Raw genomic sequence first — 144,179 nt, forward strand, 5'->3', positions numbered from 1 at the left:
GCTTCATCTCCGCCGTGGGTAGGCCCGGCATTGCACAATCTTCGGGTTCGGCCCACTTATGTGCAGTGCTTAACGCCTGCTTCACCTCCGACGCGGGTCGGTCCGGTATTGCACTCGCTTCGGAATAGACCCACGTATGAGGATTTCTCAACGCCTGCTTCACCTGCTCTGCGGGTCGGCCCGGCATTGCACAATCTTCGCGATCGGCCAACGTATGGGGAGTGCTGAACGCTTCCTTCACCTCCGCCGCGGGTCGGTCCGGTATTGCAGTCTCTTCGGAATGGAACCACGTATGAGCAGTTCTCAACGCCTGCTTCACCTCTACCGCGGGTCGGCCCGGCATTGCACAAACTTCGGGATCGGTCCACGTATGGGGAGTGCTGAACGCTTCCTTCACCTCCGCCGCGGGTCGGCCCGGCACTGCACAATCTTTGGCATCCGCCCACGTATGGGGAGTCCTTAACGCCAGATTCACCTGTGCCACGAGTGGGTCCGGTGTAGCACAAACTTCGGTATCGGCCCACGTATGGGGAGTGCTGAACGCCTGCATTATGTCCGCCGCAGGTCGGCCCGGCATTGCACAATCTTTGGGATCGGCCCACGTGTGGGGAGTGCTGAACGCCTGCTTCACCTCCGGTGCGGTGGGCCCGGCATTGCACAATCTTCTGGATCGGCCCATGTATGGGGACTGCTTAACGCATGCTTCACCTCCGCCGCGGGTCGGCCCGGCATTGCACTATCTTCGGTATCGACCCACATATGGGCAGTCCTTAATGCCAGCTTCCCCTCTACGGCGGGTCGGCCCGGTGTTGCACAATCTTCGGGATCGGCCAAACGTATGGGAAGTGCTTAACGTCTGCTTCACCTCCGCCGCGGCTCGGCCGGACGTTGCACTATATTTGGGATCGTCCCACGTATGGGCAGTGCTTAACACCAGCTGCACCTCCGCCGCGTATCGGCCCCTCGTTGTACTTTGTCGGGATAGGCCAACGTATTGGGCGAGTGCTTCACGCCTGCGTCACCTCCACCGCGGGTCGGCCCGGCATTGTGCTATCTCCTGGATTGGCCCCCATATGAGGAGCTATTCGCCTACCACGCCAACGATACAAAAATTCCCTTGGACGGTAGAGGTATACAGCTTCGCTGTAAAACGCCTATATATAAACAAACTCCTCCTGTTCTTAGCGCTCATAATGAAGTATTGAATGGTGAAGTCTGCGACAATCGGACGCGGCTGAGAGAATCCCAATGAACTCGCCGAGAGGTTGTTATTCAAGAAGGTGATACAAACCTGCTATGCGTGCAAATCTTTCGCCATCACCAGTGAAAAGGCTTTAACCACACCTTCGCCAAGACACCATACTACTCAGACACACCTGTTCGATGTTGTTAGTAGTGACTTTGCTGGCCTGTTCTTAGCACGGACGCAAGGCGGTGGCTTGTGATCTTACGTTGTGCTTTTCAGATGTCATCGTATGCGGGTGATTCACCGCAACTTCGACTCCAGCATGAAATCTGAAGCATTCATACTGAGATTGCGCTGTTTTGTCGGCCAGAGGCGACTGCGTAGCGTTACCTATCCGGACATTACGCGGACCCTTTCAAAATGCTACCAGAATGATAGTCACTCTTTCACATGTTCGGAGAAAATGGCGTCGCAAAGCATGTCAGAAACAACGGGGTGCCCTAAATATTTGTCGAGACGAATGCCCCAATGGGAGGTACGTTTTTTTTCAGTATATGGTGGCAGCGGCTGACCCGATCAGTGAAGGCTCCGTTGCGTCAGATGCTCTGCCGAGCCTCGTTCAACGCAGGACTGTGCCCTTTTGGGCCTGCTGATATATTACTTGGATGTTAACGAACTACCATAACATACGACACGGCTGAAGACATCTGCAACTCGAGGCGAGCAGATGTCATTTGTCGACGTGCATATGCATCTTAATACGCCCTCAAGGTAAAGGAAGGTGACGTCTTCATTGCACATTCTGATAACTTACCCCGAGAACTCCGACAGCTGGAAAATGTCACGGAGGTTTTCAGATATTCTGACCCTGACTTCCACTCCTGCAAGCTGAAACAGGGAGATCTTATAACAAGGCCCGTGCAAAAGTTTTACCAGCAAGTGTGCCGCGCGGTCGGGAATGTTTTTATCGCAGGCGCCAGGCGGGTCAGGGAAAGAAGTACGGAGTCGAGCATGAGAGGGTAACCGGTATTCTTGACTACTAACAGGACTTCGAAGCAGAAGTTAATTTTAATAATATTCTTCGTTTTTTAACCTATCGACGTGATGGAGTCTGTCTCCTGCGAATTCTAGGTCCTCTTCGACACTCCTGAAGTTGAAAAATAGCACAGCGTTTCGTCTAAATAATGCATTCATTGCCACACGCATTTAGAATGATTCCGTTTTGAGACCCTGCCTGTTTATTCTTATTGAAATATTTTCAATGCTGTCAGTCTCACGCGACATCACAGTGGCGCTGTCTTGCCTCTCAGAATAAGGAAACGGACGTTTCCTCAACAGGTCACACATATATTTTCAATGCTCAAACAAAATTGCAAAATCATGCTGTAGTGCCTGTGTGGTAAATGCTTTCCTACTCGTGCAGGTGGTGACGTGTTAGCGGCCAGAACACGTTAGAACAGAATGTTTCTACGCATCATCGTTTTGCAAGCTACTCCCTCTATGAATGCCCTTTCGTTAGTGCTTAGAAGCAGTTAAAGCAATGTGTCTTTTAAAGGAAACATTTTGTATATGCACGGGAGCAAAGGCGAATAACGTCCACTCAAGCTGGGTGGAATACAACAGTATCCCCGTGGCTTTTAGTTTTCAAACGTTACACTACGACAATAAGCCCAGTTATGACTCCATCTACAGAACATACTGAGAGACACGTTTTTTCTGAAGGTGCAGAGTACACATCAGTATGTCTCAACGCTTGCCGTCACTTTTGTGTTCACATGCCTAACTGTTCTAAATGTTTTAGTTGAAATGAACATGTGCCGATGGCAAATAAGGCGCAAAAAAAGAAATCGTAAGGAGTTCCTCTGCAGCGAATACGGTTTTAACAGAAAAGGGTCACCGAAGTCGCTAAAGTTTTGCAATGCTCAAAGTATAGAATCATGCTGTAGTGCCTGTCCGGTAAATACTTTCATACATATGTATCGCGGCTGACACGTTAGCGGACAGCATACGTCATGGAAGAATGTTTCTACGCACAATATTTTTGCAAGCGACTGCCGCTATACATGGCCTTTAGTTTGTGCTCGGAAGAAATTAAAGCAAGTGACCTTTAAAGCAGAAGTGTGTTTTAAAGGACACATGTTTAAAATGGTGCCTGGGAGGAGAAGCGACGAAAGTCCACGCATGCTGTGTGGACTACAAGAGTAGCTTGGTGGCTTTCGCATTTGTTTGGTTACACTACTAGAACGCCCCTTGTTTCGACTCGAGGTACAGACTATATTGGCGCATGCATCTTCTCTGAACGAGTCGATGTGCAGCTAAGTATGTCTTAACGCTTGAACATATGCAAATATGTAATTATAATAAATTTCTTAGTTAAAATAAAAATTTCTGTATGGTAACTCAGAGAGTATCGGGCCCCCTCCACCCACCCCCTCCAAAAAAGAACGCTACAAATTGCGCTCCAGCTGAAAAGGATGGCCAAATGCGAATATACAAATCTGTGGTTCCTGCGCCGCTTGGAGCCCGCGTGCGCTGTGCGCTGTTATGTAAGAAATTGGGCGAGATCGGCCTCATGCGTCGGAGTGCCGCCCAAGCCAACCGAACTCATTCTTCTCTTTATTTAAAGCGAAAGCTTTACTGGCCGTGAACTTGGGATTTCGCCGTGGAGGCGCTCCGAGGAGGCACATGACGTCACAACGCGTGCCTCTCCGCGGGTATTAAAGCGAAAGCTTTACTGGCCACGAACTTGCAATTTCTCTCTGGCGGTGCTCTGAGGAGGCACATGACATTGTCAGAATGCGCGCCTCGCCGAGGATATTTCTCTCTCTCTCGCTCCCAAGTCACTACAGCGCATGCGCCACTAATTGCACTGAGCCTCAGGTGTTCCGCCGCTGCACAGCGCTGCGCCTCTCCGCCGCCGCCATTTTGTATGACGTCATACGGCGTTCCTCGTCCTTGCCTTCGCCTCCGGTCGCTTCGTCAGCTGCGTCGCATGCCTGATAACATGTCGCAGGATTGAAAAGGAGAGCTAGCGTGCGCCGCAACAACAGTTGAGGCGGCAGTATTGACGGCGACAATTCTGATAAGCGAGGAGTCCTAGAATAGACATCGGAACGAGAAGAAGAGGGAACGAATCGCCCACTAAACAGACGAACAGCGCGCCAAACGATTGGTTAAACGACGAAACATAGCTAGACAACCAGACTAACCTGGACATGCAATGAAGATTAACCAAGGATAACCATGCTATGCCTTAGCTTTCGCTCCGTATATCCTGGCATAGCCGAGCTAAGCCACTGCCAATTTTTTTCTGTCGCCGTTCGACATGCCGCTCTGGTGAAAACGGAGATAGCGGGGAGGGGAAATGAGCGCAGATCTGGCGAGGATCCCTGAGCTCCGTTTTTCCAATTTCATGCTGCGGCAACTGCGCCAGTTTTCATGGTTGCTGGTTGCTTGTCAGACTTTCAATGCGGATAGAAAGGCCCTAATTCAAAGGGTGTCGTCTATTCGTCGACCAAATTACAGGGCGTCTTCTTTGCCGAACGCTCAGATTAAATAAAAAGAAGCCTTTTATGAGAACATAGTTCTCACAAATTTACCGATAACGATTTTGGGAAGTTAAAGTTAGGAACACACGGAAACTTAAGAATGGGACAACACAAAGTGGTCCCTTTCTTTAACTCTCTTTTGTTACTTGCGGTAGCTTCCCCAAATCATTAATCACCAACTGCCCTTGATCTACACTCTTTTATGGTACTGTTATGGCCGGACAGGCCGCCATTGGAATATGAACCTGGCAACATTTAACTCTAGAACGTTATCTAGTGAGGCAAGTCTAGCAGTGCTATTGGAGGAATTAGAGGGCAGTAAATGGGATATAATAGGGCTCAGTAAAGTTAGGAGGCCAAAAGAAGCATATACAGTGCTAAAACGCGGGCACGTCCTGTGCTACCGGGGCTTGGCAGAGCGACGAGAACTAGGAGTCGCATTCCTGATTAATAAGAATTTAGCTGGTAACATACAGGAATTCTATAGCATTAACGAGAGGGTGGCAGGTCTTGCTGTGAAATTTAATAAGAGGTACAAAATGAAGGTTGTACAGGTCTATGCCCCTACATCCAGTCATGATGACCAGGAAGTCGAAAGCTTCTATGAAGACGTGGAATCGGCGATGGGCAGAGTGAAAACAAAATACACTATACTAATGGGCTACTTTAATGCCAAGGTAGGCAAGAAGCAGGCTGGAGACAAGGCAGTGGGGGAATATGGCGTAGGCACTAGGAATAGAAGGGGAGAGTTATTAGTAGAGTTTGCGGAACCGAATAATATGCGGATAATGAATAGCTTCTTCCGCAAGCGGGATAGCAGAAAGTGGTCGTGGAGGAGCCCGAACGGCGAGACTAGAAATGAAATAGACTTCATACTCTGCGCTAACCCTGGCATCATACAAGATGTGGACGTGCTCGGCAAGGTGCGCTGCAGTGACCCCAGTATGGTAAGAACCCGAATTAGCATAAACATGAGGATGGAACGGAAGAAACTGGTACACAAGAAGACGATCAATGAATTAGCGGTAAGAGGGAAAATTGAGGAACTCCAGATCAAGCTACAGAACAGGTATTCGGCTTTAACTCAGGAAGAGGACTTTAGTGTTGAAGCAATGAACGACAATCTTGTGGGCATCATTAAGGAGTGTGCAATGGAAGTCGGTGGTAACTCCGTTACGCAGGATACCAGTGAACTATCGCAGGAGACGAGAGATCTGAACAAGAAACGCCAATGTATGAAAGCCTCTATCCCTACAGCTACAATAGAATTGGTAGAACTTTCGAAGTTAATCAACAAGCCTAAGACAGCTGACATAAGGAAGTATAATATGGATAGAATTGAACATGCTCTCAGGAACGGAGGGAGCCTAAAAGCAGTGAAGAAGAAACTAGGCATTGGCAAGAATCAGATATATGCGTTGACAGACAAAGCCGGCAATATCATTACTAATATGGATGAGATAGTTCAAGTGGCTGAGGAGTTCTATGGAGATTTATAGTATAAATCTCTATACAGATTTATATATGTAATGACCCTGAAAGATATCTATAGCGGTTCCACAGCCACCGTAGTCCTCCCTAAAGAAAGCAACAAAATCCCAATAAAGAAAGGCGTCATGCAGGGAGATACGATCTCTCCAATGCAATTCACAGCGTGTTTACAGGAGGTATTCAGACACCTGGATTGGGGAAGAATTGGGATAAAAGTTAATGGAGCATACCTTAGTAACTTGCGATTCGCTGATGATATTGTCTTGCTTAGTAACACAGGGGACGAATTGCAATGCATGCTCACTGACCTGGAGAGGCAAAGCAGAATAGTGGGTCTAAAAATTAATGTGCAGAAAACTAAAGTAATGTTTAAAACCCATTAAAGACCAGCGTGACCATATGGTCACGTTAGTCTACAAAGTGGATTTTAATTATTTAAGATTAACAAAACGGCACCAAAATTGCATTTGACGTGCCGTTTGACAGATTAGGGTTCCCTTTAGGGATACCAAGTGGCAGCAGGTGTCAGTCGTTTTGTGGGAGCCCCTCGCAAAGGCGGGAATAAGTGTTGCTCTGTGAGTAGCGTTGCCATGCATTGCTCCTAGGTTAAGTGTGTTTTTTTTTCACTACTTGTTTAAGCAATAGTCAGATATATTTACCTCCGTATTGCTGATTATGTGACCTCCGATGAGCATTTATGAAAGAATAATGTTTGATTTATCCATGAACGAACGTGTTGTCTTGCGCGTTGCCATATGGTCACGCTGGGCCTTTAGGCTACCTAACCTGTTATTTTTTTACCTGCATTCTCATCTCTTGCGCGTCTGCTGGCGCGATCTCGCAATGGTTATTCCTTATTTTATTTTCTGAATAGGTTGATGTTGGATGAAATAGCGAAGACAGTCGTAGAGGAAGATGACGACGTTTCAGGGATTTATATCGAGCCGCCAGAGACTAGCACCTATTCGGATGAAGACTCAGCCGATGACTCACGTGGGCTCATTCACAATCTAAGCAGGTGGCAGCTATGAGCCGGCGCTGAAACGCGGAAAGCCTATCCGCTTCGAGTATAAAGTATGGTGCCTAAGTGCCAAGAACAGATAACTTGTAAACGTTAAAGTGTATCAAGGAAAGCAGGAGATCCCGGAACATCTGAAAAATATGAAAAGTACTTCGGAAAAGCAGCGGCGCCACTTCTTCAAATGATGGAAGAACTCGCAGCAAAGACGCACGACCTTTTCCTTTCTTTTTCTATTTTGATAATTTATTCACAAGCATGCCGTTACTCAGGCATCTCAAGGCACAGGGCTACGAAGGCACGGGCACAGTGAAGCAGAACCGTGTTCCCAAAGAGTGCCCTATCGCTTGACCAGAATTCCTCAAGCGCCAACCTCTCGGGCACGAAGATAGCGTGCTGAGCGACAATGGGATAATTCCTGTCCGCTGGATGGACAATTCTGTAGTAACGATCGTAAGCACCATTCACGGCGTAGAGCCAATGTCATCTGCAGACAGGTACTCTCGTGTTTAGACGCGAATCAAGGTGACCCGTACAAACACTGTTGCTCACTACAAGTTTTATAGGAGGTACGGACCAGATGGATGCAAATGTAGGCGCCTATAGGATTGCAATCTGTGGCAAAAATGTTGGTGGCCGATTTTCACTTGACTTTGTAATGTATCTATCAGCAACGCTTGGGCGCTAATTCGTAGCGCAGGGTTCAACGTCACGCAGGTGGAATTCCGCAGGCAAATTGCACTAAGCTACCTGATGCGATGGGACAATAAGCCTAGAGGGCCTGGTCAACGCAGAATCCTAGAGACTGGTGATCTCCTGAATGGTACACGGTATGACCAAGTGGCCCACTTTGTTGCAACAATACCTAATGACAAGAGGTGCAGGTATGCGTGAGATAATTGCAACAGCGCGGTGCACAGACAATGCACAAAGTATGACATCGGCATGTGTATTCCAGGATTTAAAGTATATCACACTAAATAAGTGCTCGACTATTCGCTATGTATGTTTTTTGTGGTGTTTCATGGCTTGAAATAAATGTTTTTAACTTCGCGTATTTTGCCGTAGCGTAAGGGCCCAGTGTGATCATATAGTCACGGGCTATATTTCAAAAACTAATTAGGCAATAGTAATAAATTCTTGCATGTGAATAATTAGTATAAAGGTAACCTAATAAATTAGATTTATTTCAAGATAGCAAGAATAAAAAGAAACCGGTCCCTAATGTGTTAACAGTCTCGGAAGAGAACAGCAATTTAATATAGGTAGTGAGGCACAGAAAGTGGTAAGGGAATACATCTACTTAGGACAGGTAGTGACGGCGGATGCGGATCATGCGACGGAAATAATCAGAAGAATAAGAATGGGCTGGATATGCGTTTGGCAGGCATTCTCAGATCATGAACAGCAGGTTGTCATTATCCCTCAAGAGAAAAGTGTATAATAGCTGTGTCTTACCAGTACTCACGTACGGGGCAGGAACCTGGAGGCTTACGAAAAGGGTTCTACTCAAATTGAGGACGACGCAACGAGCTATGGGAAGAAGAATGATAGGTGTAACGTTAAGGGATAAGAAAAGAGGAGATTGGGTGAGGGTACAAACGTGAGATTAATGACATCCTAGTATAAATCAAGATAAAGAAATGGGCATGGGCAGGACATGTAATGAGGAGGGAAGATAACCGATGGTTATTAAGGGTTACGGACAGGATTCCAAGGGAAGGGAAGCGTAGCAGGGGGCGGCAGAAAGTTAGGTGGGTGGATGAGATTAAGAAGTTTGCAGGGACGACATGGCCACAATTGGTACATGACCGAGGTTGTTGGAGTAGTGTGGGAGCGGCCTTTGTCATGCAGTGGGCGTAACCAGGCTGATGATGATGATATGACATTTGTAGTGGTGAATCATATATTTCCTTAATGTTTTATAGACAGCGTGCGCTATTTGGGTCTGAAATTAGTCTAAAGGTAGCACACGGTTCAGTTAACCACGCGACTGCTAAAGAAGAAATTATCAAAGTTCCGCCATAAAGAAAAAGTTAAACTGACTAAACAAAAATGAGCTGTTGTGCTAGGGGCAATTTTATATACATATATCTTTTAAGCGAAAGTCTTTCTTAGCTGCTGTAACACCACTTTTCTGTGTCGGGTATGTTTCGGTATTCTTTCCTGAGGCATTTCCCGATGTGGTGATGATGATTAATCTTGTGTTTGGTGGCGCAAGGGCGAATTATTGTGAAAGAGCGTGTAGGGCAAAGAGCAATGAAGGGTATAAGTACAAGGTAGACGTGATGTGGTTGTACCCTTACAAAAATGACTTTAGACTATTTCTAGAAAGTCTATAGACTTTCGACGATCGCCGACCGTGTTCGCAGCTATCGTTTTGCTATTAGTGTAGCCTGTTTTTGTGGGCACAGGTTCGCCCAATAAAAGTAAGTTTTGTCCTTCACAGTATTGCTACTGTGTTCTTCAACGTCACGACCACGTGACAATATGTATCCCGCAAACAAATGCATCACCTGTTAAACGACGTGTTCCCTGGTGGAACGATGAATGTGTGGAAGCGCGAAAGAAACAAAATAAGCCTTGGAGTCGACTTCGGGGCTCTCCGACCACAGAAAACCTTATCAGCTTTAAGAAAATAAAATAGGCAAGTATAAGAACGCGCGGCCGTGCCAGAAGGTACTGTTGGCAAAAATACATATCCGGCATCAATTCCTGTACCGACAAAACAAAAGCCTGGAGCAGGGTAAACAAAATAAAAGGCAGCGAAAGTCATCCTCTACCTTCAGGAAACACACAAGCAGACACTCTTGAGGACCAGGCTGATTGTCTAGGATCACATTTCAAACACGTTTCCAGTACAAAACATACATACGTTCCTAAAACTTACATACATACATACATACATACATACATACATACATACATACATACATACATACATACATACATACATACATACATACATACATACATACATACATACATACATACATACATACATACATACATACATACATACATACATTCCTCATTACATAATTCCTAAAATACCAGCGACAAGGAGAGCAGCTGACTCTGGGTCGGAAAGGTATGTATGAAGTATAGAATCGTCCATTTAGAATAGCTAAGTTCAAGGCTTCGCTGAATTGTTGCAGCAAGTCCTCTCCAGGAAGTGACGCAACAATGTCTGAGATGATCAGACACTTCCGACCCGAAAACCAAAAAACCTGCTGTCGTCCTTCAACTCCTTGTTCTCTGCCAGATACATTCCCTTCGCTTGGAAAGAAGCAATCGTAATCCTTATTATAAAAGAGGGCAAGGACCGTCGGTCACCGAGCTGTTATAGGCATATAGCTGTTAGAAGCTATCTATGCAAACTATTTAGAAAATAATTACCGGTCGCCTCATCAACTTTATTGAAAGCAACAAGGTACTCGATTCCTTTACGGTTAGGTACGGTTTCAGGGAGGGTAGTTCCACAACAGGTCACCTCGTCCACATCAAGACAAATATCCGTTATGCCTTTGTCCAAAAACAGTTTTTCTTGACAGTATTTTTAGATATGGAGAAGGCATACGACACAACCTGGCGCTTTGGAATAATTCCTGATCTATCTGAAATGAGAGTTCGAGGCAACTTGCTGAACGTGATTCAGAGTTACCTATCCTACCTCTCCTATCGTGAGAGCGGGTAACATTCCGTCTTTGCCTTTTACAAAGGAGGCTGGTGTTCCACAAGGTGGTGCGATGAGCTGGACTTTTTCTATTGTCAAAATAACTCAATCCACACTGTCATACCACGTACTATGTTTTATTCTGTATATGTGGATGGCATCCAGATAGGTTACATATCATGTAATTTAAGTATCTGCGATCGGCAGGTAGAGCTTTGCTTAAATAATTGTCTAAGTGGGTGGAGGGAAACGCTTTTAAACTAAACCTTTAAAAAGTACGTGCGTCCTATTCTCTAACAAGCGAGGTGTACTGGCGGACTCCGTAATAGATCTCAATCGAGAACTGCTATCTGTGAGCCGTGAATACAAATTTTTAGGAATCTTTTTAGGCAGTAAGCTAGCTTTTTTACCACGCCTGAAGTATCTTAAGGCAAAGTGCCTCTAGACTATGAATCTTATCAAGCTCTTGTCACGCACGTCTTGGGGAAGCGACAGGAGATGCCTTATAAAGTTGTACAAAAGCCTTATAACAACTCGCATCGACTATGGAGCAATAGTCTATAATTCTTCTGCACCTAGTACTTTGAATATGCTAAATCATATCCGCCACTTAGCCATGTGCCTTGCTACAGGCGCCTTTAGGACTAGTCCTGTGCAGAGCCTTTACATTCAATCTAACGAATGGTCTCTACACTACCAAAGGACACATTAAGCTTTTGGTATGCCTTGAAGGTAAAATAACGTGTGGGTCATCCATGTCATTCAACTAATCACGACTTCTCCAAGGCCAGGCTGTTCCGTAAGCGCCCAGCTGTCCGGCCTCCTCTCTCCCTCAGGTTGGAAGCACTCTCAGAAGAAACAGGGGTGCCTTTTTTAGAGAATGTCCTAATGGCTCCTACTCGGCTCCCACTGCCTTGGGAGTGGCAAACTATCCAACATGACATCTCTTTCTTAGAAATATCGAAACGAGCACCTGAGGATTCCATTCAATCACATTTTCTTGAATTTAAAAAGAAGTATTCCGGTGGTGAAATGTACGCAGACGCTTCGATGTCTCCCGCTGGTGTTGCTTCCGCAGCTCTCGGACCCTCATTTGCAACATCTGGGGCACTAATACCACACACCAGTACCTTTACAGCAGATGCATACGGTATACTTACGGCTATGAAACACATATGGTTCACAGATGTCGCTAAGGATCTTGTCTTCACAAGTTCGTTAAGTGTCGTGATAGCCCTAATTAATTTACGAAACCAGAAGAATTTCGTTTTCAATCAGCAACATAGGTTGTTGTGCTCCGCATGTATGTGCAATCAAGCAATTATCTTATGCTGGGTACCTGGCCATAAGGGTATAAATGAACACGTAGCTGCTAACAAAAACGCAACCTTAGTGAGTTTTAGCGACACAGATGGTAATCTCCCCATCCTTGCCATAGACCTAAAGTCTTTTCTAGGCCGTAAACTGAGGAGTAATTGGCAAGGAGTGTGGGATACACAAACATTGAATAAGCTATACACATGATAAAACCAAAACTAGGGAACTGGATAAGTGAGAAAGCAGCATGGTACAAGGAAGTACTTCTTTGCCGATTAATAATAGGACACACTTACGCTAATCACTCTTACCTCTTGACTGAGGGCGATCCTCCGACTTGTAGTGAGTGCGGCAATAGTCTGACAGTCCTCCATGTTCTTATTCATTGCCCTGCAATAGAAACAGAGAGGAAAAAGTATTTCCGTCCTGCATATTGCAAAAATGTGCCTCTTCACGCTACATTTTTTCTTAGCGATGAACCGCTTTTCAATCTGCAAATAGTCTTAGACTTCTTAGCTGAAAGAGACACACTGAAAAGAAGTTGGCCAGGTAATTTTAACATATGATTAACCGCCCTTGTATCCGAGGCTCGTCTTGAAGCTCTAGTGTCACTGTTCTTTCGATGTCGTATGTTTTTACCAAAACAAAATTGCCATCATTCACGTTTCTAACTAATCAGTGTCATTATTTTAATACATCTATATTTTACATCATTTACAGGGACAGTTTGTAGGCCGTTTTGCAGCCATGCCACATATACCATGATGAATTCACTGTCCGCACCATTCTTCATACATCGTTAAAATTACCATTTGTCATAACGCTCTTTGGCCATACCTGGCCCTTCCGCCATTAAACACCACATATCATGTGAATATCCTCATGCATTTCGTGTGAGGATGTGGAATAGAATAACTTTCTCCTTTTCTACTGAAGGTGTTCAGCCGAAAAAATTTGACAGCTACCCCCTTTTTTATGTTGGCCTTCGAATCTTGTAGTAATGGTGTGAGCAGCGTGGGGTGTGGCTGAAGGGAATGCTAGTTTGTGCATAATCAACGCCTGATAAATGCTATGTTGTGTTGGATACGCCCCCTTTTCGTGGCATCACTCAAGTTCCCGGACCACGTCCAATTGCCGTCGCATTCGAATTATGGTGTGCTGGGACGCATCTACCACGTTACCTGACCCTTCAGACAGGTCGGCAACCCCCACCTCATGCGCCGCACGTCGACCTATTGTCTCCGCCCCCCGCCCCCTCCTGCTTAACTGTTCCCGAAAGTGCAACGGGAGGCTGGCAAAGTTCCAGGTAGTTGATCTTGGTCGCTAGCAAATCTGTTTTACGGCTCTGGAAGGTCGTTCGAGAACAACCCGTCTCCTCCAGCTGAGCGCTTCCAGGAGAGGAGGCGACGCCGGCGGCAAATCAACCCTCGGACAATGGAGCCCCTGGAGCGTCCCCATTGGCCAAATGTGACGACACTTGCACGGACGCCTACCATTGGAGGAAAATGACATCTGAGCTGGCTCAACGATTGGCCGAAAATTGCGTGACCCCGATAGACCGACGGGGTTAAGAGCGAGAGACAGGGAGAAGAGTTTTTTTCGTTCTTCTTGCTATGGGCCGCAGCATCCGATTTGCTGCCGCCCGCCAATGATTTTATGATTGTTCACTACTTCGTGTTCTTACTGTAAATAATGTAACTATACCTTCAGTTCTCAAGATCCTCCTCACCGTCAGCCAACTCCCGCACTCAACGGAAAGTTCAAATAGTTGCAAGACTCTTTGGTAAAATTGCTAAGTTCTAGAGTGTTGTGAGCAAAGAGTCACGCAACATAGCATTTATCTTGCATTGTATTACCGCAAACATGGCTCCCCACGATTGTTTTGTTGTAAACATACATGAATGCATAACCTTATATCGTTGAGCTATTAAGTAAGAGTTAGTAAGCAATGTCAAATATATGCAATTTGTTTGGCTTGCAAAACAAAAGAAATTGGTCTATACTTAGTAATAGTTTCCTTTTGAGTAAAACAATTTGACTCTTCAACATTTCCTCATTTTGCAAAGGTTTTTACAGTGAAATAAAGAAGTATGCGGATGCATTTGAGGAATCATCTGGCCGAAGGTACTTCCAGTGACAGCCTGTGTCGTTCTCGCAGTTCCTGGCACTCTCCAATATACAGCATGTCAGACTGTTACATTGGTCAAGTGCTCTGCAGCTGCGGGAAACCAAGAGATAATTGTTGATTGCGCGATTTATGGGATTTTCAAGTTTTTAACTCAGTTTATCCTGTATACGAGGTCGACGCTATGCAACTAGACCGCTGCTGTGTAGCTGTAATCCTATTATTTATTACTCATCGACGGCTGGTTCAGTGAAATCTTAAACTGCGCGAGGAGGACAGGACGTGAACTGAAACATGGACACTGACACAAAGCGCCGACTTCCAACTGGTTTTATTTTGTTAAGGTAGGGAATTTATAAAGGGCTTCATTATAGCAAAACAGGGAGCAATCGCAAGGAAATCGGTCGCAAGGCAGCGACGAAAAAATAGCAAGGCTATGTTTGCATTAAGGCTGCGGGAAAGTTCTAATGTGCCGATCTAAGAATTTTTTTTCTTGGGAATCGCTTCTTTCAGTGCACGAGCTGTGACAGCAAAAGCTGCTTGCCTTATCTGAAACAGACCTAATTCCTCTTCAACGCAAAATCAAATACGGAAAGAGAAGTCATCAAGGCATTCCACATTTGGACTATGTTGTGGGCTGTGGATTTGATGGTCTTGAGTGTCTGTAGTGTTCTTCCGTCGCTCTGAAGCCACAAACCCAGGACTCGCATCGTTGGGGCCTCTCGGACTGATTGGCCCTCAACCACGATGTTAATCGATCCTCTGGATTTGTAGCCTTTCACGTGTATCCGGATGACCTCAGATTTTTCGGGAGCGCACTTCAGGTCACTCCATGTAGAAAATTTCTCCACCGCTAATACTACACTTTGGAGCGTATATTCCTTATCCCCTAGTGAACCTCTACTCGTCCACAGCTTGATGTCGTCCGTGTAGGGTGTGTAACCTAGGTCGGGTATCCGGTCCAGATCGCGCGCGAGGCGACACATCGCCATGTTGAAGAGAAGAGGAGATAATATAGCTCCTTGAGGTGTTCCTGTGTCAGGCATTTTAAATAAATCCGAAGTGATTTGGCCAATACTCAGGCTCGCCTCGCGGTTTGAAAGAAACGCTCTTAAGTAATTGTATGTGCGCTCAGCACAACCAGCGAGTTCGAGTTCCTCTAACAGTGCGGCGTGAGAGCCGTTTTCGAAGGCTCCTTTGAGGTCTAGTGCTAGGACTAGTCTCTCGTCGCCGTACGGTATATTAGTTAGAATTTCCTCTCTAAGTAGTAGGAACAGGTCCTGGCAAGATAAGCCCGTGCGAAATCCTATCATAGAGTCCGGGAACCAGCTCCGCTCTGCCAGGTATCGCTGCAATCTGCTATGGATAACCCTTTCATAGAGCTTACCCAGGCAGTACGTGAGCGACACCGGCCGTAGTGTATCAATCGAGGGATTTATTTTCTTTCTGGGATCATGATAATTTTAGCCAATTTCCACTCTTGGGGCAAGTCTCCCTTTGCCCAGCACTCGCTATTGAAAATCTTTGTATTTTCGCTAGGGCTACCGAAACCATGTTCGAATCATTGCATTTGTGATCAAGTCTGGGCCCAGTGCCGAGTTTTTAACTGTGGATTGTGCCGCCTCATACACTTCCGCGTGCGTTATTTCTTCGTCTGATTTAGGGCTCGCCTCTCCCGCATATGTTCTCTGCGCGTAAGACGATCCCATGGCAGGTGAGCATCCTGCGCACCTTTTCTGAAGAGCATGGACTAGATCTTGTTCTGTACCCTCGAAGTTGTCTGATATAATTTAGAGCTGCTTGTTATTCTCAGTACGCGCGCTCATCGGGTCTAGCATGCTTCGTAGTATTCGCCACGTATTGGTCGTTCCCAGAGTTCCTGATAGGGTTCCACAGAACGTCGCCCACTTGTTTTTAGCGAGCTCGTTGGCGTGGCCTTGGGCTTGCTCTGCCAAGACAGCGATGCATTGTCTCAGGTGTTTGTTTAGACGTTGTATTTTCCACATCTTGGCTAGTTTCCGCCTCTCTTCCCAAAGGCTGACCAGGTGAGAGTCTATCACCGGCACCTCCGCTGAACGCTCAATGGCTTTAGTGGTGTCCCCGTGTGCTCGTCGAAGGAATTCAGTCCATCCTAGCATGTTGGTCGGGGCTGTATCCGACTCCTCCAGCGCTCTCTGGAGTTCTCTATCACGAGGCCAGTCAGTTAATTTGGTCATTCCTATTGTTCTACGTAGGTTGGGCGTGGAGAGCGCTGCACGGATTATGTCGTGATCGCTTCCCAGGTTTTCATCAAAGGAAACCGATTGTGCGTCTCTGCTGTTCATTGTAAAGGCATGGTCGGGCGCCGTGTCTCTGCTGACGCTGTTTCCCGTGCTCGTCGGTTTGCCGATCTGATTGATTGCCCGTAAGCCCAAGGCCGTTGCGGTGCGCTCGAGTGGAAACCCTTTGGGGGACGCTTTCGCGTCTCCTCATAGTATGTGTGGCGCATTAAAGTCACCCACTATCACCGCCTTATCCCTGGTGCCCGCGACATCTTTTGTTTCTGAGAGAATGTGGGGTAGGTCGTCCCCTTTGCTTTTGGGAGGACTGTACAGATTTGTAATAGTGTGTGCCTTACTTCTTTTCTTTGGCATCACACTGATAACTATGGAATTAGTCGCTCTCTCAGTTAGCGGAAGTGTTAATAATTGCTGTTGACTTGTGTTGACTTGCTCTCCAGCGAGGCGACCTTCGAACTTTGAGGATCGCTCAGAGTGTAGTATCCCTAGTTTGGCCGGCTTGGCCCCTACCTCCTGCAGAGATATCACGTCCGGAGCGATTCCGAAGATTTTGATAAACTGGTGGAACACTGCCGCTTTCTTGGAGAAGGAGCGGCAGTTCCATTGCCATATCTCTAATTGTGCTGAAGTTTGTATTCGTTGAGATTTCTTAGCGTGATTAGCCATGTTTCCCACTCTTATTTTAAGCCCCGGACGTTTCCGTTTCGGAGCCGTCGGATTCTGTTACGCAGTGGCTTATTTTAGTTTCTGCTGAACCCGTTCCTATCGTAATTGCGCGTCTTTTTTTTTTTTTTTTGGTGGGAACAGCCTTCGAGGCTGCCGTAAGCTGTTCCGCCACGAATACATTGTGTTTTTCGAAGTCGTTCGTGCATAGTTTCTGAAATTCTGTTAACCTTTGGCTAACTAACGTCATCATTTCATGCATGAATATTTTCAAGTTTTCCGCGATCATTGTATGGATCTGCGCTGCCGTTATCTGCGCGTTATTTGCACTCTGTGTTGTCGGAGACTGCGCGGAGACGGAGTTTATATCTGCCGCCGCTTTCATTTTGGCTATTTCTTCAGATTTACGCTGCGTTTCCAGCTGTTGTATTGTGCTATTTAAGCGCGCCTCTAATTCTGACATTTGTTTCTTAAGTGATTGTCGTTTGTGTTCTTCTCCTGACAGCTGTTCTCCTAGTCGCGCATTTTCCTTTTCCAATTTCTGAATACAGTTATCATTTTCATCATTATTCTGTTTTGCAGCAGTGGAAGAAACAACCCTCGCCTAGCTTACCTGCTGTTATTTAGGCAGTGGCGAATTAGACCGCTGCGAAGCCCTGGAGCTGGAGGGGTCCCTCGAGGGGGTATTGCTCTTTGCTCTTCTTCAGTGTGGAGATCTGGATCTCGATCGCTGCCGGTAGAAGTTCTCCTCTTCCGTCAATTCGAACCAGCGCTCCGGTGCTTTTTTGGTCTTCTGTCCCGACTGCTGCCGCGATCGAGACTGGCGAGTCGTCTTCAAGCGCTTGGCGGAAATCAGTTTGTTCGGGCACCGACGCGTCTCGTGCCCCGCCGCCCTGCACACGGCGCGCTTCACTTCACATTCGTGTCCTTGTGGGGGCGGATTTTCAAGTCCGCAGCCACGGCATATGTTCTTGCTGTTCGGACAAACGTCCGAGTGGTGTCTCTCTTGCATGCACTCCAGGCACATTTGGATTGTTGGCCTGTACTCCGTACACGTATCTCTACTCCTATGTAGTACACGCATTTGGGGCGCTTGCCTCCCGAGAAGGTGAGAAGTGCGGTATTTGAGCTTCCTAGGATTCAGGCCCTTTCGATGGTGACTCCTTGGGTCCTGACTCGCAGGTATTGCTGGAGATCTGCTGATTCCTTGTGTCCTGGGAATCCGTGCACCACCCCATTGTAGCTATCGTCTGGATCCGCTACGTACACGTTGAAGGGGTGTCGCTTGCCTCGCAGTTCCATGCACGTGATTCGACGAATGACGTCCGCCACTTCCAGTGAAGGTGTGGAGACGATGATGATATTCGTGCCCTCTCGGATTCGAAGTATGAAATCCTCTCCGGTGATTTTTTGCTGGTTCGGTCCGTTTCCTGTGATTATTGTCCCGGTAGCCCGAATAATCGCTTGTGGTAGTTCTGTCCTTCGATAATCCTTGAGCATTAGTCCCTTGTGGGGCTTCAGTATTATCTTGATGTAATTCCTCGGTGATGGTGGCGGAGGCTTCCCCTTCCTCATGCGCATGTTGCGATGACCGATTTGCCCGTCTCCTTTCGCGCCGCCTGCTGATGGCTGTCGGTTTATGTTATTCTTGTGGTTGGAAGCCTTTTCCCTGTCGTTGTGCTTGACAGCCTCTCGCTGTCGTCGCGATAGAACTAACTACCAGCCGTCCGTCGCGTGGTTGTGGGCGGCGATCTCTTGGCTTGTGCTAGTCCCCGCTTCGGAAAGTTTTCTTGTGTCCCCGTTTTCGTCCGCGTTGTTGACCGGATGCGGGGGGGGGGGGGGGGGGGTATTTGGAGGTCCATGTCTTCTGATGTAGCCATCTACTACGCTCGGTAGAAGCGATCCGGTTATTAAGTGGTGAGGCGGTCGGTCACGCGCTAAGCCTATCGAGGCCTAAGGGGGCTTCCGCCGCTTCGAATTTTCAAAGTCGCGTGGGATGACGAAAAATTCTCTCACGGGCTTGAACTTGGACTTGAAACGGAGCGTTTGTCGAGTGGACGAAGTTGCGGAGTAGCAGCATCAACAAATACACTTTGTCAGACGTCAAAGGAAACCAACAATGTCTTCTTCGTTTCCATGCTTAACCTAGAAACCCCCGCTATTCAACCTCGTCCCCCGTGCTAATACGCGCGGCAATATTGTTCTGCCAAATATAGTTGTGCCATTATGATACAGCATGGTCGGGCAAGTGTTTGCAAAGCGATCTTGCATACAGGCGACGCGTAAGCGCGGATGTCGAAATTTCGTGCACTATTGTTACTTGAAAGGTAAAAACAAACTGTTTCAGTATGCGGGCAGTCATTAAACAAACGTGTTTTATATGTAAAAGAGTATACAGATCACTAACTTATTTTATCAAGCTTGCTTTACACCAGGCTGTTTTAGGCCAGACATGGATGGTTGAAGACAAAATAGTCCAGTAACAGTGCCCCGCAGCCTAGGAGCGAGCGTCGGCGCGCGTCAGAGGTGGTTTGCAGTGTTTGCGTACCGTTTTCCTCCTACCGACGCAAAGCGACGCGTTCGCTTATCGGCGCCTGCCGAAGCGTACCGACGCATGCCAGTTGTTGGGCCTATTGACGCCGGGCGCGTCGGCCGCGTCCGCTAACGTTGGCGCGCCATTGCGTGGAACCGTCTGTCGAACAATCGGCGTTGTTTTTCTTGCCAGCGTGACGTTAAGTGTGAGCGCGTTCACGCTACGTTGGACTAAATTTACGCCTTAAAAGGAACCTTTCGCTCGAGTGCTCGTATTTAAATAAATGTAAAAGGAGAATTCCCTTTTCTCGGCAAGGGGGGCACATTGCCAAATTAGACAATGTTTGTTGCATTTAAGATAAAAACTTTATATCCAGTGACTGTTGGTTTCGAATTCTTCATTTAGGTTTCAATCTTTTATTAAAAAATGTGAAAAAGTGCACATTTTCAGAAAACCAGACTATCAAGTTTGCAAGTCTGTAACTCAACAAAGAAAAATGATATCACAATTATGCGAACTGCATCTAAAAGCACATCTAAAGCGCAAAAAATTGATATTTCATACATGCATCTAAAAAAATCGTTAATATGGAAATGCACGTTTTGCAGGACCCTTGTGCACAACGAAACGAATTCACATAAGATATAAATTGATATATCGGATTTGTTCGCCTTGAATGGTCTGATGGAGGCCGTTTAGAGAACTGCGATATCTGTTCTTGATGCAGAGCTGTTGTTCTCGTAAATTTCGTGCTTCTATTTCTTACGAATTATAAAATTTTTGAAAATTCATCTAACAATATGCAGATCTTAAATCGAAATTCCGCTTCCAACAGTCGTTAGAATTTAGCTTACTTTTGCAAATGCAATAAATTTCATAAAATGGGTTCAGGGGTTATCTCAGAAAAGCGTTTCTGCGTTTTAGATGCATTTGAATGGGCTGTGTCGGAGTTGCGCCCGAGTTCAAGCTTCCTCTTAACAGCTGGATCGGCGCGCCGACGGCGAGCCTTGTCACGGGCGAGTTCTCGCCGCCGTTCGTCGAACACTTTCAGTTCGTCGAGGCAACGCACAACGCATGGCCGTCCCATCTGTTTTCCTAGAAAGAACTGAGCGGAGAACCAGGTGGCGCGCGCGAGGACCTTTCCTGCCCATTCCTTCCCCGGCGGAAGCGAAACGGCTCTGATTGATTGAGCGCGTGGCGTGACTGCGCGTCTTGGCAGCTGGAATTCTTGCTAATGGCTGCCGCACCAAGGCCGGTGCAGCTGTGAACTGATCAGACCGCCCTTTCCCGCTGCTGCTCTGCTCTGGGATCAACTTAATTCATGCGTTATCACTAGAACGCCACTTGTCAGGCCCCCAATACAAGCTTCGCTTGAAAAACCCCAAGAATATTTTCATTTCCAAACGGCCCAAGTGGGTGTCCACAAACGTGGACATTTGCACTTAGCATGGTAAAAATTAAAGGAACAATTTTACCCTTGCAGACCCAAGAAAACACTGCATTCCATGCATAATACTCTCGAGTTTGCTTTCCATTCTTTCTTCCTGCATCATATTTAATTTTTAATTTTGCCGAACTCAGGGAAGTGTCCAACACCACGTTCTCGTGTCGCCATCAGTCTGCTAGACTGGTGTTTTCTCGAAGGCTGCTGGCCTAGTTCTGTGCTTTTATTCACTGGTACCATTTGGATTTGCTTCAGATCTGGTTAATGTTTTGTCTACATCCTTCTTTAAGGACAGAAGAAAATACACCTCTTTTTGATGTAGCTGCAAAATTGTTGCGTTGCGAAAGTATTCAACCCATGCATTGCAGGCATTAATGTCGAGAAAATGAGTGAGCCTCCTAACCTCCATTCCCTAGATCTGACCTTCATCCTAGCTTATGAATTATACCTGTCGAGGTGGTCCACTCCCCTCACATCGATTGTTGTATTTGGGTAAGCTTCCCAATCGCGGTACTAATTTCTTTTCCTTTCATCATTCAACAGGTACTTGCATTAAGACACGGGGTTTATTCTGATAGCACTGCGAAATAAATACGCTCTTGTTATCTTTCCATTTGACCAAACACACATTTCTGTTCTCACACACGAGGGAGGTCGACTCTCCACGGCTTACTGTGCTGTCATTGGGAAGGTTTACAGCAGCGCTCTCAGTGCGGTTTTGATTCACTCTTCCAGGTATGAACTGTTGCTCGTGAAGTCAGCTATGAAAATATTCAATGCGGTAACTTATAGGTTCGTGGATATATGTGCCTGCTGGGCAGTCTTCTCCATCAGCTGTATTAAGACTGCTCCGACTAGGCCACTGGCTTCCATGTCGTCAGGGAGGACTGTATCTTTCCCAGTGTATATAAGAAAATCAAGCACTGACCCATCTGGGGTCAAAACCAAATCTGTGAGACAACGTGCTGCGAAACACGAAAGAAGAAGCACCAAATCTCCACACCCGCAATTTATTCCAGAAACGGGGAAGCGTGTGCCCTTTCAGAACTTCTATCCAAAACGCCGACGCGCTCCAATACGTCTGATAAATGCAAATGTTGCCTTTCAGTGTACTGAAACTTTGTTAAATGGTCCACAAAGGACATTGCCAAAAATTTTACCCGCTGTATTTCATATACACGAAATATTATTGCAAAAATTTAGAAAATACCTAGACCATGGTCGCCGCGCGCTGGGAGAGTTGGTCGCCCCCCATTTGCTTTGTATCAGCCGCTCAAGCTGCGTCGTGCTGCCCTCTTTTGTCGCATGAGTAAAGTACACTCTGTGCGACGAAAGGCGCGAGTTTGAATGACACCGAACGGTTTCCACATGTACTGATACTGAAAGGTGAATCGTCTCACTACGCACTCCTAGCATAGTAGTGCGGAGTAAGGTAGCACGTGTCTCTCAGTAAAACAGGGAGAAGGAGAGGCTCCCTCCTTGCTGCCGCGCTGATGGCCCGCTTACTTGAACGACGTTCTACTTTGAGAAGGTAAGGTCGAGAAAAAGCGATGGGCACGTTCCCAGAAACGCGGCGGTTGCGATAGCCAGTTTCGCGCCTAATAAAAGCGTAGAAGTGATGGGTTTTTTGCTCGCCGCGCACAGTCATGGCCGCCGCAGCGGCCTAAAAAATTACACGTGCGGAAAAATTGCTGTCGAGAGCGTTGGAATGGGTGGGTGGGATTGGACTAGTTAGTGGCTTCCGTAGGCGGGGTGGGGGGCTTATCGCCCAACCAAATGAGTCCTCGGCTCTTTTCCTGTATTTATTCTTTCAAAGGGCGTGTTTATCGATGTGGTTAGCAAATACGCCATACTGTAAGCTGCCATTCAAACCTTTCTGGCCACCTGAGCGGTTGAATTGGCCGGTTTTCTTCAACACAGCGTTGACGTGCAATGCCACGATCCTCGAGTACTTTTTGAGGACTTGGCTCACTGCGTTCTCTCCAATGTCATCACTTAGACTACGCGCTCATGCTAGACGCAACACAAATACGCAACCACCTTAATCAAGTGTCATTTACGCGCTTGTCAACATGCTGTCGATGCATATTTCCGCGGGTCACCGCGATGGGAACGTGGCCCTGTCTTTGGTGACATTAGAGTGTAACTCCTCGCTTTATCACACCGCTTGTTATTTATAACTTCTTTGTCGATAGGAGCTTGCTCTATTTCTTTTGAATATACGAGGGTGGTTCTGAAAGTAAAATTAGTCATCTGTTTCAAAGAGAAGATGGTACACCACGTGAAACAAACAATCGCCATAAGAATCCACGCCCGTTGCTGGTTCAACGACGCAAGGAGCGTCAGTAGAGGAGGAATGACGCAGGCGCACAGCGCTGAAGAAGAGAAAGTTGCAGCAGACCAGCGTGCCCGAGGTTATTTGAGCACAAATCACGATGGCAGACAGACATGTGCTGACAGCGTGGTCACCAATGGAATAGCGTGCTCTTATCCGGTATAAATGGGCACGTGGGAATAGTGTGTCCAGTCATCCATGAACGCCTATAGATCATGTATTGTGAAGAGGTCATGTCGCAGGCCTTGCATTGCCGGGCACCGACTTTCACCACAGTGGTTTATTAAAACTAATTTCCCGCTACAACAAATGTGTCAGTTTTGGTGGCTGCTGTGTGGAAAAATAGTGCAAGGTGTATATTTAATGATGGCATAGTGGATTTCTTTTTTGGCATTAAGGTTTCCGTGTGAAAGTAAATCAAGCATGTTACTTTTGGAATGTTCCTCGCACTTTTTGCTTTAGATGCGACCGCTGAGACTAATTTAGATGCTCGGGGTGGTGTGCACTGACTGATCACACAAGCGAATTCACTCGTACCCATTTATCCACTTAACAACAGCACCAAATTATTCTATGTGGCAGCGACACCTGGATCACCTGCTCGTCAAAAAAAAAAACCGGTTATGCTTGCCAGTCGACCTAGTTGCGCCCTTCGCCTACGTCCATGCTGTGAGCCTTGGTGCCTCGCTATACGTTCTTGACCCCTACATCAAAGCAATACAGTACGCGACTACCTTTTGTTTTTGTCGCCTAGCACCTCTCTATCACACACAACTACAATTTAAGATAGTGCACAAAAATATCATCATCATCAGCCTGGTTACGCCCACTGCAGGGGAAAGGCCTCTCTAATACTTCTCCCACTACCCCGGCCATGTACTAATTGTGGCCATGTTGTCCCTGCAAACTTCCTAATCTCATCTGCCCACCTAACTTTCTGCCGCTCCCTGCTGCACTTCCCTTCCCTTGGAATCCAGTCCTTAACCCATAATGACCATCGGTTATCTTCCCTCCTCATTACATGCCTTGCCCAAGCTCATTTCTTTTTCTTGATTTTAACTAACATTTCATGAACGCGCGTTTTTTCCCTCACCCAATCTGCTCTTTTCTTATCCCTTAATGTTACACCTATCATTATCTTTCCATAGCTCGTTGCCCCGTCCTCAATTTCAGTAGAACCCTTTTGGTAAGCTTCCAGGTTTCTGCCCCATACGTGAGTACTGGTAAGACACACCTGTTATACACTTTTCTCTTGCGGGATAATGGCAACCAGCTGTTCATGATCTGAGAATGCCTGCCACACGCACCCCACCCCATTCATATTCTTCTGATTATTTCACTCTCATGATCCGGATCAGCAGTCACTACCTGTCCGAAGTAGATGTATTACCTTACCACTTCCAGTGCCTCGCTACCTATCGTAAACTGCTGTTCCCTTCCGAGACTGTTAAACATTACTTTAGTTTTCTGCAGATTAATCTTTAGTCCCACTCTTCTGCTTTGCTTCTCCAGGTCAGCTAGCATGCATTGCAGTTGATCCCCTGAGTTACTAAGCAAGGCAATATCATCAGCGAAGCGCAAGTTACTAAGGTATTCTCCAGTTACTCTTATCCCCAATTCTTCCCAATCCAGGTCTCTGAATACCTCCTGTAAATACGCTGTGAATAGCATTGGACAGATCGTATCTCCCTGCCTGACGCCTTTAATGGTATTTTGTTGCTTTCTTTATGGAGGACTACAGTGACTGTGGAGCCGCTATAGGTATCTTTCAGTATTTTTACACACGGCTCGTCTACACCCTGAATCCCAATCCCTCCATGATTGCTAGGGTTTCCACTGAATCAAACGCTTCCTCGTAATCAATGAAAGCTATATATATAAGGGTTGGTTATATTCCGCACATTTCTCTATCACCTGATTGATAGTGTGAATATGGTCTATTGTTGAGTAGCCTTTACGGAACCGTGCTTGGTCCTTTGGTTGACGGAAGTCTAAGGTTTTCCTGATCCTATTTGCAATTACCTTAGTATATACTTTGTAGGCAACGGAGAGTAAGCTGATCGGTCTATAATTTTTCAAGTCTTTGGCGTCCCCTTTCTTATGGAATAGGATTATGTTAGCGTTCTTCCAAGATTCCGGTACGCTCGAGGTCATGAGGCATTGTGTATGCAGGGTGGCCAGCTTTTCTAGAACAATCTGCCCACCTCAACAAATCTGCTGTTACCTGATCCTCCCCAGCTGCCTTCTCCCTTTGCATAGCTCCCAAGGCTTTCTTTACTTCTTCCGACGTTACTTGTGGGATTTCAAATTCCTCTAGTTTATTCTCTCTTCCATTATCGTCGTGGGTGCCAGTCGTACTGTATAAATCTCTGTAGAACTCCTCAGCCACTTGAACTATCTCAGCCATATTAGTAATGATATTGCCGGCTTTGTCTCTTAACGCGTGGATCTTATTCTTGCCAATGCCTAGTTTCTTCTTCACTGCTTTTAGGCTTTCTCCGTTCCTGACAGCATGTTCAATTCTATCCGTATTATACTTCCTTATGTCAGCTGTCTTACGCTTGTTGATTAACTTGGAAAGTACTGCCAGTTCTATTCTAGCTGTAGGGTTAGAGGCTTTAATACATTGGCGTTTCTCGATCAGATGTTTCGTATCCTGTGATAGCTTACTGTTATCCTGTCTAACGGAGTTACCACCGACTTCTATTGCACAATCCCTAAAGATGCCCATAACATTTTCGTTCTTTGTTTGAACTCTAAGGTCCTCTTCCTGAGTTAAAGCCGAATAGCGGTTCTGTAGCTTGATCTGGAATTCCTCTATTGTCCCTCTTACCGCTAACTCATTCGTCGGCATCTTATGTACCAGTTTCTTCCGTTCTCTCCTCAAGTCTAGGCTAATTCGAGTTCTTACCATCCTATGGCCACTGTAGCGCGCCTTTCCGAGCACGTCCATATCTTGTATGATGCCACGGTTAGCACAGAGTATAAAGTCTATTTCATTTCTAGTCTCGCCATTCAGGCTCCTCCACGTCCACTTTCGGCTATCCCGCTTGCGGTAGAAGGTATTCATTATCCGCATATTATTCTGTTATCCAAAGCCTACTAATAACTCTCCCCTGCTAATCCTAGTGCCCATACCATAATCCTCCACTGAATTGTCTCCAGCCTGCTTCTTGCCTACCTTGGCCCATCGGTATAGTGTATTTTGTTTTGACTTTACACATCGCGGATTCCACGTCTTCATAGAAGCTTTCGACTTCCTGGTTATCATGACTAAATGTAGGGGCGTAGACCTGTACGACCTTCAATTTGTACTTCTTAATAAATTTCACAACAAGACCTGCCACCCTCTCGTTAATGCTATAGAATTCCTCTATGTTACCAGCTATATTATTATTAATCAGGAATCCGACTCCTAGTTCTCGTCTCTCCGCTAAGCCCTGGTAGCACAGGACGTGCCCGCTTTTTAGCACTGTATATGCTTCATTTGTCCTCCTAACTTCACTGAGCCCTATTATATCCCATTTACTGCCCTCTAATTCCTCCAATAGCACTGCTAGACTCCCCTCACTAGGTAATTGTCTAGCGTTCAGCATTGCCATGTTCAGATTCCAATGGCAACCTGTCCCGAACAAAAATATATAGAGATCGAACTTGTAAGCGCACAACATGATATAAACTGAAGGATAGTAAAGTGTTTGTTATTTCTTTTTTTGTTCACTTTTTATCTTGTATAAATCATTACATTGTAACTTAAAGACTGCCGGTTGTGTTACTCATGTGTCGTTGTTCCAGAAGCCTCTCATCCGAGCATTAAAGAATCTTCCAGTATATTGAAGCAAGATGACATACAGCTCATACGCAATAAACTTGTGAGGCATATAAAGATCTTCCAAAATTAATAATTATAATCTGATTTGTAACCGCAACATTGGCGGCCGGCAGAAGACTGATACTAGCACGCCGAATTTAATGATCTAACTAATGGTTTATAAGAACTATCATTTTGGCAAAGTTGGCTGCCTCAATTCCAACATGCTTCAAATGCACAAAGTATCAGTGCACTGTTTCCCAAGTTTAACACCAGTCTTTCCTGTATATCGTTGACTATGTTACAATTGTTTGTAGATTCCTTATTTGACAGAGCAAAAACTGTGGAAGATCTAATAGATATTGAATCTATAGTGCAAACTACATGGTGCAGTGAATCTTGTTCGTCTTCTTGCTAGACGCATTGTTGCATTCTTATTTAGCGGTTCTTTCTAATTATTTGTTTTGTGCAGTAAGGCAGCACTCCTCGCAATAATAAAAAGGTGGAAACTAGAGTAGGAGATTACAAAGCAGCAATTTTTTTCGCTTTCGCGTTTGGCAAGGCTGTTGGCAGAATAGTCCGAATATATCAATGGATTATGTTTCCGTCCAACTGCGGCGAAATCTTCCAAGCTACCGCTTTGTATAAATAGTTTAAATAACCTATAGTTTAAAGAAAAGGAAGATAGATGCCAGAAAATTGTCTCTTCTCTTCATGATTTTGATAATTGCGATAATGACAGGTATCTGTAAGCGTCAGCTTTTGTTGCGCATCACAGTCTGGGTTAGCAGTAAGAAACACATCGGTTTACCATGCCAAATTATGACACGGGTCGCTGAAGTGTTTTACTGTGGCTGAAGTGATGGGCTCAAAACTTGGTTGGCCTTGCTCGCCCGCTCATTGTGCTAAGCAGACAACCGTTGTCGTCAGCCCGTCGCGTCATGCTGAGCATCACCATCACCAGAGAGAACAGAAAGCTTTCTTGTAACCGCCACCACCGAAATTGGAGCCCATGTAACTGGAGCATTGTGCGCTTGGGAGCCCGGCACACTGGCGACTAGGCTACTGCCTTATAATGTATTACTTTTCGGCGAGTGTTACTTGAGATTTTGTAATGTAATTAACTTTAACTCATTCATCACTCATATGCATGATAGTGAAACGGGCTTTAAATGGTACATTTCAATGCATGAGCTTAAGTAATAAGTTAAATAGTTGAGTAGTGAAATTTTGACAATTATGAGTAACGCAGTTCGCTTAGTAGTTCTTTGCGCTATAGGCCACAAGTTATTACCACGGACCCATTATAGGCTAGGTTAAGGTACTTTGTATGGGCAAAAAATGATGGCGGTCACCCCAGAGCTGAAACAGCTAAGTGATGAATCAAAAGCGTATTGCCGGGTATTTAACGCAGAAACTGGGGCTAGATGACGTTGATGCAGTTCTGTGATTTAATTACTAGCGCGAACAAGATTAACGAAAAAAAAGGTGGGACATGACAGAGTGCTAGACTTCAACTGACAAGCTTTATTGAGAAAAACATGCAAGAAATCACCGTATGCTTAAATAAATGCGCAGACCGAAGCACTAACGAATGTACCACATAGGACAGAACTTAATGCGCCACGTAGGACACAACCGAATGCGCAACGATGTCGACAGGCGCCCACAGCAAGCCATTACAAGTCATTCACAGGTTCTTCTCGAGGTACAACACTTCTTTATCAGTGAGTGCCAGTGATAAAGCGTTTATACATTCATCAGCAGCTTTTGAAATGCAATGCGCCTCAAATATTTCCCTATCTAACTGCCTGGGTGCGTTTAATCTCGCGGAGTGCCAAAACGTATTGTTATAAACAATATTTTAATAAAAACAGTAAAACCCGAATAGACACGGTTTAGTGTGGATTGCGGTTTCAGTTCACGGGCTGTATAGGCCAACCACGTAACCTGATTTCAGTTCCCTTCCACCCGTCCAATGGGTAGTGCCGCATGCAGTGAGGCCTGCGAAAGAACAGCGCGCATGTTGTGAGCGGAAGCGCGAATGTGCGCGGCGACGGCGGGCGGCACATAACACGGACGAAGATCGTGCCGCAAACCCCAAGCGCATGAATCTTTGGTTGGATTACCCCTACCGACTCCACTGCCGTCTTAATTACGGGTGATTTCAACATAGACGTGTCTCGGCCAGGCGGAAAGTGGTTCGTGGTATTTCTCTTGGAAAGGTTCGGCATTCCATGCTACACAAACATCAGTGTACCCACGACGCGTCGTTACATTGGCCAGCAACATTTCCAGTGTCGCCACGGAGCCACTGGCCGTATATCATAGCGATCATAAAGCGGTAGTGACCTTGGTAACAAAATAATACATCTGAAGGAAAAACAAAATCAGGTTAAAAATAAAAAAGACCATTGAGTATGCAGTTTAATAAAACGGCAAGATATGTGAAATACGAGATTAATTGTGATATGAGTCTTATATGAGTACCTGTCAAAGGTACTTGTGAAGGCGTCACTCAGGATATTGTCTCAGCATGCTAAGCTGGCCGATATATTGAGATGTCAGCAGCTACGTGCACTGAGTATCCTGTGTGCGCATTGAGGGCAGCCGAAAGTCTTAGGCGCGCCGCCCAGAAGAACGCCGTACGAATAGCCATTTTCGTCTCGTAGGCGGCACACTAAATTCTATGCAGCTGAGTGTCATGCTCATTAGTGATGAGAGCAACCACCAATTACAGCTCTGTGTGCAGTGCCCACTTAAGTATGTCTACGTCTGAGTGCATGTGGAAAGCTCTCGCAAGTGCGTGTCCGTCTCTAGACAGCTGTGAGTCCCACACTAGCCTGCCTGAAGGATCGAGATTTCTTAGAAGTACTCAAAACCAACTGCAAGAAAGGGTATTAACCGAGGGGCCCGATTCTTATTAGTCATATCATAAGAATATAGAAAACACTGACACCAAGGACAACATAGGGGAAATTACTTGTGCTTTATAAATGAAATAAAGGAACGATAAATTAATGGAAATGATAGTGGATGAAAAAACAACTTGCCGCAGGTGGGGAACGATCCCATAACCTTCGCAGTTCGCGTGCGGTGCTCTACCAATTGAGGGACCGTGGCGCCATTCCCCCATCCACTTTCTTATGTTTCCTAGTAGAACCCTGGGACTACCTGTGACTGTTAACCAGCGCCACCCCTTACAGACCTTGGCGGTGGACGTGGAACGTCCTTTCTGCCGTAGGCGTCACGAGAACGTGATCTTTTTGGGTGAACGCGACTGGTCAATAAACCCACGCATGCTACCTGAAGGCATCGATTTGGCAGGATTCGAGGCCCTCGTTATGTTGCAAGCGAGAAGAAAGGGGATTAGCCAATGGGCCTGATTTTTATTAGTCATATCATAAGAAGCCAACAAACACTGACACCTAGGACAAAATAGGGGAAATTACTTGTGCTTTACAAATGAAATAAAGGAACGATAATTTAATGGAAATTAAAGTGGATGAAAAACAACTTGCCACAGCTGGGGAACGATCCCGCAACCTTGGCGTTACGCGCACTTTATATCCCATATAAAACCCAGCTGTAGCGAAATTTCACTTCCGCAAAATTCGTTATAAATGAGTAGCATAGATGCTATCATAGCAATGTTGACGCAGATTCCGGGCTGGTAGTTGTATTTTTTCTGGCTTTTTACCAGTCAGCAAGTATCTCTTAAGGAGACGGCGCATGCCCACCGCAGTTAGCGAATATAACGAAAGCCCCAAGCGTATTTTTAATGTTTCGAGGATGATAATTCTCAATAGTCTGTATTTCATGTCATTTCAGCAAGTGTGTGTCGCCTTTGTAACTTTCGGTGTCGATAACGTGTATTTTTCTAGCTTATGTACCGCACCACCTTGTGTTTCAAGCGCAAGAATTTGCAGAAAGTTTATTCTTGCCTGCGCTTTCTGAAACAAGGCAATTTTCGCTGCCCATAATTTTGACGCATTTTGTCTTCAAAGAAATGGAATATAATGTCAGTGGTAAGGTGAAGTATTTTTTTTTATTCGCCTGTAAGTGAGTCCTGTAGAGAAATGAATCCATGCAACTAGTTTGTCATTTCTGCCCGTTGCTTGCCTTCGCCCCCATTGCACCTTTCCCACTCAATAAAATATGTAGAAACTCCGCAGAAATTGTATAAATATGCGCAAGCATAGCCCAAAATTTCAGTTAACCCATCACCAAATGAAAGTTGGCCCACCCCAAATTCAGTTGGGGTGGGCCCCAAACTTCAGTTGGGCCACCGCTAACCTTTAAGGTAGCCCACCGCCGAATTTCGGGTTGGCGGTTTGCCCGGCCTGAAATTTGAAGTTGACCCAGCCGCATCTCTACTACTACCTCCGACCAGTGAGCGTTGCTTGGTGAAATGAAAGCGTTTTTTCGGGAGGAAGTTTCACGCCAACTCTCCTTGATATCCTTCGCTCAGCCGCCACGTCTCCAACAGCCTGCATCGAATTTTATGCATGAGCTCCGTCGCGCGACTGAGCAGGAAATCACCGAGGTCTTGCCATACCAGAGCAGGCACCTTCTTGCGTCTGCACCACTTAGCTACGCTGACGTCGTTGCGCTGCCGCAGCAGGTCCCGGTGGCTGCACCTCCCAGCTACACTGAAGTAGTCGCGAGGACCCAGCCACACTCTTCGAGTTAAGATGCCGACTACCGCCCACCGTGCAGCCGTCAGGAGCCGCGCCGTACAACGCGTCCTGTAACATGGGTGGGAGCGGCCCCGGCGAGCCGGTGGCGCACGCCCGCCAATATATTTTGCTTGTGGCTACGCCGGTCACGTCACATGTTTTGGTAATCTTGTGCCGCCGCCTAGTGCCGCACCATCCGTGACACGCTAGTCCAGCCGTTCATATTACGGCCCCCCTACGCCTATGCCGCCGACATTGCGCCCCATCGCAACTACCCGCCGTTCACCTTCTCCACGCCGTCGCTTCTGTCGCCAATGCGACCTCGCCCTGTAACTCGGGACGATGAAATCTAATCGTCACATTACAAGAGGCTAGGGCAGCGACAACGTTGAAGTGTGAAACTCCTCACCACAGACCCTCAAACATTATTGAAGTGTTTGTTGACGGTGCTCGCCTATTTGCACTCGTCCACACTGGAACCACCATATGTGCTATGAATACTAAGCTTTGGCGCTTAGTTGAGAAAGTTACGACGCCCCATTCTAAACTGTTTCTCCGCACAGTCAGTGCTCAGCATGTTAACCCCTTGGCGGCTTGCACTGCTCGTGCTGTCATTGCCGACGTTCTATACGCCATAGACTTCATCATGCTTTCCTCGTGCTCACATGACGTTATCCTAGGCTGAGGTTTTCTCTCGCGCCACAATGCTGTAATTCATTGCGCACGGACAGAAATAGAACTCTCGCCGCTGTTAGATTTCGCGCTCAAAGACAATTATTCGCTTTCGAGGAAACTACTTGTCTAATCGATGCCCACATTCCTCCAAACGCCTATACGGCGTTGCCCATGACCTGCAGCGGAAACTCAGATGCTGTTGAACTACTGTCTTCATCTGACCGCTGCCTCACGTTGAAAGGTATGCTGCCTTTGGCGACAGTAGGCATCACACAGGCCTACACTGCCGTTTTCGCTTGCAACACGTTTCCATACTCTGTGATGCTGCTCGGAGGAGAATATCTTGGCAATGTCGAAGCGATCGAAGACGTGCAAGTTATGGACGTGCCCAATAACAATTATTGTGCTGATTCCAGTGCGCTCCGTGTTGTTCTTGCGTGTAGCCGAACACCCAGTGATGTGTTTTTTTTATGACCGGTGCTTTTACGTCGGTCCAGCAGTCTCAGCCTTTGTGTCTTCTAGAAGAATTTCGTTCTTTCGATGTACAGCAATCGTCCCCGGACCGGACGCCAACTGTTGCACATCGCATCGATACTGGCCCACAACCGCCATTGCGGCAACGTCCGTATCGTGTATCTCATGTAAAACGTCGTGTAATCAACGAACAAATAAATGATATGCTTCGCCGCGAGTTGATACGAACTCCCAACAGTCCATTGGCATCCCCTGTCGTCCTAGTTACGAAGATGGTTCTGTGCGGTTTTGTGTGGACTACCACTGCCTGAATACGATTACTCACAAGAACGTCTACACTGTCCCGGGCATACACGACGCGTTGACAGTCTCGAAGGCACAGAATTATTTTATTCTCTAGATTGGCGCTCAAGGTATTGGCAAGTACCCATGGCAGACGTCAAGTACCCATCCCACACGACGGCCTACACGAATTTAACGTAATGCCTTTTGGACATTGTAATGTGCCCGCAACGTTTGAGCGCATGATGGACGCATTTCTGCGCAGCTTGAAGTGGCATGCGTGCTTGTGCTATCTAGACGACGTTGTTGTTTTTGGTCCTTACTTCACCATGCATCTTTAACGGCTCCGGTCTGTTTTGGCGTCTTTAACAAACGCAGGGCTACAACTAAACCTCAAAAAGTGGCGATTTGCTTCTCGGCACGTGACAATTTTAGGTTACATAGCATTCAAGGATAGAATTCTCCTCGATCGAGCCAAACTTTCGGCCGTCGTCTAATTCCCTAAGCTAACGTCCGAGAAAGAATTGCGCAGTTTCCTCGGTATGTATTCCTGCTTCAGTTGTTTTATTCGCAATTTCCCCCCCATCACCTATCACCTGATGAAACTACTTGGAAGCTACGGGCACCTCACATCGTGGTCGTCTGAGTGATACGAGACCGTCATAACGTTCCGTTGTTTGCTAACGTCGCCATTTTTGCGCCATTACGACCCGAAAGCCCCTATCGAGCTGCACACTGACAGATGCCAGTAGTGTTGCCCTCGGCGCTGTCCTTGCCCAGTGCTAACAGGGGTTCCCTGAATATGTCATAGCTTATGCAAGATGTACGCTTACGAAAACTGAGACGAATTACACTGTGTCAAAAAAGGAATGCCTTGCCGTCATCTGGGCTCTCACCAAGTTCAGGCCTCATTTCTACAGCCGTCCATTTGATGTAGTTACGGACTACATCATGGATGTATTCACGGAGTGTTGGCTGTCGTCCTTCAAAGATCCCTCAGGCCATCTTGCCGGATGGGCATTTCGCGTACAGGACTACGATATCCGCGTGCTTTACCGCCGCAGCCGCCAGCACACTGACGCCGTCGCCCTCTCGCGCTCGCTGTTGCCCAACGACAATGCCCGCTGCTCCGTATCCATGCTTACTGTTTCTCCCATCGACCTTCGCGCCATCGCTTCCGAACAGCGCAAGGACCACTGAGTCGGTTCGCTGATAGGCTTGCTCTCTGACCCATCGGCGCAACCAACCACTGGAGCGTTACGTGGTAAAGTCCACCATTTCGTCATGTGCGACGACCAACTCCACTGATGCCATTACAATGCCGATGGCCGCTAGTTATTGCTGGTAGTACCCGGCAGTCCGCGCAATAAAATATGCACGTCATTGTACTCTGACTTCCAGTGTGCACAGTCGGGAGCGTTCAGAACTTCCCAGCGCATTTGACAGCGATATTACTGGCGCGGTATATACATCTACGTTCATAAGTTCGTTCCCTCATGCCCCTATTGTTAGCGCCGGAAATCTTCACCGCTCGTCACACCAGCTGGTCTGCAACCGTTGCCTTGCCATTCGGGCACATCGGCATCGATTTGTATGGGCCACTTCCCCTGACATCTGCTGGCTACCGTTGGGCCATCGTGGTTGTTGACCCCTTCACGCGATACGCCGAAACTGCCGCTCTTCCGGCAGCTAAAGCGCGCAATATTGCTTCCTTCCTGCTTCACCGATTCAAAGTGCCTCATGGTCCCTCTCAAGAGTTGCTCAGCGACGGCAGATGTGTCTTCTCGTCGGAAGTCGTCGAAGCCGTCCTCAAGTAGTTCCGCGTTGTGCACCGCACAACTACTGCTTAAAATCCGCCGACGAATGTCCTCACAGAACACTTTAACAGTACGCCCAGCGATATGCTCGCAATCTACGTAGTCTCCAACCACACAAATTGGGATGCCATTCTGCTCTTCACAGCCTACCCCTACAACACCGCCACTGATCCTCCGTACAATCCTTCCGTGCAAGCCGGATGCATCTGAGTGTGCGCCTATTTCTGCCACAGCCAGACATGCCGAAGAGTGTCGCCATCTCGCGCGGGCCTTTACATCAAATGACCAAGCGCGCCAGAAGAGCTTTCGTGGTGACACCACTTCTGCGCCCCCATTCCTCTTGGAGCTCTGGTTTCGATCTCGGTCCCTTCCACTGCATCTGGTTTCTCGTCGAAACTACTTCCAAAGTTTGGAGGACCCTACCACGTCGTCGAACGCACATCTCCGTTCAAGTACTTGATCGAGTCCATGGAACTGTCTTCGCACATGCCCCTTCGTGGACGAGACGTCGTCTACGTTGACCGCCTCAAGACCTACTATGACCCACTCATAGTGACAAGCTGCTCGGTCGCCGGGTGGATGCCCTGCTCGAACGGTCGGTCCCAAACGCCAGTGACTAATAAAAGCCTTTATACTTGTAATATATACAACGACAATTTTTTGTTACAGTTCGATCAATTACAGATAATACCAATGGATCAATTGCAAGAACTGAATATGTGGAAGTGCGTAAACAGCATAGACACAACTACCTATTTCAGACCTCCCCTTTTTTCAATTCATTACGAAGCACAAGTGCTTTGAACCATAATCGGAATCTCGCAACGTACAAACATTCAAAGGAATCAGTCTAGTAAAATTTACGTTATCAATGGTTGTATATGTCTACTACCAGATGTAAAAAATTCTAGAAATCTGACTGATAACGCCAATATTTCAGAGCGCTAGACTCATTATTTTTGCTTACGTGTTTTCTTTACACATCTACCACAACGTTATCGCGTAGTATAGTGATCTATTCTAGATGCCGGAGGGTCTAATCATTTTCCTGTAAGTTTATTTTTCTTAGATTGTTATTCATTAGGAAAGAACAAGTATGCATGAACTGAAATTAAGTGTTATTGTGTTATTTAAACTATTTAGATTTGCTCTCATAACCAAAGACGTCTCTATTGTCATGTCCTCATCGGATTAATAACAAACCTTTGTCTACTTGTTCAAGAAGGCTATTTACTTTTTCAATGTTCAGTGGAAAAATAAACGAATAAATAAATGAAAATACGTATGAGCAAAGGAATGAATGCAATGACTGCACATTTTATTTTCCGTGATAGTGTTAAGCTGCCAGTCGTGACTTGGTGTGTGTGTGTGAAAACATTTACTGTAATGATGTCCGGAGGCTCGGCTTCTTAAGCCAAGGTGGGCCGCTCCCACGTTGGCACTGTCAGGCCAAGCCTTTCAGCGACATCGCGGGCCCTCTGGACGGCCCTTAGTTGGTCCTGAAACAATGGGCTTTGAATCTTTTTCTCCCACTGTGTCCATTCTTCAACGAGGTTGGGGAGAGTCGCGGGACACCCCGCCAGCATATGTCTGATTCCAATGATGCCATTACAATCGTGGCAGTCCAACTTAATCTCCCTCTCTAGATATATTTTATTAATGGTGTACGGTGTGGGATATGTACCGGTTTGCAATAAGCGCAGTGAGACTGCCTGAGCCCCATTCAGTTTTGAATGTGGCAATGGGAATTGCCTGCGTCCTAAATAGTAGTGTTTGGTAATGTCATTGTATGTTATTAAATGATCTCTAGATTCCCTGGCTTGATGGTGAACGGCTCGGTTGTGTCTGTCACGGTTAGTAGGTCCTCATGTCAAGTCATGAACAACCTCACTGAGGTTTATCCGAGTCTCGTCCACTTTTCCCATATGCGCAAGAATCCATCGGATTTCAGTTCTCATAATCCCAATGTTTTCAAAATGTTTAGCTGCAACACCAGCTACGTTGCCTTTATCAAAACACTTTATAGCGTATTTCGAATCACTGTAAATGCAGGCCCACTTATTACTCCTGATGGCTAGAGCAGCTGCCACTTGTTCCGTCAGCATGGGGTCCTTGGTAAATATAGTGATAGAATCTTGCACTTTCCCTTGATAATTTGAGACAATGGCCGTATATGCTTCTTTAACTTTCACCCAGGCTGCATCAACTACAGCTGTCAATTGGTTCTGCTGTTCTATTTCCTGCAAGAGTGCTCTAGCTCCCGCCTTTCTCCTTTCGACATTATATTCTGGATGCATGTTTCTGGGGTGAGGGTTGGTTCTGATCTTGTTCCTAACGTCAGTCCTTAATTCTACTTCAGCCTCTATTGGGCTCTTTGATGTATTCAGTTCTGCACCTATTGCCTGTAATATGTTCCTGCCAGCTCGTGATTTTGTCAATCTTTCGTGTTGCGCTAGCTGTTCGGCCTCCGCGACTTATTCCATTGTGTTGTGCACCCCTAGACTCATGAGTTTGTCAGTTGCAGCTTTACTGGGTATCCCTAAGGCTACTCTAACGAGCTTCCTGAGCATCACATTAAGTTCGTTAAGTTCTGCCTGCTTCCATTTGAATAATCCAGCCACATAAGTGAAGTGACAGAAAGAAAAGGCGTGTATTAGCCTCAAAGCGCTGTCTTCTCCTAAGCCTCTGTGTCTATTGGTAATTTTGCTTAGTAACCTAAAGACTTCATCTGTTTTATTTGAGATATGTTGTATTGTTTGATAGTTAGCATTGTTTCCGTCTATGTGATAACCAAGAACCTTGATTGTTTCAACTAGCCTAACTGCAGATCCTTCATGAGTGTATAAGCACACTCTTGGCACATCTTCCGGAATGTAACCTCTTGGTTTGCGACATTTTATGCGATATTTAAGGACCAAGAGTTGTGATTTGGCTGCCGAGCATTTCGACCCCATGTCTTTCAGTGTGTTGTCTACAACATATAAACTTTCCTGTAATCTGGTCTCTCTCTGTCCTACATTACCCCTGGCACTCCATATGGTTATGTCGTCGGCATATACCACAAAATGTATACCCTGAATTTTCTTCAGATTTCTTGCAATCTTGGACATTGCTAAATTGAACAGCATGGGTGAGAGCACAGCCCCTTGTGGAGTGCCCCTACTTCCAAATTTCTTAGTTTCTGATTTAAGCTCACCCAGCATGAGTTGTGCAGTTCGATTTCTAAGAAAGTCCTTAATCATGTAAAAAGGTCTCTTACCTAACCCCATCTCGGAGAGGACGCCAAGTATTGCCTTATGCTTTATACGATCAAAAGATTTTTCCACATCCGATCCCAAAAGAGCTTTCGTATGCGCTGGGCTGGCCTGTATGAGTTGGTGTTTGATCAGCGGCATAGCATCCTGAGTTGACAGCCCGGGACCAAAGCCGATCAAGTTGTATGGGAGGATGTCGTTCTGCTCAACGTATTTAGTGAGTCGATTTAGGCTGACATGTTCCATAGCTTTGCCTAGAAATGACTTTAAGGAAATAGTACGGAGGTTGTCCAGAGTGAGTTGTTTTCCTGGCTTTGGTATGAGGATAGTATTGGCCACCCTCCATTCCTCTGAGTATACCCCTTTTCTCCAACACTCATTGAAATGTTCAGTTAGATAAGAAATTGATTCATCATCCAGATTTCTTAATATCCTGTTAGTTATTCCGTCAGGTCCATCCGCCGATCTACTATTAAGACTGAAGAGCCGCCCTCACTTCACTCTCAGTGAAGTCCCGGTCAAGTTCTTCACATATGCCTCCCGTATATTCGGGGCTCTCGTCTTCTTCGTTTGGTTGTTTAAGTGGGAGATATTTGGCTGCGAGACTATCCATGATATCCTTCTGTGTTTTATCTTGGCTTTTCTGATGAACCAACTTAGATATAGCTGTTCTCTTGGTTGTCCTTGTTTCATTCTCATTGAGCAAGTGCTTGAGGAGGTTCCAGCTACATCCATGTTTGAGTCTACCATCAGCCAAATTACAGATCTCATCCCACTGTTACTTCACGAGGGTCTTCGAGTGATCATCAATTTCTGCGTTTAATTGCGCTATTTTTTCCTTAGCCTTCTGTTAAATCTCGGCGTTTTCCATCTCTGTATTATAGACTGTTTGGCCTCAGTCAGATGCGCCAGCCTGCTGTCCATTGCCTCAATATTTTCCTCTGTCCTGATTTCTTTAGTGGCCTCTTTGACGTCCTCTCTGAGCTGGATGACCCACGTCTGAAGGGGATGTTGCTCGGCATCTAGAGGCCCCATTTTCCTTCTATTCGCCCTGATTTTTCTGAACTGATCCCAATCAGTGAATTTGTAGATCCTAGTTTCCTGTCTCGGTATGCGTATGGTTATGTGTATGATATAAAGATCGCTCCCGAGATCCATGTTTGAATTTTCCCAATTGGCTCCTATTGACTGGTTTACAAATATAAGATCTGGTGTGGAGTCCCTGCTTGTGGATGTGCCACGACGGGTAGGATACGCCGGATCAGTAATCAAGCATAACCCCAGATCCATGGCAAGACTCCATAGCTCCCCTCCCTTCTTTGTGTTCCAAGTGTATCCCCATGTGTGATAGGAAGCAATAAAGTCCCCTCCAATAATGAGCGGGGAGTTTTTGGCAACCGAAAGCACCTTGTTGAAGAGTGCTCTAAACCTCTGTCTCATGTCGTTAGGACTGCTGTAAATATTCAAACAGAAAATGCTTTGCGTCTTACCTCTTTTCCTTTTAGGTATTATCTTTTAAGTATTATCATAATTTCGTCCGCTAAGGTTTCCTGCAGCATAATTACTTTTGGCCTGGCCTCAGATGACCTGATCACCTGTCGCAGTACTGCTTTTTTGTTTTGGAACCTGCGACAATTCCATTGCCACACGTTAAATTCATGATTACTTTCCATTGTTATTAGGTGAGGCTGCCTTTCTATTACCCGCTACTTTCCTCTTTGTGATGGCCCCCGGCAATCCAGGAATGGACTTTATACTATCCGCCTCCGATTGCAGATACTCATCGTCGTCATCCCCTCGCCTGTCAATTTTGCTATCTTTTCTCCGCCGTTAGTCTCCATTCCCACAATTTGTCCACTTTAAAGTTGGTCATTTCCACTGTATCTCTTCTCGCTTTAATTGCTTCTTTGATTTCACTGAGGGCTGAGAAGACTGACTCGTCCTCGGAACTCACCGCCCTCTTTTTAGGGGCAGGAGAGCTGGATTTCACTGGATCGCTGGCTTCGCTTACATGTCTATCTATCTCCACTCTGGCAGTGCTCGACTGCTCTTTTTTACGAAGCTCTGCTACCTGCCTGGTCAATTCTTCATTAGCTTTTCTTAAAGAAGTTACTTGTTTAATTAATTGCTCTATTCTGGCATCATTGTCATCACCCACAGCAGCCGAGGCGCCCCCAGCAACTCTCGCCATACCTTTTACTTTGTCAGCCAAAGTCGTTCCTGGCGTCTTCTTCTCGCCAGGTATTGAGTCCCTTTGCACGAAGCGCACCTGCGCTTCCCTTGACTTGGAGCGCCTTATCTCCGTGGATAGTGAACGATGCCTGGATCTGGTGCGACTCCTGGAGCGTGAGTGCTTCCATTCCTCGGGGCAATAATGGTTGGGCGCCAGCTGTTTCGTTTCCGACTGCACTCTTGTTGACGACCGAGTTCTGTTGCGCTTTCTTCGACGAAGTCGTACGACGTAAGGTATTTAAAATCTTTGCTTACAAAACTTGTCGCCGGTAGGGTGATCGCCTTCACAAAATTCACACTTAGGTACACACACATGTTCATCTCCTGGGTTGCGAGTTCCACATCCCCTGCACTGAAGAAAGTTAGGTGTTGGACACACATCAGAGCGGTGCCCGACCCTTCCGCAGGTGAAGCAGACGTCGAATTGCTTGTAGAGGTAGCATCTCACTAGTATGGATCCGTACTTGACAAAATTGGGTACTTTAAGTGCATCTAAAAGTATAATGACCGATCCCGACGTCTTGATGCGCTTCGCAGCCAGCGCAAGCGGGTTCAAGTCATGCACGATGTTTCTTGTTAGCTTAGCTTGCGAGTCTCTGATGTCCATTCTTCGGATGACGCCTTTGCATGCGTCATGTGGTGCCGCTTCGTATGAATCTGCCTAGTATTGGGCTTCCATAATCTTGAAAGACTTGATTCTAACGTACTTCGCAGCATGTTCAGGCTTAGGTGTGCTGACTACGATGATATTTTGAGCGAAGTTCGGGCAGACATCTTCAGGGCCCTCCTCTTCCTTTAGGCCGGATGCCTCGATGACTGCGGAACCAATCATGGTGGTGCTCACCTTGTTCAAATTGGGCCCTCCTCGAGGTCGTATAATGATCTTTCTGTGCTCCTCAGGCAGTTGAGGCATCCTCGAAGCTTTTAAATCCGATTCTTGACCATTCCACCGACGGCGGTTCCCTTGACTCCATGCTCTCGCTGATTACGTGGCAATGTGCTCTCCTCATCCACAACCTTTATGCTAGCTCGTGACCTTCGGCAAGCCACTACTTGCCAGCCGTAATCGTGCTGATCATTGTTTCCTTCATTTCCAGCAAAATCTTCATCTTCCATGTTCGTATCCGCCATGGCTGCGGTCAGGTGGGTTACTAGGCCCAACAAAGACCCTACTCCTCACTAAGGAGCAGAAAACGTTCCGTAGAATTGTGAAGAAACAAGGCCTACCTCGAATCTTGGTGTCAGTAGATTCTCCGTCGATTCGCGGATCTAGTGATACGCTTATTTTTGTTGCACTCTCAAAATTGGCGAGCGGAGCATGGAAAAAGAAACGGAGCCGATGCTTCCACGTCTGCACTGCTCGGCGCTACTTCTTCTCGTCGTGACTTGGTAACACCTGCCATTTTCGCTATGACCCACTTTTTTCTGTAATGGCTTTCTGAAGATTTGGGTCCTCTTTTACACATTGGCGGATGTAAATGCATTCTTGGGTCTGTTCTAGAGGCTGAATGCAATTCACAGATTTGTACTCTTTCTAGTCTACTGAACATTAGCGTGCTACATCTAATTTTAAGACAAACTATTACACTTTCTTGGCTATGGTCCTCGCTCATTTCTTGCAAGGTGTCTCCAGGTTTGACGAAATGGACAAAGTCATCTGGACACCGCAAGTGCTCGACACATGGCCAGTTTATTCTTATATCTCATCACTCGTTTCCATTTTAATTCGAAGGTTTAGAATACTTCTTGCCACCATGAAGGGAATACAGAGATTATGTCTTTCCCATGACGGTCTTTCCCATGAGTATTTCGCCGCTTTCAGGATAAGACAGCCTCATCAATTACTATTACTATTGAATCTTTACGAACCTTCTCTATGACATTCATATACGTTTCCCGTACTACCTCACTATTCGTTGCTTCCATGACCACTGGCATCCGTCTCTACTGAATGGAATGCCGTTTCGTAGTCTAAGGAAGTGATATCAGGAGGTTGGTTACATTTCTAGCTTTTCTCAATTACCTTATTGATGACAGGGATGCTATCCACTGTCAAATCTTCCTTACTATGGCCAGCCTGTTCTCAGACATGATTAGGTTGATTTAAATCAAGTGTTACTCTCATTTATAGAAAATTATTAGGTGAATACTTTTTCGCAGTAACAAAAACACAATAATATGCTTAGAGTTGTCAATAATTTAACTTCTCCATTTTTTATGGCATACCACTCTTTTGGTGTTTTTATAAGTACATGAGACTCTTGAATACCGAAAAAAGGATGGCAGGCTTGTTGAGTACAGACCCGCCGCCTCCAAACCTCACTTATTCGATCAAATACATTACACTGTTATATTGTAACGACTGTATTTCAGTGCAGTGTCGATTCCCGCTTCCTCAGTAGCCAAGCTACGTTCCACTTATGTTATCATCAGACTTAGCTGATGGAGATTAATCGATGATAGAGTGATTAGGTTGACTGTACGTGCTGCTGCCAGAAGTGATTCATGAAACACAATAGATCCTACTGTCACGTTTTAGTGACGATAAAGAACATGCTAATGAAAACTTTAAATTACCAAACTAACCCTTTATTGGGCGAAATTGAGCCCTGAAAGACGAGTAAGAGCAAAGCACAGCAGCAGCGGCAAGCATAGTCGGTGATCGTCGAAAATTTGATCCGTGGGCCAAGCGCATCGGCTTTATACATGACACTTCGAAGTTTCAAGCATTGTCGCTTGTGGCGCGTACCTTCCAGAAAGTACTACGCCATTTGGGTCGCGTATAAAATTACACAAGGTGCTGTGACAAGAGACAGCGGCTAGAAACATCAATAACATTCGCGGAACTTCAGAAACATGCAGACGCGCTCTTCGTTGAGCGATAACGTTTAGCGTTTGTCAGCCGGTGAAAGGTGGTCACCCGTGCAAGATAAGTAAGTACACGTGTCAACCCCCCCCCCCCCCGCCTTAAACAGTCATCAAAGAGCCACCATCGTTTCGATGGTGCAAACGAACAGAAAAGCGACTACTAAACTTAATATAGTAATGAACAATACCAACAACCACAAATCAATAAAGAAACGAAGGCCCGAAGTTCGAGAACGGGTGTAGAAATGCTTAAGACGCACCACGTGGATGACTCAGGGAGTTGGAGGCTCCGCTGTCATTTCGAAGTGTCTTGTGAGACGACCCAATAGTCGAGTGCACCAATACGCGTCTGATTATCATCTAGTGCCTGAAATAGCATCGCAAAATTTCGCCCTATGTCCTCGTCGGCGTATCGGGGTATAAGCCAAAAGACGTTGCCGGGGTTGTATTCCACGTAGCATAGCCGAAGATTGTAGTGTAGGCTGTCGGACCTCTGCTGTTTCTTGATGTGCACGTGGGCGAACTGTCGGGCTACTTCGGCGCGATGCAGATACGCGGCCACGTCGAGATATTCTTTGTCGGCAACGTGTGGCAGAGTGACGTCGAGAGTCGTCGTCAGGTTCCTTCCGTAAACCCGCTTGAACGGTGTGGTCTGCATTGTTTTTCCATGCCGTGTTGTATGCGAAGGTTACATAGGGGAGGACCGCATTCCAGGTCTTCTGTTCGATATACATGGATAACATGTCGGCGAGGGTTTTATTCAGGCACTCTGTAAGGTAAGTCGTCTGTGCGTGGTAGACGGTCATCCAGGGGTGACTTGTCTCTCTGTATTGAAGGATGGCTTGAGCAAACTCTGCGGAAAAAGCAGTTCCTCTGTCAATGATCACGATTTATGGGGCACCATGTCGTAACAGGACGGTCTCGACGAATTTTGACTTGGGCCGCAGTACTTTGGTGTAGGGGTTTCATTTCTGCATAGATGTTAACATAGCCAGTAGCCACAACAATCAACTTCTTTTAGTATGTTGACGTCGGAAATGGGCTAAACATGTCCATTCCGACCTGCTGGATTGTACGGCAAGGAGGATAGACTGGCGGCAGTAACCCTGCTGGCCTTGTTTTTGGTGTCTTGCGTCGCTGACAGACAGGACATGTTCGTACATGGCGGGAAATCTCCTTGGTGAGGCACGACCACCGATAATTATCCTCTATCTTCGATAGAGTACGGAAGAATTCGAAGTTTCCAGCGGTTGGATCTTGATCTCGTTCCACCACGGGATCACGCCGTCTGCATGCCAAGCCACTTATTTCAGATATGCATTTAGATGCGGCATCTATAATGAAGGCTATAAAATACTGCACAACAGCATCAATTCCTAAACAAGACATATCATTCCATAATATACTAGTGAGATTTCGGAATTTCTCCCAGTCGGCTGTATAGGTCTTCCACCTAGGAGCCTGTGGTAGCTATTCGTTTTTTTATATGTTCTCAGCAGTAGGGGAGAGTGGTCGCTCCCGTAAGGATTGTTCATAACTTCCCATGGCAACTGAGGCAGTATACAAGGGGAAACTATGCTGAGATCAATTGAGGAAAAGGTTCTGTTTGTAAGACAGTAATATGTGCGTACCTTCTTATTCAGAAGCCACGCACCAGAAGAAAAAAGGAACTGTTCAGCAAGGCGACCTCGCGCATCTATACGAGGGTCGCCCCACAGGTAGCTGTGCGCATTCAAATCACCCAGAACAACATAAGATTCTAGAAATGGATGTATAAAGCATTGAAATTCATGTTTCGTTAATTTGTAATGTGGGGGTATGTAAAGAGGGCTAATGGTGATGGGTTCGTTTAGAAGAACAGCTCGAACCGCCGATGCTACAAGAGGCGTTTGTAGCTGTAAAAGTTGACACGCAATGCTCGTATGAATAACAATGGCGACACCGCCCGATGATGCGACAGCTTCATCGCGATCTTTGGGAAAAGTTATATACTGTAGCAGAAAGTTTGTGTGCTTTGATTTTAAGTGTGTTTCCTGTAAACACAACACTTTTGGATTGTGTTTGTGTATGAGTTCTTGCACATCATCAAGGTATCTGAGGAGACCGCTGACGTCCCATTGAATTATCTGTGTATCCATGTTGGTAGTAAATAGGTGCTGTGTGTACAGAAACAGAAGTATTAATTACAGAGATCTCAGAGATTAGATCACAGAGCTCTTTCGAGGCCCTGTAACCGGGTTTTGCTCTTTCTGAAGTGTTCGAGGGAGCCAGCGAGGGCGCATCGCCATCTTCCCAACAGGAGCTTCGACGCAGCACCAGGCAAAGACGACCGCCCGACCGCTACTAAGAACACTTCAGGGGCGAAGGGAGTGTTGTGTCATCATATCTTAGATAGAACCTGTAGTGGCACTCTGACGTCACTGAACTCTTGAATATTGTGTATCTTAGATAGCGCGCACGTGCTTGTGTGCGTGTGTGTGTGTCTGTGATGTCACTGATTAGTGGCACTGTATAGCTTTATAAGACGGCCACGTAAGGGCCTTGTGGTTCTTTTCCGTTGTATTGCAAGTGGCGATAAACATATGTTCTTGCAAGTAGGCTGCTGCTGCGTACTTGAAGACACAACAGTAACCGCCAAGCACAACAATAGCGGCGAATACAGTTAGCGATCGTCGAAAACCTCATCAGCGTGTTAGGTGCGTCGCTTTCATACATGACTCGTCGCAGATTCCAGCGTAATCGCTGGCGCTTGCATGTCTTTGAGAAAGTATTACACGTTTGTCCGCGCATAAAATCATGCCACACTAGGTTCGATGACAACGGGCAGAATGCACGATAAAATTAGAAAAACTTCAGAAACAAGCAGGCTGGTCCTGCGCCTAGCGGTAATGCCGAGTGATAAAAGCGGTCACCATAGAAAGATAAATGCGTGCGTGTGTCAATACCAACTGTGAAATCCGTCCCTGCCTTGTTTGTGCCACTTTCATGTTTTCGAATATATCGGTGATAAGGAACAGCAAAATTTGGCAACATATATCCCTACAAAAGTCTACCTCGTACTCTACGAATGCTCACGAGCAAACACCAACGCTTTTGTTTTCAGGACAGAAAGCATTTTTCTGAAGAATATATTTATTAGGACATAAGCCACATGAAGATAATTGGCGCTACAGTTCATCCAAGAATGGTGCATTACACTTATTTTTCATCTTGAAGATTTAGTCTCAGCTTTCCAACAGTCGATAGATAGGCCGGACGGTTGGCATGTGCTGTCGGTCTTACATATTCCTAAAGCGCACGTGTGGTTGACACTAGGCGTCATGAGCTTTACTGCCTCATGAGAACTATCCTGAAAAGCAGAGAAAAGCGTTGTCATTAAGTCATACTAGACTTAGAATTGAATGGGGACGCATTGGAGCAGCTTTCTTCTAGCTAACAATGTACTGGACATTTTTATTTACTAGAAATGAGACCGCCTAACACAGATCTCCCATAAGTCGATCGAATTTGTCCACCCCCTCAAGAAATACTCGTCACACTTGTGAATACGCTCATTTGGCTCCTCGCACGCACTGTACTAGATATACAGAGTTTGATAGAGATGCAAACAATTACTTCCTTTTCCCCTTAAAAGCGCAATTCAGCCTCGTGTCGTCTTGCTTGAAACAGTCACAAATCAGAAACCGGCGACATGAATTCATGACAGTATGGAAATGGTAAAGTGCGCCCCACGAACCAAGCCCCCTGCAAGGATTTTGACGCCTGATTCTGACCACAAGAGGCTCTCACAGTTGCCGTCATCATGGCCTTATGTTTCTACGAGAATGAAACGCTGCGAAGCTGCAGTGATTGAAGGAGCGAAGAAGCGCTTGCGAGATTCACGGCTTATATTGGAAAAAAAGTGTCTATGACATTATCTTTATTTCTCTAGTTTTTGTGCTTCCTGGTCACGCAATTTACGCCACCACTGCAGGACTACTGGTAGCAAAGCAGGCGTATATATGTAACGGAAGCGCGAAATGCTTTCTGCTTCGTACTGCAGTGATGAATGCTACTTCGTTAATATATTAAGGAATCTTTAGATATTGAAGTAGGCATTTACCTAAGTAAAAGTACAATTTGGGAGAGCACTTTTGCTTTTTCAACTGCTCGAAAATTGGCTTGTCCTATTAAACAGTAAAAAGAAATCATGCGACAAAAAGAGCAGATGGATAGTTGGAGAAGTAAGACAATGCATATCCCTGCGCGGTTAAATTTGAGTAGTATGAAATAGCTTGTTCTAATCTGAATGCTCTGTTGTCAAGAATACGTCTGCACTTTCAGGTTAGGCAGGCTTTCTATAAGATACAGCTTCGTTTCATGTAAAATACTAGTTAGGTGTCTATTTTCCTAATAAACACTCCGATATATAAAATATTAATTTATTTGACTTATGCCACTTTTCTCACATTTACCAGATAAGTCAAGGTGTTGAGCATTGTCAGCTCTTCTTTTATTGAGTGCGGGAAGTGTTATAGCGCGCGTATTGCTATTTTTTTTTCACTGAATAAAAGACAAAGATACGGAACTGCGCCATTTGATGTTCAACTTTTTATCCTTTCTCTACGGTTCACGACGTCTGATAATCCTATTGCGTACTTTGCGACAATTTTACTGGATGTAATGCATTTTCATTACAACATTACGAAGAAGCTTGCAACTCGAATACTATGTGGAAAATACGAAAGCGATTGAGCAAAGCAGTCATAACAACAAAACAACATTATCCGTACAAAACAACTTACAGAACGGTGTTTTGATAGACAAAGAATGATCAGTATAATATGCAAAATCTTGTTACCTGGTGGTGATGGTCAAGAATACAATATACCCGCCGTGGTTGTTCAGTGGCTATGGTGTTGGGCTGCTGAGCACGGGGTCGCGGGATCAAATCCCGGCCACGGCGGCCGCATTTCGATGGGGGCAAAATGCGAAAACACCCGTGTGCTTAGATTTAGGTGCACGTTAAAGAACCCCAGGTGGTCAAAATTTCCGGAGTCCTCCACTACGGCGTGCCTCATAATCAGAAAGCGGTTTTGGCACGTAAAACCACAAATAATAAAAAAGAATACAATAAAAGCAAAATTGTGGATGATGAAACACTGTTTATTGGGCGGACCTGTGCCCAGAAAAACAGGCTACTCTCTAAGCACGACGATAGTGGCGAACACAGTCGGCGATTGTCGACATTTGATCAGCGGATCAGGCGCGTCGGCTTTTATGCATGAGTCATCGAAGCTTCCAGAGTAATCGCTGATGCCTGCGTGCCTCCCAGAAATTTCCACACCAGTCGCTTTGCGCATACATGGAATCAGATTACACAAGGTCTCGTGACAACAGACAGCGGATATAACCCTCGATAATATTCGAGAAACTTCTGATAAATGCAGGCGCGTTCTGCACTGGGCGATAACATATGTTAGGCGGTGTAAGGTAGTCCGATAAAGATAAACCACTACACATTTCGACACCCTGCTCTTAAAATGAATCGTCGCAATGTTGCAAAGAAACGAAACTGATGAACAAAGACACCCGTAGTAGAAAAAGAACAAAATAATGAAATTCGTCAGCGTGCCTAAAAGCGCTTAAGACTCACCACGCGGACCACTTCAGATGGTGCGCGGCGCCGCCGTGATTGCTAAATGCAGTCTGGCATGACCTCATAGTATGGTGCGCCAATACGTAGGATGATCTGGCAGGGTCCGAAATAGCGTCGCAATAGGTTCTCACGGTGTCCTCGTAGGCGTACCGGGGTCCAAATGTCAACACGGTCACCGGGCTGGTATTGCAAGTAGCATCGTCGAAGATTGTAGAGTCGGCTGTCGGTCTTCTGCTGGTTCTTGATGCGCAGGTGGGAGAACTGTCCAGCTTCTTCAGCGCTTTGGAGATAGGCGGCGACGTTGACATTTTCTTCGTCAGTGACGTGCGGCAGCATTGTATCAAAAGTCGTCATCGGGTTCCTTCTATAAACCAGACTGAAGGGCGTGATGAGTGTTGTTTTTTGCACTGCCGTGCTGTAAGCGGGAGTTACGTATGGCAGGAGGGCACCACGTTTTGTGTTCGACGTCGACGTACATTGCCAGCATATGGGCAAAAGTCTTATTCTGCTGTTCCTCTGTCGGTGATGAGGACTTCTGGGACACCATGTCGCTGAAGGATGTGTTTAAAATCAAATTATGGGGCTTCACGTGCCAAAACCACTTTCTCATTATGAGGCACGCCGTAGTGGAGGACTCCGGAAATCTCGACCACCTGAGGATCTTTAACGTGCCCCTAAATATAAGTACACGGGTGTTTTCGCATTTCACCTTCATCGAAATGCGGCAACCATGACCGGGATTCGATCCCGCGATCTCGTGCTCAGCAGCCTAACACCATAACCACTGAGCAACCACGGCTGGTAAGGATGTGTTGGACGACGAATTTCGCCTCTTCTTCTGCACTAGTTTCGGCAGAGCTCTCACTTCAGCGAAGCGGGAGACGTAGTGTGTCACCACGACCATCCAGATGTTGACATCGATTTTTAGATGGTGACATCGGAAAAAAAATAATGGGTTTTATGTGCCCTTATCTGGATACGAAGCTCCTCGGAAGCCTATGGGGACGTGGGAACTCTGATGAGGACTCTGCTTTGCCTTGTCCTACTGATCCTGCTCGTCTGATAGACTCAAAACAAACCCGGCTGGCGCTTAGGCCTAGTGAGGCCGCGCCGCCACGCTCGCCCGACGAAGAGGTGTTAGTGCAAGATGTGAGCTCCTCATCGGTACCTTCCTCTAGACTGCTGCGCGTGACAACATCCATGCCAACCATGCAGCCGAAGTGTGCAACCGATAGCTCGAATACCCAAGATGCAACACCGAAGGACAGTCCACTTCGTGATGTGAATGTGAACCTATCCGCAATCGTACCGATGGACAATGGTGACCCTATGGACGTTCAGCCCTCTGGCGGTTCGACGAATGCAGCCAAGCGAGGTCCCCCTATCAACGTGCTTCAACAAGACGCCATCGCATCGGAGCAACCGGCAAAAAAGGTAAGGGCCACCTAAGACAATTCCTCCACGGCCTCCCCTACGCCCGCTCCCTCTCAGTCTTACCCAACGCCCACCCCTTCTCATTCCTATCGAGTTCATATACGCCCCTTTTCATGCTGCGACATAACTTCAGTAGCCACAAAATATGTCCAAAGGGTCATCGACCAATATCTTGAAACCACTGGATACAAAGTATTCGCAGCATATAGATCTACCAACTCGATCACTATGCACTTTGTGCACTTTGCATCTCTCAGTGATGTGCAGAAAATGTGCACTTTAACATCTATCCTGCTGTCAGAAGATCAACACCTACCTGTGCAATGCTACTTTGCATCGGGCCCTATTATACAGAGGTGTGTTGTCTATGGCATTGACCCGGAAGACACCCCTGAGATAATATGTCGTGAATTGACCGCCACAACACACAGGGTACTCGCAGCTAGATTCATGGGCAAAAGCCGTATATGCTTAGTGACGGTACAGGGCCCTCAATGTATTCCAGAACGGTTTAATTACTATGGTTGCATATTGCCACCTAAACCCTACCTCCCTCGGGCAATATTCTGCCACCGCTGCTTTCAACGTGGACACACGCAGGCATTTTGCCCACAGCGTAGTATTGATCCCGGAAAGCTCACACCAGAAGGCCAACCACGATATCGATGTGGCTTATGTAAATCTGACGAGCACAATATGACAAGCATAAATTGTCCGACTAAACAGAAGGCCAAAGCACGGATACGAAAGGCTATACCAAAACGACTATAGTAACAACACACAATCGTTATGAGGTTCGTGCAGAAGAGCCAGAGATGCTCTTGGCAGAAGGTGCAAAATCCCCAGAAACACAACTGTATTCTTCTGTTCTTAAATGTGGCAAGCAGTCGCAGACAAAGAAACAGAAAATACCGGAACCTCTGTATCAGTCCGATGATGACCATGATGACATTGACGCTCAGATAGACGCACTGGCCAGAGAGATTGAGTGACTACGTAAACATAAAGAATTGGTAATTCTGCGTCGTCAGAAAACAGGACCAACACGTGACGCATCAACCACTGCGAATGACACCGTTACGCCTGGATGGACACCGTTACGCCTGGAGCACGGGAGGGGAAACCCCTCCTCATCATGTCGGCCCTTGCTGTCCAGCACTGGCCTCGCTAAGACGTCATTTGTAGGTGACCTACCTTGGGGAAAGCTATCGCATCTTTGTAATGCTTATCTTGTATAGCTGAGCGGCTACATGAGAGCTCAAGTTTTGGCACAAGGCACTTGAGGTCTTCGCTGCGAAGTATCTTCGCGTCGTTTTCACGAGAACGATCTCAATGGTCCGCCGTGCATTGACGGCGAGCTGCAACTTGTCCTGCTCTCTGCACAGCGGTCGCTGAGCTCAATGTTGCCTGGTCGCATAGGTGCACGTTTGAAGTTTTGAAGTTCTAAGTTTATTTCTTTCTGCATTACAGAAAGAGAAAACAAGGGCTAAAGGACATTTGGCCTGACAGGCCAAATGGTCAATAGCTCAATGAGTCGCTCCTTCAGGTTCGTCCTCTGCGAGGAGGCCCCATTACGTGCACCGAAGAGCAAACACAGGTGTCCAAATTACGGGTCCCACATGTCACGACCTTTGACCCATGGCACCGTACGTTGCTGTTGACGATGATGATGATAATGATGACATTCCCTTCAAAATGGGATGATCACAAACGGTCACTTAGCGTACTAGTTGCAGGGTCCACTACATGCAGCACGCAACTGCTGTATACAACTGCTACATGTCAAGACACCTTGTGGAATATAAGGGAACTGTAATGAAAAGTTTGTACGTATCGACTCTACGCGGCACGAATGTCAAATGACACAATACGATGTCAATAGTGATGATCCTGATTTATTGGCATTCACTGTGAAACGGGACGGTGTAAAACAGTCACATAGTGCTTGTATTAATCATGTATGTCAAACATGTTTTTGATTATATTAATATTTATGCATCTCAATTATCTTGTTTTCCTTCTTGAAGACTAGTCTATCTACTTAGCACCGCTGCTGATACATGGCATGCCACCTGGCGTAATAATATGCAACTGTAATGTAAATAGCGCAAGTATACATAATACGCAGCGCGAATCTCACATTGCAAGGCAAGTGACACGATACGATGCTAATAATAATAATCATCATCGTCGTGGTATTTTATGTCTTAAGAAAGAGGAAGGCTTCTCCATGCGATCTCCGATTGCCCCTGTCCTGCGCCAACCGGTTCGTACTTGCGCTTGCGAATCCATTAACTTCATCACCCCACCTAGTCTTCTGCCATACTTAACTGCGCTTCCGTTCACTTGGCACCCGTTCCGTAAGCCTAATGGCCCACCGGTTATCTAAGCTACGCATTACATGGCCTGTCCAGCTCCATTTTTTTCTCTTAATGTCAATTGGAATATAGGCTATCCCTGTTCTCACTTGTTCTCAAGCTTCTTTGTTAATATCCAAGTTTCTGCCCCAAATGTTACCGCCGGTAGAATGCACTGATTTTACTTCTTTTTAATGATAAAGGTAACCTTACAGTTAGGATTTGACAATGCATGCCGTATATATTTCAACCAATTTTTAATCTTCTCTAAATTTCCTTCTCATGATCAAGGTCCTCTGTGAGTAATTGACCCAGGTAAACGTGCTCCTAGTGTCCTTCATACACTGTAGATGCTCACTGGCGATCCTGAACACTCGTTACCTGGCCCAGCAATTGATCATTGTTTGTCTTCTGCATATGATTCTTTAACCCCACTAATACTCTGTTAGGGTCCTCAGTCATTTGTTGTAACTCGTCCCCAATGTTGCTGAACAGGACTATGCCATCTGCAAACCAAAGGTCACTGAGATTTGTGCCATTGATCGTCACATTTATGCCTTCCCACTTTAATAGCTTGAATACTTCTTCCAAGTATGCAGCTAATAACCTTGGAGAGATTGTGTCTCCTTGCCTGAGCCCTTTTTTATAGATATCTTTCTACTTTCCTTCTGAGAATCAAGGTAGCTGTGAAATCTTTGTGGATATTGCTGTGAGGTGGAGACAAGCACGAATGTCGTTTACGCTGACCCTAAAACAAGGTGGTCGAAGTGCCCCAGCAACAACAACACTTCTTTTTCATCATCTATGATCTGCACGTTCTGTTCTGCATCTCGACAATATTTTTGAAGATATTTACGTAAGCCTCCTGGACTCCTTGATTATGTAATACCTCAATGAGTGGTGGTATCTCTACTTAATCAAATGGATTTTCGTAATATAAGAAAGCCACATATAGGGGTTGATTGTACTCAGCAGATTTTTCGATTACCTGATTGATGAGATGGATGTGACCCTTTGTACGATGTCGCTTCCTGAAGCAAGCATGTTCTCTAGGTTGACTGAAGTGTTGCCGGTATTTTATTGGAAATCATATGGTGAATATTCTATACAATACTGGAGGTAAGCTAATGGGCCTCTAATTTTTCAGTTGTTTATCGTCTCCTAATACTAATGATGATGATTTATCGGCGTCCCTTTTGAAATGTGGCGGTGACATAGTCATCTAGCCAGCTTGATTTAATCAGGTACACAATGTATATTTTATTAGAGCATTGTTGTGTACATCTCCATAAACTTCCTTTTCTTCCTCAAACCGTCTTTAGCTGCCTTGTACTGATAAGTTTGCATGTGCTACAGGCCTTCTGGCTGGTTTAATAATAATGAAAAATGTGCAAGTATCGGCGCCAAGATGCGCGCATGTCACCGTGCGCGTCTGCTCGCGCGCTAGGATGCGTTTATAGGGCACTTTTCCGCTGCATGCTAGAAAGCGCTGGTGTGGCTCAGCAAACACTCTGTAAAGTTTCTGCGCCGATATTCTTGCCATGCATAACATATATATGGGGATCCACTTGGGAAAGAACTATCTGGTGTAACTTGTTTCATTCGGTGAAGAATGGAAGACTAGGATTAACACATTTATTTTTGAAACAGATTGTTAGTAGGTTGTTTTTCTTATAGGACCAAAGTGATATATTTCTGCACACTTTTGTTCAAGTAAGATTGAGTTCTTCCTTGCCTGAGTGGGTTGTCTCATCAACAAATGAACAAGCTCGAACACCAATTTTCTTTCTGAGGGAAGTTGTTATGTGCCTTTCTTTACTGAAACCGCATTTTTCGAATGAATTTTTGACTGCTGTGACGCGTAAGAAACTTTACAGTGATCTGGTTGATGTTTTCTTGCCGCATCCTGTTTACCGTACGTTGTATAACTTAGGACCTGAACGCAATGAGCTGACACGCGTTAAAAAATGCACGTTAGATCTTCAGCGAAAACATTCTTTTTTGCAATGGCATTCGGGCACTCTACTTGTGAAGCCATGGCTATAAAGCAAGGGCTTCTTTGTTCCGTGGTCTGTTAACTGCATTATATCTAAGAAGCCTGAAACTATTGAGCACATATTGTTGGATTGCCATGACTCCGTTTTCTTGAGGAATGTTCTGGAACGAACTCTGAAGAAAGAAGTGCCGTTAAGTCCTTTCGGTATTCGGTTCTTACCATGCGCAGACACAGGGGGAGTGCCGGCTGACTTGATAATGCTTTTGTGTATGAGCAGCGTGTGGAAAACGCATATGAATGTCAGGAATGCCCGCTTGGATGAAAGGTGTTCGAGGGAACACCTAAGTGAAAGTCTTAGGTACACGCGTCATGCCCTCAAGCACATGAATGAACCGCCAGAGTGGTTTCAGGAGCTTGACGCCTTGGTGTGTGTGATATCCTCTTTCAGGGTCTTTTAAATATGTACAGCCTCTCGAAATGTTGTAATATTATTTTTCTGCACCATGTGACCTTCTTTGTACGCGATTCCTTGTGTTGTCATGAAGGTAATAAAGGAAAACAGCTGGCGTGGCTCAGCAGTAGAATAGCTGACTCCCACGTAACGGGCCCGGGTTCGATATCTGCGGGAACTGGGTTTTTCTTTTCTCACCCCGGGCGATAGCTTTGAGGGACAACGGCGGCGGAGGCGGTGGCGGCGCACACTAGTGCCACCAAAAGGGCGTGTTGTAATGAGCCCATACCAGCTTACGCTGTACCACGACGGGAGATACGCGCTTGCGCGTTGTGATAACAGTGATCCCAAATGTTCTGCGTGCAAATAACTGTAGCATTTAGGCAGGTGTGCTGCCGCGTAAGAGGCGCTAGAGCAGCCTTTATCGCCGCGCAAGCCATAGCGGTCGCCGGTATAAATCGCACAGCCAACGCCTGTGTTTCTGCCCATTCGTCTTTTAAGCGTGAGCACAAGCTGCTAAACGCTGTGTCTGTTTCTACGCGGAACGTTTGGGAGCATTGCAATAACGGGAGTAACTGCAGTTGTATTTTTCTTTAATTTCGCGAGCATCTGCAGTTAGCGCAAACAAAATAATGCTTATTAGATGGAAAGTTCGAAACCGTTTAACACGACGTTTAGCAATCGTTCTACAACTTCACTTTATTTCCTTAAAGACCCTCTTGCGAGGGTATTACATAAGGCGTGAGACGCATATAGCTTAACAACGGAATACACAAAAATGTTGTACGAGTTATACAAACAAAAATGATTATCGAGATGCAAGCGCACGCGTAATTTGGTTAAGGACCATAGATAGGCATGTGCTGGCAGCAAGTTCTTGGAGAAGGCCATTCCTCTCGCTAGCAGTCCGGGGAAATAATTATGTGGAAAAAGTTGTTGTGTGTGCTCGTGATCGAGACACCTGCTGCTGATTTCCGGTGCGAAGAGAGAAGCGTGGTGGTGGAGAGCAGATGTAGCGTTCCTGTGATAGCTCTAAATAAAAGAATTTATGAAATAAGCATAAACTAGCAATGTGGCGACGAAGTGCAAGAGTAGGTAGGTTGGACTGTGATTTCAGAGATGATATGCTGATATCAAAAGAGTACGAGAAATGAATGAATCTAGTTGCCCTGTTTTCAACTTATTAAAGTTAATTAGCAAGGTATACTTCTTTCGGAGACCAGGTGGGCGATGTGTAGTCTAATTTTGATGAAAGTAATGATTTGTATGCGAGTAGCGTAACATGCTGGGCGACAGAGTGGAATTGACGCCTTAAGAAGCCAAGCGTTTTGTTAGCAGATTAAATAATGTTCGCAATATAGCTATTCCATGTAAGACCACGACTAAGATGAACACCGAGATATTTATGTGATTGGACAGGGTCGACAGGAACGTTAGAAAGTGTAGGGAAACAGGAGAGGATTGCTGTGATGGTGGAAAAATATATATTTGGGTTTGTTTATAGTAGGTGTCACTAGCCAGTCGCTGCACCAGTTTTGTACCATGTTTAGGTATCTTGTAGGGATTGCTGGCTACAGGTGTCAGTAACTGTTTTGTAAATAACGCAATCTTCGGCAAACATCCGAATATGGCAACCTAATTTCTGAGGTATGTCGTTATTATAAATTAAAAACAAAAGAGGACATAGGACCGATCCTTGGGGCACCCCTGAGGAAACTGGTAATAAGTTAGGCATTTGTTTAATAATGATGACTGATTGGGAACGGTGAGCCAAGAATTCTTTCATCCATGCTAGTATGTCACAACGCAAGTTTAGGGCGGAAAGTTTCAGAAGCAGGCAGTTATGGGGTACCTTGTCAAATGCCTTAGCAAAGTCGAGGAAAATTGCGTCAGTTTCGAGGTTAGCGTCGAGGTTGGCATGCAACTCATGAACGAAAATGGCTAGTTGAGTTTCGCAGGAGCATCGTCTACGAAATACATGCTGTGATAAATGAACGAAGGACTCCCCGTGGTTGCTCAGTGGCTATGGTGTTAGGCTGCTGAGCACAAGGTTGCGGGATCGAATCCCGGCCACGGCGACCGCATTTCGGCAGGGGCGATATGCGAAAACGCCCGTGTACTTAGATTTAGGTGCACGTTAAAGAACTCCAGGTGGTCGAAATTTCGGGAGTCCGCCACTACGGCGTGCCTCATAATCAGAATGTAGTTTTGGCACGTAAAATACCATAATTTAATTTTAATGATTGAAAGAAATTATTTGAGTCCAGAAACTGCATTGTTAAAGAGTGAATGACGTGTTCCATGAGCTGTTCCATGATATGGGGTGGTAGTTAAAGGGGTGGAGACATCAAAATTTTCGTTCATGCGTTTGTTGATTCAAACGTTGCGTCATGTTTCAGGGAGCACGATACACACAGTGGGATTCATATATATCCGATAAATAATTTAATAATAGCATTATTATACCGAGCGATTTCGGTTTCGGTTTCTGGGCTCCGGGGGATGCTATGATGTCACAGAGGAGGAAACGCAACATGGCTTGCTCACGTGGGCCACAAAAAATAGTGACGTAAAACTATGCTGCGTCGTCTGCTCGCGCATACGCGTGCTCTGCTAGCAGAGGTCAACAATTGGTGATTCGAAGTGCATGTCACGATTATTATAATTATTGCGAAGAGCGACAACAACGGTAAGAAATTATTGCGGCTTGTGAGAGTCGGTGATTCATTCCGAAGTGCCGTTTAGCTTTGAGTGAACCGGAAAAGGCCTAGCGATGATATCGGCGGCGCTGAACGATGAGAGGCGGTGAAGCTGCCGTCGGTGTCAGATTGACCACTCCTCGGTCGCTGATTGGCCGCTTCGCCGTACGGCTGCCGCACAAATGGCTCCCGGGCCCGTCCTCTCTACGGCAAGGAAATCTCGCCGTTCGCGAGCAAAACCGCCATCGCACGGGCGCCCGCGAACGGCAAACGGCGTGCGGCGAGTTTCCGTGCCGGCAACGTGGACGGGCCCTCACATCGAGAAAGGCCAAGCGAACGAGAGACCGCTCCGAGCTGCCGAACTATGCGACTATGCGAGGAGAGAAGCGGACAACACAAACGCCGCATATCCTGGTCGCTTTCGGAGTCGGCCGGTCAGTGTTACACTCACGCACGGCAACTTGCCGCACGCAGTTTGCCATTCGCGGGCCGCCGTGCGGCGTTCGTGTTGTCCACTTCTCTCCTCTTGTGTCCGTGTCTGCACGCTTTCTTTGCATTAAGAAAGGATTTCTATATGCCTGTAGCTCGGTCATAGTGGAGGCTATGCTCGGTCGCTCGGCTCAGCAGGCTCCGTAATCGGCATTTCATCGCTACTCATCATACGTCACGTTTTTGTGCTAGTGTGCTATGACGTCAATATTTTCGTTCCTCCTCTGTGACGTAATAACTGCCGCGCTAGCGATGGGTCTCGGCTACGAGAAGGAGTTTTTAACGACTTTTTGGAGCTGAATTAAAATTATTTTGACATGTTTGCAGAGTCCAATACCTCGTTCTGGGTGTCCTTGCATACGGAAGCAGCCTACAGCATGCTCTTTATAGCCTCAAAATTTGGTGTCCCAACCCCTTTAAGTGGTGAATCTTTTTCACCCGACTTGTGGACTGGGACGACCTTCCCCACTTTGCACTCGTGGGGTATGATACCTGTCGATATGGAATGCGACAACAGCAAGCGTAAAAACTTGGCAGACGTATTGAGACTGTGTTTACGACCTTTGCTTTGATTTCATCAATACCGGCAGATGAAGAAAGCTTTAACTTATCTATAAGAAGAGATATGCCGGTCTCTAAGAACGTAACGGCTGGCATTGCAGTTGTGGGGTCACTGGCTGTCATGAGGGGTGCTAGTTCTTGTTCTTTAGTGACTACAGATGCGAAGGCAGAATTAAATATGTCAGCGAACTCAACGTCCGCAATAACACGTCCAGAATCGTCAGTCTGGGTAACAATGCGTGAAGATTGGGGGTTTAATAGCTGCCAGAATTTAGTCACGTTATCTGTAAGTATGTTCGGAAAGTCGATATGATAAGAGGAACGTTTAGCGTTTTTTGCTGCGACGAAATACGCCTTTTCAGTAGCCTAATATTTTCCCCAGCAGTCGGTTCTGCATAGTTTAGCACTAAGGAAAATGCGTTTATTGTTGTTTTCTAATCTTCCAAGAGCCGTGGTGAACCATGGCTTGTGGTGGTTAGCGGGGAAGCTGAATTTGCGGATATCTTCATTAGTCAATTCATTCATTTTATGTTTAAACATTGACCAGTTTGTCTGGATGTCTTCTGCATCAAATGACTCCTGGTATGATGGAAAAAAGCCTCCGACTGCGCGTTGAAGGCCTCATAGTTTATTTTGTTGTAAAGAGAAATTGTTTTTTGGGAAGTTTCTTTTGTTATTGGGGTGAAGTTAAAGCATGCGTGAATGACTTTATTATCGCTGATTTCACGGAGATAATTAATAGCGTTGAGGCTGTCGGGGTGGCTAGATAGTATGAGGTCGAGAATGTTATTAGCTTCTGCGGCGATGCGTGTAGGCTGGGTTGTTAGTTGGGCTAGGATAAAATTTGAGCATACATACATAAATTCACGGGATTCATCCTGTCTAAATATAGGTCGATGACGAGCGCACCACTTTATGCCAGGATAGTTGAAATCTGCAAAAAGGAGGATGCGTGCCTTAGGGTGTCTAGCTTTAAGTTCGTTAAAAATGTTGTGCAGCTTACGGGGCAATTTTGGGCTATTGTGATGGGGCTATAACAAACGCCAGTCAATATAGATACTGGTGTGGCGCGACAAAGGAAGCATCATATTTCAACGTCTGTTGAGATGTTGATTTGGGAAAACTGTAGCTGATTGCTTGTAGCAATGAGGACGCCACTCTCTGGAGAGCTAGTGTGATCGGCATGGAAGATATTAAAATTTGGTAGGTTGCAAAGAACTTCAGCGTCGCTTATATTATCAGTCAGCCAAGTCTCTGTCAGGACGAGCAGGCTGCGCCCCGTTTAAGACACTTGTTAATTGAAATTTTTTGCACGACTTCATTGCTTCAAAAGTTAGCTAGTATAGACTAAATATGCAATCAAGGAGAATAAAAAATATCATTACTTATTCCATAAAATAGTCAGCAACATGCATTTGGTCGCGTTGTCTTAGATGCATCGGCATAAGTTAAACTTTCGCTAAACTTAGTTGGTACACTCTGTATATTTATAGCCCACGCGTTTCACCCATACATGAGATTCTCACAGTCAACAATCGCGCTCGCCGCATCGTTCAGCTTTGTGTGTTGGTGGTATTGGGGGTGCAGGCCCTGGAACTCAGACTGCTTGCTTTTTGTGGCACGTCCGTGCTATTGTCTTTTTGTCCATCTTCACGACAATGTGACAATTTTGAAGTGTCAGGGAGCTAGACAAAAACAAACAAGCAAAGTAATGATGGTTAACGTTGCTTTGAGCAAGTAGTACTGTATTTGTTTTGGAGTTTGCGCGCTAAATCAACAAAATAAATAATGAAGTGGACATGCGCTATATTAGAAGCAGTGGACGGATTAGCAATAATGATTTTAGCTCACACAAATGTTGTACAGAAAGCCACATTTCAGCGTGCCACGCGCGTCATCAAGTAAATTGAACAAATTAGTTTACCACAGGGATTTCCTTTTGAATGGCCGTTTTTAAGTGCACCAATATGAAGCTGGACTAATTTTTGGAACATTTGAATACAAAGATCTGCCGTAACGTCGGTAATATGGGAAGCTTATTGAAAACGAATAACAGAACGGTAGCTTTGGGCAGAGCGCTTATAGTAATCTCCTTCGTATCATTTTACTTTCTGCGTAGCGCTGGTGAAGCTGCTGCGACTGTTGGTATTCATTTTCTTGATCACAGTCACACGGTAGAAAATGTACCATCATGGCGGCTCATGTGGTTTAGGTAAGGCCCTCGTAGTAGCGCATTAGGGGGTCGATAGGAACAATGGGACTCCTATGGCGATGGAGATCAGAAGCTGGCGTCCGTATTTGGACATTCTAATAGAATGGCGACGTACACTGAACAATACGATGTTTCGTAAAACCACGAAATTACTTTTGAACACAGGCCAGTAGGGTGGCCTAAACAACAGCCAGACTGAAAAAAATAATTGCAGGACGCTTAAGCTTCGCATTTAAGAGTGGAACGCGATAGCATACAAAGATTGCTGACTGCGTCTCGTGCTTCCCAGTAACTGCAGGTTACGTAACCGTGATGTTTATTGGGAAACACTGGCGACGAACACTATGCACGAAAGCGAGCTTTGTGGTAGAAACACGGCATTTCGCGTAGGCCGATCCCGGAGATCATGAACCGACGCGCCAAAAAATTACGTCATTTTCAGGTTTCTGTTACTGTGTCACACTTTTAATATTTAACTCTGAGAAGATTCAACAGAAAAGGCATGCCCTGTCTGTGTTTTGGTTAATGACGTTTGTTTGGGAGTTATCATTTTCAATATTCCGAGGAATAGCTTTGTCAAGAATGTAAGACATGGCATGAGTAGCTTTGGGGATATAATGGAGTGGCTATGTGATCCGCGTGTATCGCATGTCATATAGCAAGGAGTGGCATGTACATATACCTAAATATATACGGAATTTTTTGGTCACGGACAACTCCGCCGACACCGGCACTGACACCGGATCTTCTGCGACGCGGAGCCGTTAAATTTCTCGCGTTATTAGACAGCTTTAGTATAGCGTATGCGGCAAACGCAAGCAGTTAGCTTTGCGTGCTCCACACTCCGCATGCGTTGTACGCAACCATTGCTGGATCTCTTACGTACGTACGCTATTTTGGGAATTGAGCACTGAACGCTAACGCACGCAAGGGAAGCCTTACGTACGGCGACATGGTGGCGCCAGTCGAAGAGAGAGCTGCCCGCTTCGGATCTTTTGAGACGTCGGCCTGCACTGTTCGGCTTATTTTTTGCTCACCATTACACGCATTTGCCTTATATATGTGTGATGATGCTTCGACAGCGTCAAACTGGGGATGAATGGGCGTTGTTTTCAAGGTACGTTCTGAATTAGCTGTGCAGTCAGCTCAGCGAGAGAGCTTGCTCATGTTTGCCCATGTTAGTTCATGTTCTCCGTAGCCGCGACGAGATGGCGCCAATCCCTGTCTTCGCTCATCTGCCTACTTAGTGAGGCACTTACGGTTTCCGCATTGGATTAGTTCCACATTTCGTATGACTTTGGCTTCCAAGTATACTTCGTATTTTTACATATAGGTGGCGCAATATATGTTTCCGATAGTGTTTTGCAGCGTTCGGCCAATATAAAATACTAGTTTGTGCCGCGAAGTGCAGTTTTATTAGCGTTATCGTTCGCGTGCGAACGCTATACTAACAGTGTCAAATATGCGGAGCATGGACATCAGGAACCTTTTTTGAACCCACTGCTTGGCAGCGGTAAAAGGCTAGGCTTATTGTCAGCGCTCCTGTGCATGACGTGCAGTTGTGGATTCTTGTGTACACTCTGGAGCGTAAGAATGGTAGCCGAGTTTGATACCCATAGTTTGCACGCGAAAAAGAAGGAGTTGTAGGCAGACGTAGTGACTAGCAGATAGAGGTCCCAATTTGTGTGATAAGGAGCGACGTACATGAAGAGCATATGACGCGGGATAGGATTGAAAGGCTCGGTAATGTCATTACGCGTGGTGACGTCTTTGGTCATGACGGGGTGGATCGACGAATAACTTGACTCAGAGTGAAGTGTGTGTCGACAACTTAAGACAGAAACACGCGCTCCGCGTGGCTGAGGAGCTCACGAAGAGAACCATGATGAAGTACAAGACAACGAAGCAGAAATAAGGCGACATCGTGTGCCGTGGTAGTAGGCACAGGCGCTATTTTGGCGCATTGCATAAGAACTCCAATTATGGCCTTATGTTCTCTGTCAAACATATTTTTGTATGCGCAAGGAATCATATTGTTACCGGAAGCTCCGAGAAGCCAGCGCTTGGGTGATCGGTAGGAAGGTATCTTTATGAAATTTCATTTCATTTCCCTAAAGACCCCAGGAGGGGTCATAACATAAAGTGTGGAATCAGCTAAATAACCTGAATAGCAGGGCCACATGTCATTATATACAAAACAGGTTATCTAAAATTTTCAATGAATGATAATTCACAGGTGATATCAACGATATGTTGGCAAAAAGCAGTTCCAATCTTCAGCTGCTCGTGGAAAGAAGGACGCTGAAAAAAAAATAGTTGGGCCACGTGGATGAAAAACTTGAAGGTTGTGGTTGGTGCGGTGAGAAGTGTACGAGGCTCGCATGATGTAAAGTGCACGATTTAGAGATGAGTAATAGAAATTGTGGTACAGTAATACTGTGGCTATACAACGGCGAACTGACAAAGGCGATAAGGCAGATTTAGTTTTCAGAGCTGAGACACTGACGTCATGCGAATAAGTATAATGGATGAAACTTGTAGCACAATTTCGAAGTGCTTCTAGATCCTTTATGATGTTAACATGATACGAGTTCGATATGGCGGATGCATGTCCATCTAACCATTAGGAACGGGCCAGCATACGAAAATTCATACGAAAGTATTTTTTCCGCATATTAGATCTTTAGCCTGTATAGGCCACTTTGACGTAGTGAGCTCTCGCGGTTTTGTGAGGTTGCGCGACTGGCTTGCGAACTGTGAGCGGCTAAAAAACATTGCCACATAGCGCCGGCCTAATGACAATGAACGCGTGGGATCACGAAGAGGCGAATCGCAATATGAATTGCTAGCACATGTTGGCTTATTTCAATAAAGTGCGCGCAATAAACGCACTACAGGAGACTCTCAAAGTAGCAGACGTAGCTAAGGTGCGGCCATCCGTGCACCGTGCAGCAAGCCTGGTCGTGTAGTCTTTATGTCGAGCAGTAGCTTTGCCAAGAGCGCAGCCTACATATATGATTTTCTGTGATCGAAACCGGTGGTGTGCGCAAGCATAAGTGTGCTATGCCGAACGAAGCGATTACACTGCAAAGGCTTCGGCAGAGCTAAGCAGCAAGTTGGGGCATTGGCGTATCGCCACAAACGCGTAGAAGTGGAGAAGAAAAGTAATTTCTTCTGTAGGACTAAGCACAATCGACGTGTACATGTCATCTTGAAATGGTGAGCTCAAACATGATGAGACTGATGGTAAGCCTTACGAGTGAAGTGAGATGGAGGTGTAAAGAAGTGCTCTTGTAAATTGGTGGTGCAGTCTAAGAGTTAGGTTGCTGCACATGTGTACTTCTTGTTTGTTTGTTTTGTGGCCGATGTTTCTTGCATAAGTATATTGTTACAATATTGCTACGGTGGGAAAAGAGAACAATCATGACGATGGTAAAGACGATGAAGTGGCAACAGCCTCTCTGGATTCTCAGCTGCTCTTTATGTATGTCTTGTGAATTCATCTTGTAAATAGCTTTATACCCGTGACATTTTGGTGGAGGTGCCGGGTACGCCTCTTCGCCACGGAGCTCCGCAGCGGACCTCTCACCCAGCCTGGGAACATGCTTCCAGTGGAAGGCACCACTTCTGCAGCTGCAATGCCGACTACGCATACCCAGTACGTTGCTCTACCTCAGCCGCAAGACCCCAGCAAGTGCATCGGCCTCGATGGTGTTGACGTAGAAGAATGGTTGAAAATGTATGAACGCGTCAGCAAGGTGACCAGGTGGGATCCGACCATAATGCTAGCTATGCTACCTCTAATGCTACCTGCTATGCGAACTTGCTATGCTGATGCTAACTGCTAAAGCTACCTCGAAGGAACAGCGCGAACGTGATTTTACTCACACTAGGAAGAGCTAACGAGCTGGGAGATTAAAGAGAAGCTGTCCTACATTTTTGACAATGCGACTGGTCCACAACTAGCCGCTAAGCAACAACTCGCCTCGCGTGCCCAAACTGCTACCGAGTCGTATGTCTCCTACATTCAGGGCGTCCTCACCCTCTAACAGAAAATCGACACGCCCATGCCAGAGGCGGACAAGGTTGGACACATATCAGAGGCATCGCGGACGACGCGTTCAACCTTCTAGTCTTCAGAAACCTGTAGACTGTCGACGCCATCATGGAGAAATGCTGCTGGTTTGAGCAGGCGAAGAGTTGCCATATACAGAATCAGTTTACACGGCTTCTAAATACTGCAGCGACCTCTTTTTGTACAGAGACCACCGACCAATGTACCTTGCCTCTACCAAGCGAAAACGTGACCTGCATTGCAGGCCGCGAACTCGAAGCAGCGTTTCCTGCCTCGCCTCCACAGACGTCTTGGAATAACACTGCCGAGACGATATCGCTGATCCAGTCCATGGTTCGCCAGGAAATCGCAAATATGGGTCTTCCCAGCGCCTGCTGCTTGAGTCACCACGACACCGGTCCTCCTCCTATGCCTCGCTCGTATCGCAGTCCACCTTAGAGTGCTCGTTATCCTTACATTGCCCGAATCCATTGGACTGGCGTACACCTGACGACAGGCTAGTCTGTTTCTGCTGCGACCCAGTCGGTCACGTTTCCCGTCACTGCCGGAGCCTTTGGCCGGTCCGACCTCGAAACACCTTCTGGAATTCAAGTTATCCGTAAAGGTATTTACCGCGTCGCTTATACAACGCTTCCGACGCCACTACCTTGACTCGCTCGCCCTCGCCTCAAAGTCGCCATTAACATACGCCCCTGTTTCGCCGCTCGATCTCCCAGACCTATCCAGGACCGTCCCATCAGAAAAATTAGGCAATGCGGCACCTCGAGGTGGTGCTGCAATGTCGGACTCGCCACAAAATCCTCCATTGAAGCTGTTTACGAGACATTATCTTATTGACGTCTAAGTGGATGGCACACCCGTCACAGCACTTATACATACCAGAGCACAAATATCGATTATAACTAGCCCCTTGCCGACATTTAAAGAAAATTGTTACGCCTGCCGTTACTCAGTTCGTACGAATCACCGACGGCAGCTGGGTGACCATGGCCGGAATGTGTACTGCGCTTCTGAGCATTTCCGTCTGCCATACTGTCGTCCTTTTCACTGTGCTGGACCAATGCCCCCATGACTTCATACAAGGCCTAGACTTCCTCTCTGTCCATTCAGCGCTCATTCATTGTTCCTGAGGAAAGATGCATCTTGACCTGCCTCTATTGGAAATTCCTCCGACACCACACAAAATTCGCCTCGGGCCGACTGATTTTGTTCGCGTTTCACCACAGGCCTTACCATACATCGAAATGTCGCCTTCTACTCCAGTTTCCTATGGTGATTACATCTCCGCTCCTATAAGTGTCATCATTGTCACCCACAACGTTACTGTCCCGCATACAATAATTAGGATCACAGATAATAGCACGTATCTCCCTGTGGGGAATTTCGAGCTGACTAAGCAAATTCTGCCTAAAGATATCGCCCTGGCTACGATCACTGCTTTTGACGTTAGCTCCATTGAGACTTTTGCCGTCGACGCTTCCTGTGAGCCTTTCCGGTCAGCCAATTGTACTGACAACGACATTTTAAAATAATCGCACCGAATCTCTCACCTGCGGAGGCTGAACAGCTCTGTAGTCTATTCCTTTCGTACAAGGACATGTTCCACCTGAACAACTGACCCTTATACCAGACGTCACTTGTCAAACAAGGTATACACGCAGGTGATAATCCACCCATCCATCGGCGATCCTACTTAGTTTACGCTTTGGAGTACCAGGTCATCAAAAGGGAAGTAGACTAGATGGTAGCGCAAGACATTACTGAGCCATGTGAAGTCCCTGGGCGTCACCTGTGGTGCTGGTGAAAAAGAAGGATGACGCATGGAGAGTCTGCGTCGCTTACCACCACCTCAATCGCATCACGAAGAAGAACGTCTACCCACCACTTCGTATCGATGACGCCCTCGATTGCCTATATGGGGCAGAGTATTTTTCGTACATCGACCTACGGTTCGGATATTGCAAAATCGCTGTAGATGATCTCGATCGTGAAAAGACCGCCTTTATAACGTCTGATCGTCAACGCCCACGCTACATCTGAGTATATGATGGACTCAATACTCCAAGGACTCAAGTGGTCGACTTGTCTCTGTCTCTGCTACCTAGATGATGTTATTGTGTTCTCGCCCTCATTCAGCATACACAATGAGAAGCTATCAGCTGTACTTGCCGTTTCTTGGAAGGCCGGTCTGGAGCTCAACTTGAACAAATGTAACGTCGGCCACCGTGCGATTGCTGTCCTTGGACATGTCAATGCGACTGGCATCCGACCGGACCCGGAGAAAATCCACGCTGTTAAAGACTTTCCTGTTCCACAGATTACAAAAGATGTCCGATGTTTCATGCACCTTTGCTCTTACTTCCACCACTTTGTTAAATATTTCGCCACCATAGCACGCCCTCTAACAAATCTCCTTTTTTTTGTCGTTTCTCGACACCTTCGCCCAACGGTGCTCTAGGTGCTTCATGACACCCCAACGGCCGGATATCTTGGGGTTGCTCGCACATACGACAGCGTGCGCCGCCGCTTCTACTGGCCTGCCCTCGCCCGCTCAGTACGGCGTTATGTAGCTGCTTGAAAGCCTTGTCAACATCGGAAAACGCCAGCAATGCTTCCTGCCGGGTACCTAGAGCCGACCGAAATTCCATCTGAGCCATTCTTTCACGTGGGTTTGGATATCCTTGGCCTTTTCCCCAATTCCAACTCCAGGAATAGGTGGATCACTGTCACTGCTGACTACACGACGCACTGTGGCATCACTTGGGCACTTCCCACGGGCTGCGCCGCCGACGTCGTACATTTCCTACTCCGGGACATCATTTTAGTGCATGGCAGCCGTGACAGCTCCTTACCGACCGGCGCCACACTTTCCTCTCCCAAGTCCTCGCAGATATCCTACGCTCATGTTCTACCAAGCACAAACTGGCTACCTCATTTGATCCCAAACCCAACGGCCTTACTGGGCGACTTAATTGGACCATTATTGACATGTTATCTAAATACATTTCACCCGACCATAAAGACTGGTATGTGGCGCTGCCCTACGTCACGTTCACCTACACTTCATCGCACCACGATATTGCTGGGTATTCTCCGTTTACTTACTCTTCGGTCGTGACCCTGTATTACCTTTGGGCGTTCACTGCCCTTGTGCGGGATTCGAGGACCGAGTATGCCCGCCACGCCATTGCTCACGCTGACCATGCGTGCCCGCTTGCCCGTTCTCGTTTGTTGGCATCGCAGGAAACTGAACGGCATGCTTACCAATCGCCGCTATCGTGACACGTACTTTTCACCAGGCACTCTCGTACTACTTTGGTCCCCTGGCCGCCGAGTGGGGCTCTCGGAGAAACTCCTTCCGTGCTACAAAGGCCCTTACCATGTTCTACGTCAAGTGACCAATGTCACTTACGAGATAATCCCCAACACCTCCGTGATGCCTCCGGGTTCCACATCACCTGACGTCGTACACGGTTCTCGGCTTGAGCCTTGCTATGTACTTGCTAATGGCCCCGTCCGAAGCACCCTCCCGGTGCTTTTTCCACCGCGGTTCGTGTTACGGTAGGAAAAGAAGACAATGACGACGATGGTAAAGACGACGATGGTAAAGGCGACGAAGTGCCAACAGGCTCTCGGGATTCTCAGCTGCTCTTTGTGTGTCTCTTGTAAATATTTCGTATAAATAATTTTATACTCGTGACAATATCTCACCTGGCATAATGCACATTCAAAGTCCAGTTTACATGTTGCTTACCCACAACGTAGCTTTTCTTTCGATGCTGACGCACCTTGTCATCCTTCAAAGCCTTAAGCATGTGCATCTCCATTGACATGAGCCTTTCTCTCATTACTTGCTCGCCAAACGTGGCTCACGTGATTGTGATCCTTGTCAATATTCCCCTGTTACCGACAGACCTTCGTCGGCAGCTATAATTGCACTAGACGCATTAATCCAACGTCCAGGTCCGCGTTTCTCCGGCGCAGTGACCTAGCACAGTTGATATGTGCTATATGTGCTTGGTGCTTAGGTCGTGTTCTTCCTCCCGGGAGAAGAGGCCAGGTTGTATCTACGACGTTGACGGGGACTTTGCATGTTCTTCATTTTTTTGTATTGGCCGATTCTTTCTTTTTGTTTTGTCTAGCGTCAATGTATTTTTCGGCGCCTGTTGGAGTCGTTGATCGACCCGTCTCGACGAAAGATCAGGCCCCTTACGCGTCACGCTGTACTTCTCGACGGACGAGCTGATGACACTTGTCCAAACTTGGCTTTTAATGACATTTTTCTTGCTAAACTTTCCTGAATTGCAACTTTTGACCACCACAGAAGAATTTTCACTAGGACTTCACTTAAAAAAGTACCGGTTCCAATATGAAATTTTTCTGATAGAATGCGTAGCAGTTGCCTCTAAAGGGGCCGTGAACCACTCTTCGAACTTGGTAAAATAACAGTCCATGGGTTGCATACGCTGATGTGAACGTCACAGCCACGTTTTGCTGTCGTAGGCGGCACGTGGGGCCCCCAAGCGGAGCGCGAAGTCACCTTTCTCTGAAACGCTCTTTTTTTTTCATCAGAAGCCAGCTCCTCATTCTCTGGTGGGCGCTTTATTTCGTAATAAAGCGGATTCCCATTCCCGGCTGCTATCGGTAGCTGCGGGCTGCTACGTAGCGTAGATACGGAGCCACCGCCAGCTGCCGCACGAGTCCACTGGCTACGGGCACTGTGGCTCGCTGAGGACCACCGCGTTTCACTTGCGTTTACCGGGTCGTAGGCGCCTAAATCAGAAGTCATGGCACCTACGTTAACATCCAAAATGAAGTTTGAACTGAGCGCCACTGTGACATTTAGAAGGCGGAGTATTGTTGACGCCCCATTACGCCAGCACCTTCGCAGTACAAGGCATTGAAGGAGGAACGGGAGCACAGCGGATGCCGTGTTTCATTGGCAATCTATCCAATTCTGCAAAATGCATTGTAGTACTTTTTGCAGCAAGGTATTCCCTAAATATCCTACTTTCAATCAAATGCCTTTCTCCACTGCGATAAAAAATGGTTGATAAACACACATTTAGTCTGTCTTATGCGGCGCGATATTCAATCTGACTCCTTGCAGAACAAAATAAACAATCTGATCGATTGGTATCTTCTTTGAGCTTTTCAGTCACAGAAATGCAAAAGAAAGCATTGCGCCGTCTGGCGCCTGTTTGTGTTTGGGCATTTTATTGAAGAGGGTAATATTAAGAATATAAATTCCTATAACAAATGGAAATGGTTCCGTATGAGAGTAATACTGCAAAACTTGGTAAATAGTACATATAAATAAAAACTTCGCGAAACGAAAATAAACAAGGGAAATCACGGGAATACAAGCTTTCACAAAAATTACGTCATCAAATTGCAATTGATACGCACACTGAAATTTTAGATGTAGATTTGCTTCTACATTGATCAAGAAATATGAAAATAACGGCACGGTATATTTTGTGCATAGTAGTGGTTTTTGGTAGGTTTGTAGGTATATTTGCTACAGAAACTTGCTTAGCGTTTTTTATGAAGAATAGAAATTACGCTAATAATGTACCTGTGTGACAATTATTTAAGACACCTGGCTATAATAAAGATTATAATATTCTAAAAGGAAAAAAAATGTAAACGAGCCTACACCTTCAAAATAAAGCAAGAATCCTTCTAGATTGGTGAGACATCTTTTTATTTACACATTTGACGAATAACAAGAGCACTCTGCTATTGTAAATTGAAAGTAAATGTATTGCTACACCTAGGAGGAAAAAAGTAAAATTCCACAACATGGGAAGTTGTCATAGAAACACGTCTTCAAGACGTGTTTAAGCTGCTCTTTCAACACCACCATATAAGATCGAGCAACAAAAAAACTAAGAATGAGAATCAATATTCGCCAACTCACAATACATTCTCCGGAACTACTGCTAGCTCCACCATAGCCAGGGTTTGTGCAGTGAAATTGGCAGCCAACCTGTTTCTGTTGAACAAAACAATCAACAGTTGAGTACCGTGTATAATTGTGCAAGGCAGTTGGAGGTAAGGCTCTGTAAGTATATCACACGCAGACACACATGCGCGCGATAAATAGGTAGTATGCGTTAGATGGACCAGCATAATGAAACGGTTCCTTTTGTTTGATTTTATTTTAAGTGATGATTCACTGGTGAAGATCGGTCGACCATGCTGATAACCTAAAGGCGAGTGGCACTCAGAAGACCCACAGTTTGCCAAAAACAAAGCATTTGACACAAATAGTTTTATCAAGCCAGCCCTGGTTTCGCTAGGGAAGCGCAAGAGGCCGATTGTGCAAGACATAGGTTACAGTTCTCGTTCTAATCAAATTCTTACTACACGTCGAATAAATGTAATACCGATGGAGAAAATTATAGCAAACAAAAGATAGGAACAACTGTATCATCAGGCAATGTTATGATGATGCATGGGAGCTGTTTCACCCAAGGGGTGGGGACGGCCAAAGAACACCAAGAAATGTTTTGGGGAACTTAATGACGCAGTGAATGAAAAGTGTCTTATCTAACGAGGCTGTATATATGCCTAAAATATTCGTGGTAAGGTACGTAAAATAAAAGAAGTTTCAAAATAATCTCAAGGACGAGGGATGAGGACGATGACAATAAAATGTACTCGAAAAAGAATTAACAAAAAAATGTGTTGATTCCACTAGCCCTACCACCTCACTAAGACCCTTTAGCACAAGAGACTGAAGGCACGTGCTCTACTAAACAGTAGAATCGCAGCAATACCGACTAGACAGAGGGAGGGCTACGAATATTTTGGGCTAATAACATGAAGCACAACGTCATTTGAAAAGGTAAGCATTGCCTTGCTTTTAGACAAACGTTCATTCCCAAGAAACGGTTTTGGGTGTAAATGGATATGTTGCGTTTATAGCGCCTTCTTCGCTGTGTTTCAGCTTCCCGGTACTCCAGTAAAACCTGGAGTACCATCAGCCCTTCGGGACATCTACCAAAGAGAGGGGGGGGGGGGGGAGTGTACAAAACATGTGCCCTCTTCGGAGGCGGCAGGAGAGAATTTGAGGTCTTCATCACTTCGTAATGATGGCCAGTTCCCTAAAAGTGACTTTACGTGAAGCTTATTCAATATTTGCTCATCCCACAATTGTCGCCAATTGCTCCCGAGCTCTTTGCGTAAGAATGGTTTTAAGCGTGCGGCAGGACAGGTATGGATAGATTGCTAGGTTTTGCTGCTACGGAAGTTGCCATTTCATCTGCACGCTCATTATCCTCTATAAACCTGTGCCTAGGCACCCAGCACACTCCCTAGTACAACCGGCTGCTTAGATGTGTCCATATTGCAGAGCAGTGAATGAAGGTAAGTTATTGCTGAATTTTTAATTTTTCGTAATGATTATAAAGTTTTGATGGCAGTCAAGGAATGTGTGAATACAATGCCTTTTGGACCTTAGCTTTATTAATGCCTGTAGTAGCCGACAGTATTGCGCATTTCACTGCCGTGCAGATACTCGTCTGAGGGTGTAGAACGTCAAATTCGGGAAACGATGCTCCGACATCTGTGTAAAAGAGACATACTTGTGACTTTGACGCATCTGTGTAAAGCTTTGGGAGGGTGTACATCGACTGGAACTCTCGAAAGTAATTATGTAGGTTGGCATCTGGAACGTGTTATGTAACATCTGGAAATGATATGTCGCATTCAAAGATTTGTCGTTGTGACGACGGTAACAGATTGGGACACTTATTTCATCACTAAGTTTCCTTGCATGCATTCAAAAACGCTCACTAAGAATTGACCATGGAATATTACACCATATGCCCTATCCTTAACATATCTGTAGCAAGGATGTTGAGGGCCAGATTGTACTTTCTGGAAATATGTGAAACTGCTGTATGTTTTCAGTAGGTGAAGGGACCATTCGTTCGATTCGACATAGAGGCTCTCAGTAGGAGTTGTTCGGAAGGCGCCTGTGGCTAGGCGGATATGCAGATATTGGGCGGGATCCAGCAACTTAAGTACGCTTGGCACGGCATAGTGGTACATCGCAGAACCTTTACCCAAGCGCTTAACTTAATCAATTCCTTCTCTCCACCTTGTGGCTTCCGCAGAACTATTACGTCAAACTCTTGCATTTGCTTCGAGTTGCTGACAAAATCGACTTTGCCCTGCCATCTCCTAACAGCCTAACTCAGATGGTAGAGCGGCTGCCCCAGAAAGGTGGTGGTCCCTGGTGTGAGTCTTCAACTGCAAGGCTTTTCATTCGTGGAAACCGTATGGGTTTCTGTGGTAGCAATTTGCTACGTTTACGTGGATGTGCCATCTTGCCTTTATTAGTGATCTAACAGTGCTCTTATAGCAGTTTAATAAGCACTTCCTGTCACTAAGACATGTTCGATGGCAGAGAATGTTCAGTAAGTTTATTATTTTTAACCATTGCGCCTTGATATATTTGATGTGGGGAACTAGTCAACTTCGCTTTAAGTATGGTGCCTAAAAACTAGTGGTCATCTTCACATGTGTTCATTGCCCAGACGCAGTACTGGAATCTGAAACTATTCCTTGATTTCCTGTGAAAAGAAGACAGGAACTTTTCTGGTGTAAAGTTGAAATCCGTTTTCTTCATTCCATTTATACACTTTGTTTATGCCTCGCTACACCTGTGATTCACAAAATGCGGCGTTAGAATATTTGAAGCTTTAATTGTACATCGTCCACATGGAATAGATAATTGCTGAATGTAGCAATGCACAGAGCAAGCTCATTTTAACAACGAAGAGTGCGCAGGTGCGCACGCCTCCTTTAGGTACACCAGTTTCTAGAATAAATGAACGGGACAATACATTGACAATACTGACTCGGTAAGTACGGTTGGACAGGCAGCTTTCTATAGCGTTAAGCACATTTCCTCGAATGTCCATCTGCTACAGGTGTCGTATAATCCCCACCATTCCCACCTCTTGCGGCTGCGCTTACACAGGGCAAACAGGACGTTGTATCAATGAACGATTGCGTGAGCATGCGCACTGTGTCAAGATTAAGACTGGCAGCAATCTGCCTGTTCATTGTGCAAAGTGCGGCTGTTCACCACCCCTTGACGACACGCGTGTGCTGAAAAGGTACAGCAATCAGATGACCAGAGAAATTTTTGAGGCATTTTCAATGTGTCAGTTAGGAGCCACCTGTGTTAGTTCCCCTTCCATAGCACTTTGTGATAAAGAACTTAAGTTCCTTAGAAGTTAATCAGTTTGGCCTGTGTCCACCATGTTATGGTTACTTTTATATTGTTTGATGTTATTGACGCTTGCGCAGCAGGAGTTGACAGGCGATGACTCGCCTTCCCCTTCTTCTTTCACTCTCTTTATGCCCGTTGCGAATTGTATATATTTGCGCAGGCTCTAATAAAGGTGTTGTTGGCAGTCAGCGCTCGTCTTGTGTCCTCCCTTATCCGTGATGTTTTGGCTCTGTTTTAAATATGAACCTCACCGTCATGTCGTATCATACGCCATTGTCATATGGATGAATATATAAAGGAAGCATTACTTGCGTACAAATGTATCAAGGATGTTTGGTTGGGTGCGCACGATATGGGTGGTTGTAGATCGGCCTTCCCAAAAACCGCATGGAAATGGGTCAAACATTTTGTTGGACTCTACGATATGTAGAAGACGGCGATTGATCATTTCCTGAAAGAGCTGACACAAGGCAGATATTCTGCGCAATAGGATGGTAGCTGACTAACAATGAAGCATCTTTACTGAGCTTCAAAACTGGGATAACAATAGCTTGTTTTCATTTAGATGGAAGATACCCAGCAGCGCAGATATTACTGAAAACTCAGTAGTGTGATTTGCATGTCGGAGTGCAGGTGCTTAATAATATCCAACATGATTCTATCACGACCCAGTGCAGTACTCTGACGTGCTGACAAGGAAGCTTTAAGTTTGGCAATGCTAAAAGGACAGTTATAAAGATCGTTTGGTTTGCATTTGCGATTCAGTGGCTTAGGATCTTCTATTGCTTAATATTTCAAAAACTTCTTCGAATATTGAGTGTAGCTGTAAACGCACTAGAAGTGTTCGCCAAGAGCGTCAGCCTGTTCTTTCAACTTGTTTCCTTCTTTATCCCCCATGCTCAATGGAAGAATTTGTTGTCGTTTATGCCTCCTTAGCAGATTCAGTACTTTTTGCCTCCTGTATGTGAGTTAATGCCAGACAGCAACCTCTCCCAAATTGCCCTCCAACCTTGCTGTCGCATTTGCATTCCCTGTGATTTATAGTTATTAAATTCGACCAAATTTTCTTCGGTTGGCGATAGTTGAAGTATGCCCCATGCTCTGTTTTTTTTTCCGCGCCTGCATGCTCTCATCATACCACTACGGACCTCATTTTTTGGATGAGCTACCGCTCGACTGTGGGATGAATTTCTTAGCTAGCTCAATGACAGAAGTGGTAAAATACGATACCGCGTCGTGAATACTAAAATCGGCTAAAATTTCGGGATCAGCACGTCTATTCTTTATAATGATCCAAGTCAGCAGAAGTTTCTTTCCACCGTGGTGCATGCGGAAGACATTCGCGTTGTTGACAAAAGTTTTTCATAACGCTCCACTGTAAGTAAGGAAGAAGTGCTGCCGAACAAAGTGACAGGTCTATAGAAGAATTACAATAGTGTAATGTATTTCAATAGATTGGTTCGTGTTTATTGAACAGGCATGCACCTGAGTTTGCGAAGTTTCCTGAGAATCGACCTCTAGCGTCGCATCGTGAGTCTCTCGACATCTTGTTGTGAGCGTTAAATCTCCCACGAGCATGCAAGTCCCGGGAAGCTGATAAAAGAGGTTTAAAAAGTTCGTTTTTTCGAGATAAAGATTCCGGGGTACATAAATAGAACACGTGGTTACCACTTTACTGAAAAACTTATCTGAGCTGGCGCTGCCTCAAGAGGCGTCTGAAGGCCACATCTTACCAAGCGGCAGACTTGTCGGCAGCTATTGCTACACCACCGGAAGACGAAACGACGCAGTAGCGTCGTCTCGGTCTTTCCGGAAAATGGCATATTGCCGGAGAAAGTTGGTTTGTGTAGCTATAAGGTATGTCTCCCGAATACAAAGCAACTATATGTTTGTGTAGGAGCGCTATAATGTCGTTGAGGTCGCGAAAGGAATCCTCAAAAATTCCATTGCAGTATTTGCGCGTCAATGATGAAAAAAGTGTTTGTTCTCTGTGTTTAAGAGTTGAAAATTGCCTCACGGAGACCTTTCCGGGCGCCATGATGCGTTTTTTCTCTTTTTTGAAGTGGTCGATAGAATCACGACGTTCCTTAGGCGCTTGCTGAGCCGTCACCCTCGGTGTCGTGAGCATGGCCTCTGACTAGCGATGTGTTTGCTTTGAAAGCCTCACCGTGAAACACGACAACTTGGGGTGCACCAGCCCGGAGCTTGATGGGGCCTTTTGGGATGGCGGAGCAGCACTGGCTGCTCTCGCCGAGGGGGCGGCTATCCTTGCTGCCGGCTCACTGTGCATGGAGCAAACGATAGTGTTTACTAGAATATACTACAGGGAACTTTAACGCTGCAATCGTTGAGCCACCCTGGGAATCATGGTAAGTACATGAATTTGGCTTATCTTCGTCCTTGTAGATTAACCGTTCTTGTGGATTCGTGTATTACGTTTTGTATGCCTTCATTGTCGTAAATGTAAGAGAAATCTATACATTTCTAAGTGCATGAGACACTGCAAACACGCACAATCGCTACTAATTGGAATGGATCAGCTTGTCCAGGTGGCGAAATGGAAACGCACCAAGCGTCTCAAGACACTGTCTTGTCTGCGATGAATTCATAAGACCGTTATATGTCGCTTGCGAATGCATGAGTCCGTAGCGTAATAGTTTCAATATCGGACGTCTGTATTAGAGGTTCTGTGTTCGAATCTTGCCGGTTGGCAATGTTATAGTTTCATTCATTACTCTACGCCATACGTTGTTCAAAGTGATGAGCTTACGAAGTTGTGAAGCCCTTTGTGGAGAGAAAGACGAAGCTTAGTCATATAAATGTACATTTTCATGCTGACTCAACCGCCCCTATTGCGGCTCCCGCCGACACTGGCACCAGAGCTCCATCTAGTAATTACTTTATGAAACTCTAGGGACCGGATAGCCACATGAGGCTGTTGTGGCGATTCCCTGGACGCGCCACTTCGGCAATGCTGATTTTCGCCAGGTGGCACAACCGCATTCGTGTCTCTTTAAATAAAATGTTTTCTTCTCCTTTAAATGTCACCATTTCCTTCTTCTACGGCAGTTAGTACCGCAAGTAGGTCGCATGCTTGAAATAACAATTGACACAGTGCAGTTTATTCTTACAGGACTCGGACGGATGTTCTCGGCTACATTTGGCAAAGGTAAGGCGGCCACGACAGTTCTGTGAACTTTGGTCAAACCTTTGACTCTCAAAGCAGCAGAGAGAATTTGGAATGTAAGGCCTGACTCTAACCTTTATGTAGCTTGCATGTATGGTCCCGGGCAGCACACTTGTACTGAATCTAAGAATTATGTTCTTCGTTGGCATCTTTTTACCATCGCGCCTCATCCTAATTCGCTTTACGTTGATCACATTTTCATCTTTCTAGACCCACAGATGCTCAGCCTCGGTTAGGTCCCCGAAATCACCATCCGAGATGACCCTGCAAGTAGTGTTCATCGTACGGTGCGGGGTCACAGTTACCGGTATTTCACCGAAAGACACTAGGGTTGCTTTCAAGTTGTTTTTTGTCGCGTAGTTCCCAACGAGGATCTCTACTTGCCAACCTTAAAGCCTTGCAGCCTGGTCCTATATTTTCGGTCACACATTTCGCAATCAGGAAAGGTGATACATTTTTTACGCTCTTGTCTGGCTTCTGACTGAAATGAAATGAAATGAAATGAAATGCGTGAAAGCAGGCAAAAATTATTGTCCTATGGCAAAAAATTTAAATATTTCTCCGGTGCTCCCCGTTTCTGTTGTCGATAAGCAAGTGCAGGAAAGGAACAAACCATAAATGAAGAATGTGTTTCAGCGTTAGCGCCAGTCATCCACCATGGAGCCTAACTAGGGGACGCTGCAGAATCTGTAATGAAGACGTCCTGCAAATGCCAACTGTATGTCACGGCTAAAACAAACTATAAGTAAGCTAGGTTGATTATTTCACACAAGGTTAACCCTTGCTACCGAGAATACCGGAAGTAAGAAAAAGTCAAAACAAAAAAGATTTAAAGTGAGAGGGAAATACGAAGATTGGAGAGACAGACAGGAAACGGCAACTACCGATTTCCCCCGGTAGGGTCAGTCCGGTGGCGCTGTCTAGGTGAAGCAGATATCAAAGAGGTGTGTTGCGTCAGCGAGGGGCCATAAAGGTCCAAACGCTCGGCTTCGGCGCAGCCACAAGGAACTCCTTTTCCCCGGACACGGCAAAGCCGCGCACGGTTACTCGCGGGAGGGTCCTACCCCCATATGTTTGGGTTGGAGAGAAGCAATATTACACAGTTAGAAAAAGAACAAAAAACTATGAGGTTCTCACGCAGTGTGAGAATCGATATAAGCGAAGCTTTCTGTGCTGTTTGCGTTGATTGATGATAATTGGCTGTAATGTTTACGGAGAATGTTTAAGTTCATCAGGATTATTGCTATACTAGATTGGTGCGTGAGCTATGTTAAACGTCAATTGCTCGCACAACTTATGTTCGCATAGTGGTCAGACCAGACAGCGAGATGTATTGGTTTGAGAGGTTAGTGTGCACCGGTGTTCATAGCTTGCGAGAAGTTTCGCACTGTCATTGGTTCGTACGGCGGAACGCATGGTGACACAAGCCGCAAACATTAAATAAAATATGGCATTAAGCGGCAAGACCACAATGTTATATTTACAACATGAGATTCTTAAGGCTGGCCTAAATCTTAGTGCCGCGAGCACTCTGTATTTGGCCCCTATCTATATGCAGCTGCCGCGGCGACCTCGAGCGACGCCATATCCGCAAAAGTACCTCGGCGATTAGAGAAGTATTCTTGTGATGGATGGCTGCTTCCGTAGTGTGGTTTTTACGCTACGGCTCTTTAATGCGGCATTAGGTCTACACGCCCAACGTCCCTTGTTGGCTTTGTATATTTGCACAAAGCTCTTTTTTTAGAAATAGTAGAAGCGTGCCATAACGTAACTTGAATACATATTTATCCAGTTTGTTTGCAACTAGCACAGTGTCTAGCAGTAGCGTTTCCATACCTTCTTACATAGCCTTCTCCCTCTGCACACGCTCCCCCAAGTATGCCAGCGGCGATCGAAGAATGGCAAGATCGTTATTGCCTCGTTTCATGACTACATCGGTTCTACTCATTCTCTGCCTCCTCGCCATATGTCCTTTCTACCATAATATCTACCTCCATTCTGGGATGTCGCAGGTAAGTACAGAGACAAGCGCTGCAGTTGCTGGGATGCCTGAGGGGGGGCAGGAAGGGGGGTCAGCGATAATTATTACAGAAGTCCAGAGAGTACTGTGGCGACGCGTTGCGAAGGCCCAAAGGAGCTTCTTACGTCGGTGTTCCTTTCTCCAGCGCTCCTTCCTCGAATATATTTTTGAATATAAACGTAGTGAGGCACATCCAGGCGCGAGGTCCAGGACAATGACAGCAGCACCACCGGTAGTTGAAAGGTCAAAGAGGAGGCAAAGAAAGCTTCGCATTAAAAGCTTCGCTTGCAAAGAAGGCTGGACATGCACGCTTGTGTGGTAGATTCTGTACCCTGCCGTTTCCGTTTCAGCGATTGTTGTGCCCGTTAACAAGAATAACTAAAAAGTGCTGTCTTTATTCAAGCACTCTTTTCGACAATGGCATAAAAATTGATGAATGTACTAGTTTCTTGGCTGAAAAAAATCGATTCACAAACTGTTTGAATGAGAAAACTGCTTTTTTAGGTTAGTATATGCTTTAATTACCTGCTGTCCCATGTGCAAGCTATATTGTAAGGTGGTGGTTTCAAATTAGGGACTCTGTAGCTGCATTTCATGCGTGTACGAATAACACTTCACACGGAGCAAATTGCGACGAAATGCGCGTGGTTTATTCCACAGGCTGTTCAAGATTATTGAGCTTGTCATACCGTAATCATAACGGCTTGTGAGTAATCTAGTTGAGTGCGTTTTAAGCGTGTCCAAATTTTCCACTCGGCACCATAACCCCAGCATTATATGGACGCCTAGCTTTGTGAGAAGTCAATTTATTTTCGCGCGCCATACTGATGTCGTGTGCCTTATAACCTTCCCAAAGTTGAATCTACTACCCCACATTCAAGCATGCTGTCTTCTATAACAAAATAAGTAACTTACCGTTCCGCCTGCGGTTTCCAATCTAATTGGAGTACATGTGTTCGCCGCCTCTGTAAGAAAAGTCAGGAATTTCTGCGATAAGCACTTGAAGGAATAGTTGTCGCTTGCATTTATTGGTTTAGCAAACTTTTTTGCGTGTTTGAGGTAGAGAATGAACAGCAATTTCTGCTCTAATTTCTTTCATTTGTACAAACGTTCGTGAGCTATATTTTGAACGTCAATGGCTTCACACAGAAAATATTCAGACGTCTTCTCATTTCAAATGTCGTTTGTTATTGTTATAGTTGATCAATGTCCGGAGTATCGCCGTCACTTCTTGTACTACTGGCGCTGTTTCTCCCATTGCGCGCATAGTTACGCATTTAAGAGCACTTCCTTTACCGCTTTAAGGTTTTTCCCAAAGCCTCTTGCGCGTTATCTTTTTTTCCTGTCCCAGCTTCCTCCAAGCCATCTGCCAACCAGGATGTCTCCCCAACTCCGTAAGTAAACTCTTATTAGAAGAATGTTTGTGCTACTCTTGTGTCAGAACATCTGGCCATTCCTGAATAGTACAAAAAAGACACCTCTCATTTCGCAACGTTTCCCCCCGAATATTATCGCTCATTCTGTGATTCAGAAGTCTGCACTGCGTGTAAAAGTGGAGCAGGGTGTCTTCGCAATTTGCGCTGCGTCATCATCCTTTCATTTATCTCGAAATTAAGTAGATGTTCCGTGTTTCCTCAACTGCCGGGCAATATTTTCCTGCTCCAATACCTCGTATCTGATATTGTACTCATAGGTGTTTAGTTGGATTAGACGCACATGACCTAGCCCAGCTGTGATAGGTTCTCACATTCCTAGCTTACACTAGGAGTGAAACGTCTACTTTTGTATCCTTAAAAATATTGAAAAAGGCACGTTAGAATTCAGTTCTCCTATTTCACTTCCTGGCAGAGGCGTCAGGTCTCACGGGCAATGGAGCTGGTCGGTTTTAGTGGGCTGCCATTGTTTCCGTCATTTTCTGCTTTGGTGAAATGCCCACAATTTACGGAAGTTTTTACTTGGGCTAGTACTGTTGAAAAGTAGAAAAATATAGATACCGGTGAGTGATCACTTTTAGAAAATCATTTTTCGGACAAACCGTTCATACAATCCTCCAAAGCAGGGCGCATGCTCTACGTTACACTTGTGTTATATTTCTGAGAAATAACTCAGTATTTAGTCCACAGGACGTTCCACAGAAGTGCGAGTTCCTTTAAAGTGTCGGTAAACGTTTATACGATGTCGGATAAATAAATCCACGCAACCCTCCATGTAACATACAAGTTAGGAGACCAGCAAGAAGCCATCAGCCGGACCCATTACAAGTTTCAGACCAACGGCCCTGGTCTTAATGCATGTCAAAAAGTATTGTGTAGGAGTTCGCGCTATTTTACGTGAGCTACTAAGCACTGTTAAATACCTCACCGCTTTATTTCAAGGCTTGCGAGAAACCCAACGTCGGATCCAGTCGCCGTACATTACTCTTCGTTCTAGCCTAGCTTCGCTACACTTGCCGTAGTGACCAGTACCGCGCCAGAAGAATGGCGCGCCACAGGTGTCCTCCTGAAGACAAGTGGGCGCGGTCAATTTAAATGTCATTCGGGTGGGCACGCTGGTGATGGGGGCAGGTTGGATCCTCTCGATAGAGACTGTGTCCCCACGCCAACTGCAAACTGTAGTAAAGTGCTGTTTTGAACGTTTGATTACAGCGGAGGTGCCGTCATAGCGAGTTGGAAGAGAACCACGAAGTACGTCAATGGCATCATGTCAGGACATTTGCAGGCTTGAGGGCAGGAAAATATCACGTAGACTCATGTTAGCAGAAGTTCGAGAAGGACGCAATATTTGCGTAAAGGACTGCAGACCTTGCGCGAAAGATGCTTGATCAGGAACCGGCGGCCTGCCAGAGATCGCGACACCATCACCCTACATGCAGCCATAAACCATGTCAGCTACTGAGCAGAAGAGTACTGGTCGGAGAGTAGATCGAAGGTCAAGCAGCACGAGTGGAAGGTGGGAAACGCAATCTTCAGCGTGAGATGGATTGACATTTGGGCGAGTTGGTACTGGTTGAACAACGTGAAGGGGCAGCGGAATATCACGAAGATAGAAGGCAGGAACACACAGGACAGCGGTGAACTCAACTAATTTTATTTGAAGGCATACACAAACCTATTTACTGTACTTCCATTTTCTGTGGTCACGTCTATATCGGCGAAACAGGTCGTTGCCAGAACATTGGATTGTCTGAGCATAGGCACTCGTTAACGAGTAATGCCTACGCACATGTCGCGTGGCATTGCTGTGAGCATGGGTGCACTCCCCCCTCCCAATCTATGAAAACACCACAATACTTTCCATGCATAGAAATCAGACTACAAGGGAGGTTATTGAGGCTTACTATATCAGGAAAGAAGGGTCGCGTTTTGTAAGCATGTCATCGTTAAAAATTTTATGACAGTGAGTTTGCATTTTTAAGCCGCCTCATAGTGAAGCATTAGATTACAGGATTTTTCATTTTGGCCTGCGCACTGTTAACGGCGCCATCGATGGGAGAACACGTGGCTATGTGTTGTAGCACAAAGGTTTGTGCTTCCCTTCGAATTAAGTTAGTTGTGAGTTCAGCGCTGTCCTGTGCGCTCCTGCCTTCTGTCTTCTTCTTATTGCGCTGCCTCTTCAAGGTGTTCTTCAGCGTGAGGCTGAGCAGAAAACGCTGTCTTCTACTGCCGGTGCAGCCTCTTGCCCATTACGTTTTATGCCTGTTGATAAGCAGTTGTGCGAATGCACTCACAGCCCAGACGAGATGTTAGACGTATGAAAAGGGTGGGCTCGAATTGTCGGCCATAGCCATTTCTCTCCCTCCATCAAAACGGCTGATCTAAATAGACAGGAAATTATGGACAAGTGTATAGGTCTTGATGTCACCCATGGGAGCTGTTCCAGGCATCAAGGTGCACTATTAATGCAAGTAATCAAGTGTATACCTCCACGAGAGGGTGTCAAAGGTCTGACGATGTCCAGGTGAAATGGTTAAAGCATGAACAGGGGAGCAGAAATTGTCCCCAATGGAGGCTTGGTGTGTCTTTGTACCTGGAAACGCTGCAGGTGGTGCAAACACAAATACATTCATGCATGTCGGCTTGTACACGACGCGACACGTAACGCTCAGTGATAATGTCTTGCGTTGCAAGTACGCCTGGTTAGCAGAGCGAGTGTATCGTATCAAAAAACAGCACGACGAAGAAAGGACATAGATGCGAGTACGGCCAGCTGAAACGTAGAACCAGAGGGTGAAGCCACTGTTGGAGAAGTGAACCTGCTTCAGGCGGAGGGATAAAGAAGACCGGAGGCACGGAATCTCGGAATCGGATAATTGCGTCGCCCTAGCGAGGACAAGGAGAAGTCAGCTAGACCTGGCGGGTGTTAATGCCGGTGTGGCTCAGAGTGTGAGCTTCACTGTTCAGGCTAGCTTTGAAATAGTGTTTGTCAGTTGTGAATTCGGTGAGCATAACAGCTTGAGTGCGCTATCTAGATGAGTATTTTGCGGCGAAGGAACGCATGGCGCCAGCGAGAGGCTTTTGGGCAGCAAGGAAGACAAATTGTCGACTTACGAGGAAGTACCTGAAGTATTTTACTCCAAGGTATGTGGCGAGCAGCTCACATCTGAAAGTGCTATATAAGCGCTCAGTGTGGCGCTACTTCCGGAGGAAAAAGCATAACCCGGCCCATGCCCCATTAAGCCACTGATGAAGAGCGACTCCCACGGCCACTGTAGAAGCGTCCGCCATAGGGCTGCTAGGAACAGTCTGTGAAGAGTGGTACAGGAGTATGGCTGGGACGAGTTTGGTGTTCACGGCGGAAAATGGCTGATCATCGGACATAAAAGCGCTCCCGGCAGCGACATCGCCCCTTGGGCTGGTTGACTGCACCTAAACGCACGCATCTAATTCGTTGATCTTTGCAATACAGAAGATCGTCCGGGTGTTTGCCAGTTCGGTATTGTTGACCTAGGCGCGTCTCCCTGCGAGTGCGTCACCGGAGTACTCGCATCCTTGTTCCAAAGAGGCATCAGCATTCTACCAGCTGCCACTCGGCGACTGTTCGCATGGGATGACCATGCCGCCGGGGGAAAATGGCTACTGAAAACAAAGGCATCATGAACGTCAACAATATCATCTGATCTAAAAGCGGCACCGGCACCGCCCCCGAGACTCGGTGGCTACACCTCCACACAGCCATCTAACCCATTAATCATTGCACTGCAGGGCAGTAAATCTTATATGCTGTTCGACATAAAATGAAGCAATTTTGTTTTGGCGCAGCGCCCGAGCACACGGTGCTGTGTTGCCATTGCCGCTGAGTGTGCTCGTGCTACTTACTATTTGCCAATATTATCGGTAGATATTCAAACTAACCCGGGTCTTAGCGGAAATGGTACTGTGCTGGCAGAGATTCAGAAAATAGCCGTAAACCGAAGCAAAGTAATTACCGAAGTAGAATGCCTCAAATCCCCAGGTATGTACTACAGATAAAATAATATCGGACTCGCGCAAACGAATGAGCTATCAACAAATGTACTACCAAGCACTCCTTCACCTCTGAAATGACATTGAAAAGATGCGGGCAGAGAAAAGGAGCATGTGCGTCACAATTAAGGAACTTGAAAACCGCCTAGACCACGCCGAAAGCAGATCCCGTCCAAATAATCGCATCTTCTATATTACATCTGACCCTACTGACCGCAAGAAACAGGCCCAATCCGAAAAAACTAATCACTTCCTTCTACCGCAATCATCTGGGAATAGCTGTGAAACATCAAGAATTAGAAAGAGCTCCCTGCCTCGGTCGTCATTCAGTGGGTAATAATCGGCCCATAATTGTGAAGTTCACGCGTTACGAAACCAACGACGCAATCCTATCAAATGATTGTGATCTAAAGAAAATACTTGCTTTGGCATTGGCGAAGTCTCTTCCCTCTTCATTCAGCACGCGCGCAACAAACTTGCCAAAGAATCTGCCAAAGCCAGGTCTGCAAAGTTTTCTTTGTGCTTTAAAACCCTGCAAATCGGCTCGAACCGTAACGTTTTTGATATCTCATACAACACCGTTAAACAAATGTAATTGCAGTTCTGTCGCAATGATTCAACAAAGTGCCAACGCGCAGCACTTTGCGACCACTCTCTAGTTTTCTGTGATATTCACTAACATCCGGAGTTTCCTTCCAAAGCGCGAGCTCATATCGAACATAACTTCATCATCCACGAGGAACATACTGATACTGATTGAAACTTGGTTGCACGATAACGCTTCAAATGCCGGAATCATATTTGATTCACCCGAATTCCGCGTGTACTGTAACGACTGAAAAAGGTCGCGGGTGTGGGAAGAGGCAATGTTCTTTTCGCAATTCACCGAGGTATACCATGTTCTGTTGTATGCGTCACATCCGAGATTGAGTCATTAGGGCTCATCTGTGAAGCTCCCCCGTAACAGTGCTCCATGGCCTTTGCTATAGATCACCACAAACTAATCCAGACTACTGTCAATATCCAAATATTTACCTAAAAAATTTCTTGCCACGTACTCAAATGCATACATTCGCTTTGAAGGTGACGTTAATTACCCGGGAATCGATTGGCAGAATATAGGTACTTCTTTATTAACAGGTCGTGTAGAGGCCAAGAACTTCATAGATATATGTTTAAACTTTAACCTCCATCAGTTGGTTTGAGAACGAACTCACATTACGCAAGAAACCATGAACATCCTAGGCCGAATACTAATACCCCTGAGAACCTATCTTTCATCAGTTACCTCCCAAAAATTACCCGCCATAATATCACACATTCTATATTTCCGTTTAATTGCGCCCCATAGCACATATCCGCGAAAACAATGTTTTTACGATAAGATGGACTACGGTGCCCAAACACGGAAGGTCAAATACCTTTTTTTCTAGTAGGAAAAGATGTTTAACACTCGTATTATTCATCAAAACTGGTCTTATTGTAAAATAAATTAAATCTGCTCACTAACACGTTTATCCCAAGAGTAACATGTTATACTAATCACAATAAGCTATGGTTTATTTGACATGTAACAGGACTAGAAACAAAAGGAAACGGTTCTTCCGTTCAGCCAAACCCAGCGGGTCTCAGACAGGTTGGGGAAAATACCTCGAGGTTGAAAAATTATACTCGCGATACAGATCACCAAACACTAATTTTATAACAGTTGCTTGCCAACGCTACTAATCAGCAATCCCGGCTTATTTGGGCACGTGTTAAACTTCAGACCCACTTATGATATTACGCATGCTAATAACTCGCACGAACGAGCCATGAGTGCGGGGATATATTTAACAACGAATTCGCGTCTGTCTTTACTCAAGAACGTGAGCATACTTCACAGTTACTACCAGTTACCATAGAAGCATTCATGCCAACCATCTGTTTTTCAAGGAAGGCGTTGCATCCATTATTTATAGCATGAAACTGTCTTGATCAGCAAGTTTGGAATCGAATAATTCAAAGCTTTTGAAAAACGTTACATCAGTTTGGGGGTGCCGTATATTTATCTTTAAACTTTTCAGTCAGTCTCCTCAGGAATCATTCTAGATGACCGGAAAATGGGGAAGGTCGTTCCAATGTTTAAATGAGGTAACAGAGGCTCACCCCTGAATTACCACCTCAATTCATTAACTAGTGTGCCCTGCATAACGAGGGGACAGGTCATCTGCTGTTACACTACAGGTTTCTTGGACTTATCCCGTTTCTTCCCTCCTTCAGAACACAGGTTTCCTAAAGGTCTTTCCTGCGAGACCCAGTTAACGCCCTTCACGAGCTGCCACTAATATTGACCGTAACATGCAGACTTTTGCCATCTTTATAGATTTTGCAAGAGCTTCTGATAAAATCCTTCACCGCCGCTTTTTAGTAAAAATTTCACAAGTGAACCTAGATCCTTACATTTTTCAATAAATTGTAAATTTTCTAACTAATCGTTCTGAGTCATAATTTGCTAATGGTCACCTAACTCTCCCAGTCACACCACGCGTTCCGCAGGCACCTGTATTCAGTTCCCTTCTATATTTAATATATGGGCGCTAGAACGTAAAACTATTCTAAACTTATCTATTACAATTATGCAATAAGCCCACCGGGATTGGTCAAAAACTTTTTGGACTACTCCCACTTCACCTGTCTGTCACGCGACGTCACGAAAACCGCGATAGCTCCACATCTGATATGATGTGTACACACTGATTATGCATGATTTTACTGAACAAAACAGAAATAGTTATTTCTGATTTGATGCCTTTTTGCCATGAGCCCTCGGCTATTGGCCAAAAGTTTTCGCGCTGCACCCACTTCACCTGCCTCTCACGTGACGTCAGAAAACCGCAAAACTTACCGCGTCAAAGTGACGCGTACGCGTTAAAAATGCATTAATATGGCGAACAAAACTGAATTTTCTTCAGAATGGCCGCAGGCTGCTCCGTTCCGTAAGTAAAAAAAGATGGCTGTCGCCGTTCACTCCGGCACTGGCTATGCGCGCCTGCCGGAGAGCATGGGTTTATTTGCGTGTAGTAAAACTTATTGCGTGGCCGTGTAACCTTTCCGAGAACTTTCGGCACGTTTACGACCTCGTTCTGCCAACTCTTCTTTTCTGAGGATCCGTTTTAGCGCCTTTCTTAAGCTTCCGTTGCATGCCGCCGAGATTGTCGACAAGCCCCCGTAAGCTAAGTAAGAGAAAGCGGACCAATCGCAGGCGCCGGCGCCACCCTCTTCATCCGGTTATCGATATTCAGTGAAATGGCTCTGCCCCATCGAACACCTCTCCACTTGAGCATGCTCCTCGCCTCTTGTAAGCCAATTAGATAAGACAAGCCACTCTGTGCAGGCAATATTATTCGCTTTTCATGCAAAACAAAAGTGACCTCCTATGAACGAGGGGAGCGTTTGACTGGTCTGTTCAGACAACCCTGTGGGTGACCGCCCGATGCTTGCGTCGGCGGTTACGCAAATTTGACGTCAGAAGATTGGAATAAAAACATATTGGAACAGTTTTGCGTTATACGGCCCATATATTAATGACTTACCCCAGCATGTTTCCTGCAGTATTCCAATCTACGCTGAAGACTGCGTCATGTACCACACCATCAGTAAATTTCATCACGAACTTAATCTCCGGGCAAATCTTAACAAGGTCCTGAATTGATGTAACTGGCTTATGTCGGTCAGTCCTACTGAATGCAAACTCATACCCTTCTGTCGTCGCCACAGTACACAGCGTTTCCATTATTCTATCCTTAACACACCCCAATTGAATTAGTACCTTCTTATGAATATCGACGAATAACCTTGTCTTAAGATTTATCGTGGTGTGGCTATATTGGTCACATGATTTCAGCATCGAATAAAACCCTTGGAAACATCTCCTCCTTGCCCCCCCCCCCCCCCCACTCGCCCCGCAGGTGTAATATTACAGGCGTACAAATCACTTATTGGCCGAAAACTAGAATACGTATCTGCCATATGGAGCCCGCATCAAGTGTACTTATTCAATGCATTAGAATCAGCACAAAGTCGTGCCGTTAGATTTATTCACTATTCCTACTCATGCTACCTCAGCATTTCATCTGTAAAAGCGAAATTAGGCGTATCACCCCTTTCTTTTCATCGTCGCACTTCTTGTTTCGTCCCCTTATTCATTCTTTCATTCTTCTCTCGATAAGTCACATTATATAACGGCCGCAGCATGCATATCTCACCGCATTCGTCGTGCACTTCACGTTACCTGCCCATCATTAGGCACTACTCATTATTTTTTTCGAGCCGCTACATACTAGAATGGCCTGCTCTGGGACATTATTACCATCGCTTCATCATCTGCTTTACAAGACCCTATTAGTGATCACTTCATACTCTAAAGCTGTTTTCAGTGTTTGTTATTATTCTCAATGAAAGCCCTTCCTGTATGCAACGCCGCCCAAATAGGGGCCTTTAAAGAATAAAACTGAAAAAGGAGTCACAAGTCATAGCGGCGGACTCACCTTTCGAAGAGGAAGGGGGTAATTCAAGCGTCTGCAATGGTATACAGCATGTAATGATGAAGCGATGGTTACAAATTGGAGAGGCTGAGAAAACGACGCAGTCTGCATAGCAACGCCGGAGGTGGTAATGATAAGCTGTACCTTGCCAGGCAGTGCAGGGATGCCTTGTTTGGTGATGCGATACGCTAGAAAACTGATCTTGGAAACACCATACTGACGTTCGTCAGGATTTAAGACGAGATATCATCATCACGCAGCCGAACAAACAGGTTGACAGAGAAGTGCTTTGTGCGCCTCGACATCCTTGCTAGCGAGAACGAGATCACCAATCTTTAAAAAAACTTTGCGAATTTGTTTCAACGGTTGAGAGATACTCAATTACAGGTCCGCCTGCCATTCATTCGTCTCCCACTTCCTTCCAGCCTTCCTTAGCACCAGCTCTATTGGTTGACCAAGGCCGTGCGAAAAGAAAAGAAACAAAAACAAAATAGAACATGCTTTTGCCATTTTTCTCCTTCACAAAAGTGAAGTCTAAAAAGGCAGTGGTCTGGTAGGCTGGAATAAGTCCTGTGACAGCACTGAATTACTTGCACATTAGAAAAGACTTCTCATCAGTTCTGATTAAAAGGCGGTCATGTCCAATCCTTTGTTTTTTGCCAGTTGCTCGTGCCCCTCCAAAGCAACGGATGGAAGAATCTGTCGGTGGAACTGCTTTACTACCAGCAGAGTGTATTCATGCCGCTTCGGCAGTACGGCAGCGATGCGGTCGTTAACTATTTGGTGTGCAGAGAGGACCACGCATCCGATGGAGGCCACCTTGACCGCAGTTCAGCTAGAAGTCTTCTGGTCAGAAGTTTATATGAAACGTGTGCCTAGTCGCGCTAATTTGAAGCTCAGCTGAAAAGGATACGTTTCATGCTTTCTTCGGCCACTCGGCAACAGGAAATTAAATGGCTGCAAAGGTAATGATCCGCAGGTACTTTCGTTTGCCTTAAGAATATAAAGTAAGTCAGCTGATCCACTTCAGCGCCAGAAGTGAATTTCTGAGAATGCGATAGAACTCATTCGTCGTTATCGCTCGTCAGAATCACTGCAGTGTTTTTTGTGCTTTTGCAAAGTATTTCAAGATCGTCATGCATGAAGTAAACTAGCTTTAGTTTGGGGCTGCTCTTTAAGCTGTAGTTTAGGGACATAGTTGCAGCGCCCTATCATGACACATTTAAAACGACTGGCAGCTTGGTTGCGGTTTGCTTCTGAAGAGTATTGACTGTTGAAGAATGAAAGGAATACGTGGGTAGTGGGTGTAGATGTTATCAAGCGCACTTACGGCTATACGCTCAGCCAGTAATTCCTTTTTTTTTTTCGTTGCCGCATTTTCTGCAACATCTTCGGTGCTCTTAACAATAACACGGCTGCTTGAAGAAACAGTTTCTCTGTGAAAACTCGGTTGTCTGCTAGTCACATTCCTCTTTGAATGAATGTGTGTTGCTTACTGGCGCAAGGACCAGGTACGGCCAAAGAGAGCCATGCAAATATAAGTGAGGTCGCAGTGGAGCGATGGATTCTGAGAAGTAGGAGTGGCGTCGCTGTAAAGGTGCCTAAATGAATAAATGTAAAGTGAGCGAAATCTACATCTGATAACATAATGGCAATGACTAATGACATTTGCTATGAACATGAAAACTGCATTGCCAAAGATTGATAGGATCTACAAAATACGTAGCATGCAAAAATTTGCAATGAGCAGCGCTGCTTACACAGAGCCCTTGAAACACGAGGACCTGGACACATGTGTCGTACAAAGTACTGTCGTGGTGAAATCCTCTGCAGAGCGGCTAGGGCAGGAATTTACTAGGCTAATAACATGCAGGACAACATCGTTAAAGAAACCTTGGACTCCTTCGATGTGAAAAAAACAGTTCTTTAGCAAGAAACATAAGCAAATGGTGAGGTAAATGAGAGAGGTATGCTAGAAGCGAATGTTTCTTTCTCTCTGTTTCGGCTTCCCGGCAATCCAGGAGGTCGTGGAGGATGGTAAGCCTCTCAACACATATACCACAGGTTGGTGGTTAGTCACCAGTAAGCAAAAATATGTGGGTATCATATGTGTGTCCTCTTCTGAAACGGCAGATTTGGACATGAGTTCGTCGTGTTTGGCTTACAGAGTGTCATAAACCCAAGTGTAGCTTCATGAAGTGAAGCTTATTAATTGTTTCAGCGCCCTACAAGCGTTGCCAATGACTTTGCACTTTCTTTGCCAAAAATTAAAGAAAGAAATCACATCTGTGGCAGGGATAGCAGCGGTAGGAGTAATAGCTTGCTATGTAATTCATGTAGCGAATTCGTCTCTTTGAACATTACCTTCTATGCCTCTATGGACAGGCACCCATCATATTGAATCTTTTCGCGAAGGTCCTTGCTCTAGAGAAACCAGACGGCGCTTTGGGCGGAGCGCCGCAGATTGGCTTAGCGAAAGCGCACGAATACGAAACCATTACCGCCTCTGCCCTGTTTCTGTGCGATCAGCTGTCGGAAATGCAACTGGTTTTTCGTTAACTCAGTGTTCTCCATTCATGCTGCGAAATATGGAGCGCTGGAGTGAAGATGTATGCAGTAGCTGGACGGAAAATTGGCGACGCGCGTATTATAGAATGAAATGAATGTGTGCATCCAAGTTTACGGACCGCTCCTACATAAAGATTGCCTGTGTTGCCATCTCTTCGCGATGACGGCTTCCCTCAAGGTTAAAAAAATTCACTACTCCACTAGTGTTGTAGCGCTAACCTCCAAGGAAAGGAATTCAACCCCGGAACGTCGGCACGAGTAAGTACCGCTTCTTACACGGTGACAAAGGGAGTAGAGCCGCTTCTTGGCATATAGCAAGTTACTCACTCGTTACCTACACACATCCACCCCAACGTACACGCAAACTTACGCCCATCATATCACCAACGCATCAACTAAGTGAACGGGCGTACACTCGAATCAATGCGCCGAAGCACGGGTTACGGCGACTACACCAACTACGCACTAATTCTTAAGGCAGAACGTTTTGTAACGGTCCACACAATAAGCGAGCGCCTAGCCATAATATGTATTTGCTACAAGCTATTACAACTTGCAGAAGGTTACGTCACAAGCCTTATGCGCAGCAAGATCAAATAAATCGCAGCTGCACGCACGCACGAGCGACCAGGCAGAAAAAAAACAATCAAATAGTAACCAGCCAGGAAACATTAGTGGATCGGAAACGTCACAAGGCACTGCTTAAAAATAGTCACTCAATAAACAACGGAGAGCTAAACACACTGATACTGATTCAGTTCACAAGCGGAAAGTTAGGATAGCTTCGAATACATTTGAAAGCGAAGCTTTCTTTGCCTATTCCTTCGACTCTCCCACTGCTACTAGTGCTGCTGCTGCTGCTGTCTGGCAGACAACGTCGGCGGCTGGTTCAGAGTGTGTGCATACGTGACAGCAGTGCGGAAGAGAGGAAAGATGACGCGAGGAACTCGTTTGGACCCCAACGCTACGAATGTGCACAATACCCTCTGGAGCTCATTGGGCGTCGCCACATTAGCCCCTTGACAGCTATAATTATCCGCGACCCCCCCCCCCCCTTCAAAGCGTTGCAGAAACTGCAGGCGTTCCCTTTCTACTAACGTGAGAGTACAGAAGGAATGCAGATACAACTGCAGAGAGACGGGAGGACAAGAGGCAGTTCCCATGCAGGGTGGCGATGGGGGGGGGGAGGTAACGGGAGAAGGCAAGGAAACCCCACTATTATATGACAGTGTTTGCGGTGAAACTGGATAAGCGTAATTTCAAAGTACGGCACAATATGTCCCTGCTAGTTTTCAAAAGTAATCACCAAACAAAATTTCAAGCGGAATAATTACGCAGGGCTGCAGAAGCAAAGCCGCATTAATTAAAGTGCAACGCAGGGTCCACGCGACACTACGCAAGCGGTCGAGCGTGATATAAACAGTACTGTGCCAACGGATGTAGCTTTGCGACTATGCCATTGTTCAAGGTCGCGGATATGATCCCGACCGTGGCAGCGGCAGTTTGACAGGGGCGAAATAGAAAACGCCCTTGCACTTTAATTTTGGTACGCGGTAAAGAGCACGAGGGTGTCAAAATTAATCTGGAGTCCGCCACTACGGTGCGCCTCATAATCAGATTCTGTTTTGGCACGTGGAGCCACATAATCCAATTCAAGTTTAATGCTTTTTCCATGATGCGATGTGCCATGTGAGGCAATGACAATGCTCAAGCCTCTCTGAGGTCATGAAATATGGCTTTCAAGAACGCCTCTAGCAAGCAGGTAAGGTAACGCTTAACATCTACTCACCCCTCTTGTGTTAGATTAAACGTTGAAGAAATTAACCTTTCACCGTGTATATCACCGCCAATCGTCAGTCAAAGCAACCAGCACAGAGAGCTTCACTTATATCAATTCCCGGAGTGCGTGGGATCTGCATAATTTTTAGGCCTGCTTTTATTACAAGTACTGTATATGCTACTCACGCCGTTTGGACAAAGCCTAATGGGCGCTGAAAGTGCCTTCATGTCCTTTGAAACTGTAGCGGAAGCTTCGCGTTTCGTACACCCAGTCACCGTCTACGATATCCGCCGAAACAGGTTTGCAGTGCTGCGTCGGCGTCATGTACATCAATTGTAAACACAGAGGCAATGACGGCAGTTCAGCAAGCAATGGACGAGTCATCACGTGATCAAACATGGCAGAGCCCGCGTGATCGGCGTGAAAAAGGTCATTTATTTTACGCTGGTTAGATATATAAGCTGTACAGAGAGAGCGGAATAGAGCTCAATAAGTACAGGATTTTCTTGCTTACAGAGCCGCATCGATGCTTTTACGAGGTTTAGGGAATTGGCAACTATAATTGCTTAGGAAAGTTTTCATCTCCTTATATGCTTCACATCCGACAATATTGAATGTGCCTCAGCTTTAAAAATACTTATTTCCGGGAGCAGCACACCGAAATCTGAGGAGGATGGAGCGACGACGGCAAGAGCGACCCAGGCACATCACATAGAAGCGTCTGTGTACAACTCTGCACGAGTACTTGGACTGGAGTTCTAGGAAATGCACTTTAATATGTGCCTCTGGAGTGTGTACAGTGACTTCTACAAACGATCACATCGATGCTTTTACCTCATCTATGGAATCGGCACCTATAATTGCTTTGGAAAGTTTTCATTTTCTTATATGCTTCACAGCCGACAAAATCGGATGTGCCTCAGCCTTAAATGTACTTATTTGCGCGAGCAGTACAACGGAATCCTGGAAGGATGGAGCGACGGCTGCATGAGCGTCCCAGGTATGTTACTTAGAAGCGTCTGTGTACAACCCTGCACGAGTACTTGGACTGGAGTGCTAGGAAATGCCTTGAAATATGTGCCTCTGGAGTGGGTTAAGTGACCTCTACAAACGATGATGAGCAAACGTGAACAAGGTGAATGCAGGAGCCTGGGTCTCTACAAACAATGTTTCACACTCTATGAGCTGCCATTGCATTGGCAGTAATAGCTTCGCTGGAGCCACAAGGCAATGTTAAAGCACTGGAACACCCATTTCTTCGCTAAGAATACTCAAACGAAAAATGAACGGCTTTCTCACTGCAGGTCTGTTATGGAAGAGTGCGGCAGTGGTCATACCGTTTATGGTTCAATAGGAAGTATGTTGAGTGCTATTTGGTACTCTCAGAAAATATGTAAAACTGCTATATGACCGTTGCACATGAAGTGATGACTGATTCAACTCTATGGGGAGGCTCTCGACTGAACTTGTTCTCAAACCACCAGTCGCGATACGGATACAAAGATGGTAAGGGGCTCTGGGATTTTTAGCTCACTTGGCGTGATAAAGCATGATAAAGTGTAGCTCTGTAATCAAAGCTGTAGTGGAGAAGACTGTTGTACAAGTTCAGAAGACACTTTCGATCACTACAGTATGTGGTACGTTACAGAAGCTTCACAAGGTTAATTGCTTTCAGACGTTTCATCTTCGCATATTTATGATGGGGAGTAATCGTGAGGATAGAGTCTGAAATGAGTGCCAGCAATTTATGATCGTTGCTTACAGAGTTGGGCTCCTTTGATCGTAATATTTGGCACTATCAAGTATGAAATTACGATTTTGACTGTTTATTTTGAATCCATTCTCATCCACTAATTTACACAATTCGCTTATGCCAAACTGCAGTTGTCGTTCGCATATGACAATATGGCATGATTTGAAACTTATCTGCAGATCCTCGACATACATTGCATAAGCCATAGCGCCTGGAATGACTGTATGCAGCAAGTTCATTTTTACAATGAAGAGTGGAACTAAGCACGCCCCGTAGCGTGCTTATGGGTGAGCCATCTAGAAAAAAGATTGCCCATGGTTAAGCGAAAAGTGAGGTTGGATAGATAGCTTTCAATGGTGTTTATCATGTTCCCGCGAATACCCACTGCGGAAAGACCACGGAGAATCCCGAATCACCGTGTCGTGTCGTATGCTTTCTATATGTCTAGAAATACTGAAAGTAAAAACTGCTTATGAATAAACGCATCCCTGATTACGGCCTCGATGCGAAAAAGGTGGTCTATTGTTGACTTTCCCTTTCTGAAAACACATTAAAGGAGTTTAGTACGTTGTTACTCTCGAAAAAATTGATGAAGCGCCTGTTGACCACCTTTTACACCATGTTGCAGAGACAGCTTGCTAGCGCTGTTGGCCTGTAGCCACTAGCTAGGGCCGGGTCATTGGTTTGTTTAGGTATCGGCATGACGCTTCTTTCCTCGAGCACAGGATATACCCAGCCGCCTAGATGGCATTGAAAAAAGGCAGGACTGTGTGCAGTGCTTCAGAGTGTAGGTGCGTAATCATTTCATACATGATACGATTGCCACCTGGCACTGAATCGTTCCAACGAGTGAGAGATGCCTTGATTTCAGCAAGGTAAATGGAAAATTGTACGCCTCATTGAATGAACCTGTGCATTTAAGGAGCTGCCTGCGTTGGTGTTCTTCGAACCTTAGGAATGTTTTCATATATTGTGATGCACTTGAGACGTATTCGCTATGTTCGCCTAGACAGGCCGCCTGATATTTCAGACACCTGACCTAGGCTGCCTACTAAGGGTAGGGGGTGTGACTCCCTGCCTATTATTTTACTTATCCTATTCCAGGCTTTAGTTTCATCTGTAGCTAACGGCAGGTGTTTTATTTGTTTAGGTATCCGGATGACTATAGCTTATTTTCATGAGGACGAGAAGTCTCGGAAAATTATCCAGTTCACTGACTGAATCTTCCATTGCAGAAAACGTGGGGAAGCTTTCCGTCTGCCTTATAGCATTTAAGACTATCGGGAACATAATCATCTCCGTAGGGGTCTATAATAACGTTCCACTCAGCGTATGACATTAGTGTTCTAGATACGATGCTCAAGTCAGTTGAGCAGTAGATTTTGTATGCAAAGCTATAGTACGGCAGCTTATTCTTATTGAGTAGGCATGCAAAAGTGGTATGCGCAATTTAAATCTCCGACAACTATATATGACTCCGGAAGTTAATCAATGTAGTTTTGAAATACTATTTTCTGTACTTCATAATTCGTAGGGATATATAGAGAACTAATAGTAACTAGTCTATCCAACAACGCCCCTAGGATAGCAGCTACCTCTAGGGGCATACGGAGTTCTAGTTCCCTGCAGGCAACATCCCTGTCAACAATTATAGACACACAAGCGTATAATGTGACAGTGTCATTGCGGTCTTTACAAAAAATATCAAATCGTGGGAAAAAGTTTGTGATTTTGTGTTTGAGCTGCGTTCCTTGAACACACAGTCCCCTCGGACTAAATATGCGTAGGAGTTCTTCAACATCTTAAGGATTATGAAGACCTGTGACCTTCCACTAAATCATTTGATGGCCCATTTTATAAAAGAGAGTTATACTGTGCCTTTAAAGAAGAAAGTTAGCTTATAGAGCCCGTTTTGGGCCCTGTCATACAAGTCTTATCTATCTTGGAGCGGTCGAGAGATTCTTGCCGGTCCTTAGGCACTGGTGGCGCCGTTTGACCAGGAGTCCTGTCTATCGTCTTTTATAGGGCACTGGACGCCCGCTCTTGTAAGCGATTTCTTGGACGAGAGAGCCTCTCTTCTAGGAACGAGACTCTTGAGGCCACCATCCCAGAGATTGATGGCCCCTTCTTGTGGGATGGCGCAACAGCGCTGGCTGCTGCTGCCGAGCGGGCAGATGGTGTCACCGTTGGCTCACCGCGTGTGGCCCAGATAGCTACCGTAAGTTCTCCCGCTCTCGCCTGATGCGCCCCTTGGGCAAAGCTATTTTTTAATACGAATGATACGCACCTTTGTGCCTCCTTATACGATATGTTCTCTGACTTGACTGCCACAATTTTTTTTCTGTTCTCCATGATGGGGAGGGCAGTGTGTACGCCGCATGCTCCCAATCATAATTCAGATTGTGGAGGCCTCTCACAGGACTCAAAGGATGCTCATTTTCGCTACATTGGGCGTAGCTTAGTCGCTCTCGACAGTTCTGAAAACTGTGGTCCACCCTTTGGCATTTTAAGCGTTGGAGGGGAATTAGGAATATAATTCCTGACCTTAATCTTGAAATAGCCTGCCACGATAGTTTAGGGCAGCGCACTTGTACCGAATGTCAGAGTATTATACCTGGTTTGCATTTCTTTACCATCACGCCCTCATCTTAGTCACATTATATTGAATAAATTCTGTTCATTCTAGCCTCTAGCAGTTCTGCCTCTGCCAAGTCACTCAGATCACCATCGGATGCCACGCACCGCGGGTGGTGTTCATGGTAGGATGTGGGGACACGCTCACTGCAACGTCCTCAAGAGACATAATGTTAAGCAGCCTTTCATATTGCTTCTTACCGAGGATTTCCAGGTCGCTGCTTGCTAACTTAGAATTTTTTAAACCTAAATCAAGAGCCTCAGTTTGTGATTCGAATGTAAGAAAGTGAAATATCATTCATGCTGTCTTGTCTGTTTTCTCGGAACGTACGACATGAAATCGTAGGAAGCTCTCATTTTAACAGCCGTAAAACTGAACACTCCTTCAGTGCACGCTCGTTTTCGAGGAAGATGAGGAAGTGGGAGAAAAGACTTCGGCAGCGGCGCCAGCAACCCACTATGCTGCCAGCCCCACAGCATGGAGCCCAATAAAGGGATGTTACTTGGCTTTGAAAAGGTAGGACCTGCACCCAGCAGCTGTACGACATTACTATAACAAAATATCGTATAACCAAGGTTGGCTACCCACACCTAGCAAATTGAAAGTGAAAGGAAATAAAGAGAAAACAGGAAAGATAGAAAGTGAGGGAGCAAGACGACGATTGAAGAGAATTGAAGGAAAGAGCACCTACCGATATTCCCCGGGTGGGTCAATGGGTGGCTGCCATCTATGCGAAGCAGAGGCCACGAAGTCTGTTGCCTCCACCGGGGGGCCTTTAAAGTCTCACCACCCGGAATCGGGTAAACCCCCAGAATTTTCCCTTCCCCAGACACGGCTAAGCAGCGCATGGCGACATGTGGGAAGGGCCAACCCTCAAGTGCTCGGCTACATGGGGTCGCAACACACCAAATGCCTGTTGGCGCAGGTATTCGTTTTCCCACAATAGACTGAGTTCACGGATTTGATGGGTAGTCTGAATTCACAATTTACTGAAGTCAGCAGTTATGTATCACGACGTTTACAGGGCGGAATGTGCTTCCTCACGCATCATTTTACATTGAACTGCGCGCTTCTTACGTGGTATAGAGTAAAGCAAGGCCTATAGATCTCTTGACTGCTCCAGCCAAAAGAATTTGAGGGCTTGTTGCAGCGTTGCTATTTGGAGGGAAGCTTCTTTGAAGGTCCCATGAAATGAGGACACCGTTGTACGACATCAAGCTTTTGGCACCACAACTGAGGACGCAGGTCAATACAATCAGGGCAAAAGAACACCGTAAAAATGAAGCAGCTGCACTTTCCTATGCACGCTATGCGAAGTGAAAGATATGCCCAATTAGAATTTTGAGGTTATACTTTAGAAGTACTTATCCCCACAGAATGCGATATTATTTTATCATTTGTACAAATGGGCAGTATATTGATGCTATAGTGCGGAGAGCATCATGAACGCCAGATAGATTGCAAAAGCAATGAAGAAGTATCAGTCATTGATTGCGATAGCAAATTATTAGACAACTATATGAAGTAAGCATAGTCGTTTTAAGAGATGGACAAAATGCTGCCAATACATGCTCGCTAACCTAACTATGAAGCACGTTTTCATGAAGACTTCCCCCTCGATGTCCGTGGGCTCTCTCTGTGAGAACACTGGCGGGATGGAAAGAGACCGTAGCGACACGCGAATTCTCCTTCATGTTGCCTCTCACTTCAACGCCAACTGTTGGCACGGGAACAGAGCGCAGAGAACGTCATCAGGTACCCAAAGTGGGCAAGCCTTCGAGCCAAGCGCACATTGCCTCCAAGGCGGGACGCATGCGGCCGCGCTCAGTCTCCCCTGCTGAGTAGAAGAGGATGTGCGCACTAACCTGACCTTTTGGCTTCCTTCCTGGCAAGTGCATTATTTCCCCACTCCCAGCAATGCGGAGTCAAGAAAGTGGTGCGCACCGTTCCAACCTTTCTTGCTTGTGGGCGAAAAAAGACACCGGCGATGCGAGCGACCATCCTTCTCGGCTCACTGTAACAAGCTCTCGCTCGCAACTACAGCATACGGCCATACGGTGAGCAAAGTAAATAGCGACTTCTGAAAGCAGTAATAATTCTATGTCGAGCAGCTGTATCCTAAATATTTCTGGGACACAGCTAATCATAATCGGAGAAATAATGTGTGTTAGGCGTTTAGCAAGTGTAGCGCAATAGAAGGTATAACAATAGAAGCCTTTAGCACAATCTAAGTTACTGTGCTTTCTGGCGAATGGGGAAGTAATAACCCGACAGAATTTGTTTGAAATATCAACGAAATCACATACTAATCCACGCAAAAAAAATATCAATGCTGTTCTTACCTTGTGTCGCACCATGAGCGAGATTGGAAGCTGAAAAAAAGACGGGTTATATGTCAAGTGCTGTTTATAAAATTGCTGTGATCGCGTGAACAAGTATAAAGGACGCAGAACGTGGAGACAAAATAAAAATACCGAAGCAATTCAGGATGAAGATAATGTGCATAGTCTTTGAAATGAGCAAGTGCAAAAGGCACGTCAGTCGATACTTGATTTTTCTTTGTATATGACCTTCAAGGCCCATGGTTTATACAATACCATCAAACATGATACAGATGTTTTTCTGTTATAACCCATGAGTGTACTGTATCCTTCCCTCACTAATATTCGAGACTTTTATTACTTATCTGCAGCCAGATTCGTTACCACTTCCTGTATTGCACGTAAAGTTGGAAGCCATGAACACGGTAACTACGTTACCATTTATTCCTATATGATTGGTGTGGCATGCCACCAACATGTTCTCTATGAGTTCTGTTTAGCACAGCCACCGTTCTCAGCTAATCACGATTCCATAATTTCGTATCACCCTTGCACATACTGACCTGACTTCCAACAGTAATGCTCTGCGTTTTGAGTTAATATATAACAATCTTTTTTGAATTTTTGAATTATTGTTTGCTTTGGAAAAAGACCTCGCACCTATCACTAGCATTGCGTCTATCCTTATGCTGTTTCGCCACACACTTTTAATGCTATTCCCATTCTTAGGAAACTACCGGCACTTTTTGACATCTATCTGCCTATCTATCTGTCCTTTTCTTCTATCATCGTTCCTCTAACTTGCTTCAATGGTAAACTGTGGTCTAATGGGGCAAAACCATGAACTCCTGTACTCATGCAATCGGTTTCAGAACCAATCGTAAGACCAACTCAGATGACTTGGAGTTCGACACTGGATATGTACCGCACTTCAAAACTTCTTTCACGCCAAATTGTGCTATTGGGCACGTCCCACTGGGTAGATGTCACTCCTAATGAATGAATACATTTGAAGCTAACTTTGGCCACTGGACACGTGCCACTGGGGCCTGCTGCCAGTATCTGCTGCTCCACAGTCAACGTCTATACCGTTTGTCGTTGCCACTGCGTATGGGCCAATAGGATTCAGCCCTTCTTCGATGAACCACTTTGCACCAGCTAGGGCCGGTGGGTTTGTGCTGCTTTCCAATGATAAAATTCATTTAGGATTTATTTATTTCTGGCTAGAATCGAACTCTTGTCACATTTATTCAGGCAAGCTCATACTATTACATATTCGCCTATACGCCACGTGCGGACTATGACGTGCCGACGCTGGGTGCGTTGCATGTGTTTCGTTACGTGGGTACCAAATAGCACAGAATCTGGCTCATTTCGCTTCATCATTGTCGGTGATTTTTCGAAGCTGATACTGATCTAGATCTCCCGTGGAGAAAAAGGCCCAGCCCATCTTTCGTTGTGCTAGACCATTTGTAGTTTTTCCTTGTGAGCCTATGTAGCCTTAACAGCCGTAATGACATTTTCTAGTTTTGTTGGCAATGATAATTTTAAACACTCCTCACCTCTTTAGTTATCGTATACTGCTCAGACACCCATAGACAATCTTTCTGTTTTCACCTAGACCTTATCGACAACTGCCCATTTATTTCACGTCCCCATTCGTATTTTTTGTCTTCTTCATCCTATGGTATATCTATCATTCCTTCTTTCTTTTTCTACGTTCTCTGGTGTTTTGGGACGCTTTTCTGTTGCCCTCCTAATAGCCTGCATCCATAACTTGTATGGCTTTCTTTTCCCTCTTCAGAATCCATATTTCTTCTGTGATTAAAATATTGATACCACCTAATGTTCAGGATCATTAAAACGTGAATCTGTTGGGGTCTTATCTACTTCCTTCTTCGTGCAACTGGTGCGCTAACAAATTTTGCGCGGGCGGCGTGGGCTCGCGCCTGTGCAGGTGGAATCCTTCCTTATTAATCGCGCTCCGGCGCCGGCGCAGAAGCCAGCTCATCAAACCCTTTCGAGCAGCTGCCCTGCTCTCGGAGCATCTGTTTTTTTTCACGTGACCACGACAACGCCCCTTGTGAGCCAATATAAGTTTCACTTGAATATGTTGGCCACCTGAGTGCAAAAGGCAAATGTTATTGTTAAAACAAAATCCTCGATAAGTTGCCCTTCTTTGTCATTTTTATGGCTGCCTCAAAAATGCGATGAGCATTAAAATCTGCCACTAAACATTAGGGCTCAGGCAACCGTTCTATTCTGTTTTTCAGGTCTCAAGTAGTGTAATGGGTATCGGGTGCAATGTACAGTGAACAGATGGTGACAATTTCATATGATAATACGATGACACCTGCACATCGTAGGTGTATTTTAAGATCGTTCCGTGCAGGTATGCCCCCTTGCAGAATAAAGATTTGGAAGGCGCTTTAGCATCGTCTTTGAGAGTGGAACCCGATAGCATTGAAAGATCCCTGACTTTTTCTCACATTTTCCGGCTACCGCAGTTTATGTAACCATAATGTTTACCGGGAAACGTTGGCAGCAAACGCTGTGCACGAAGACCAGCTTTCTGGCATATACGCGGCCTCTTGGGCGGGCTGCGGATGCGCGGAGGCGAGCGCCATCTGGATGTTGTTGCAAGGAAGCGGGCGCGCCGCTCTATGAATCGTAGAAATACTGGAATAGGGGTTTGTGTTTGAGCTTACCCGTAACAGAGGTATGTTTTCTCTTATATTAAAATGACAATCCGAAGCTATCAAGTCTGTAGGTTGTTTGTAAGCCATACTTTACAATTTTTCTGCCGCATTTTACATTAAGGAATGTAATTATTCCAGTAACGGCTTTGTGCTGCATCGAGGGCCTGCGTAGTTAGGTATGCGTCGTTTGGAATGATCTATCGCTAACAAGACTGTAGACGCTAGACGTAGGACACTGACGCCAGGTTTTCTGCGACACGGGGCTATTTATGCTATGGCCTTATTACTGACTGCTCCTGATAGACAGCTGGAGTGTTCGCGTAGGGAGTGATAAGCTGATGGTAAACGTTACCTTGCGAGCACCACTCCATCGATTCGGTGTAGTCCACAGCACGCACAGGAAGGCGTGTTTGCATGGGGCGTTGTTGTGCGTTATTGTTCATAAACTCTGAGACGGTTGAGCATTTGCATTGCCTCCCATGGTACACGACATCATGGCAGAAGCGTTAAACTTTAGTTGAATGATGGGGCTGTATGTAATTTAATTTATGATTATTATTGTATGTATTCATCGCATACATGTATTCGGGGTCTGCACCACGTCTCGCTGCGTAGCGAAGACGTTCCTCTTCCACACGGCACAATTCATCATCATCATCATCATCATCATCATCATCACCAGCCTGGTTACGCCCACTGCAAGGCAAAGGCCACTCCCATACTTCTCCAACAACCCCGGTCATGTACTAATTGTGACCATGCCGTCCCTGCAAACTTCTTAATCTCATCCGCCCACCTAACTTTCTGCCGCCCCCTGCTACGCTTCCCTTCCTTTGGGATCCAGTCCGTAACCTTTAATGACCGTCGGTTATCTTCCCTCCTCATTACATGTCCTGCCCATGCCCATTTCTTTTTCTTGATTTCAACTAAGATGTCATTAACTCGCGTTTGTTCCCTCACCCAATCTGCTCTTTTCTTATCCTTTAATGTTGCACCTATCATTATTCTTTCCATAGCTCGTTGTGTCGTCCTCAATTTGAGTAGAACCCTTTTCGTAAGCCTCCAGGTTTCTGCCCCGTAGGTGAGTACTGGTAAGACTCAGCTATTATACACTTTTCTCTTGAGGGATAATGGCAACCTGCTGTTCATGATCTGAGAATGCCTGCCAAACGCACCCCAGCCCATTCTTATTCTTCTGATTATTTCCGTCTCATGATCCGGATCCGCCGTCACTACCTGCCCTAAGTCGATGTATTCCCTTACAACGTCCAGTGCCTCGCTGCCTATTGTAAATTGCTGTTCCCTTCTAAGACTGTTAAACATTACTTTAGTTTTCTGCAGATAAATTTTTAGACCCACTCTTCTGCTTTGCCTCTCCAGGTCAGTGAGCATGCAATGAAATTGGTCCCCTGAGTTACTAAGCAAGGCAATATCATCAGCGAATCGCAAGTTACTAAGGTATTCTCCATTAACTTTTGACAATTAACAATTGTGACGTGACAAAAGAAAATACAAAATCCAGGGCTTAGGCTGAATTTGCCGCTTCAAGCGGGCACTTATTCGACTGGGGGAAGGCACGTGTCCTTGCCAAGGAATACCTCGAGTCGCTCATGATTCAGGCTACACCACACACTCTGAACAGGAGCGATGGCAATCTTCCGTCAGTGTACGCGCGCTGCCTACGTCACGTGTTCAAGACTGTTTAAACGAACTGCTCGTGCACATTTGTTTGTCTTACCTGTGCACAAGGCTCCAGTGTGGAAGCCGAAACGTCTTCTTGTCTTTGAAATATTACTTTGGTCGGCGTGGTGTCCCGGGTTTTTCTGTACCTTTTCCCGATGCTAAATCTGAACCAGACGGGTTTCCGTCACACACTGAACTTCACAAGACAGGAAAGATTGAAAGAGAGTGAGAAAGAGGAAGATTGAAGCGGAGGAGAGGAAAAGGTGACTGCCGATTTTTCCCAGGTGGGTCAGTCTGAAGGCACCATGTGTCTGAAAAGGTCTAATGGGTGTGTCGCCTCCGCCAGGCCCCCTTAAAGATCCGAATACCCGGCATCTGCTCTACCCCCAGGACCCTCCTTTCGCAAGACACGGCTATGCCGCGCACTGCTACACGCGAGAGGGTTCAACGCTCATGCTCTAGGGTACGTGGCGTCAACTATACGCATAATAAAATATAACATGGTCATTTGACAACGGTTTGACTATTCGCAAAAAACTAAGGCGGTGTTATCTCGCGCTAGGAATACGCAAATTACTCTAGAGGAAGATTTACTAATGAACAATTCTAAAATTAAATTTGTACACTCGGTAAAATCGCTAGGCGTATTTTTTGATCATACTATTACGTGGCAGAGCCATATAGATTTTCTTGCTAGTAAGCTTTTACAAATCACTGGAATTTTTTTATTCTTTGAACTATCTCCCTCGCTCTATTAAGTGCGTGTTGTATAATTCACTTTTTCTCAGCCATTTAAATCATTGTTGTTTTGTCTGGGCTACCACTGCTGACACAAATATCAACAGGGTCTACACACTGCAAAAGAAGGCTCTTTGCGCTATTTGTAATAAACCACACGATTTTCCTTAAGCTTATTTATTTCATAAACTTAAAACACCCGAAGTACAGGCCCTTTTAAAGTATCGTTCAGTTTTTACGTATACAAATGAACACAAAAAGAACATAAACTACATTACTTTTATGGCTAACTTAAAGCTACACGAAACTTCATACTGCACAAGAAACGCAGAGTACTGGCACGTACCAAAATCAAGCAGAAACTATTGATCACAAATGCTGTTCTCCAGGCTACCTCCGTTATAAAACTACCTTATTGTAAATAAAATTGATATTGCAACTTGTTCTCCTCCTGATATTATTGATTTTTTCTCTCGTAGGTGAGTTTACAATGCCTATATGCTTTTGAAGTGCAGTGAGATTTTGTGTTTTTGCTTGCTTCCTCACATCTTGCTTTTGTTGTATTTTCCTCCTCGCCTGATTTGCGATGCGTTTGCATGATATGTTGTAGTGCCTGAATATGTAAGCACTTGGAAAAACTGCATTTCCACTCTGCTGCTCCCTTCTGCTTTTTGTATTAAGGGTATTTGGGGCTGGTCAAGCTGCTACGAGCAGCTTTTTTCCCCACGTTACCCCCGCAAAGCTGTATTTAGTTTTTGTGGAAATAAAACATACATACATTAATACAACGCATCAAACAATGGCTGACGCAGACGCCCCTGTGGGGGTAATACAAAAAGTCACAATATAGAGGCTCTTACATATAACCACTAATTTCCTTTCATCGATTTTCGTTTACGAAGACTCTACTGTATTTACATTATGGCGCATTAACGCAGTATCAATACAAAATCTTTAATTGACCAGCGTGATAGGCAGCTTGATGTTTGGGAAGCAGTTGCTCGTTGGGACACTCACAATGTGGATGTAAATTTAGAACCCTTAGGCAAGTTTTTGCTGCACGCATTCGAACTAACAAACCAACGGTATTGCCTTTGCGAGGCTGTAGGCGCTTCCATGAAAGCAGCCGCTTGAGATCAACATCACATGCTGTTTTTAGAAGCATTTTCAATGAGGATAAATAACGTTTCCATAGCTGATGAGGACGCACTGAAGAACCAGATCAGCATTTTTTGTTTAATATATTTGCGGAATAATAATAAACGTTCCAAAGAAAATAGGCTGAAAGTAATTAATAAATTTTAGTAATTTCTAAAACACTGTTGTGGGGCAGCAATTATTCACTGTAATCAATGACACTTCTGAAAGAAATATTTCAAATTGTACACGGTTACTTTTTTTATGTAATGTCTACATGTTTTTGTTGGAGGTTTTAGGGTAGAGCGTCGTCGTGGGATGTTTTTCGTAGAACAACGTGCATGGCTAAGCATGCGTTGTTTTTTCATGCTGCCATCGTGTTAGTGGTAGCCACTTGGGGAATAATAGGATCAAGTTATAAGAATAAGGTTTTCCGTCGATGTCGACAGAAAAGACTATAGCATGACGGTAACTCTGAAGATTACGAGTTTGCACGGACCATTCGTAAGATGACAGTATGCCATAGAATACATCGGTGCTTTCTGTGTTATATTGAAACACGATATGGCATTGTCCTCATTAATATCAGAGCCTAATGCATACGCAGTGAGACGAGAAAACGTTTTCAAATAGATACGATTCTCAACTTCATCTCCCAGGCCTCCTGTCACGAAATCTTTTCCCTATTCTCCTATTGTCCCTGACATGCCCAATCAACTGCACCAAATACGTCACAATATGCTGCTTGACATCCTCAACTCACCTATTGTCTTTGCCTGATTATTCATTTTTCTTTCGTATCAAAGAAAAAAAGCCTATGGTAATTTATTACATGATTATGCCATATAACAATTCGATAAAGGCGTTTCACCTGTTCTCTTAACCTGTATGTGCTGTTACTTTATGCTTTTGGTTTTTGCTTCTTATCTTGACGCCTAAAATTTTCTGTTCCATAACACATACATTTCTCTTAGCTCATTCTGAAGCTGCATTGCTTACTTTAAGTTCTTGCCTTACAGATGAGCATGGGCAAACTGGAGTGATTGTGTAGTGACGCTAGGACATCGGTGAGGACCTGGGAGTGCCTGCCATAGTCATATGTGCATTGTATACATTATGTTCACGTTGCATCAAGGGATACGTGATAACAGATTGGTGCAACAAGTCGACGGTGGAGAAGCACTTCTTTCTGATACTCTTAAAGCAGATGTAAATTTGTAATCTTTTGGAAATAATTTCTTGATACACAATATATCAAATTTCATAGCAGCAACTACTACGATTGTACAGCGAATAATTGACAGTATATTCTGGGGGGCAATATTTTCGCCAACCAATGACGTGAATCACTATGGAACGGCAAATATTTAGGGTGCGGCTTAGTGAACTATATGCTGCTATATTAACTTATGATATTTTGTAGATGAACGTAAAAAAACTAAAGCGTATTTCCATTTTAGTGTTCGGCTAATCAATTAAATTACATGTATTGTACTGGTATCGAGTGAGAAAAACAGCGAAGACGCAGCGACAGATGTATATGGAAATCCGAGGGAAGTCTTCATTTGTGTTTTGAACAAAATTTAGATGCCGAAAAAATTCTGCAGCCTGTAAAATAGCATAGAACATCAGCCACACCTGTAGGCTTCTACACGTGGTTCTCAAGTAGAGATATTTGCCAGTCTACGATGTTCAGCGTGAGAAAATGGAACAAATTATCAGCCACCTGCTTTATAAAGGAAATAAGTATCTCATGCAAATTCTCCGCGTATCTTGTGAAATACGCTTTTGCTTCTGGTAAGACAGAGTTACAGTCAGAATGTTAAAGAAGTGGGTTAAGGGGTGCAGACACGGACACAAGAGAAGTGGACAACACGAAGTGAATATTTGCGTTTTAAGGGTGGCTTATAATACAATATAACAAGTCTCTTAATAACTCACCGACAACCAAAAGAAGGAATGCCCAGACGCTTGCCTTGGCCATATTGTGCCTCTTTGTGTTTTACACAGGAGCAAAGTGATGATACGTGATCCGAGTTTGTAAGATATATTTATATGCAGGGGCTGGAGTGACGTGGACTCGGCAGAGCCTATCGAGACGGAGTGAACACATACTAGTCACGTGGTATGAGTTCGAGTGCAGTGCCCTGCTACCGATTAACGCAGTCCACATATGCACTGTTATCCTTGGAAGAAAAAAATCTAGCAACGAGCCAAGCAATGAGTGAAACGAAATGTCGTGGTGGGTACAGCAGACGTCATAGTACTTGAGTACAGCGTCCAGTGAATATTGTTTAGCATCAGAGCTGTTCTTACGTGATCTCAGTTAGTCGAAAGCAGTCGGCTAGAGCTGCCGAAGGTCTTTTAGACATGGAGAAGATTGATTGTTTCGATTGTTTCTGCTAAAGCTCCTGGCCAGCAAGCACTACGTGGATGTACTGCTAAAATGGCGAGCACGTTTTTCCGAAGCACTTATATTAATAAAACAAAACGATATATTCTCAATAAATTTCGCGATAAACGTTCAAACCAACAAAGACGAAAGATAAAACCCAGCACAAGCATGAAATCAGCACCGTTTTCCATGTGTTAATCAACGACACCTTTATTTGTTCGCGCTTACCAGAACTTACCACTTGCAAGATGCCTACTTCCACATTTTATATGAACAAACATTTGAAGTTGTAACTTAAATACAAGTATTTAATGTTCAAAGGAAGAAGTGTGGCGAGCTAACAAACAGCATCGCCATCAGGTGTTCACGCGTATTCCAGAACCTCGAGTTTCCACTTTACAACCTGCCTCTCAGCTGTTACCGTATTGTAAGACCAATAAACTTCCCTGGAATTTATTAGAACTGCTGGATATAGATGCCACTGTTATAATAGCACTTCATTTCGGGCGAGATGTATTAATCCTTATCCTGAAATTTCTCAGTGACCCTTATGTGCAGTGGTATCTGTCACGAACCACTGCCAAGGTCCGTTTTTCACAGTTTGCATTCGTTATCTTACAGATGACATAAGTACTGTGACGGCCACTATTGGCGATTGGCACAACACAATTTGTATACAGATAATGTACTACAGAATTCGTCTCGCGCATACGATCAGAGAACACAAGGTGCGGTGGCAACAGACAACGAATAGAACAATCCATAACATTCGAGAACGCTCCAATACACGGATGCGTCTTCTGTGCTGAGCAAGAACGCTGAACTTTTTTTTGCAGGTGAAAAGCGGTCTTCCGAGAAACAGTCGAAAGACGTTGCGTCTATACAAAATTTCGATGAATTTTGTGCTGTTGTATCGTCTGTATAAGCCTGCGCTTTTTCTTGCTTTTGTGTTATCTGTGAGCGTGCAATAATTTTTCTCCCCTTATGTAACACCCCTGTGGGGCCTTTATGGATACTGTAAATAAAAAAAAATAAGCAAGTACACGTGTCAATATGCTGCACATTGGTATTTCTCGTCCATCATGTATCGTATGGTCGTTACCAATTCAAATGGCACCAAGGAAATCCGGCGATTGACGTCCATAAGGAGATTGCGATGTACTGAACAGAACAGTTCCTTATAGATACCCACTGCCAAACATTCAGGATTGAAAATGTCACGCAGGTTTTCAGATGTTATGATGCTCATGTCAGCTCATGTCCGCGCCTGCAAGTTGAAAGAGAGAGATATTATAGCACGGCCTATGCAAAATATGCGCGCGCCTGAACTCTGTAAATACCTGCACAGTGCCGGTGAATAAAAGTGCGTGTTCGAGCACGAGAGGGGAACTGGTACTGTTAACTAATAGCAGGACTTTGAAGCATAAGTGAGAGCTAATAATAGTCTTTATTTTTTTAACCTGTCGACAAGATCGAGACTATTTCCGGGTACTTGTACACCATCTGCCACACTCCTCAAGTCGAAAAATAACACAGCGTTTCGTTTACATATTACCCTCATTGCCACACAACAATAGCATGACGCTGTTTTCGGACCTTGTTTATTTATCGTTACTGATTAGTTTTCAGTGCGGCCAGTCTCACGCGACACCAAATTAGCGTTGTGTTACCCGTTCAAAATTAGGAAACAGAAGCTTCCTCAATAGGTCACGCATATTTTTGCAATGCTGAAACAAAACTGCGAATTCATGTTTGTTGCAGTGCCTGTCCGGTAAAGACATTCCTAGACGTACCGGTGGTGACGCGTTCGCAGTCAGCTTACATCACGAAGCAATGCTTCTACACACAGTCCTTTTCCTAGCCACTCTTTCTATAGATTGCCTTTCGTTTGTGCCCACAACCACGTAAATCAATGTGCCCTTCAGGAGACAAGTGTGTTCGAAAGGAGACACTTCTTAAAAGCTTGGGCGCATTAACGAAGAAGGGTCACTCGTGCTGGGTGGACTACAAGGGCAGCTTAGCGGCTTGTGCTTTTGTTTTGTTGGACTTCATGAACGCGCCTAGCTACGACTCGATCTAATGAGTGTTCTGGTACACTCATTTTTTCTCAACCAATCAGTGTACACATTAGTATATGTGAATGCTTTCCGTCAGGTTTGTGTGCACGCGTGTCATTTTTATAACTTTTTGTGAAAATGAAAATTTTTCGATTGTAATGAAAGAAGTTTTGCGCATTCACACATAAACACAAAAAGTGCAACAAATCGCTCTCCAGTGAATTCGGCTTTAACAAAGAAAGACCACTGAAGTCACTGAACTTCTGCAATGCTCAGATATGTAAAATCATCTTGAAGTGTGCCTGTTTGGTAAGTACTTTCCTACACGTGCCGGTGGTGACGCATTTGCAGGTAGCATGCGTCGTGATAGAATGTTTCTACCCACAGTACTTTTCCAACCGACTCCCTCTGCAGATGCCCTTTTGTTTCTTCTCGGAAGAACTTAAACCAATGTGTCCTTTAAAACACAAGTTTTTTCACATGACATATTTTAAACGCTTGTTAGCCTAAACGAAGAACGTCCACTCATGCTGGGTGGACTGCAAAAGTAGCCTGGCGGCTCTTGCTTTTCTTTCGTTACACTGCGAGAACGCGCCTAGCTTAGACGGGACCTACAGGGTGTGTGGGCGCGCTTATTTTCTCTCAACGAGTGAATGTACACATCAGTATGGCTCAATGCTTTCCGTCACTTTTGTGTGCGCCATGTGTAACTATCAGAAACTTCCTAGTTAAAAGGAAAATTTATCGATGGTAAAGGAGGGAGCTTGGCGCACCAAGAAAAAAAATAACGCATGAAATTGCTTGCCCACGAATTTGGTTTCAACTGAAAAGGGTCACTTAATTCGAATTTAAAAACCGTGATTCGTGCGCCGCTGCGATTCTACGTGCACTGTTACTAAGGGGTAGGGCGAGATCTGCGTCATGCGTTGGCCTGCCGCCTAAGCCAACCGGAGTATTCTTTCTCTTGTTTGCGTCCGTTCGACTTACCGCTGTGGTGAATACGAAAAGCCGAGATAGTGGAGAGGGGAAATCTACGCTGACCTGGCGATATCCCTGAGCTCCGTTTTTCCGATTTTGGGCTGCTTTAACTGCGCTCGTTTTGATGATTGCTGGTTTCTCGCAAACTTTCAACGCACATAGAAAGACGCTGATGCAAAGCGTGCTGGCTCTTCAGCAAACAAGTTGCAGGGCGCGTGCTTTGTCGAACTCTCAGATTAAAGAACAAAATACATTTCATGCGAACATAGTTCTCACAAGCGTAGGAATTCTTGACATGGGTTTGCCGTGGTGAATCATATTTCATTGAAGACATTTAGACAGCATGGTCTATTGTGGTTTTAAATTAGTCCAGAGCTAGCACTCTGTTAATTTAACGATGCTACATCTTAAGAAATTATCACAGTTACGCCATAAGGGTGAAGCAATGAATGCGATAGGACCATTTTAGACTATTATTACACTAAGTGTAACTCACTCTTAGCTGTAGTGGCAGCATGAATGGAAGTAAAAGTAAGCTGGCTAAGTAAAAACGAGCTCTTGTGCTAGGAGCCCTATGTTTGAATATTGCAAAGGGACCATTTCTTTTATGTTAATAAAGAAGCTGACGTCTTTCTTAGCAGAAGTCAATCACTTTTCCTTATCGGGTGTGTTTCGAAACTCTTTCCTGGGTCGCTCCCGAACGCAGTAATTTTGATGAATTTGACATCTTGTGTGTTCGAGGAACTTAAGCTTCGTGTGCACTATGATGCAAAAAACAAATTTGTGTTCTGTGTTCAGATGTATGTCCTGTACATGAGGATTTGTGATGAGGCCTCTCTTTTGTGTTAAAAAGAACACAGGTGCTTTGATTGGCATGAGCATAAAGCCATATTCATCGCCTCTTTCAGGCACCTTCTTCAGGCCAAGGAGAACTTGTGGCTTACAGATTTCGAGGTTACATGACTTAAATCCAGTTGAAACGTTATGAACTTGTATACGAAACAAAAATATACTACGTTTTATTAATGAACGCAAAGAATTCATTTTTATATAACAAGAGTGTGCAGCTAAGCACGCCACCTTGGCGAACCATTGTTTCCTGCGCAAATGGTCTTAATAGAACATAGGGATTATAGCACGTAATGTGCCGTTTTGGAAGTAACCTTCGGTTACGGTAAGCACTTTTTCTTCCGCGGATGCATATTGTCAATAAAACGCGCAATATTTCATACCGCCATGTGGTATCGTAAGCCTTTTCCATACGTGACAATTTGGAAAGAAGCAACTGTTTGTTTATAAAAGTGTCGTGAATGCATGCTACAGTACAAATGAGGTGGTATGTCGTCCACCGGCCTTCCCTTGAACCCCACTGGTATTCACATGGGAGCTTCTCTCACACATGGAAGTGAAAAAGCCTGCTATTTATCATTTTTTTTCAAAGAGTTTGCATAAGCCACTTGTGAGTGCTACTGGCCGCTAGTGTTCTAGGGAGGAGGGACATTTTCTTTTATTCAAGACAGGTACTACAATCGCCTCTTTCCATGTTGATGGAGTGTTTCCTGTTGCCCAGATAATGTTGAAAAGAGGTAACACGGCCATCTGCGAGTAAGGGTGAAGATGTCTCACAATTATGTGCCTGACCCTATAACATCGTGCTGCAGATTGCTCACAGCACTTGAAAGAGGCTCTTAACTCTACAACGCTAACAGGATAGTTGTGTAGTTCAGTTCCACCACCTTTATCGTTCAGCGCCCTACTTTCTCCTGTCTGTTTATGCTTCTGGAACGAGTGTGAATAGCTTGCAGAGCTAGACACAGGCTCGAAGTGCTGTCCAAGTGTGTGGGCCTGGTCTAGACGGCTGTTGCCTTGATCATGTACCAAAGGCATGAGGTAAGTTTGGCGACTAAATAACGTTCGTAGCCTGTTGCATAATACGCTTGTTGGGTATAGAAATGTGTGCTTGTAATGTATCTGTCCCAGGTTTCTTTTATAGCGATGTCTCGGATTCTTCTGGCTCGTGATTTCAAACGCTTTAAGTTGAATACTCAATTTTTGTCTTTTTTGATGCGTAATACAAGGTGCATATACGTAGCATTATTTTTGATGCTTCGTTCTTTTGCAGCTGTGGTTGATGCACTGACGGAGTCCGCAAAAGTGCGAGTGGAGCGAGGGCGTGGGTGTTGAAACAAATATAGTTCATTCCTGCATTTCAACTTGGTAGCACCTTCTTGCTGCTGTGCCACAGCAAAGACTTCGGACCATGGAACAGAACGTCCCAGATTTTCCACCGGGCCGCTACAAAGCCCCGACTCAACCGAGCCCCAACACTGTCGATGATACAGTACGTAGTACGATTACCTCCGTTCTGGCCTGACCAAATGGTCATTTAGTTTCTCGAAGTAGAGGCGTAGTCCGAAATCTGTAGCGTCACTTCCCAGAAGACAACTTGCGTATACCTGCTCGGCGCCCTGCCACACGCACTTGCAGTCGAAGTTGGCGACATCCTAACGGCGCAGCCAAAGCCAGACACCGTACTACACGCTCAAGAAGGTCGTCCTTGAGCGCACGGCGATTTCCGAGCGGATGCGACGGCTTTGGGCAAGCACGCACCAGGACGGGCAGCATCAGTGATGTGCTGCGCATGTGCGAGTTACAGGTTTCGATTGCGCCCCCTGTGACGCTTTACCTCCCGTCATCCGAAAAAATGTAACCTGTAGTCATCCGTTCATCAGTGAAAAAAAAAAACTGTAGCTATACGCAATCAGCCTACCTCCACGTAGCCTACCTAATTCTACCTAATTCTACCTACCTAAGCACGTAGCCTATGCTAATTCAAAAAGTTGTGTTTCGCATGATAAGCCTGAATGAAAGCCATGTTGTGTGCTAAAGAAAAAAGAATTTATGTCGAGGTGGAAAGCTATTTGGGAATAAATGACGTGTTCTAAATGTTTACAGACAATACATGTAAGCGAGATCGGGCGATAGTTGGATGGGTCGGAGCGCTTACCAGATTTAAAAACGGGGGTTACATTGCTTAGTTTCCAGTCTTTGGGAATAGTACCCTCGCTTATAGACTGGGTAAAAATGATTTGCAATATCTGGCTAGAAATGACGTTAGTGCCTTTTAGTATCTTCACCGGTATGTTGTCAGGTCCGGGGGAGCTAGATATTTCAAGTTTATTGATTAGGCTTGCGATACCTTCAGCAGTTACATCAAATGGAGGCATTTCAGTGTCGCAAAATGTTGGTAAAACAGGAATGTTGGTGGAAGATTCACAAGTGAAGACGGAAGAGAAGTATGAATTGAAGACGTCAGAACGCTTTTCAACTGCAACATGGGACCCATTAGGCTTAGTTATGGTAATGTTATGCGACTGATTCCTACTTGGTGCGAGTATTTTTCCAAAATTTTTTTGGGTTTACACGGATGATATTGAGAAGATCCCGGTGATAAAATTTTTTCTTAGAAAGCTTCAGAAGGCTGTTGTACTCGCGCAGGCAGGTGAAATACTTCTTCCATTTGGGGCAGAACCACATTTTTTTGCCACTCTGAAAAGGCGCTTTTTCTTCTGTGCTAGTATTTTTAGTTGGTTTGTGTACCAAGGCTTTCCCATGACACCACGAATGCACACAAGGGGTACGTGATTATTCATTAAGCTGAGTAGCTTATGCTTGTACAACAGCCAGTTTGCATCAACAGACTTTCTGAAGGCAGTTTCTTTGATGTATTAAAAAAATATTCAGTTCATTGTTAATTATGGAAAAGTCAGCTTTTTTGTAGTCCCGAATTAGTTTTATTGAACGCTGTTTGACTGGAACTGGGGTTTCCAAATTGAAAAAAACAGTACTGCGATCGCTCAGCCCATTGACACGTGCTATAGACTGAATGTATTCGTCTTGTGAAGTGAGGACCAGGTCAAAGGTGTTTGAGCCACGTGTAGGTAAATTTACTGTTTGTGTAAGGTTGAAGTTTACGGCTAAATCAATGAAATCTTTTGACTGGCGCGATGATGCTGTTAGATTGTCCCAGTTTATATCCGGAAAGTTAAAATCACCAAAAATAATATAGTTAGCACGCGGGAACTGAGAGGATGCATCTAAAATGACAGTGTTAAGTTTGTCGATAAAAGAAGGGTCACAATCGGGTGGGCGATAACATGATATGACAATACATGTGCATGAAGGCATGGATATGTGCACACAAAGAATTACATGAGTACAACTGTTTGGGAGCTGGTAACAAGGAATGCTGTTTTTCGTGAAGACAAGAACGCCACCACCCCTTGGTTCCCTCATATCGCGTCTGTAAACAGTGTAGGGGGAATCTGCATGCAGTAGCTCAGTGCTATCTATGTCAGGGGTTAACCAAGACTCAGTGAAAATGGTCATGTCTGTGTTATTGTCGTCGAGAAGGGCTGCAATGGTATCTTTTTTTGGCATTTAACTGTGAACATTAGCCAGTATAACAGAAAGTATGTGATGGCGTGATGTTTCAACAGGGTTTAGTAGCGGCTGGGAGGGAAAGTAGAGTGCTGGGCAAGCCTGATGTGATGGCTAGGATTTAACTTGTAAAACTGAGTCTGATTGCCCGTCATAAAAAACTGCCTATCATTCATCTGAAGTTCACCGAAGCGTATCTTGAAAGTGGAGGCGTTGCTTTGTTTCGCATAGGCGTACAACTATTTCCTTGCAATCCGGACGCGCGATGAAAAATCTTCCCGGATAGAAATTGAAGTACCTTTAAGCTTTGGCCCAGCAGGCAGAATGCTACACTTATCTTTGTAGCGCGCAAGCTTTACTATAATTGGTCGGTGTCTGCCGGTCTGGAAACGGCCAAGCCTGTGTGCGCGTTCTATGTCGTTTTTGGTTATGGAAATTAGAAGTTTATCTGCTCACAGTGAAATAACTCGAGACTCTGATTGCTCCCAAGTTTCATCATGCGCATCCTCAACACCGAAAAAAAGTATGTTGTCCCGGCGAAGGCGGTATTCAGAGTCATCGCACTTCTGTACGAGGTCGTTTATTTGGGAAGTGAGTTTAATTATTTCAGGATTGTTTCTAGATGCAGATATCGAGTGACTTGATTTATGAGCGTCTACAATTTTCTCAAGGGCGTCGACACGGGTGGATAGACGGCCGACCTGGTTTTCAGTGGTGGCCTGTGTAGCACGAATTAGAGCGAGCTCAGACAGAACGGTGTTCTGAGAGGTTTCTAAACGGGATAGGGCGCTTGCAATGGATTAAAGGGATATCGGAGTGGGAATGTCATTAACAGGACCGGGGTTAAGCTCAATGTCCCCAGAAAGGACTAGTAAAAGAAAAGTGAGGTGAGCATTCACACATAATGAACATAGCAAGTGGCAGAAAACTATCCGATTGGCATCAAATGTGTCAGAGGGGCACGACACCGCAATAAGCATTCGGTCACTAGAACGTACACATCTTGCATAAGGTAGGTAACTAACCTGCGCATACAAAGTCGGCGTCATGACCATGCTCGGTGCGGTGGCGTGCCCCCGCATTCATACTGTAAAGCATTCATACTGTACTTGTTGTGTTTTGTCGGCCAGAGAGGACTGCGTAGCGTGATCTTTCCGGACAATGAGGGGACCCTCTCAAAATGCCATCAGAGCCAAAGTAACCATTTCACTTGTTCGGAGAAAATGACATCACCAAGCATGTTAACAACAACGGGATCTCCTAAATATTAGTCGGGCCGAATGCCCCGCGGTGAGGCACTTTATTCAGTATATGTGGGAGTGGCTGGTCCGATCCGTGGGGGCTCCGTTGCGTAAGATTTTCGGCAGAGCCTGGTTCAACTTAGAGAAATTTGCAACAGTGCTGACAGAGGTCGATGTGGTGATGAACATCAGGCTTCTAACTTTCGTTTAGACAGACAATCTAGAACTGTCCCCTTTTGTGCCTACTAATATATTACTTAATTGTAGGCTCACTACCATAATATAGGACACTGTTGAAGTCACCGCATCTCAAGGCGAGCAGATGTCTTTCGTTGACGTTCCTACCGGAAGCTCCCAATAGACAACTTCTGGAAGCGATGGGGAAAGGAATATCTGCTGCAACTCCAATCTGCTAACTTCGCACTCACAAGACCAGCCACCGAGTTAAAGGAATTTGATGTCTTGATTGTACATTCGGAGAATTCATACCGACAACTCCACAGGCTCGTAAATGTCAAGGATCTTTTCAGACATTCGGACCCTCACTTCCTCCTCTGCAAGCTAAAACAGGGAGATCTCATAACAAGGCCCATGCGAAGTTGCACCCGCTTCTATTGCATGGACAACTGTACCAAGCTGTCGCGAATGTTTTTATCGCAGGCGCCGTGCGAGACAAGAAAAGAAGTTCGTGGGTGAGTACGAGAGGGGAACAGGTACAGCTCACTGCTAGCAGGACTTCAAAGCAAAATTCCGTTTTAATATTATTCTTCGTTTTTTTTAACCTACCGACGTAATCAAGACTGTTTCCGGATACTTCTACTTTGTTCTCCACACTCCTGAAATAAAAAAAATACCACAGGTTTCGTTTACATCCTGCATTCGTTTCCGCCCACCAATAGAATGAAGCAATTTTGGGACCCTGTTTATTTATTTTTACTGAATAATTTTCAGTGCTACCAACCTCACGCGTTATCACTTCTGCGCCGTGGTACCTGTTCAAAATGAGGAAACCGATGAGGAAACCAACCTTTCCTCAACAGATCAAACATATTTTTGCAATGTTCAAAGAAAACTGTAAAATCATGTCGCAATGCCTCTCTGGTAAATAGTTCCGTACACGAGCCCGTGGTGACGCGTGAGCGGACATCATACTTCTCAGCACAATGTTTCTACGCACAATACTTTTCCAAGCTACTCTCTGTAAAAATGCCGTTTCGTTTTTGCTCGGAAGTAGTTAAAGCGAAATCTGTTTTAAAGTACACATTTCTTAAATGTTTCGGAGCGCAAGCCAAGAACGTCTACTCATGATGGATGGACAACAACTTTTTTTTATTACACAGCGAGAACACGCCTAGCTATGACTCGATCTACAAAGTTTTTTATCATGCTCATATTTTTCTGAACGCGTCAATGTACAGATCAGTAGAACTTAACGGTTGCTGTCACTTTAATGTTCACATGTCTAATTGTAATGAAGGTTTTACTTGAACATCTGTCGCTGGCAAAGAAGGCGCCAAAATAAACGCAAAAAATTCATCTGCAGGGAATTCGGCTTAAAGAGAGAAGGATCATGTAAGTCGCTGAACTTTTCAATGCTCAAACAGAACGGTGAAATCATGCTGTAGTGCCTGTGTCGTAAACACGTCCCTACACCTGTCGGCGGTGACGCGTTCGAGGACAGCATACGTCAAGGCAGAATGTTTCTACACACTAAATTTTTCCAAGCCACTTCTTTTCAAGATGCCCTTTCGTCTTCGCTCGGAAGAAGCTAAAGCGAGTGACTTTTAAAACGCAAGCGTGTTTTAAAGGACAAATTCTTTATGTGCTGCTTGGGAGCACTAACGAAGAACGTCTACTCATGCTTTGTGGACTATAAGAGCAGCCTGGTGGCTTTTGCTTTGGTTTGTTACAACGCGAGAACGGGCCTAGCTTCGACGCTATCTACACAATATATTGGCGCACGCACCATCTTTGAACGAGTAGATGTACAAATCAGTATGTCTCAACGCTTGAATTATGTGCACATGTCCAAATATAATAGATTTGTTAGTTAAAATGAAAATTTCTCTAGGCTAACTGAGGGAGTATCGACCCCCTCCCCCCCCCCCACACAGAAAAAAAAACACCACAAATTGCGTTCCCGTGAAATCGGTATCAACTGAAAAGGATCACTTAATGCCAATTTACAATCGGTGGTATATGCGCCGCTGGGAGTCTGCGTGCGCTGTACGCTGTAATGCAAAGAATCGGGCGAGATCAGCATCATACGTCTGACTGCTGCCCAAGCCAACCGAACTTTTTTTTCGGGAGTATCCGCTCGACTTGCCGCTGTGGTGGAAGCTAAAAGCGAAGAAAGGGCGGAGGGTAAATGTACGGATATCTGGCGAGGACCCTCGAGCTCCATTTTTCCAATTTTGTGCTGCGGCAACAGCATCAGTTTTCATAGTTGCTTATTGCTTGTGAGACTTTCAACACACATAGAAAGTCGCCGATGCAAAGGGTGTGGTCTATTCTTTAACCAACTTACAGGGCGTCTTCTTTGCCGAACTCGTAGATTAAATAAAGAAAGAAAAGACCTTTGATGAGAATATAGGGAATATAGGGAATATAGGTCTCGCAAACTTACCAGTGATGATTTTGGCAAGTTAACGCTAGGAACACACGTACCTTGAACAAAGGGACAACAGGAAGTGGTTCCTTTCTTCAACACTCGTTCGTTCTTTTTGATAGCTTCCCGAAATCATTATACACAGACTGGCCTAGATCCACACTCTGCTACGTTACTTATGACTTCTTCATTTGCAGGTTAATCGTAAATTTGCTTAAAGTTCGTTAGGCCGCATGGGCTATTGTGGTCTGAAATGAGTCTAGAGGTAACACACGGTTCAGTTAACAATGTGAGTCCTCAATAACAATTTATCACAGTTGTCCCATCGTGGTTTCGACTGCCACCAAAGGCCAGGGGTTCGACTCCCTCTAACGGTAATATATTATTAACTAATTAACCGTATATTAATTACCCGTGTCATAATCAACTTCTCCTAATTAACACCGCTGGTCGTAGGCTCGAGTGACCTCATTACCTCTACACTAATTACCTGTGCCTTTTTTGGTATAATTACACGCATCGATTTGGAAGAAGCGATGTGGAAAAGCCGACGACGAACGCTCGGGCCGTTGCACGACCGCTCTGGTTTTCTCTGCCTCAGAACTTGACCATGAAAGAGAGATCTACGGGTTTCGCTTTAAGAATAAAGCTGTCGGTGCTTGCATTTGAACGAGGTAACATCTTTTCCCAGCTGCGCTACAGTTCAAACGATGAATAATAGCACGTAAATATGTTTCTTAACAAAGGTGGGGTGTTATGAGGGATATGAATGCTTTGTTTAAAATGTGATGGCGATTTACAACTTGTGCAATAAATTACCTATACACACACTCCTGAGGCTTATATTAAAAAAAAAATCCTGTGCAATGTTTCCTCGTATATCTATGAGAACTCTCACTGCCACCAGGATGAGCAAAAAAATTGGAGCTCATCATGGCTAATAGGCGAGCAATTTCCTACGCTTGTATGGTAATTGTGGTATTCCTATTAACTTAGCTACAGAAGTAATTGAAAGCGTTGTGCGGCAGTTGGATAGCAAAATATGAAATCTCGTGGGATAATAATTAGGCATCAAGTTCCCATTTGCTGGAAAAGGTAGAACATGAGTTGTGTGCTGCAAATGATCAAGTTTCACATTTATCGGCAAATGAAGTGTTTTGATTACTGCATTTTGTGTTTTTAAGCGTGATGGAATAGGCGTGCATTTTATTCACAATGTTCTCAGCGAACTGCTTGTGATACACTGCTGATATTAGGTCGAAATGACGAGCTTGTCTGCTAAATAAGGCAATGCCTGAATTGTTACGTATGGAACTTTGAATGATTTACTTGTAATAATGCCCCAGAAGCCTTTACGTCTATTTTGCGGATTGTGTAGAATACATTTGTGCTTGCCTAGGAGAGCTAGAAGGAGCAAAGTCATGTTCGAAATAATTGAAATTGGGGCGCAGTCTGCAAAGAACGTTAACTTCGCATTACTTCGGGTAGTCTTTCTTTGCAAAAAGATTGTATGCGAAAAGAAGGTTTGAAATGACGAAATCGTAGATATTCAGAGTACAGTAAAACAGAAGTGATGTGATAAAATTGTCATTTATGCAAGGCTGTGTTGTAGGCTAAATACTTGAAAACTAGGTCGACATAAAGCTCTTGAAGTAGCACCCAAAGAATAAACGCCTGAAGGAGGCAGAAAGTTTGCGATAAAGTAATATGGAGCTGGAGCTGGTGTGTAAGTTATACAGTTCAGTCGAACGAGAACCTCAACCTCTTTTTAGCTGCTTGTAGAAATGACTGTTGAAGAGCTTCACTGGGTCCGAGCCTGCACTTTTTCACATATTCGAACATGTCTACAAGTTTAATCATTTTTTACCAACGCTCTTATCATACACTCCGTTTTTATCCAAACTTATAATAGCAACACATTTGCTAATATACTATTGCCCGATATTCTCGTTTTATTTTTGCCGCAGCCCGCTGTGTTTAGCGGCGCGATAGAGTTAGCTGGGTGCTACAATAGCTACAATAATTACTACAATAAACAACTGTAACCAAAGTGTGGTTGAAATCAGCTATCCGTTTACGATACTTCCCAAAGCCTGTCGTTATTACATTGATTGCAAAGTTCCCTTTTTCCGCCTCTTCGCTCTTGATATGGTTACATTAACGTGCGCATTGCGATAAATTATCAGTAAATCTGTCTTTCCTAGCTTGTGTCTAGCGATCTCGTACACGTTCCTTCCATCTATCCCTACATCACTCCGTGTTTTCCTCTGCGCAACAGCAAAACATGCGTCCCTGTAACGAACATACTATTAGGTAGAAAATTCGGGCGCTTACGTAGCTTCGTAGCGATCTGGTACAAATATTATTGCGCACAAATTTGGGAGCCATGGGACCAAAACCCCGTAAAAGAAACGTCACCACAAATGCACAATTCTGGATAACGTGTTTATTATTCAGAGGCCTCTGAGCAAAGAATGTGCATGGACAGTATTGCCGAAATATGCATACGTTAAGACTACGTCGCAAATAATGCAGGTAAACACGTTCTATCTTGAATCTACTGTACAAAGGGGTTGTCCCTTTGCTCTCTTCCTTTTTATAGTGTAAGCAGTTACGAACTGATGGCAATAGCCGTTTCGGTAGGTGCTGGGGCCCGCCACAGCTGTGGCAGGCAATCAGAAAAAATAAAAGAACTTCTCGCCGGGATGCAACCCGGGTCCGCTGCGTGGGTGTCAGCTACTCTACCGCTTTGCCACATCAGCGCTTTTTTTTTCTTTATTACGTGGAAAACAATCTGAAAGTATATTGCAGACCGGACACAACTGCACACTCAAAACTCGAGCAAACACACACATGCATCCAACAAGTGCATTCGGCCTGGCGGAGGTTCCTCCGCAGTGTGCACAATTCTCACATAAGCGGCACATTCCCGAAACAAGGATTTTGTAGATCGCGGGCTTTCGGCATGGCGATCACACAGTCTCTCCATAGGCTGTGCATACCAAGTACTATGAACATGTCATAGAGAGTACTGCCCGTAACCTTAAACGGTAGAAACCTAATTGAATATGGAGTGATGTCAATTACCTTTCTAAGCGTCCGTTGGGGAACGTCTCAAAAATACACCATCCCTAGAATCTATGAAACAGTGATGTATGGTCTCGGAACGTGGACAGAGTCTGCAGTTTGATTACCGTGGCACAAACCTGCCCCTCGAATTCAACCAAGTATTACTAGGGAGTGTTTCCGAATGTAATTTGAAGAAACATTTCTTTACTCCAGGAAGTGCAAACATATTTACGACAGGCTTAAGTAAATACTCATAAGGTGGGCTTAAATAAGGTGTGCTATACAAAGGATCTAAGAAAACGGTTTCCACCAGTGACGCAGAAGTTGTTTTCGATTCATAGTGAACATGTCCTCCAGGCTGAATCTAACTTTCAAGAAAAGGAATGTCTCAACGACCTCCATAAGAAAGACCCAATGAGCCTGTGGGACATCTTTGGCATTTGATGACACCACTATATTATGAAGATAATGAACTTAACAGCGTTGCAGCATTTCACGCAAAAAGGGACGGTCACTTTTTTGAAAGAAAAACCGGCAAGACACAATTCACCTGACGAATAGATGGGCTAATCCTAAACCACCACGTTCAAGCGAGAGGAACAGATTGCCGCGCCACTTCGATTAACATCTCGAACTCCAAATAAATTCTGTAAATACGCGATGCAGTGCTTGAATGCGAAGTCGTGAGCACTGCAGTACTTGCAGCACATACATTAGAAGGAAAGCTAACAACACGTTGCACATTTCAGCACAACTAAACACTGACAAATTGCGCCCTCGCCATGAATTCATTTTACGTTGAATTTTGCCAACTTTTCCCTACCAATGAGTGTTGCTATTTCTATACTGTGAGAGAAACACCTAAATAACGCATATGTTCTTGCATTGAATGCCTGCGCATTCTGAGGGCATTGCTGCCCACGATCGAAACCGTAAACCTGAACTTCTTTCAAAGTGGGCGCTTGCACCAGAAGCCCCTCAAAAATATCCTGTAATTGCAAAAGCAGTCTTTACACTCCTTTTATCAGCACAAAAAAGCCCACGTCATCGGCATATGCGAGAACTTGAACCTCAGTAGTCGGTAATTTAAATCCTTAGAAATTTTGTCCTTTCAGAATGCTTATACAAAGTGGCTCTAAATAAAAGCAGAACGGAAGCGGTGACAATGGGCATTCTTGTCTTACTGATGATGCAAGCCTACTCGGATAGTAGAGATAGTCATGCACTATCAGCCTCGTTGAGCCATTAGCATAGCATATTGTGACGCCTCTAAGGAGCAGGGACCTGATATTTATATGCTGTAGTACAGTAAACAAGAATTAGTGATTCACCCTGTCGAATGCCTTAGCCAGATCTAGCTGTACCATTCCTACCTGTCCAATACCCTCAGCTACAGAGTGGACGCAGATACAACTGTATGGAGGACGGGGAAGAAGAGGCAGTTCCCACAAGAGGGAGGGGGGGGGGGTGACTTGAGAAGGCAAGCAAACCCTCTTACTATACGACGACGGTTGCGGGGAAACTGGATACGCTTAAGTTCAAGGTACGGTACAGCGCATTGCTGCTATTTCTGAAAAACAAACACCATGCAAATATGTAAAGCAGACAAACTACGCAGGGCTTGCAGAAGGAGAGCCGCAATAATTAAAGCGCACCGCTGGGTCTAGGCGACACTACGGAAGTGACCCGCTGTCCAATCAACACTCCTGTGCCCGCCGCGTTAGCTTTGCTGCTATGGCATTGCTAGAGGCCGTGGATTCTATTCCAACCGCGGTAGCAAGATTTCGACGGGGTTGAAATATTTGACGCACATGCACTTAGATTTTGGGACACGTTAAAGAACATCACGGTGTCAAAATTAATCCGGGGTCCGCCACTACAGCGTGCTTCCTAACCCGATGGTGGTTTTTGCACGTACAGACGCATAATCCAATTCAAGTTTAATACCTCTGCCACAATGTAAAGTGCCTTGTGAGGCAATGAATGTGCTCAACCCTCTCGGAGATTATCAAATATGGCGCAAAACAACACCTCAAGCAAACACCTCTCCCTGTGTTTTACTACGCAGACAAACAGCAGTGGGCCCGCAAGCTAACATTTAACATTAACTCACCACTCTCGTGCTAGACTAAACGGTGATGAAATTAAGCTTTTGCCGTCAACACCAACGATAGTACTCGTCAATCAAAGCATCCAGCACGGAATGCTTCGCTTACATCGCCTCCCACAGTGCGTGGGACCTGCAAAATTTTTGGGCTATCCTCTGCAATGTCTATACTACAACGTTAGTCGTTACGTTACGGAGCGTCAGTAAGACTCGTGCGATAAGAGAAACAATGACATTGTTATAACGCTGTAATAAAACACAGTGTTCCGAGGAAGCGTATACATATTGAATACAAATGTTATCTGCATTTTGCTACTTATTTAAAAAATAACATTTTCTACAATCTCTCTTCACAGGCGTATGTTTCGCTTCCGGAATACTTGCCAAGAGAAATTGCCTTATCAGAAATATACCAGAAACGCAAACATTTTTTGCGGAAACCATTTGTCAGGAAAATGCATTGTCTCCTTTGTTTTGACCGATTAAGCATTCGTCTAAACACCACAAACGTCACAAGTCATGTAAGTTGGGAAGCAATGCACTGGTATCATGGCATTATGACGCATCTAAGGTGCACTATTGCCCTTTCACGCCGAATAAATGTAAATTTCCAATAGTTTCTTAGCTAAAGTTTGGAGAAGTGATACTGCTTTGCATGAATTCATAAGGATGCTGTAGCGAATGGCTATATCTGCGACTGTATCGATAAATTACAACTACAAAAGAAGAGATGGCAAAGAGGGCTAGATGGTTACGAATAATTTTAAACCTGCTAGAAACCACAAGTGAATCGGACCAAATGCAGAAAACATAACGACATGGTGCCAGCACTGTCCACATGTTTTCTTAGGAAAAAATCACGGATATATAGAGGAACCATATATCAAACAAAAACTCAAAACTAAAAACCAGACATGCGCATGGCACATTACAAGTTGCCATGATGTTGCGATATGCAAAACTGTCAACAATGATTCAAGTAACGAAATTCTTTTTTAGGAAGTCAATGACGATATCTCTATGCGTGTGTCAATTCTCATTCCTGTGCTGCTGACTTCCACCATCTCAATTTTCTTGTGTTCTAATGGTCGTACATTATAACAAATGACCTTATACTGTAAAACTATTCGAATCGGTATTTCTACCTATCTCCTCAAGTCGAGATGACGTAACGCAGATGCATGCATCAGGCGGTGATTCGCAGCGTTGTCTGGACCGAGCAATGAAGCGCTCTACTCGTTTAAGGAAGCCACTTTTGTCTACTTCAAAATATATCCCATTGCCTGTATCGATAGCATTTTTCCCCCTAAGCGGCTGAGACAAGGCGAGGAGCACGCAGCAGTAGAGATGGTTTCGCCGTGGCCGAGCTAGCACAATGAAAGTTGATAAGGAGTGTGGTTCAGGCATGATCGATTTGCCCGCTACATTTGCTGAAATTGCTGTGGCTGGTCAAAAGTTACGGCGACGGGCAACGGAAGGTTAAAAATGCCCCTAAATCGGATCCTCAGCGAAGAAGAGTTGGGATAGTGATGTGCTAAATGCGCCGAAGGGGCTTCGACACCTTATTCTGTCACGCAAAATGTGTCTTATGCGCAAATAAACTCATGCTCCCCGGAAGCTTCGAGCGGCCTGGGTCCGAGTGATAACTAAGCAGACATCTGCTAGCCTTTCAGAACTGGGCGATCTCTGGCAATTGCGACAAAAAAAAAAGAACGATTTAGTTTTGTATGGTGTAAAAGTGCGTTTTTGTGGCTTTCACATCCCTTTCACGTGGTGAGTTTTCGCAGCATTGTGACGTCGCCCGAGAGACAGGTGAAGGTGAAAAACTTTTAGCCAATAGCGGAGGGCCAATTGTAAAAACATTAAGGTGTAGAATCGAATATGGTTATTTTTCTTTTGTTTGCTCGTATCATGCATAATCAGTGCGCACACGCCATATTATATCCGAAGTATTCATGGTATTCGTGACGTCACGTGACAGGCAGGTGAAGTGGGGCTCAGCCCAAAAAACTTTTGAGCAATCGTGGAAACTGATAGCAGTAATGGGAAAGGAAGAGTATGGAATAGCACTACGCAATATACGTTAGAGTGTTACATGTTTAGACTATAGTGGCCCTGCTGTTTTAAATCTTGGTACGCACGCACATTCATTGCAATGCACCGCAATATGCAAAGCCGCAGCAGCATTTAGTGATCGTTCACGCTTCTGTTTTTATCACACGCGCTATGAGGCTGAAGAAAGGAAAACGCGGATGTTTCTACATGAAAGGGTAAGGAGCACTGTTGACTATTAGCTGGGCTCTGCAGCCCAATTCAGTTTTATTAAAATGCCTTATTCAAACCTAACTACGGGATCATGCGCGGATACGGCTACCAGTACGCCTTCTACCACAATATTGCTGACAATCAAGCAGGGAACGACCTACAGAAGAGAATGAGCATCCTTATTGACGATTGAGAAGCTCATGGCAAAGCGGGCTTCACGACAATTTCCAAATAGCCTAATCATCAACTATGCAAGTGTACTTCTTCGTAACGACTCTGCAACGCACAAGTTAGGCTCTATCTACAGGATAAATATTCATAAATAATGAAGAGCTCAACAAAATAATTGCGGAACTAGAGTCCTTTATCAGGGACGAAGACTTCAAACCTAGTACGAAACAGTCGTAGAATATGAAGAGAGCGGGTAGCGTGCACTTGCAGAACTTATTAGCAGGTGGAGCCGCATTTTAAGTATGACAAGGTTCGCAGCTGAGCGTTAGCTTACCCAGACGGCCACTGCATCATGAAACAATGGATGGGAGCCGTGCTCCAGGAACTATCGATTGCTCTCTTTTCACCGAACTCTGCTCACGTTTGTCAAAGATGCAAGGAGATGTGTGTGTTGTGCATGTCAGGCCAGTACACGATAGAAGCGTCCCTACGGATATGCATCTGAAGGAGAAGAAACAAGCGCTGTCCAAAGATAAACTATGCTTCCGATGTTCAAGAAAAGTTCACCGGGCACGCGACGGATAACGAAGGTTCCCTTGTTCAAGTGGCAGAGGTCGTCACACCTAAGTATATGCTACCTGCAAACGACTGTTCACAATTCACTCTAATGAACCAAGAATGACAGTGCAGGTACGACTTTTTGGTCGTCTGTAGCTGGATGGCGATGTTTCAAGGATGAATCCGCCAGTTGTGTCGTCCTCCAAACATGTCCAGCCTGGGCAGTAAATGACAGCACCTTGCTATCATCGACCTGTCGATCGTGGGAGACGTTTAGGCGTACGAGCCCATGACAAGATGGTTTGCCTCATCCCGGAAAACGATTTTACGCTGTGCTTGGACCTCGACCTGTCAAGTGGGAGAAGCGTTCAAGTGGGCGTCTCCTTGTCAACATAATTGCCCTCTTCTCTGAAACGGCGTAACCCTTTTATTCCCCAAGGTGGGACAAAGAGATGGACGAAGACACGACAAACCAAAGGGCGGGAGGCCGTTAACGACAGAGCCTGGCGAATGCACTAATGCTTCCTCAGGCTGCTACGGAAAATGTCGGCAACCTCAATAGCGCAAGGGGTAATTAAGGCCGTCTTAGCCCCCGGTTGATTGACCTGCAAGGTGAGAAGCGGTCATGCGGGCGTCCCCATGTCGACATAATTGCCCTCTTCTCCGAAATGGCGTCCCGCTCTTGTCCCCGAGCTGACACAAAAGGATGGGGGAAGAAAAGGCAAACCGAAGGATAACAACTCAGCGGCAGAAGCTGGCGAAAAGCCTAACACATCGACGACCACCAGACTACCAGGCGTTACTTAAGGCCGCGCTAGCTTCCGTGTTAATAAGAACCGTTCTAGATTCGGAGGAGTGCCACATCCATGTAGCAATGAAGGGAATACAATGTTGTCTACTTTTTTCATCATCACGATTCCCGGCTTCGTTGTCGTTTCCTAATTCTTGCGGCGAAGGCCCACGTCACCCGGTCGAGATCGTATCAACGTGCTCCTGGTGGCAGGTAACGTAACTTTGTTACCGATGATTTGTGAAGGCACTTACGCCAAAAATACGTTGGATCGACACAAATTCGCATGAACGCATTCGCAAAGGCTTCTAACCAGGCAGGCTAAAAACAAACATTCAAGCTGTGCTTAAATGCTGAATTCGGCACATCTGTCAGGAAATCGAGGCAACTAAAACGGAGGGGTCTCTTCTCACCTTATTGGAGGGCCTGGGAAGAGATGTAAGTTATGAACTAGAGCAGGCATCGGTAATCACAATAAAGTGTATCAGCGAGCTTACCCCTCTGATGAAATGGGGAGTGTTGGAAGGCGAGGTTTCCCGGTGTGTATGCAATGAATCGCTGATTTGGATGAATTCTAAGCTCAGTTGGACATTTCAAGGACGGGCTACCTCCTTGACATAAAATCTAGCAAGGATGCGGACGATGGTTTGCGTCCGTAAAAGCGTCATGCGATTAAAAGCCACCACGTATTGGGGAACTCCGTATGAATTTTGTCCCCCTTGAGTTCCTTAACATGCCCACAGTACAAGCGAAACGGCCTTTTTTTTTGCATTTCCGCTCTGTGAAAATGGAGCCGCCGCGGCCGGGATTTGATCCCACTTTATGAAAGTTAAGGCACAGAAAAAAGCTACAATAATCGTGATAGCCTCACACGATTCAAAGCTGCGGAGGAATCACTTCAGCTTTAGACAAAGATGGCACAATTTTTCTTTTGAGGTCGAATCACCCCATTTAATGATTAAGAACCTGCGAAAATTTTGGCGCTCAGTCTTACTTGGTACGTTGCCTTGCACTTCCTTCATACTTTAACATAAAATTATCACTCACCCATCGACAATCGCTAATGCATGGTTTTCCTGCTATTATTTTGTTTTTGAACGGGATAAATCCGGCATTCCATCCTTTAGTTCCTCTTATTGATCCATTAACGATGGTGCAATTATCACATCGGGTATACATCCCTAATCTTAACCTGGGCACTACGAAATGCAGAGGCCTCGATATAATTCCGAACTCCTATCTTGTTTGATATTCCGTGAGGTGTTCTCGGTATCTGACAGTAATATTTCAATAATGTATGTCGTCGGGCCGGGTGCTTTCATCTTGAAATAAGCTAATGTTTTTTCTAATGTTCAAATCTGGTAACAAGCTGGCCGTCAGCAAATAGAGACCGATTTCATTCACGTCCTATTCCTGCGAAATGCTTTTACACATCATTCACAAGCATATCATTCACTTTTTGAGGACAATTTGCCATCTAGCCTAAAGATGTGTTTCCAGTGCGCTAATAGTGCTGCCACGTAACTTATTGAATTTACTTGCGTTTCTATCAACAATACCCCGGGCTCATGGACAATACACTCTTCGTTATTTTCTAGAAGGCGCTTCACGCCGTTCTTTACTCTGAACTCATGCTAGAAGTCACTGCTATTCCGAATTAAATAAGCGCCCTTCACTAATAGACTGGATCTGAAGTTTCCTCGCCAATCGTTCACAATACGTTAGCTTTACTTCTGTGAACTCATCCACTGCTAGTGGATGAGTGTCTGGCGTCCCGTAGCGCTCAGTACTCAGTCCATTATTACTTCTCATCGACGTTAATTATCTCGCAAATAACATAACTCCTCAGTTACATCCGTAGGCTGATGACTGCATCCTATATGACGTTATCAAGACCCCAGACGACCACCGCAGGCTTGACAACTTTGTAAGCGTGTTTCGCACTCTTTAAGAGTTTGGAAGATCAATATTATTTTACTATAACAGTAGCAATGTCCATGACTAACAATTCATCTCCGCTGTATTTTGATTATTCATTCAACAATTCTTCGTTAGCCGCAGCCTTTCCGCCTAGCTGTTGATTTTACACTTACCCCACCTGCATCAGAGCATGTGCATATAGTAACCTGTAAAGCACTTCAAAAAGTGGCATACATAATGTGCAGCCTTCCTACTGCTCCTAAAAATACGGAGCTGCTGTTGTATATAACGCTGATTCGACCTGTAATCTGTTATTTGGTGCCCTTTCAACCACAGTGGTGGTAATAAAATCGATTCCGTGCAGAAAAACTTGTGTGCGATTTATATGCCAGGTATACAACCGACACTTTTCATCCTCTACTGCTCTGTCTTTCTTGAACTTGACACTACTCTCGGCGGGCCGGAATATCAAATCTCTAAAATTTCTGTATAATATCGTTAAATCTTGTGCCAGTCTCTCAAAGCGTGCACACTTCATACTCGATAAGAAAACGGTGAGAACTTACTAGAACATTAATCTGCTTCCTTTCCGTCCGCACATTAATACATTTAGGTACAAATTTTACCCCAGAACAATGGAGCTGTGGAATTTGTTACCTGGCGATGCGGGTTCGCTTCCCCTTAATGGTTTTACTTGTGCAGTTGTGCTGTATTGCACTCACACCTGCTATAACCCTTGTAGGGTTGTAGTATATAAAAAACTCTCAGTGGCCTTACACTCTGTGACGAAGGATGACGAGCGAAGCTGGTATGTGCGCCCCTTAATTGCAAACTGCACCTCTACCGTGGGTCGGCCCGGCATTGCACTACCTTCGGTATGGGCCCACGCATGGGCAGTGCTTAACGCCTCCTTCACCTCCCCACATCACATCAAGTAGAGCACAGCGTTCCAATTCCGCTTTCGAAGACAGACGCCGCCAGGCAGCTGGTAAGTAATCTCTAATTGACCGAATGGAACTCGCCAAACTTAATACTTACACGACTGCATCGATTAAACCCGTCACTGCAACTCCGAACCCCATTAGAACTTCCTGGACGGGAACCTACGTTTCGTTAGGCGTTGCCGTGACATAGGCATGCCCTACATTAATTGAAGTGACCGACAGTGCAGCATGCGAGGTCTGCGGCATCCAAGAAAACATCGACTACCTACTGGGCCATTGTCCACTATATGCCCCAGAAAGACAAGAACTTGCTAACGCTCTCCAAAAACTGGACAATCGGCCGCTTTCCGTGCAGGTGCTGCTGGAACACCGCCCCAATCTCTCGTCAGCCCAACAAGCGGTGAAGGCACTTTTCTGCTTCTTGAGGACGACGGGCTTGTGTGAACATCTGTGATTATTAGTGCAATTACTATTAGACCACAAGCGTCAGCGAACTCACCGCTAATTTCCTTGTTTACTTCCCTCCTCTCTCTCCATGTAATCTTTGTTTTACCCTTTCCCATTCCCCGGTGTAGGTTAGCCAACCAGACGATATTCTGATTAAGTTCCCTGCCTTCTGCTTTTCTCTTTTCTTCCTTCCGGATTCACCTCCGCCGCGAGTCGGCGCGGCATTGCACTATCTTCCGGAACAGCCCACGTATGGGGAGTGCCTAATGCCTCCTTCACCTCTGCCGCGGGTCGGCCCGGCATTGCACAGTCTTCGGTGTCGCCCCCGTATGGGGAGTGCTTAGGGCCCGTACATGATCAGTCCGCCCATACGTTCCGCCCTAGCCCGCCCGCGTGCGGACGCCCAAAAGGCGGATAGTGTCGCAAAATTCGATGCACGCTCAATCCGCACGAGCGGATGGCACGCGCACTCTTATTGGACGAGGAGGCCTGTTGACAGCTGGCGACCGTTCGGTGGAGCAAAGGTGTTCAAGGTTGGCAACGACCTTTGAGAGCAGACGACACTGGCATATTTTTGCAGATGTGGCAGTGCGATTTCAAGTTTTCGTGTCCCGTTGAAAATGCGACTCTAGGCTGCCGCATTCTGTTCTGCAGCCGTATATGTTGCATTGGCACCGTCATCCTTCTTCGAAACATTGCACAGTCGTCTTATCGGCGCCACCGTTTACAGATGTATTGCAGTCGCATCACGTAGCAGCACGCGATGTATTCTCGGTTAATTACTTTCAGTGCGCGGTGCCTATGCTGGTTGAACAAAACCTCTCTAATTATCCAACGTGCAGCGTTCTGCGTCACGCGAAACTGATAGTGTCGCCGTAAGCGCGGTGGCGCGGTTTTTGTAGTGCTAGTGACAGCTTGCAAGAATACGGAACACACGCACATCTCTCGCGGAATGCATTTGCGTAGGGCGCCGAGACACACCTTTTTACCACTGAGCATGCGTATGAGGCTCCGAGTACAGGATACGCTTGCTCGTGCTTTTTTTTCACTCTGCCAGTTTTATGAGAGTGCTTAAAGCAGTTGGATGCATGGAATGCCTTTTCCTTTTTTACAGATATAAAGGCACCAAAGATGAGGCATGAAACATGCACCTTAGAAATTTAATACTTGCTGCTTGTAAACTTTCTAAGTAAAATATAACCTTAATTATGTGCTCAGCGATGAATGAAGTTCTCACCGTATGCAAGAAGGTTGTGCATAAGTGGTTAACTTCATGCAGCAAGGAATTGAAGGTTAAGCAGTGACTGTCCAATTCACTATGACTGGCTTAAGCAATATGTATGTATAGGGGTGACCTTATGCAGATATATGTATACTCATGAGATGTTTCCAAGGGGAGTATTTATTTGAAAGCATATAGTTTACTTTGCAGATAAGAAAACTTATCTTGAGTGAAATCGAACAATTACATTCTTTCTTGCCAGCCTGCGTGGCCAATATGTTGCCTCCTTACTACTTAACATACTTAATTTAACATTTAAACAATGTACAAACATTACGAAAGCGCACAAAATTCAGCAGTACCTTGAGAGGCATGCTCCCTCTCTCACCCATGGCACCAAACAAGGATGTTCGACTTGAGAATGTTTGATACTGTCGGCATCATACCTGCGTGTTCTATTTTGATTGCTCGACATATAAAAAATAAGCTCTACTCAGGTTATACGAGTTAGTTGGGCATGGGCTGCATGTTGTTTATGTATTTATGCAGTAACAACCTAGCTAGCTCATGCACATCGATATTTTAGGGAAATGAAGAATGCATAGCATAACATAAACAGCTGGCCAGTGCCTGCATTTATCTGAAAGCAAACCGAGATTATGAAGTGTAGCTTAGCACTTAGTTCAGTGACCGCTTGTGGTGCGAAAAGGTTGATGCAGTTAGTAGTTTTGTGCTTGTCTTTCTTAATTAGTTGCTGTTTTAACATGCACATGACAATGAAATGAAGGTACGTAGGGCAGAAGACAGGGCCACACAAAAAGTGAGGAAACATTCATTGCAATTTTTTTTATTTCCACAACAAACCAGCGAATAGTTCCTTAGGTTCGGTTTTGTGAATAACGCACAAGGTGTTCTGGGTAAAAGTGAAAGAATGTAGCGCTCTATTACCTATTCACTATTCGGGTAGCCAAATCCCATTACTCCCATTAGCACTGTGAGAGCACAGAAATTTGCTGTCAAGAGGCCGTAGTGGCTCAGCCTCTGTGAAAAATGTAAAATTGTTCCAAAAGAAAACATCAATACTGGTGAATTGGGTGTGCATTCACATCTACTATTCAAATCCACACATCACAAGTAATCTTTCATTCCTTGGCGCATTTCTCACCATTGTACAGACTTTGTTTTAGCGCTGCGTGTGTGCAGCAATATAACTTGGTAAATTAAAGCTGTGGTTATTCAGTACACAGAAAGCAAGTTTGCGTGTGGGTTCGATATTATAATGCTCCTACATAAGGGTCAGCTTAGTATTATCAGCCGCTTTGTTTACTAGTTCACTGTTACGCCTGAACCATACGGTGCAACTGGACAATGCTGTATCCCTGCAGGCACGGTAGAACAGCTTGGCTATGCACAAACAACCCTTTACATTGCACTTTAATTAAGGCGGTGTAGATTTGCTGTCACAATGTGCTTGTAAGCATAACTGGCGAGCATTAAAAAAAAAGTGTTTGAAATGTAAGGGTGGATGCTCAGGTATGCAGGTGTGACATTTTACATTTATAGTGCATGGACACACCGATGAATAGGAAGGATACCACACAAATCCTCGTGTTGTGACCTCGCAGTCATAATGCAAGCAGTTTCTTTGGTTTTTAGCTGTTAACATGTGAATCAATCTGTAAATTCAAAACTGTATTAAGTAAACTGAGACATCATGAAAAGCAACATAACACTAAGGTGTACACATTTTTTGTCACATTAGCTTTTTGTGGTGCAGGTCAAATATGTATACACGCTATTTGTAGCTGAAAAAGCACGCATAACATTTAGAGCTCAGAATGTTTAATGCAAAAGATTTTTAATGTGTCAGACATACATATGGTACCTTTTCCAATGCTTTGCACACAGATAGCTATGCTTGGCACAACTTGAGCAGCACATTGATAAGGGACTACTACATGCAAAATCCGTTTTGCACCCCTCCTTTGATACTCTACCCTCCGACACAGAAGTACAGACTGGAATTTTTCTTTAAGTCAATACTTAAAAGGCAAACAGGTTTTTGGTATCCCAGGTCTCAATCTCCCACACAGGGCACTTATTCAATGTTCTGAATGTTCATTAATTGCCGATGGTATATCTTCTAATGTGAAAATGGTTTCTTCGATATAGTTTTACCAGTTTATTTTTGAACCTACCCAAGTTCTCTGCCCTACTTGTATATAACTCCTTCAGTACTGGTATCTGTGTTGTGCCTTCATTAGCGCCGTAAATGTTGTGAAAGCTGTTAATTCATAAAGTAGGAAGCCTATCCAATATAAACAAGAAACTTGCAGGCAAGGTCATCACGACAAATCAGCTGAGACGGTGGTACCATTCTACTTGTTTTCGCTTGTGATAGCACAAGTGTTCCCACTTGTGCTGCTGCATGGTTGTAACTGATATGCTCACGAAGGTGTGGGTCACTCACATTTCAAGGGATGAGTAACTGTTACATACAAGCATCATCTTCCTCAGCCTATATCAATGACTTAACTATATGTGACAGGTTTAGCTGTGTGATCATTGGTGTAGCTGAAGTGATCTATCACACATAGTTTTCGCGCACTACCCAATTGGCGAAAAGCATGCAGGAATTGGTCTTTGAGCTATTGGTTAAGTGGTGGCTTTCCACTAAACTGACTGTTGAAGAGGCAGATTTCACTTCATCGAAAGGCCCATGTGAAAATTAGCCTCGAACTCATGACGCCAAATACTGTCACCATGTGTGACTGAAGAACAACACGTTACAGAACAATGAGCAGTAGAATTAATCTCACTACTATACAAAGAATTGCAGCTGCATTCAGTATTTAACTGCTGGTATACTGAACACAAACCCTTATATGAGTTGTTTGGGTGGCATGATCAACAAGATCCCTTTAAAAAGCTGTGGCAAAAGCTAACTAAAAAGCTGCTACCCCAGGTACTGCATTGGCATAAAATATCCATTCTCACATGCAGTGAATACAGTTTTTAAATTGGTTTACATACAGGTATGAAATGTTGTAACTGCACCATGTGATAAAATTTCAATTAGATCAGCTGAATACCACATAGAACATCTTTAATGGGTACAGTTGGTACAACGTGCCTTGATATTAGAAGTTGTGCTGTTTTATTCACACACACATGCACATAAATGCAAGGTACACATACATTTGTGTTCACGTGTTACTGTGTGCATCAAATGAACAGCACCACTTATACTACAAGCCATAAAGACAAATAACTTTTTGCACAAGTCTAATTCTTATTAGCTATGCAGTAATTTTTTTTCTCACATGCAGCAACCCAACTCCGTGCATAAGTTAAGCTGATGTTGCTAATCTAAGCTAGACATGGGTGTCATATCCAGAATATCATAAAATAAAGAAGTGACCATGTGTACGGGCCTAAAATTGATGGTTTAGCAATATCTTGTCTGGTTGAGTAGTAAATTTCTGTCAAAAAAGAACAATTCAGCAGACTGACAAAGCAGTGTGGCTAACATCATATAGGGAGCAGACACTCTGCCTGCAGAGTCACTTGAAAATTTTGCCAGCAGTCCGTGCTCATTGGCTGGCTTCGGTCACATAACTAATGCTTACATAACTGTGAAAATTCGTGCTCCGGATAAACTCATAGCAGCCAATAGGCACGTTTTATTTTGTAATAGCAGCTGACTTCTCAGGGACAACGCACTGTGGCCATGAACATGCTAAAGAATGACGAGAGGAGAGGCCGCCCTTTCTATAGCCTGGCAGCTGAGCTGAAAACGGTTCAGTTAATGAGTGGAACCGTGGCCTATTCAAAATAAAGATCAGTCAGATAGCCACTTATAGCGTCCCACATCCCACACCCACGAATGATAGGTAGCAGTAAATTTACTGGCAGATGAAAGTGCACCGAAAAAACATTTAATGGACATACTTTACAGGCCCAAGTCAGTTTAATGCACATTATTTGCTCATGACTGTAGGCAGAATGAACATGAGGAAAGAAAATAAAGCACTTATCAGGCATATAATGCTGGTACTTGTGCTATTGTTCGCATTAAGCTGAAGGCTCGTGCCAAAACAGGCGACCCGAACCAGATAATCAAATAGGGTGGATAAACAAAGTAACCACAAACTTTCGCTTACGCAATTCTGCCTGCATTAGTAACGTGACCATGGCTGGCCAGTAAGGAAGAACTCTGGGTAAAATTTATTTGCGCAGTTCTGCTGGCTGCTAGCAGAACATTAAATAATACCACACCTATGACACTTACTTACTTGTTACTACTCGTCCTACGTGTTCATTTTTACATTCATATTGCTTTTTGCCAGCAAACATTAAAATTTTTACTTAAAAAGAAGGAAGTAACCAGTTCTTACCTATAACATATTCAGGTACCATGCCACTGGTGTCTTCACAGACAGACTCTGTGCTTAGTCACTATCTAAAAACAAGCAGCTCAGATTTTTGGCTATGTAAAGCGCTTGTATCAGAAAATATAAAGCAACTTACTTCGTGAAATCTAGAAATTCTTGACCTTCACACTAGTCTCTACATTATGAAAAATCAAGGGTGCCAGAAATTTGCAGTCATGACATTAGTGCTCTCAGGCGCGTCCAAATTTCACGACAGCGCTGAACGTCTTGACGTATGGAATTATTATGATGTTCCCTAATTTCGCCCCGCCGATAGAGGCATCTTCAACCGTGCAGTAACAACTTTTGGAACAAACGATAGCTGTGCGAAGCAGTAAAGGCCGGTGTTATAGGGCTTATCTGTAAGGGTACTAAATATGAAAACGTGATCGGCACCACTTCTGCACAGTTCACTTCTGAGCAAACGCACATCGCGTAGAACGAGCACTTCTACACCCAGCAACGCTGCGACACATTGCACATGCATATCACGGTTTGTAGCTTGCAAACGCCCTTCATAACAGCAAGAAGACAGCTCGAACGTCTCAGCCGGGAAAACGGCTCACACTAGTATAGAACACACTTCATAACAGCAAGAACACTGCTCGAATGTCGCGGTCACCTCGGCGCGTCTCCGCCGGCAAAACGGCTCACGCGCAGTATAGCACACGCGGAATGGCAGCGATAACAAGGCGATAAAATCTTATCGCTACTGATCGTATCATTACTTCTGAAAGTTGCGAAGGGCCGGCGTTCACCACTTCGCGGCAATGATCCGCATACACAGAGCAGAAACCAAACTTGTACGCTGGGTGCGCCAATCGGACGCTACTTCTTTCGCCACGCCTTGAACATGTGTGCTGCTCAGAATGCACGTGTATGTGATGGAGTTCTCGCCTGCGACGCACACGCGAAGCATGGCACAAGAAATCACGAAGTCGACGGCTTCAAATATTTCTTCCGATGGTCTCGCAGACACAACACACACTTCCTGCGCTCCGTCTGTTTCTGTTGGCGATCGCACGCACTGATGAGGTCTGGAAGGGTACACCAGCATGCTGGTTTCGATGACTATTTCCGTAGGTGCCAGATAACTAGAAAAATCACAAACAGAAGAAAAATAGACTATTTCTGACGCGACTGTAGCTTAGGCCTTACGTCCCCGCTTCGCTTCGCTTCGAGTACGCGCCATGTTTGCTGTGACGACAGCCGAACCGTCCGCCTCGGACCAGCCATTGAGAGACGAGCCGGCGTGCGGACGGGAAAGTTGCGACCGCTCCTCGCTCACCAGTAGAGAGCCATCAGCACGCGGGCGCAACGGACGGGCGGACTGACCACGTACGGGCCCTTAACGCCTGCTGCACCTCCGTCGCGCTTCGGGTCGGTATTGACAATCTTCTGAATCATCTCACGTATGGGAGTGCTTAACACTTGCTTCACCTCCACCGTGGGTCGGCCCAGCACTGAACTATCTCCGGGATTGGCCCACGTAATGGGAGTTTTTTGATTACCACGCCAACGACACGAAAATTTTTTGGGTGGTAAAGGTATACAGCTTTGCTGTAAGACATCAATAAACGAAGAAACTGTTGTTGTTCTTAGCGCTCATCGTGAGATCTTAAATGGTGAAGTCTGGGACAATCTGACGCAGCTGAGAGAATACCAATGAACTCGCCGAGCGCGTATGTTAGTCAAGGGGGTGATACCAAGCTGCTATGTGTGCAAACGTTTGGCAACCACCACTGGAAACGCTTTAACCACACCTTTGCCAGGTTACCGTACTACTCAGACACACCCATTCGTTGCTGTTAGTGGGGACTTCACTGGCCTGCTCTTAGCACGGACACGCAAGACAGAGGCATCTGGTTTTACGTTGTGCTTTTCAGATGTCCTGTTACGTGAGCCATTCACCCCTACTTCTATTGCAGCTTCAAATATGAAGCATTCATACTGAGATTGCGGTGTTTTGTCGCCCAGAGACGACTGCGTAGCGTTATCTATCCGGACAATGCGCGGACCCTTTCAAAATGCCACTAGAACCAAACTCACTTTTTCACACGTTCGGACAAAAGGACGTCACGAAGCGTGTCAGCAACAACTGAATCTCCTAAATATTTGTCGAACCGAATGCCCCAGGGGGATTTTTTTTTCTCCAATATATGGTGCCAGCGGCTGATCCGATCAGTGTAGGCTGCGTTGCGTAAGATGCTCTGCAGAAGCTCGTTCACCTTAGAAGAAATTGCGACAATCTTGACAGGTCGATGTGGTCATCAACATCTGGCCTCTAATTTGCGTTTCCACAGACGACGCAGAACCGTCCCCTTTTTTGCCTGCTCATAGATTACATGGACGTCGGCTCACAACCATAACATACGACACGTTTGGAGTCTTCGGCAAATCGAGGCGAGCAGGTGTCATTCCTTGACAAGCCTATCGGAAGCTTCCAATAGACAACTTCTGGAAGCAATCGGTAAAGGAATATCTGCTGCAACTGCAATCTATTCATTTTAGAATCACAAGACCAGCCACCAAGGTAAAGGAAGGTGGCGTCTTGATTGTAGATTCTGAGAACTCATCCCGAGAATTCCGGACGCTCGCAAATGTCACGGAGGATTTCAGATATTATGATCCTCACTTCCGCTCCTGCAAGCTGAAATAGGGAGATCTTATAAAAAGGACCATGCAAAAGTTGCACCCGCTTCAACTGCGTAAACAACTGTACGACGCGGTAGGGAATGTTTTTATCACAGGCGCCACGTGGGTCAAGAAGAGTAGTACGCGGTCGAGCATGAGAGAGGGGAAGCGGTGCTGTTGACTACTAGCAGGACTTCTGCGCATAAGACAATTTATTAATAATCTTCGTTTTCTAACCTATCGATTTGATCGAGACTCTCTCCGGCTACTTCTACGCCCTATTCGACACTCCTGAAGTCGAAAAGTATCACAGCGTTTCGTTTACATATTGCATTCATTGCTACACACCAATAGAATGACGCCGTTTTCGGACCCTGTTTATTGATCTTTATGGAATAATTTTCAGTGCTGTCAGTCTCAGCGACATTACAGTGGCGCTGTGTTCCCTGTTCGTAGTTATCAAACCGACGTTTCTTCAACAGGTAAAACATATTTTTGCAAGGTTTGAGGAAAACTATAAAATCATGTTGTAGTGTCTCTCTCGTAAATACTTTCCTACTCGTGCCCGTAGTAACGTGTTAGCGGGCAGCATACGTCTCAACACATTGTTTCTACGCACAATCCTTTTACAAGCTACTCCTTCTATAAATGCCTTTTCGTTTGTGCTCGGAAGCAGTTAACGAAATTTGTGTTTTAAAGGACAGAGTTCGTAAGTTCTAGGGAGCAAGTGCGAATAACCTCCACTCATGCTGCGCGGACTACAACAGTAGCCCGGTGGCTTTTACTTTTCAAATGTTACACTACGACAACACGCCTAGCTGTGACTCTATCTACAGAGTATATTGACGCGCTGGTTCTTTTTGAACGCGCAGTGTACACATCAGTAGCTGTCGGCGTTTGGCGTCACTTTTGTGTTCACATGTTTAACTGTACTAAGTGTTTTAGTTGAAATGAACATGTGCCGATGGGGCAAAGAATACGCGAGAAAAAAAAAACGCAACAAATTCCTCTGAAACGAATACGGTTTTAATAGAAAAGCGCAACTGAAGTTGCTGAAATTTTGCAATGCTCAAACAGAACTGTAAAAGCATGCTGTAGTGCCTGTGTGGTAAATACTTTCCTACACGCGTCAGTGGTGACGCATTAGCGGACAGCATACGTCAAGGAAGAATGTTTCTACGCACTGCATTTTTCCAAGCCACTTCTTTTGAAGATGCCCTTTCGCTCTTGCTCGGAAGAAGTCAAAGCAAGTGACCTTTAAATGTTTTAAAAGACACATTGTTTGAATGCTGCTTGGGAGCCCAAAGGAAGAACGCGCACTTATGCTTTGCCGACTACAAGATTAGCCAGGTGGCTTTTGCTTTGGCTTGTTACACTGCGAGAACGCGCTTAGTTCCGACGTGATCTACAGAACATATTGGCGCATGCACCTTCCGTGAACGAGTCAATCTACAACCTAATATCTCTCAATGCTTGGGCATGAGAAAATGTATAATTTTAATAAATTTCCTTGTTAAAATGAAAATTTCTCCATGGTAACCGAGGGAGTATCGACTCCTCTCAACCCCCCCCCCCTCGAAAAAAAACAACGCAACCAATTGCTTTCCCGTGAAATCGGTATCAACATAACAGGGTCACTTAATTCGAATTTACAAGTCGTTGATTCGCATGCCGCATGGAGTCTGCTTGCGCTGTGCGCTAGTGTGCGATGAATCGGGCGAAATCCGCATCATACGTCGGACTGCCGCCCAGCGAACCAAACTTTTTTTTTTGTCCGTCTGACCTGCCTCTGTGGAGAAAGCGAAAAATGGAGATAGCGGGGAGGGGAAATGTACGCAGATCAGGCGAGCATGCTTGAGTTCCGTTTTACCAATTTTGTGCTGAGGCAACTGCGTCCGTTTTTATGGTTGCTGCTTGCTTTATCAGACTTTCAACGCAGATAGAAAGGCGCCGATGCAAAGGGTGTGGTCTATTCGTTAACCAAGTTACAGGCTGTCTTCGTTGCCAAACGCTCAGCTTAAAGAAAAGAAAAAAAGACCTTTTATGGGAACATCGTTCTCGCAAACTTACCTCTAACAATTTTGAGAAGGTAACGTTAGGAACACACAAAAAATTGAAAAAGGGACAACGCGAAGTTGTCCCTTTCTTCAACTCTTGTTTGTTCCTTGCAGTAACATTCCCAAATCATTAATCATCAACTGGCCTAGGTCTACATTCTGGTAGGGTACTTTATATGACATTTGCAGCGGTGCATCATATATTTCCTTAATGTTTCATAGACCGCATGCGCTATCGGGGTCTGAAAATAGTCTAGAGGTAGCACACGTTATGTTACCGATGTGACTACCCAATAAGGAATTATCCCAGTTCCGCCATAAGTAAACGTAAGCTGACTAAGCAAAAATGAGCTGTTGTGATAGGAGTCCTCTGAAACCTGCCCTTGGGCCATTTCATTAAAATGTATTAATTAGAGGCAAAGTATATCTTAGCGGCTCTACCACAACGTCTCTATATCGGGTATG

At 45.2% G+C, this 144,179-nt stretch overlaps 1 protein-coding gene across 2 annotated transcripts; it reads right to left on the reverse strand.

Moving 5' to 3' along the window:
• Positions 1-46,812: 46,812 nt before the first annotated feature.
• Positions 46,813-109,626, reverse strand: LOC142591245 (uncharacterized). Of its 2 annotated transcripts, XR_012830414.1 has the most exons (6): positions 109,320-109,626; positions 101,143-101,172; positions 80,992-81,041; positions 71,543-71,617; positions 60,191-60,266; positions 46,813-47,056 (listed from the first exon to the last, which is right to left on the reverse strand). XR_012830414.1 is itself a non-coding variant. In XM_075703588.1 (5 exons), the coding sequence occupies exons 1-5, from the start codon at positions 109,360-109,362 to the stop codon at positions 46,913-46,915; spliced, it is 342 nt and encodes a 113-aa protein (XP_075559703.1). In that variant the 5' UTR covers positions 109,363-109,449; the 3' UTR covers positions 46,813-46,912. The 2 variants fall into 2 exon arrangements, 1 of the variants encoding a protein (XP_075559703.1); XM_075703588.1 differs by lacking the exon at positions 60,191-60,266 and having other exon boundaries at positions 109,320-109,449.
• Between the last annotated feature and the right edge of the window lie 34,553 nt (positions 109,627-144,179).

Source organism: Dermacentor variabilis, chromosome 8 (genome assembly GCF_050947875.1).
Source record: "Dermacentor variabilis isolate Ectoservices chromosome 8, ASM5094787v1, whole genome shotgun sequence".
In the NCBI taxonomy this organism is placed as follows: domain Eukaryota; kingdom Metazoa; phylum Arthropoda; class Arachnida; order Ixodida; family Ixodidae; genus Dermacentor; species Dermacentor variabilis.

Bases quoted from the DNA above. Each gene is read 5' to 3' on its own strand.
- LOC142591245 (XM_075703588.1), bottom strand. From the start codon at position 109,362: ATGGCCAAGGCAAGCGTCTGGGCATTCCTTCTTTTGGTTGTCG. The intron at 71,618-80,991 runs GTAAGTTACTTA...TTTGTTCAACAG, and splicing joins TGGAAACCGCAGGCGGAACG to AAACAGGTTGGCTGCCAATT. The intron at 47,057-71,542 runs GTGAGTTGGCGA...TCTGCTTTTCAG, and splicing joins GTAGTTCCGGAGAATGTATT to GATAGTTCTCATGAGGCAGT.